At 41.0% G+C, this 118,356-nt stretch overlaps 6 protein-coding genes and 2 long non-coding RNA genes across 12 annotated transcripts; 3 read left to right on the forward strand and 5 right to left on the reverse strand.

The window, feature by feature from the left end:
• Positions 1-11,664: 11,664 nt before the first annotated feature.
• On the reverse strand, positions 11,665-33,389 carry trim45 (tripartite motif containing 45). Its single transcript, XM_026145412.2, has 8 exons — positions 32,505-33,389; positions 30,361-30,649; positions 29,943-30,088; positions 27,542-27,858; positions 16,087-16,216; positions 15,385-15,499; positions 14,129-14,255; positions 11,665-13,492 (listed from the first exon to the last, which is right to left on the reverse strand). Exons 1-8 carry the CDS (start codon positions 32,990-32,992, stop codon positions 13,338-13,340), a joined length of 1,767 nt encoding a protein of 588 aa, XP_026001197.2. The 5' UTR covers positions 32,993-33,389; the 3' UTR covers positions 11,665-13,337.
• Positions 33,390-33,491: 102 nt separating this feature from the next.
• Positions 33,492-35,538, forward strand: LOC145421114 (uncharacterized). The gene is made up of 2 exons (XR_013902405.1): positions 33,492-34,086; positions 34,971-35,538. It is a non-coding gene; the product is annotated as an uncharacterized LOC145421114 (long non-coding RNA).
• Positions 35,539-35,577: 39 nt separating this feature from the next.
• Positions 35,578-42,524, reverse strand: vtcn1 (V-set domain containing T cell activation inhibitor 1). The gene is made up of 7 exons (XM_026143793.2): positions 42,375-42,524; positions 41,756-41,820; positions 40,118-40,468; positions 39,626-39,877; positions 36,770-39,388; positions 36,022-36,103; positions 35,578-35,843 (listed from the first exon to the last, which is right to left on the reverse strand). The coding sequence occupies exons 1-5, from the start codon at positions 42,404-42,406 to the stop codon at positions 39,270-39,272; spliced, it is 819 nt and encodes a 272-aa protein (XP_025999578.1). The 5' UTR covers positions 42,407-42,524; the 3' UTR covers positions 35,578-35,843; positions 36,022-36,103; positions 36,770-39,269.
• Positions 42,525-50,997: 8,473 nt separating this feature from the next.
• Positions 50,998-53,941, forward strand: LOC145421115 (uncharacterized). Its single transcript, XR_013902406.1, has 2 exons — positions 50,998-51,569; positions 51,987-53,941. It is a non-coding gene; the product is annotated as an uncharacterized LOC145421115 (long non-coding RNA).
• LOC113007965 (CD209 antigen-like protein C) lies at positions 53,703-60,074 on the reverse strand. The gene is made up of 5 exons (XM_026145054.2): positions 59,911-60,074; positions 59,016-59,117; positions 57,479-57,780; positions 56,266-56,375; positions 53,703-54,476 (listed from the first exon to the last, which is right to left on the reverse strand). The coding sequence occupies exons 1-5, from the start codon at positions 59,978-59,980 to the stop codon at positions 54,320-54,322; spliced, it is 741 nt and encodes a 246-aa protein (XP_026000839.2). The 5' UTR covers positions 59,981-60,074; the 3' UTR covers positions 53,703-54,319.
• A 4,152-nt stretch (positions 60,075-64,226) lies between these two features.
• Positions 64,227-88,362, reverse strand: LOC113007964 (MAGUK p55 subfamily member 4-like). 5 transcript variants are annotated; one of them, XM_026145053.2, is made up of 21 exons: positions 87,978-88,362; positions 86,461-86,518; positions 85,390-85,511; positions 85,225-85,302; positions 84,332-84,415; positions 80,692-80,823; positions 77,035-77,116; positions 76,504-76,589; positions 76,121-76,192; positions 75,671-75,867; positions 75,307-75,365; positions 74,947-74,964; positions 73,406-73,447; positions 73,273-73,293; positions 68,233-68,271; positions 67,772-67,939; positions 67,151-67,231; positions 65,623-65,716; positions 65,335-65,443; positions 65,074-65,208; positions 64,227-64,938 (listed from the first exon to the last, which is right to left on the reverse strand). In XM_026145053.2, exons 2-21 carry the CDS (start codon positions 86,480-86,482, stop codon positions 64,753-64,755), a joined length of 1,827 nt encoding a protein of 608 aa, XP_026000838.2. In that variant the 5' UTR covers positions 86,483-86,518; positions 87,978-88,362; the 3' UTR covers positions 64,227-64,752. The 5 variants fall into 5 exon arrangements, 4 of the variants coding, with proteins under 4 accessions (XP_026000838.2, XP_080147085.1, XP_080147086.1 ...); XM_080290959.1 differs by lacking the exon at positions 76,121-76,192; XM_080290960.1 differs by lacking the exons at positions 65,074-65,208; positions 65,335-65,443.
• Positions 88,363-92,252: 3,890 nt separating this feature from the next.
• LOC113007345 (olfactory receptor 52D1-like) lies at positions 92,253-94,616 on the reverse strand. The gene has a single exon (XM_026143792.2). The coding sequence runs from the start codon at positions 94,497-94,499 to the stop codon at positions 93,570-93,572; it is 930 nt and encodes a 309-aa protein (XP_025999577.2). The 5' UTR covers positions 94,500-94,616; the 3' UTR covers positions 92,253-93,569.
• Positions 94,617-103,910: 9,294 nt separating this feature from the next.
• LOC113007343 (olfactory receptor 6N2-like) lies at positions 103,911-105,541 on the forward strand. The gene has a single exon (XM_026143790.2). The coding sequence runs from the start codon at positions 104,582-104,584 to the stop codon at positions 105,539-105,541; it is 960 nt and encodes a 319-aa protein (XP_025999575.1). The 5' UTR covers positions 103,911-104,581.
• The last annotated feature ends 12,815 nt before the right edge of the window (positions 105,542-118,356 follow it).

Here is a 118,356-nt window from a genome sequence, read left to right on the forward strand (position 1 = left end):
ATAGTACAACAGAGCAGAAATATTGTGATTTACCAGAGACACTGTGATGAACTATGAATATTGTAATTTTAAATTAAGACTATGTTTTAGCACAAATATTATAATTTGGCAGAAATACTATAATTTAGCAGAAATACTATAATTTAGCAGAAATACTATATTAAGCACAAATCCTATAAAAAGCAGAAATGGTATGATTAAGCATAAATACTACATTTAGTAGAAATACTTTGTTTTAGCACAAATCCCATAAAAAGCAGAAATACTGTACTATGATTTAGTAGAAAAACTATAATTAATCAGAAATACTAAATTGAGCAGAAATACTATATTAAGCACAAATCCTATGAAAAGCAGAAATAATATGATTAAGCATAAATACTACATTTAGCAGAAATACTATATTAAGCACAAATCTTATAAAAAGCAGAAATACTATATTAAGCACAAATCCTATAAAAGCAGAAATAGTATATTAAGCACAAATCTTATAAAATAGCAGAAATAGTGTGATTTAGCACAATAGTAATAAGTTAAACAGAAAAATTGGAAAAGCAAAATGGACAGCTGAAAAAATGCTGAACATGCTGAGGGTCCCTCAAATATACTTGTTAAATGACAAAAATCTGAAAAAAATTTTATGACAGCCACACAATTACAAATATGTACACATGAGGAAACACACATGCACAGAGAGACCCACACACAAGATCCAATTCAGTCAACCAGTCTAAATATATTGAATTTAAATCTTAGAATGAGATCATCCCATTAAAAGCCTTTCTCTCTCTCTCTCTCTCTCTCTCTCTCTGTCACACACACACACACACACACACACACACACACACACACACACACACACACACACACACACACACACACACAGGGAGAGAGAAGTAAGTTTCTAGGTCAGCCTGGGAGCTGGTGAATTTGAATCCACCAATCAGAGAGGCTGTGCACTTTTCCCCACCAAAACAGGTGCATCTGTTTACACACGCAGCAGCACAGAGAGACACAGGATTTTTGCAGTCTATTTCTCATAGTGACGACTCCCCTCAAACAAATGACCGTAATTTCCTAACCGTAGGGGCTAGAACGGTCATTCTTACACCGTTTTGTTCAGAAGAGATGGGGGAATCTTCAAGTGTTGACAATTTAATATTAAAATATGAATTTTTAGAGATATATGACATGGATGACTTGTTGACTTAGAAGCCACGAATTCCCCAATATGCAAATTTGAATGCCTGAGACCACATATGTGATTGGCTGGCTGGGAAGCCGTGCAGGCCCTGATTTGTGGATTTGAATTCCTCAGCCCTCAGATATGATTGGCTGGCTTAGAAGCCACGAAGGCCCCAATATGCAAATTTGAATGCCTCAGGACACTTATTTGATTGGCTGGGAAACTGTGCAGGCCCTGATTTGAAAATTTGAATGTCTCAGTCCTCACAGAGGATTGGCTGCCTGGGGACCTGGCAGAAATATATAGAAATACTATTATTAAGCATAAATACTACATTTAGTAGAAATACTATGTTTTAGCACAAATATTATAAAAAGAAGAAAAACTATAATTTAGCAGAAATACTATATTAAGCACAAATCCTATAAAAAGCAGAAATACTATAATTTAGAACAAATAGTATAAAAAGCAGAAATACTATAATTTAGCAGAAATACTATGTTAAGCACAAATCCTATAAAAAGCAGAAATACTATAATTTAGCAGAAATACTATGTTAGGCACAAATCCTATAAAAAGCAGAAATACTATAATTTAGCAGAAATACTGTATTTAGCACAAGTACCGAAAAGTACCAGAAATACTATGATTTAGCAGAATAGTAATAACTTATTGAAACACAAATGCACAGAGGGACACACAAACACAGGCTCTAATCCAGTCAACCAGTCTAACTATATTCAATTTAAATCCTACAATGACATGCTGCCAAATAAGGGCAGGGTCCTCTCTCTCCCACTAAACACACACACACACACACACACACACACACACACACACACACACACACACACACACACACAGAGGGAGAGAGCTGCCGAATTTAAATCCACCAATCAGAGTGGCTGTTTACGTTTTCCCGCCAAAACAGGTGCATCTTTTTACACACGCAGCAGCACAGAGAGGCACAGGATTATTGCAGCCTATTTCTCATAGTGAGGACTCCCCTCAAACAAATGACCATAATTTCCTAACCGTAGGGGCTAGAGCGGTCATTCTTACACTGTTTTGTTCAGAAGAGATGGGGGAATCTTCCAGTGTTAACAGTTTATCATTAAAATGTGAATTTTTAGAGATATATGACATGGATGACTTGTTGACTTAGAAGCCACGAATTCCCCAATATGCAAATATGAATGCCTGAGACCACATATATGATTGGCTGGCTGGGAAGCCGTGCAGGCCCTGATTTGTGGATTTGAATTCCTCAGCCCTCAGATATGATTGGCTGGCTTAGAAGCCATGAAGGCCCCAATATGCAAATTTGAATGCCTCAGGACACATATATGATTGGCTGGGAAACCGTGCAGGCCTTGATTTGAAAATTTGAATTTCTCAGTCCTCACAAAGGATTGGCTGCCTGGGGACCTGGCAGAAATATATAGAAATACTATGATTAAGCATAAATACTACATTTAGTAGAAATACTATGTTTTAGCACAAATACTATAAAAAGCAGAAATACTATAATTTAGCAGAAATACTATATTAAGCACAAATCCTATAAAAAGCAGAAATAGGATGATTAAGCATAAATACTACATTTAGTAGAAATACTATGTTTTAGCACAAATAGTATAAAAAGCAGAAATATTGTAATTTAGCAGAAATACTATATTAGGCACAAATCTTATAAAATAGCAGAAATAGTATTATTTAGCACAATAGTAATAAGTTAAACAGAAAAATTGGAAAAGCAAAATGGACAGCTGAAAAAATGCTGAACATGCTGAGGGTCCCTCAAATATACTTGTTAAATGAAAAAAATCAGCAAAAAAATGCACAGGGAGAGAGAAGTAAGTTTCTAGGTCAGCCTGGGAGCTGCTGAATTTGAATCCACCAATCAGAGAGCCTGTGTACTTTTTCCCGCCAAAACATGTGCCTCTTTTTACACACGCAGCACAGAGAGGCACAGGATTATTGCAGCCTATTTCTCATAGTGAGGACTCCCCTCAAACAAATGACCATAATTTCCAAACCGTAGGGGCTAGAGCGGTCATTCTTACACCGTTTTGTTCAGAAGAGATGGGGGAATCTTCCAGTGTTTACAATTTATCATTAAAATATGAATTATTAAAGATATTTGACTTCTAATGCACCATAACTGAGTAGAGCGAAGCAAAAACTGCCTTGACTTGCCCTCAAACAACGCTTTCTAACTCGAAATCTATTTGGAGTATCGATATCATTCTTTCACCGTAAGAGACAGCAGGCTTTGGTGAACAATCATGGAAATTTTCAGGTCTCTGTGGAAATCCAACAAAAAGTTATGACGAGAGAAAAAAGTGGTTCATTTCCACAGTTTGAAATCTGAAGAAATCTGAGCGAAGGACGAATTTCCTACCCTCAAACAAGTCCAACTCATTTCAGAACGGTAATAGGTGAGAAAGAAATTCTTGAATTGTGAGCGTCAGGGGTGTCTGAAGATATTCGGGGACAAGCCTCATGTCTTAACTTTGCTTCGTTAAGGAGATATGACGATTCGAATATGCCTCTCATTACAGAAATCCAGCGGTGATTTTGAACAAGCTCTCCATTCACTTTATATGGAGAGTTTTCTGACCTTGTGTTAGTCTGAGGAGATTTGCAAAAATTCTATAAATCCCACAACAATGATGGTGACATTTTCTGAAAGCCAGCAAAAATACCTACGTTTTGATGTATAATTTGTGGAAGTTGAGTGAAAATTGAGCAAGTAGCAGGAAGTTGTTCGGACATGAAGTGAAAATTGCAAAACCTTCAGTGGCACACTGGAAGCCAAGAGCATAGCAACCATAACAACACATGTATTTTGTGAAAAATCACAATTTTGCAACTCAAAACTTTAAGAGGCATAAAAGTAAAACAGTAAAAGATTTGAAAAAGCTGAATCATACCTGAATAGCCCAATAATTTGTGAACATTTTAAAATTTGAATGGTTGTTCTAGGTGAAAATATGAGGAAGTAGTTAAGTTTCAAAAACAAGCAAATTTTAGCAGAATTGCTGAAGTTTCCCATTCATTTCAATGGGACAAATTAAAGGAAAAAAGCTTAATATTTTAAAAAGTATAATAGTTAAAAATAGCAAAAATCGTAGCAGGAATTAGCAAAAATAGCTGAATAGTTTAAAATTTGAACGGTGAAAATCGGCTGAAAATTGTGGAAGTAGTTTAACGGCGAAAAGTGTACGGAAGCAACTAGAATAATAATAATAATAATAAAGAATAAAGAGAAACAGGAACTCAATAGTGTGGATGCTTAAAGCATCCACACAATAACTAGAAAAATTTGCATTTCCTGCGAAAATGCAGTGTGGATGCTTAAAGCTGAAGCTGTATGCAAAAAGTAGCTGAAAAAGCTGAAAAGTTGCAGAAATTGTAAAAACTTTGCAGAAGCAAAAGAAGTTTGCTAAAATGGAATAACTTAGCAGAACTGCAATATCTTAGAGGAAACATAATACTTGGCAGAAATACAATAGCATAGCAGAATTTAGCAGAAATATTGTAACTTACCAGAAACATGATAACTTCTCAAAAATACAAGAATTTAGGAGAAATAGTATAAGATAACAGAAAGATTATATTTAGCCAAAAATACTTAAACATTACAGAAACACTATGATTTAGAAAAATAGTACAACAGAGCAGAAATATTGTGATTTACCAGAGACACTGTGATGAACTATGAATATTGTAATTTTAAATTGAGACTATGTTTTAGCACAAATATTATAATTTGGCAGAAATACTATAATTTAGCAGAAATACTATATTAAGCACAAATCCTATAAAAAGCAGAAATGGTATGATTAAGCACAAATACTACATTTAGTAGAAATACTTTGTTTTAGCACAAATCCCATAAAAAGCAGAAATACTGTACTATGATTTAGTAGAAAAACTATAATTAATCAGAAATACTAAATTTAGCAGAAATACTATATTAAGCACAAATACTATAAAAAGCAGAAATAGTATGATTAAGCATAAATACTACATTTAGCAGAAATACTATATTAAGCACAAATCCTATAAAAGCAGAAATAGTATATTAAGCACAAATCTTATAAAATAGCAGAAATAGTATGATTTAGCACAATAGTAATAAGTTAAACAGAAAAATTGGAAAAGCAAAATGGACAGCTGAAAAAATGCTGAACATGCTGAGGGTCCCTCAAATATACTTGTTAAATGACAAAAATCTGCAAAAAAATTTATTACAGCCACACAATCACAAATATGTACACATGAGGAAACACACATGCACAGAGAGACCCACACACAAGATCCAATTCAGTCAACCAGTCTAAATATATTGAATTTAAATCTTAGAATGAGATCATCCCATTAAAAGCCTTTCTCTCTCTCTCTCTCTCTCTCTCTCTGTCACACACACACACACACACACACACACAGGGAGAGAGAAGTAAGTTTCTAGGTCAGCCTGGGAGCTGGTGAATTTGAATCCACCAATCAGAGAGGCTGTGCACTTTTCCCCACCAAAACAGGTGCATCTGTTTACACACGCAGCAGCACAGAGAGACACAGGATTTTTGCAGTCTATTTCTCATAGTGACGACTCCCCTCAAACAAATGACCGTAATTTCCTAACCGTAGGGGCTAGAACGGTCATTCTTACGCCGTTTTGTTCAGAAGAGATGGGGGAATCTTCAAGTGTTGACAATTTAATATTAAAATATGAATTTTTAGAGATATATGACATGGATGACTTGTTGACTTAGAAGCCACGAATTCCCCAATATGCAAATTTGAATGCCTGAGACCACATATGTGATTGGCTGGCTGGGAAGCCGTGCAGGCCCTGATTTGTGGATTTGAATTCCTCAGCCCTCAGATATGATTGGCTGGCTTAGAAGCCACGAAGGCCCCAATATGCAAATTTGAATGCCTCAGGACACTTATTTGATTGGCTGGGAAACTGTGCAGGCCCTGATTTGAAAATTTGAATGTCTCAGTCTTCACAGAGGATTGGCTGCCTGGGGACCTGGCAGAAATATATAGAAATACTATTATTAAGCATAAATACTACATTTAGTAGAAATACTATGTTTTAGCACAAATATTATAAAAAGAAGAAAAACTATAATTTAGTAGAAATACTATATTAAGCACAAATCCTATAAAAAGCAGAAATACTATAATTTAGAACAAATAGTATAAAAAGCAGAAATACTATAATTTAGCAGAAATACTATGTTAAGCACAAATCCTATAAAAAGCAGAAATACTATAATTTAGCAGAAATACTATGTTAGGCACAAATCCTATAAAAAGCAGAAATACTATAATTTAGCAGAAATACTATATTAGGCATAAATCCTATGAAAAGCAGAAATAGTATGATTTAGCAGAAATACTGTATTTAGCACAAGTACCGAAAAGTACCAGAAATACTATGATTTAGCAGAATAGTAATAACTTATTGAAACACAAATGCACAGAGGGACACACAAACACAGGCTCTAATCCAGTCAACCAGTCTAACTATATTCAATTTAAATCCTACAATGACATGCTGCCAAATAAGGGCAGGGTCCTCTCTCTCCCACTAAACACACACACACACACACACACACACACACACACACACACACACACACACACACACACACACACACACAGAGGGAGAGAGCTGCCAAATTTAAATCCACCAATCAGAGTGGCTGTTTACGTTTTCCCGCCAAAACAGGTGCATCTTTTTACACACGCAGCAGCACAGAGAGGCACAGGATTATTGCAGCCTATTTCTCATAGTGAGGACTCCCCTCAAACAAATGACCATAATTTCCTAACCGTAGGGGCTAGAGCGGTCATTCTTACACTGTTTTGTTCAGAAGAGATGGGGGAATCTTCCAGTGTTAACAATTTATCATTAAAATGTGAATTTTTAGAGATATATGACATGGATGACTTGTTGACTTAGAAGCAACGAATTCCCCAATATGCAAATATGAATGCCTGAGACCACATATATGATTGGCTGGCTGGGAAGCCGTGCAGGCCCTGATTTGTGGATTTGAATTCCTCAGCACTCAGATATGATTGGCTGGCTTAGAAGCCATGAAGGCCCCAATATGCAAATTTGAATGCCTCAGGACACATATATGATTGGCTGGGAAGCCGTGCAGGCCCTGATTTGAAAATTTGAATTTCTCAGTCCTCACAGAGGATTGGCTGCCTGGGGACCTGGCAGAAATATATAGAAATACTATGATTAAGCATAAATACTACATTTAGTAGAAATACTATGTTTTAGCACAAATACTATAAAAAGCAGAAATACTATAATTTAGCAGAAATACTATATTAAGCACAAATCCTATAAAAAGCAGAAATAGGATGATTAAGCATAAACACTACATTTAGTAGAAATACTATGTTTGAGCAAAAATCCTATAAAAAGCAGAAATACTATATTAGGCACAAATCCCATAAAAAGCAGAAATAGTATGATTAAGCATAAATACTACATTTAGTAGAAATACTATGTTTTAGCACAAATAGTATAAAAAGCAGAAATATTGTAATTTAGCAGAAATACTATATTAGGCACAAATCTTATAAAATAGCAGAAATAGTATTATTTAGCACAATAGTAATAAGTTAAACAGAAAAATTGGAAAAGCAAAATGGACAGCTGAAAAAATGCTGAACATGCTGAGGGTCCCTCAAATATACTTGTTAAATGAAAAAATCAGCAAAAAAATGCACAGGGAGAGAGAAGTAAGTTTCTAGGTCAGCCTGGGAGCTGCTGAATTTGAATCCACCAATCAGAGAGCCTGTGTACTTTTTCCCGCCAAAACATGTGCCTCTTTTTACACACGCAGCACAGAGAGGCACAGGATTATTGCAGCCTATTTCTCATAGTGAGGACTCCCCTCAAACAAATGACCATAATTTCCAAACCGTAGGGGCTAGAGCGGTCATTCTTACACCGTTTTGTTCAGAAGAGATGGGGGAATCTTCCAGTGTTTACAATTTATCATTAAAATATGAATTATTAAAGATATTTGACTTGTAATGCACCATAACTGAGTAGAGCGAAGCAAAAACTGCCTTGACTTGCCCTCAAACAACGCTTTCTAACTCGAAATCTATTTGGAGTATCGATATCATTCTTTCACCGTAAGAGACAGCAGGCTTTGGTGAACAATCATGGAAATTTTCAGGTCTCTGTGGAAATCCAACAAAAAGTTATGACGAGAGAAAAAAGTGGTTCATTTCCACAGTTTGAAATCTGAAGAAATCTGAGCGAAGGACGAATTTCCTACCCTCAAACAAGTCCAACTCATTTCAGAACGGTAATAGGTGAGAAAGAAATTCTTGAATTGTGAGCGTCAGGGGTGTCTGAAGATATTCGGGGACAAGCCTCATGTCTTAACTTTGCTTCGTTAAGGAGATATGACGATTCGAATATGCCTCTCATTACAGAAATCCAGCGGTGATTTTGAACAAGCTCTCCATTCACTTTATATGGAGAGTTTTCTGACCTTGTGTTAGTCTGAGGAGATTTGCAAAAATTCTATAAATCCCACAACAATGATGGTGACATTTTCTGAAAGCCAGCAAAAATACCTACGTTTTGATGTATAATTTGTGGAAGTTGAGTGAAAATTGAGCAAGTAGCAGGAAGTTGTTCGGACATGAAGTGAAAATTGCAAAACCTTCAGTGGCACACTGGAAGCCAAGAGCATAGCAACCATAACAACACATGTATTTTGTGAAAAATCACAATTTTGCAACTCAAAACTTTAAGAGGCATAAAAGTAAAACAGTAGAAGATTTGAAAAAGCTGAATCATACCTGAATAGCCAAATAATTTGAGAACATTTTAAAGTTTGAATGGTTGTTCTAGGTGAAAATATGAGGAAGTAGTTAAGTTTCAAAAACAGGCAAAATTTAGCAGAATTGCAGAAGTTTCCCATTCATTTCAATGGGACAAATTAAAGGAAAAAAGTGGAATATTTTAAAAAGTATAATAGTTAAAAATACCAAAAGATATAGCAGGAATTAGCAAAAATAGCTGAATAGTTTAAAGTTTGAACGGTGAAAATAGCACAAAAATTGTGGAAGTAGTTAAACGGCGAAAAGTGTACGGAAGTCCTAAGAATAATAATAATAATAAAGAATAAAGAGAAACAGGAACTCAATAGTGTGGATGCTTAAAGCATCCACACAATAATAATAATAATAAAGAATAAAGAGAAACAGGAACTCAATAGTGTGGATGCTTAAAGCATCCACACAATAAAGAGAAACAGGAACTCAATAGTGTGGATGCTTAAGCATCCACACAATAAAGAATAAAGAGAAACAGGAACTCAATAGTGTGGATGCTTAAAGCATCCACACAATAATAAAGAATAAAGAGAAACAGGAACTCAATAGTGTGGATGCTTAAAGCATCCACACAACTAGAAAGTGCATTTTCTGAAGAAACTGCAGTGTGAATGCTTGAATCTGAATGTATGCACTGAAATGAATTAATTGCTGAATTTTGAGTTAAAAATATTGAATGAGATTAAAAAAAAACAAAACAAAAAAACGAATTTAACCTGAAAACAAAGGTGCTGAACTGCTAAAAGCTGAAGGTTACACAGAAGAAGGAGTTGGAAAAAAACTGAAAATGTTTTAATTGTAAATTAGGAAAACTAAGAAATGAGAAAAGAACATTTAGAGTCAGAAAACATCTGAAAGAATATTAAAAGGTCATATTCTTTGAATCACTGAATGACTCAAATGTGATCCCTCCACTTTGATCCACACAGTTTAAAAAGTTTACATCTCTGAGCTTTGAAAGACAAGTTGGTAAAAGAACAACGATGGCGACGTTTTGAGGGTAAAATGATGGCTGTGACACTGTGGACACAGGAGCAGTTGAAAGAGAAGTGTTTAAGATGAATTTTGGCAGAGTGGCAGAGAGAGCTCGTTAAGCAGGCAGGTGTGAGCCTGGTTGCTATAGTGACCGCACCCAATGGCTCCATACACACGGACACAGACATGCGCCTCACTTTTGCTGCTTAAAATGAACAGAAAAGTCAGGCCGAAACAAATCGTTCCCAAATTAAAAGTACAAGTCGTATTGACAAAATTCTTTCACCGTGAGCGACAGCAGCTTCTAGTCTACCGAATTCTCAGTTTTCATGCCTGTGGAGTTTATTATATGGACGTGGTGACAGTGGAAAGACACCATGCTCTTCTGATTTTCAAACGAACCTTCTGAGCCATTTTAACATTAGAGTCTATGGAAGAGTTGGAGGGAGGAGGCTGTGCATTGGTGACATTTATGAAAGAACCATAACACCTAGTACAATAGTAAACACATTGGATGAAAGAGGACCGCCATGGCTACGTTTTGAGGGTAAAATCATACCTGTAGAGCAAACGCTGTGGACACAGCAGCAGTTTTAAAAAAGATTTTAAGATTAATTTTTTTGCTCCTCTCACTCTAGCAGTTGAGCTGTCTCACTCTAGCCCCAACATTCCGTCCCATACACACCCATTATAAACTCTGAAACGGGTGAAAAAACATCATGAAACTTAAACTGGAACTGAAGAAAAAGTATAATAGATATTGAAAAGATAAATGCAAGTTGAATAGTTGAATGTCTTGTCTTCGTTTTAAAGTTTGAATGGTGGCTCTATGTCAATGTATGTGGAAGTAGTAAGAGTTTAAAAATGAGTAAGTTGAATGAGGATTTGAAGGGTCTCCCCATTGAAATACATTATAAATTTTTGTTGAATAAAGTTGAATAAAATTAAAAATATAAATGTTAAAAATATGAAAAATGGAAGCAGTGTTGTCCAAAAGAATAGGAATCTAACGGTGTTGGAATGGTTTTTCTAAGTTGAACGGTTTTGAAGGAGTAGGATTACAAAAAACGTACGGAATACAGAATAAAATATAATAATAATAATAAAGATTACAACAACAATACTGTGAATGCTTTTCAAGCATTCACACTAATAATAATAATAAAGATTACAACAACAATACTGTGAATGCTTTTCAAGCATTCACACTAATAATACAGCACCAGGACAAGTTACCTGCTAATACATCCAGATGAATGTGTAAGTCAGAGTCTGATGGAAACACTTCCAGATCTCAGTGTGTGACAGCTTCTCTGTCATTCTGCAGATATTGGCCCACAAGTAGAAAAATTAGTTGTAAATTTCATTTTTACAACTTCATATTGAGCACATGCTACGTAAAAATCATCATGTTCCTTCCACTCAAGTGCAACATGCATGTTGCATTCTGAATACAGAAAAAGTTGCTCATTATAACGCTCAGAAGAAAAACAAGTCTGTATTCTAAGCAGTGTCTGTCTGCACCTTCATGGTCACAGTGCTTTCCAGATAAAGGCTTGAAGCTTGCAGGAGATGAATTCCTAAAGACACTTGAGGAAAAAACCTTTTGTGTGAATATTTTAATAAGTTTCTTCGTTGTTCCGGTAGCACTAACAGCCATTGAATATAAAATTGTTCACATGCACACAGGACAGGACAGATGCTGTGGCTTGCAAAAACAATCAGATGTTTGCATTTGGAACAGCGAATGAATTTACACTTTGGATGGTTTCCATGCAACGGCCTTCCTTACCTTATGGATTAGCTTACAAATTAATCATTGAATCAAATGTTGTCGAGCAAACATATTTTTGCAGTACTTGGCAGTAGTTGTGCATATAATGATTTCCTTGTAGCTACACATAATGTTTTATTATTATTTTTTAACAAAAATGTATTTATCTACCTGATTTAATACTTAGAACTTGAGTAGGCTGTAATATGTAAATTTGTAGGAAATGGTTATGAATTATTAGTAATGCTATGTGTAATCACCTGTTTTGTGACTATTACATACAAATAATCCAGTAAAAGGCACAATTATGACTAAGTTGTTACTAATGAAGACACAGTAGGTATTGTTATAATACACAACTACTTGGAACTCAAGTAATTAGTCAATATTTATATGACAAATATTCCCGTTATTCAAAATTAATCCCTGTCTGAAATGAGCTGTTTTAGCTCCTTTCCCTCGCCCTTCAAGCTAGCTTTTCTTCTGATTGGCTACCCCTTGTAAACAGCAGGTTTGAACAGCAGGTGGGCGGGGCTGCTGTGCTCGCAGCCAGAGCCACATCCATAGGGGTATCTGCTGTCACTGACATAATGCAGAAACAAGAGTAATAAAAAACCCTGAAGCTTGAGCTTTGGTGCACATGATCAGCTGTTAAAACATTGATCTCATTATTTAACATGTGTCCATATTTGTAACAGCACTGTAAGGAGATGCATAAAATCATTTCTTGACACATAGACTGTTGTTCCACTACCTTATACCTCATAACAGTTACAATAATAGTTACATTATTTCAGAACTGAAAGAACAAAGGAACTATAAAGAAAAATCCATCAATTTTTTTTGGGGGAAAAATAGCATTACAGTCATTTTTTGCTGTCTACACAGGCAAGGTGCCATGTAGGGAGTGGTGGTGTACCATGGCTATATTTACGAAAGTATATTTAGGATTACTTCCTCTGACTGTTTGATATAAAAAGACATAAAATATTCCACAATCTGTTGATTCTGGCTGTTTTTTTTACTGACCATTAAAATCATGAATCAAAAATTTATTTCAGCACCTCAGAACTTCCGAGCTGATTAAAAGGTTAAAAACTTGTAAACTGTCAGCTGTTGCTCCGCTTCCTTTCAGCAAGGCTTTAAGCACATTTCTGTCCTGCTGTGATCGATGCTTCTTCTTTCTCCTTTCTCCTCCAGCGTGAGCATGATAAGCCGACACATAAAGGCACTTTTACAATGTGGACTACACAGAGGACTGTCTGTGTCCCTTGTTAGTCTCTAGCAGCTGGCTGGATACTGTATCACATTAAGCCCGACATGCAGTGACTCTGATGTCCTGCCTCACTAGGTTACTTTCACTTCCCTTGTCTGACCTTTTCAAGTTGGTCCAAGGTTTACGCCGACAACCTCAAGGTTACTTCCCCGCAGCTCTAACCTTTCCATTTCTGCCATCTTTTTATGAAACCGCATCGTCCTGACAGGTCTCGGCTCTGCGTCGCCTCAGAGCTCCACAGTTCGCAGGTGGCTGCGAGGGGAAACGGCAGCCAGCACGCTCTGGGGCAAACACTCCGACTGCTCCGTGGTGCTGCCACAGCAAGACCAGTGAGGCTTCCCGGGATGTCCTTTATGACCATGACCGCAGCCTTTAAATCCTCCTGCAGTCAGACGGACATTCGATGGCAGATGAAATGATGAGAGACAAAATACAAAAGACTGATTTAAGCTTTTTCCTCATTCGTTGCTTACAGGCTCCTTTAGACAGAGATTTTGGAGCTGAATTATAGCAGGTGTGGATAGAATGATTACATCTGTACTTTAATTATCGCCAGCTCATATGAAAATTTGTTTTTCCAGTTTATCAGTCTGTAATAGGTCTACGTTTACCTACATTTACCACAGTGGCTTTGAACATATTTCAGAGTGTAAGTAAATGCAGAGAGAAACAATGATTTCCATAGTGACGGGAAACATTTCAGTAACAGCAACTGTCTCTATTTAACTCAAATTACACACAAAAGACATGTGTGATGCTAAGGAACTATATTTCAAACACCTGCTTCTTTTATGAATCAAATAACCTGAAATATAATAGAACACAGAGAGTGTAAGGAAAGCTGGTTTAGCTTAAAAACACAAAGTGCACAGATGATGGTGCCGAGATTCTGTGAAAATCTTAACTTAATTTTGTTCTTCATCTGTGTGTTCTAGTCAACAGCACAGTGTACCCCGAAGTTTGTTCACTGTACACCTGCTCCTTCAGACAGGACATATGAAAGTTATCTGCTGCGTACCTGGCATGGTTCCCGGGCAGCCACAGCGAGCCTCTTTGGCTCCTCCGCTGGAGCAGAAGGAGCAGCAGTGAAACGTCCCTCTGTGACGCCTGAACTTCCTCTTCACATTCAGAACAAATGGAGAGCCCTGCAGAGACAGACAGCACAGAGGCAGTCAACCAGTGTCGGTTGGCACAAGAGCCGTTACAGGGATTCTTCTTGCTTAATAAGGACAACGTTGTGCATAATAACTTGATTTGTCAGGAGGATGTAGAGCCCTGAAGTGACGAGCTGTGCACTGCTAGCAAGGCCACGGCTCCGTCTAGCAGTCAGCTTATTATTTCAATAATTCAGCTGTGAAACGCAGCTACTGTTTTCAAACTGTTTCGACAGCGATTATATTTTTGTTTCAACATGTAAATATTATATAAAGAAGAGGAAACTAATTAGACTCTGCAGGTGCCTGGCTGCGAATGGAGTGGCTTTCCTAGATGGTTTCCTAGATGAGACGGGGGCTTGTCCTCGGTTTTTCTTGCTTGGCGGTTATTTTGTGTGTGTGTTTTCTGTTTTCTTTAGTGTGTGGGGTAATTCTTTCCATAGATATTTTGGGGGCAGATTTACTTACAGTGGCTATTTTTTGTGACATTCAAATGCTCTGTAGTGCTTGTAAAGCAGAGCTGAAGGCCTCTCTGTGTGCAGAGTTGGTGGACAAAGACGTCCGACCTTCACAGAAGGAAGCTGCAAGGCAGCCTGAGGAGGCCACAGCAGAATAAGGGTTGCCCACGAGGCCGAACCAGAAGGTCGTGGAGGTTGCTGGCATCCTTGCTGCTGGTGTCTGTGTGGAACCTGTGTCAGGTATATCTAGTGAACATCTTTGGGTAATCCCTTTATATAAAGGAGGTGATGGCCTGCATCTCTGTATGAGAGCGTCTGAGTTGGAGATCTCTAAATATCTAAAACTGATCACACCATTTCATGAAACTGAAGTTAATTCATGATGTTTTCAAGTGTACAGCAACCGCACTGTGTTGGCTAAAGCAGTTTTAGCCTCTTTTGTTATAGTGTAAACTTGTAGGCAAACCCCAGGAAGTGAAAGTGTGTACCCATGTATCAACTGAAGATGGCCTTAATTATGAAACTGTGAAAAAACTGTGGCTGCTTGAGTCTTGGGTAAGTTTGTTGTCCCCATCTCATTTTGTATCCTGGCCCCTTAGACGGGGCGTAAGAGAAACAAACCAAATTAAAACTTACAGTCTCGACACTTTAGTTTAAAATACCTTGACATGTTGGGCTTTGACACAAACCCACACAGAGTACGCTCCTGGCTGCTGTGGTGTGTATGACACACTGTAGGACCCGTCACTGTTGTCAGTCACAGTCGTCTCCACTTTACTGATGGAAAATAAAAAACATTTTATTAATAATATAAAATATCACTTTAAAACCGCAACTGATAGCACATAGATGTAAACTGCTCTCAAAACATCAGTGCTGGATTCTGAATCTGCTCATTCTGAGAGCATGGATGACCTGTCCGAGCTTTGAGTCATACTCTGATGTATATCAGCCTCTCAGTCTGAAGGTTAACTTATTTCAGACATCCAAAACACCAGTGATCACACACGTGCTGACTTTAGGTAATAACTCAAAGACATTCATGGATCAGACGGCTGTGCTGGCAGATACTAAACAGCTACTAGCCTTCCTGATATTGCTGCCCTTGTTTTCAAAGTTACACACTGTTTGATCGTGAATGTGAATAAAAATGATTCATGTGATGTTACGGAGGTCAATAAGAGTGTGCCTCTTTCAACCCAAGTAACAAAAATAGCACAGCACTCAGGCTTAGAGTACTCTGATGACCTGTTCTAAGCAGGTCAATTTTTTAACTAAATGTGTCTTCTGTATGATTTGCTGAGTCAGAAATGCTCAGAGTTAAAATGCTGACCAGGCACGCCACACGCTGTCCCCCCACTCACCAGTTTTTCTTCTCTGTGTGAACGACGCTCACGAGGACATGCTCTCCACCTCGCGCCAACTGTTCTCCAGCTGAGTCTCGGCACACCAGGGTGAAGTGGCCCAGCTGGCCCTCCGTGCCTTCCTGCAGGCCTGTGACCAACACAGGGTTAAAGGTTAGAATCAAATTCAAATCAAATTCAAATTCAAATTTTATTTGTCACATACACAGTCATACACAGTACGATATGTAGTGAAATGCTTGGACAACTGCTCGTGACCTAAAGAGAACAAAAAAGGAAAAGGCTATGAATAAGATAGGAAATAAATATGAAAAATTAAAAAGGGTAAATTTAACTAGGAAGGAATAAAATATAAATTAAGGTTAAAAATGAAATAACTGTACAACACAAATTAGAATGAAGGGTAAATTTAACTGGGAAGAATAAGATAAAGATAAATATATAAATTAAAGTTGAAAATAAAATAACTGTACAACAAAATACACAATATAGAACTATATAAGAATGTATGAAGAAATCTAAATATAAATAAATATATACACAATAACAGCAGCTGTACAAGTATTAACCGGAAATGAAGAATATAGTGACCAGTGTTGTGCAAAACCAAAGTCCAGAAAGTCCAGTGTGTGTGTAAGAACTGTATGTGTGGGTCAGTACTGTGTGGTGGTGTGATTGAGAGACCGTATTGCCTGCGGGAAGAAGCTCCTCCTCAGTCTCTCTGTGTTGGTCTTCAGGGAGCGGAATCGCTTTCCTGACCTCAACAGAGAGAACAGTCTGTTGTTGGGATGGCTGAGGTCCTTCACGATCTTCCTGGCCTTGGTCCAGCACCGCCTGCTGTAGATTGAGTGCAGGTCAGGGAGCTCGGAGCGGATGGTGCGCTCAGCTGACCGCACAACCCTCTGTAGAGCTCGTCTGTCCTGCATGGTGCTGTTCCCGAACCAGGTTAAGATGTTTCCCGCCAGGATGCTCTCTATGGTGCACGAGTAAAAGTTCCTGAGCACCTTGGAGGGCAGTTGGAAGTCTCTCAAGCGTCTGAGGTGGTAGAGACGCTGTCGGGCCTTTTTCACCACGGTGTTGATGTGACAGGACCATGACAGGTCCTGCGTGATGTGAACTCCGAGGTATTTGAAGCTGTCCACTCTCTCCACTGGGCACTCGTTGATGACGGGGGTCTGGTAGTTCCTCTCCTGCTTAGTGCTGAAGTCCACTATCAGCTCCTTTGTCTTACTGACGTTTAGAAGGAGGTTGTTCCTCTGGCACCAGTTCTCCAGATTCCTAATCTCCTTCAGGTAGGCCATCTCGTTGTTATCAGAGATCAGGCCCACCACGACGGTGTCGTCAGCAAACTTGATGATAGTGGTGGAGCTGGTAGTGGCCACACAGTCATATGTGTACAAAGAGTACAGCAGGGGGCTCAGAACACACCCCTGGGGGGCTCCAGTGCTGAGAGTGGTGGAGGCTGAGACATGTCCGCCCATCCTTACTGCCTGTGGTCTGCCAGTTAGGAAGTTGGAGATCCACTGACACATAGATGAGCTGAGTCCCAGATGCTCCAGCTTGGTGGTGAGTGTGGAGGGAATTATGGTGTTAAATGCAGAGCTGTAGTCTATGAAGAGCATTTTAACATAATTCCCCCTTCTAGTGTCCAAGTGAGTGAGTGATGTGTGGAGGAGATGAGAGATGGCATCGTCTGTGGAACGATTTGGACGGTAAGTGAACTGTAGTGGGTCCAGTGTGTCTGGTAGTGAAGAAATGATGAAGTCTCTGACCAGGCGTTCAAAGCACTTCATCACTACTGAGGTGAGGGCTACAGGGCGATAGTCATTGAGAGAAGCAGGGTGGGGTTTCTTCGGGACAGGAACAATGATGGACTCTTTGAAGCATGTGGGGATCACCGACTGAGATAAAGAGATGTTGAATATCTCAGTGAACACAGGAGCTAGCTGGTATGCGCAGTCTCTTAGGATACGACCTGGGATGCCGTCTGGTCCTGCTGCTTTCCTGGTGTTCACTCTCTTGAAGGCTCTCCTTACTTCATGCTCGGAGATGACGAGCACGTTTCCGGTGCTGGCAGTATCTTCCTGTCTGCAGCCGTTAGCGCCGCTAACACTAGCATTGTTGGAGACCTTAGCTGCAGCCTCGAAGTGAGCATAGAAAGTGTTCAGCTCGTCTGCCAGAGTCACGGCCGCGTTCGTCATACCGGTTGTTGGTGCTTTATAGTCCGTTATTGTCCTTAGTCCCCGCCACAGGCTCCTAGAGTCACTCTGTTGGAGTTGTGACTCTAGTTTCCTCCCGTAGCGCTGCTTCGCCTCTTTCACCGCCCTCCGCACGTTATATGACGCGGCTTTGTACGGGTCCATGTCCCCCGTCGTGAGTCCCGTGTTGTAGGCAGCGGTGCGGGATCTCAGAGCGTCGCGGATGGTTTTATCCACCCACGGCTTCTGGTTGGGAAACGTTGTGATAGTCTTTGTCTCCACGGTATCATCCGCTAGTTTCCCGATGAATCCCAAAACCGCTTCCGTAAACACGTTGACGTCATCGTCGGAGCTGTTTCTGAACATGCCCCAGTCTGCGTCATCGAGTGCGTCCTGTAACGCGGCCACCGATTGATCCGTCCAGCGCGCGACCTTCCTCTGAACCGGAACTTCCTGTTTCAGCCTTTGTTTGTATTTTGGCATGAGGAAGATGGCGGCGTGATCAGATTTGCCAAACGGGGGGCGGGATTGTGCCTTGTAGCCGTCCTTGACCGTAGTGTAGCAGTGGTCCAGTGTCCTTTCACCCCTGGTGGGGCAGGTGATGTGTTGATAAAAGTTCGGCGCTGCGCGTTTGAGGTTGGCGCTATTAAAGTCCCCCGTCACAATAAGCGCAGCGTCCCGGTGTTGTGTCTGGTGCTGTGTGAGTGCCTCATGCAGCTCGCATAAGGCGGTGACCGTGTCCGCTTGTGGTGGAATATAAACGGCACTTACAATGACCGATGTAAATTCCCGAGGTAGATAAAAAGGACGACACATGATGGACAGTAGTTCCAGATTTGGTGTGCAGGAGCGTGTGAGAGGAACAACGTTCGCACTGTTGCACCAGTTGTTGTTCACCATTAAACACACGCCGCCTCCCCTTGACTTCCCCGAGTCCCGTGTCCTGTCCATGCGGTGAACCGAGAAGAACTCGGCCGGCTGGATGGCGTGGTCCGGCACCGCTGGGTTCAGCCATGTCTCGGTGAAGCAGAGGAGATTGCAGTCCCGAATGTCTCTCTGGAACTTTATCCTGGCCCTGAGGTCGTCAAGCTTGTTCTCCAGTGACTGGACGTTGGCGAGCAGGATGCTAGGCAGAGGTGTGCACGAGCTCTCAGCCTGTTCCTGACGCCGGCTCGCTTCCCTCTAGGCCGCCGCCGCTTCCCTTTGTTCTCCCTCGAGATCTCACTCGGCCAGCTCGGATCCGGAGTTAAAAACTTCGAATTGTGAGTACATTGTATACCAATAGAAACAAGAGTGTCACTGTCATACCTAATGTACCCAATGGTGATGATTTTGCCGATTTAGAAACGCTGAAAACTAACGTAAAAAACAAAGACAAAGAAAAAGTGGTCGGAGCAGTCGTGACGGCAGCCGACCTCACCGGCGCCATCTTTAATTTGAATCCCGAAGACTGCGCTGAGTAACAAAAAACTACCGCTTGACTAAAAGTGTACCACGGGTCAACAGAAGGCTGAGTCCTGAGGTTGCTGAAAAAACATGGCCGTCCCAAACTGCCACAAAGTTGCCTGTGTCATTATCATTTACCTTAATTACAGCTCAGAGATGTAGCCCATTAGTGAAAAGAGCACCAGGACAAAAGTACGCAGTCATAAGTTGATGTAGGGATCTTCCACAAACTTTATATAAAAGATTACCACTGTAACATAACACACTGGTTTTGGACTCAGCATTCTGAAGCCTGTTCACTGTTGTTACCGCTGGAAATTATGTGTATATATATTTCTATATTTTTAGACCTAAAAGTTATCGTATTTAGAGGAAAGAATGGTGCTCGAAGTTATCAGCTAAGGCTGTACGTCACAGCGGTCATATTTTTATAGATTTCTACTAAGAATCACCACAAGCACAGTGCAGAGGTCAGGTTTAGGGGCTCACTGCTGGCTCAGCCACACTAGAATAAAAACAGAATGGCAGTCTGGTTGTGACTAGGAAACAGGGCTGTGCGATATGACCAAAATCTCATATCCCGATATAAGACATTTATCGTCCTGACAATGATATATATCACAAAAATTTTACATTTTCTGTAAATTATATGAATCTTGGGTAACTCGACTCGCGTGAAGTGTTTTCAGCTGGGCGTCGTGTTACTAAAGTTGAAATGGCTGCAATTTTCTTTCTATTTATTACACCTGACAGCTCTTTTTAGCTTCTTGTCCGTAAACACTCTTACAAACTATTTCATGTGATTCAGTTTATTTTGAAAAATCTCAACAGGATCTTCAGTTTTATTGTGAAAGGTTTATGTAGAAAATAAACAAGTGGACGGCAGAGTCAAACAATGGTTTTACCGTCGTTGTTGCTAATGGCAACGCATAAAAAGAGTTGCTTGTCTGTCTGTATTGTGGTTATATTAAATATAAGAGGAAGATAGAACTTAAGAAATTCTACACAGTGACCATCAAAATGATGATTTTTTTTTTTGCCATGAACAGTTTATTTTGCGACACCACGAAACAAATGATAGTGTAAAATGAAACGATAGACGTTTTCATATCGTCATCCGATATATATCGTTATACAGAACAGCCCTTCTAGGAAAGGTGGTTAATAATGGTGATGTCATTTAATTGTTTTATTTTTATTCAGTGACCAACTACAAATTGATAAAGCAGATAAAGCAGATGACTTGTGATCAGAAGCTGGTTACCTGGTGGGAGGTAACGATGCTCTGCAGTAACTGCCGTTGAATCTAGAATGGCAGACTGACTGACACCACTCTGTGATCAAACAGTCAGTCTGGGCTGATGATGAGCACAACTTGTCTGCATCTCTTTGCACTAGTGGACTCAACTGGTTCTAATCTGGTTCTAGTCCTATATAAAAGCAAGGACACCGAGCACCATAGTCACATTTAGAATTTTGCCACTGAAGTGCTGTCCTGAAGCAATTACGTCACTATTTATCAAGGAAATTTTAAATTTCACACTTCAAATCTACGAGCTTCTGAGTGGACTAAATGTAAGTTAATGTGAATTTTGTTTAAAGGAAACTTCTCTTCATGTTCACAGGAACAGTTTTGCAACAGGTGGCAAAAGATTTGTGATTTATTACAGTTGATTGCCATTTGATCCCAGATAGATTGCATGTAGTTGACAAATAGACCCCATTCAATCAAAACCTGACAGAGAGTAGACTCTGACTCTGTCTTCTTGCCATTTTATTGCCGTCTTGATGCACCACTGCTGCTTTGAAGACAGCAGCTGATGGTGAGCTGCCTTTGAAATGGTTGCTTTGAAGTGCAAAGCAATAAATTTAGCTGCGCTTCAGTCTCCAACTACTGTTTTCCCTAGTGTGACTGTAGCATGAAGCCTAGGAGGCAACATTTGAGCTACAGCGCCTGTGTCAGCACACCTGTCAATGGCCCAAACTATCCCGGTGTCCAAATGAATGAACTATAAAGAAAATCACCAACCATACAATTTATATGATGGTTTACACAACCTATCACTCTGTAAACATGCTTTTTCATGCTGGTACGTTGGAGCATTTTAACCTGGGAGTTTGGAGGCATCTTGTTTATCGGTTTATTTATGATGTGTAAAGGTTAAATACATGGACACAACCTCTTCATATGCAGAGATTTCACAAATGGCAAGAGCACACAGACACACAAACACCCAGAAAAGATGTTTCAAGGTAGAGAAAAGTTGGTAACAGTACAAAGAAGGACAAAAAAACCCTACAAAGAATAAATGAGGCACTTTATCATTCAGACACACTACGACACTGAGACACCTGGACATTTGTCTTGTGCCTCTACAGGTTTCAGTCACACAGATGCACGATCACAATTTCAATACAGCCCTCCGCTCAGCACTTACGCAGGTCAGTGTCCAGATGAACGAACTGCATGTGGAGGGGACTTCAGGTGCAGCTGGACTTCAGCATTGTCGAATTTCTCAAACACCTCTGCGTCATTATTTAGCATTTCATTAACTTGTTCCGCTGTCTCGTTCAAGATATTCATCAGCTGTTTCTGTCGTGTTACAGCGCGCATCACCTGTGTTCACTCCAATGATTAATGCCGCTTTGCGCCTGCTCGTCAGAGTCCATTAGCAGTTTGATAACAAATGATCCCACGCTGTGTTTTCATTTGTTATTATTCAGTGTTTTCCAGCAGCTGCAGGGAGAGCTGTTTGGATGCTAATGGAACTAACTCCAGCGGCTCCTTCACTGATGATGAATGGGAGTACTGGTTAAGGGGCCGAACTGTCGTTAATAACGGTGCAGCACTATTGCGTTACGGGACTCCTGCTGAAGTTGAAAGGTCCTGATTTTAAATTTCTGCTATATATGAGCCACACCAAGAAGACACGTGTGCTCTCTGAACTTGATGCTCAGACACAACATTTATATTCTTCTAATTTCACTCGCAGAAAGCTGCTCGAGGTGGACCCAGGGTGAATCTGACTAACATGACAGAGTTGTGTGAGAGTGATCTCATGGTTACTTTTCATGTTTGTATACATTGTATTGTGTACAGATGACTTTTGCAATTATGCCTAATCTCAAGATGGAATTATTCATCATTTGGATCATGATGATCACATGCATGTTTACGTGCCCCCTCTGGCACTTGGGCCTGTACGCCCAGCGTGTGCAGCAGTGGGGCTGAAGCTGACGACCAAAAGTATATTTATTATCAAGACATTTTAAATATTTGTGTTATTATGCTGGTCAGGAAAACCCAATTATTTAAAGACTTCAATGGACACCTTTTAAATTGCTTTAACTAACGAAAATGACAAAGAGAATTCATGAATACACAGTGTCAGGGTTTTTCCTGGCTCAAACTGGGCCTTTGGGGGTGAATACACAATGGGAGCATGACTGGTCTGCATATACAGGGAATATACAGTTTTCATAAGACTCTATGCAAAAAGTAAGAACACTGCATGATTCATTAGCTTCTGACTGACTGCAAGGTCAAGGAAGCGCAGATCAACACCCCTCCACCATTGTGCAGTTCCAGAAGTCTTGTGGTCTTTTCTGATGAAACTTTGCAAACCTTCCAATAAAATCATATTTGTTTAGTCTTTTTCTAATTGTACTTTTATGAATTTTGACACGTTAGCTGAGGACTGAGATGTAGCACTCAGGTTATTTTTCAATTTCTCCAAGCAATGCACGAACATCCTGGAAAAACCTGGAACTGTCTTGAATGTTTTCCACTTGTCAATAATGTTTCTCACTGCAAAATGATTGACTTTGAACTCTTTGGAAATACATTTATAACCCTTCCCAGAAATACCCAGCACTTCGGACTAGTAAATTGCCCAAACTGCTGCTTTTCTTCCTGATGATTAGTGGATTAGATTAGCAGCCCCTGGTTAGTATGGACCTTCTTTATTCCTATGGAAACAGTAAGAGTACACTTAGCTTACTGATTCCTTGGTGAAAGGTGAAAACCTCTTCTTGGGCGCCAGAGTTTTTATCTGCATGCAATATATTTAAATGTCTTTACGTTAGATTTTTGCAGTTATTTTTTTAAATAACATCTTCCCATTTTAAATGGTAAAATGGCCTGTATTTATATAGTACTTTTAACCTAAACACTGCATTTCAGTGGAGCCTAAGTTACATATAGCTTAGCTAATATGAGCTGATACTGGTCTATTACAGATTTTTATCATTATCAACATATAATTATTTCTGATGTACACCAATATTAAAAGATTTAATACAAATAAAAATAAATAGGGAGTGCTGAGAGGGTTGTTTCATCCAACCTTTCAGCACTCTCTTCAGCACATATAAAGTGGCATTGGCGCTGAGCGGACAGAGGGGTAAGTTAGGTGCGTCTTGACAGTAAATTGATTGAACATACGGTTGCATTATCTGTGAATCTCTGTTCGTCTTCTTGCTAAGCTGAGTACTAGCAGCTGTCACCACTAAAGACACAGCTCTTCTCACCCACAATTCACCTGTGCTGCTCAGTCTTGCAGTCCATTTCAATACTTCAAATCTTCTTTTCGCACAAAGAGGGGATAATCGTTGGTAAGCCTCTGGGATGTCCACTTTCCTATACTCAAGACTGAAATCTGAACCCCTAAATTGAGAGTGTCACACTGTGTTAAACTGATTGCAGTCAATTTGGGAAGAATAAACAACTTAAAGCTGGAAAAAGCTGGTTTATCTGATGCATTGATCCTCAATCTGGAGGAAAAAAACGTAGAAGCTTTAGCAACCGAAGTCAGCCCAAAGTAAAGCTGGATAAATGAAGAGGTTGCTGCAGGGACCAGAGAGCTGTGTACGGCTCTACATCTAATGCAGTACACACGACTTTAATACAGACCCAAGCAAGCCCCCACACAAACAGACTGCCTGACATCACATGGCAGACTGACTCTTTGGCAAACATTGGCAGCGGCTCTTGGATACCAACGAGACTCAACAAAGAAGTCCAAATTTGCTTTGGTTTCCCATTTATCACAAGTAAACACTGCTTTAATCCGAGCTCTGGGACAGAGAGAGAAACGCTGCTACAAATCTCCTGCTTGCTGCGTCTGCATATGTGTGGTGGAAGGATGGGAACTGTGGCAGTACCTGGGTGCTTTTCTGAGCAATGAATAAGGGCTGCAGTTTGCATAATCAACTGATGCGCAAATGATTATTTCTACAATAACAAATGAGGTGATTTAGATCACACAGACTGTCACAAGGAGAACCTTTGGGCATATTTCTGTCTCCTCACATTAGTTTTCTGATTAACTGTTAACTTACTAAGGACAGCAGTAGAAGCAATCATTTAAACAAAAGGAAAAGCAAGCAAACCTTCCCCGTGTGCATGCTTCTCCTCTATTATAAAACATTTTAACACAAAAGGAAAGTCGTAAATATTCTGTCGCTCAAAAGCTGCCCTGTACTCTTGCTGATCCCCGTTCCTCCAACACTGCATGTGTCCCTGTTATGTTTGTGCACTGCCTGCAGGCCTCTTCAGTCACCTAAACATTCCTTCACTCCAGAAGGAATTTCTGCCTTTAAGCCAAAGTCCCCAGAGACAAAACAACAGTCTTTATGTGCTGCATGAGTCTGTACTGTCGTCTCTGCCTCACACCAACCTTCAGTCTCTAAACTGATGTGGCTAGAAAAACAAGAGTTCTGAGTTTAAATGAATTTGCTTTTGTCACTGTTACACACTCTTTTAAAATATTACTCAGTTCATGTGACTCTCAGCTTCAGGTCATCTGGTTCCTTGAATATAAAAACAGAAATGCCTAAAGCTGTTTTCATGTTAGAACAAAGAAAAAGTCATTGGTAAAAGAGTCGAGTTAGCTTTTAGCAAACTCAAAGCTAAACTTACAATACTGTGCAAAAGTCCTGATGTGGACTCAGTGGAAGAGTGGCTGTCAAGAAGCCATTTTTAAGGAAGGAAACAGGGAAAAAGGCTAATGTAAGAACTGGACTGAAAATCAGATCTGATGAAGCGATGAATCTAAACGAGAGATTATTGGTTCAAATGGTCGTCGCTATGTACAGAGGAGGTCGGGGGAAAGCTAAAACAGGATGTGCTTACAGGTTTATGACTGCAGTTCAGCCAGTGGCTTTTGGAAACTTGTGGAAATGAATGGAATTATGAACACAGAAAAGTATCATCACATTTCTGATCCCCAATGCAGTACAACTGGGAAAGCGTCTGATTGGGAATGGTGTCATTGTGTAGCAATGACACAAACAGTGCAAATGCAGTATGCATACCTGCATAGAAAAACATATAATGCATCACTATCAGTCATGGATGGGGCTCCCCACAGCCTGAACCTCAGCGTTACTGAATTTCAAGCTTGTGAGAATTGTACAAACTCTATTTTTGCCTTACATACTGTATTTTCAGGGGGTATTTGTATGTGTTTCAATAAATCACTGTACCCATTTCCAATTTTCCTAGGAAAATCTAAATGGAAGATGACCCAAGACCTGTACATAACAGACTTACAATAATAAAACAATGGTCATAATGATGATGCAATGAGTCATTTTAGGCAAAGACTGTATATAAAAGACGGACACAGTCACTATGATGACTTGTTTGTAGATTAACGTTTTAAAACCTTCAGTTTGACATTTTGTCTGTTTCTTTAAACTTGGCATGAATGTATTTGGGTAAGAGGGCAGCCCAGGAGGTAGTCTGGTTAGCATGGTGTTTGTAATTTACTGAGACATTATGTGGGATCTGTCCACCTAAAACATGCTTTAATCATATTTACTGTCTTTTTAAAAAAAAAAAACTGAAATTCGGAATGACACGAAATGTCACCCAACTATAACTCAAAACAGTCCAGTAAGGCACAAATTTGACCTTTAACACAATTAAAATGGGTGACTTGCATAAAAATTCACCTGCGTGGTTGTCATGAAGTACAAAAATTTGCCACAGAGACCAAAACAAGTTTTTGTGGCACGCTGTCAACATGTTTACTTCTGCTCTAAAGATGGGGAATTTAACATGGAGGTCTATGGAAAGTGAGTGATTTTTGGAGCCAGCCTCAAGTGGCAATTTGAGGAACTGCACTTTTCTGGCACTTCTGTGTATGCTGCATCTTTGAGTCTTGAAAGTTGCTGATATGGTTTAAGGCAGGGGTGTCAAACATCTGGCCCATGATACAATTATATCCGGCCTGCAAGATAAATTCATATGTATATATGTATATTAATGGCCCGTCAGTATGTGGGAGCCGAATATTCAGCCCTACTAAGAATCTATGCAGGCAGGGGTCAGACTTTATTTTGATGGGGACACAATGCGGCCAATAATATGCAGGCAGACAAGGATCATACCATTATGTGAAATAACGAAGCGGGGCAGATGTTCTGAACACAGCAAGTGGTAGTGGTACAGGCCAGGTACACAGGGTGTCGAAAAAAGTGAAGAAATGAGTGCAAATGTAAAATAAGCAACATCTGGCTGCATTTCAGTGATATCGGAGACCTCAAAGCTCAGTGCAGAATTTATAAAAATAGGAGGGGCTAAAGTGATATCGGCTTAAATTTGTGGAGGAGAAAAGGTGTCAAACTTGTCCATAGCACAGACTAACAATTGGTTTTATCGCCGGTAAAAACACAAAAAATAAAAATAAAAAATACAATATGTACACATGACCCTGAAAATAGTTTGCTGTGATTTATTTAAGAGTGTTATTGAAGCAAGTATGGATTCCTAACCTTCTGTACACATGGTTGAAACTGTCTTTTACCTTCTCCTTCAATGGTGCACCTGCTGACATCCACCGTCTTAGAGTTGATTACCCCGACCACAGGGTAGCCCTCCACCTCCCCTGCGGGTTCCCTGGGCATGAAGGATATACTGCTGCCATCGTCAGGGGCAACGGTTGCTGGGTGGGGGTCATAACCCCTCTCTGCCAGGCTGGTGAGTCTTCTCAAGGTCACTCCTTTGGCACTGAGGATCTCAGCGTCAGACCCACAACTCAGGAGCCGCTCTGCGAACTCCACACTGCCTCGGATGTCCAGCAGAGCCTGCTGAAGCTGCACCCCCTGTAAGTGGAGGTGGTTCCTGGTAAACAGAGAAGTTAGACAAGCAAAAGTTGAAAGCATTTCCTCACAGTAATCTTGGTAGACTCTCTGTGGTTTCTGTGGCATGGCAGTGAATAATTACTGTATTACAATATTCAAGAAATAAATGGATTGCTTATGCTTGTTTAATTCTGGTTCATTTTTGTGTGATTAAAAGGTTATGATCAGTTCAAAACACACAGAATTAGCTCTGTTTCAGGAGATTTCAAACGCGCTGGGGTTACAGTACGTCAACAGCTTCACAAAATGAGAAACACTTTTAAGTCCAGTGAAGACAACATCCACTTGGAATCAGCTAAAAAGAGCATTTGGACATTAGACAATAAGACAACAGCATCGATATCAAACACACTGCCAGTGAAACTGCAGCCGCTCAGCTTATTGACTTTTTATATATACTGGCACAAAAATGTGTCGAAATGGATCCACGAACACTTAGCAGAAGATTTCCTGGGTTTTATTTTCTGGGTCTGACTTTATAATCTAAACACTGATGAGGTTGTAATACTAAGAACAAAACAAAACTGTAATAACCTGTTAATCTTAACCACAACTTTGGCGACTCTATATCATAATCAGTAACTACTCGGTAAACTATTCAGTCCTGGGGTGGTTCATTCATCTTTAGGCAGTGCGAGGAAATTGATTCATGAACAGCATTGTGTCCTGCTGTGGCAATAAGCTCCTGTCTCCTCTTGAGAAATAGCTTTGGGAAAGGTAATGATATGCTAATTAGCCATCTATGCATTTTGCTTTCTCAACTAGCCATGTGGCGCTACGGTGGTTAAAGCACAGTATTCTGATGAGAACTGTGTTTTCTAAAAACTATGAGGTAGCGAATGCCACTGGAAAAACACCAAAATTTCATGTTTTATTCATAATCTAATGCGGACCTTCCCAAAGTGTGGGGCCCGCCCCCTGGGGGGGACGCTTGGACACTGCTATCACGGGCGCCCACACAAACGCAAAGCAGGAGAGGAAGCATCGCTGAATATGTTTCCAAACCAACTTCATTCTAAGCCAAAGACTAGAAAATATGGTGAAGCATGTCTGCCCTTTGGTTTCACCTGCACAAGTGCCGAGGTAGGTCTCCCTGCAGAATTGGTCTTTCCTTTGTAGGGAGCAGCGCTGGGCTCTTCAAATCACAGACAAACAGGATCCCACATTCTTAATTTTTAGTTCACAAATACTTGTCGTAATGACTAACTACTCCTGACATTTTGGAGATGTTAGCTCTGTATACGGTAAAGTTATAGTGGGATACAAATAATATCAGGCTGATCCTGCCATGATTTGTTCCCCCGGTTCAAATCACAGACAAACAGGATCCCACAGCTGTTGATGTTTTTAAACCCATTTTGCACAGAGAGGCACTTTTTGAAAAATGTATTGATAGCAATGTTGAATATTATTACACAGGAAAAAACAACTACATGTAAAATAATCACACCGTGACGCCTCTGCCTTTGTAAACGGAGGGTCAGTAACTGTGTGTGTATGTAAGCGTGTAAAAACTGAAGATAGTCAGATTAACAGTATTTTGTTTCTGCAATTCCTCTCATGTAAACAATAACGTGGCGCACAGCGTGACGTGAAAAAAGGCACATCCCTTTGACGCTGCGTGACGAACTCTGTATTCCTCGTCCACACGGAAACGCAAAAAAGGAGTTTTAAAAATCTCAGTTTTCAGTTGTAAACACCATTTACGTGTGGACGAAACAGCTGCGTTTTCAAAAATACCCGTGTAGGTGCGGACGCAGCGTAAAAGAGTTAGTAGTTTATTTTATTACTACCTGTAATTTATTGCAGTTTACTTGTATTTGCTTAATTGTTTACTAAATGTTTGAGGTGTGAAATAAACCGCAATGGAGCAAAATATGGGTGTGTGTGGTTGGAGGATGTGTTTGTGTTTGTGCGTGCGGGGGGGCATTTTTGTAAAACAAAGGGGGGCCTAGCAAAAAAAGTTCGGGAACCACTGATCTAATGTAATGTGGGAAACCCAGGATCTAGAGAATCGTCAAATCCCCGCTAAGTTTAAGCTGGTCAGTATGCATGTTTTCATACCTCCGTTGGACTCGGAGTTCCTCCAGACGCCGCAGCAGAGACAGACAGTGGGCTTCCACTGCGCTGGCGTAACCTCGTGCGAATGCCCTCACCTCACTGGCTGTGGCCTCAACTCGTGCCTGCAAAGTCTCCTGAGATGCTTCCACCTGTGCCAGTGGAAATGTATATTATAGTTCTAAAAGCAGATACTGGGTATTTAAAATAATAAGCTTAACAAACTGTGCTAGAACAGGTTTTCAGAACGAGTATGTGGCTTTTTTTCTCCTCTGAGGTGACAGCGGCGGTGCCCTTTGTTTAACTGTGAGCTACCCAAATTTCATGCCACTTGTTGTAAACATGAAGCGCTGGCAACGACAGAAGGTATTGGGACACTGGCTCAAAAGTCTGTATATCTTCCCAATAAAATGGCAGTCTTCACCTTCTGCAGTGACTCCTCCAGTCGCTCGAGTCGGGGTCGAAGGTGCACGTTAACCAGCTCTCTGATACGGTCCCCATGGCGATCGATAACATCACGTGTGGGGCAGCAGCGGTGGTCGCGGTGCAGCGTGGCGGCACACTCCAGGCAGATGGGCAGGTCGCAGGGCTGACAGAAAAGCCGCAGCTCCTGTCCCGGGTGCAGGGTGCAGAGGACAGGCCGGACCAGACGACCACAAGCCTTCAGCTCCTCCAAAGCCTGAATGGAGTGAGATGCTGTTCGCTTCTGCCGTCTGAGGACACACAGACATATGAGCACATCTTTAAGTCAGAACACAGATCTGGATTTCCCAGGATGTCTGCTACTGTCTGTGCAGACAGTGTTAGTGTGTTAGTGCACAGAACGGCTCAGAATCCATCTTGAAGACATACGTAAACAAGATCAGTTAGTGATGAAGAAGAACAGAGTAAAATACAATTTAAACCTCAGTCTCTTCAAAGCAGAATATATATTTAAAAAAACCCCTCAAATTTCCACTGTAACTGACTGCGGTGCAGAGAGTAGCACAAAACAGCCTTTAATAAGTCACGCCTAACCATTAGTGTTTTGCCACTGTTAGGACAAACACAAAAGACAAACAAACAAATAAACAAAATATCCAGTTGAATAAAAGTATCTGAGAAAACCACCATCAGTTCCTAATATATACAAAGTTTATGGTCTCAGCCAGTAACTCCAGGGGCCTGTCTCGATATGCGTACTTGCGTTCTTGTTAACTCGTGATACGTCATCAGTCGGAGACCAAGTACTGTTCCAATTCAAAGTACGCATCAAGCCGAAAACGCAAAAAATTTCCGGATGTGTTCTCGCTCTGCCTGTTTTATCGAGCATGCATCGGTGGTGACTTGTGTGTACTGGGTACAGCTAAATATCCCAGAATGCATTTAGTCCAAAACCCAAATGCAGCAATGGCAGAGGAGCGCAGCTAAAAACTTTTAAATATTACTCTTTCTGGGTCACAAAATAAACTTTTAAGTTATTTTCAAGCGAGAATGAAGCTGTGTAAACTTCAAAGATCTGCTCAATTTATCAAGCTATCAAATATTTCCAAACGTGATCCGATTTCGGAGACGTCTGTTACCAACCAGCTCCATAGCAGACCGGGAGGTTGAGGATCACAAGAGCTGGTGAGAACAGTGGACTCCTGGCACATCGTTTACAGAGATATATTTCAATTCAGGAGGAAACATTTTCACCGGGAAGAACAGCATGTTAATACGTGGAGATTCTGAAGGCTGCTTCAAAATGATCAGATTATATTTTAAATATTTGTTCAGTTCTCTTCCAAACCCCAGCAGCTGTCTATTGTAATTTTTGAGTGTCCACTAAAATAAAAATAAAAGCCTTCTAACATCTCACCTGTTTGTTTTTATTAAGGCATACATGTACACAATTTTTATTAAAAGTGATTTCGCTACTGAGGTTAAACATGATATATAAGTCACTTAGATCATTTCTAATTGTTAATGTTTGGTTTATTTCAGTGTTTTATTTGTTCCTGGGTAGATCGGTTTGGCTGAGATTTAAGTTAAGCTTCATAACATATTAATCACAGTTAAATTAAGAGGGGACGGCAGCAAAAACTCCTGACCTGAGACATCATCAAGTACGCTGGTGTTCCAGTTGTACAAATCGTGTGTCCATGATCGTGTTCTTGGCAAGTCCGGACTCGCGTACTTGAGAATTGAGAAAGGATCCAGGTCTTAATGAATAAAACATGCTGCATAATTTGCAATTTTTTGTCACCAAACAGCAGAGTGTGCTTTTTGACCTCTCAGGGCCACAGTAGCCTAAGATGCACAGCCTGACACTTGGAAATCTCAAAAAGGAATGGATGACGTTTTTGCAATAGCCATCTTCCATTTACAGTCTGTGGAACAGACTCAAACGAAAACCAAACATTTTATCAAGCAGTAGAAGTAATAGATTAAAAATTTTAAACACGGTAAAAACCTAATTTAATACATTAGACAGCAAAAAACAAATAAACAAAAAACAGCATGTGGGATGTACGAAGGGATAAAGAAAACTGAGCTAAGGCATAATAGCAAAACAGAATTAAAAACTAGCCTCGGAGCTAACTGTACCTATGCGCTTGGCAGCAGAACTCGCACAGGTTGACGGAGCACACCTCGCAGCGGCTCCCAGCACCTCCTTCTCCGCACAGGTCGCATCCCAGCGGGCCGTCCGTTTCCAGGGTCTCCACGAATACTTCGTCCAGCGCTAAGTGGTCGGTACTCAGCCCGACGTGCCCGGACGGAGGGAGGTCTACCTCTGAGTCACAGTCAGGGCAGAGCACCGTGATAGTGACGGCGGGTCGGTCTGCCTCCAGTGGTTTGTCCCGCTTACCGCCCTCCGGAACATCCCGTTGTATACGTGAAGACACCGAAAACGGCTCCAGCTGAGCGATGCAGTCAGAGCAGAACGTGTGCAGACACGGCAGGATTTTAGGGTCCCGGTACAGGCGCTTACACACCTTACACACCGCTCTGGGATTCACCAACACGTCGCTCTGCTCGCGTCCAGAGCTCTGTGCTCCCTGCTCCGACTTTTCTTTCTGCTCAGACTGCGACATTGTTCAGTTTGGGTGATTTCTGGAGCAAGAATAAAGGGGGAAAAACCCCAGCGAGTTCGAAAAAGTTGTCAGAGCTGAAGGAAACTTCTGTATAATCCCCTTTCTGCATAATAAATCACACGTTTTCTGCACTGCGGCAATCCACCCCATTCATTAATTAAAAGGCCATTCGAAAGCTCCACTTTTGATCATGAGAAGTTTACTGCTCCATGGGACATTTGACACCTCTCTCATTGGCAGACCAATAGGAAACCTCTCCCGGGCTATCCGGGGTGGTCCAAAACTTTACCGAAGTCTTCAGCACAGTGTGGGACTTTGACTGCCCCCATCTACCGGCAGGACGGTGGAAGATATATCCACTCACTGCCTGCATTTAAACCAGCGGTCCCCCGGGCCACGGACCGGTACCGGTCCGCGAGTCGTTTGGTACCGGGCCGCGAGAGTTGATGCTCGGGTGTGAAATTTACGTTTTTCAGGGTTTTTATCGTTAACTCGGTTTGCCTGGGTCTTTTCCCGTGTTATAGTTGTGTCTTATTTTGAAAAGAAATATTTACGTTACCATAGCGACCAGAGAGCATTAAGGGGGAGAGAGGAGGACGTTCACGCCGAACGCGATGGGCGCGAGAAAAAAGCCCCAAACGCCCCTAACTTGACGCGTGCACATTCGCACCTCTACGCGTGTCCAAGAAAAATCCATCGCGCCCCAAAATATCATATTTTAACGCGCGTGAACCGGAAATGTGGGAGGGATGTGGGAGGAAGTTTTGCCAGACAGGTATCTTTGCAAGATGGCAGGTGTCGAGCTAGCGCTTGAAGAGAGAGTCTCCCTTCTCTATTTACTGTGGAGAGCAGAGCAGCGGCGTAAAGGACATCCTCGCCGTACCTGGGTCCATCAGGTCCTCCAGAGGTGTGAGCAGTTTGGTGAGTTTCACCACTTGCTCCAGGAGCTGCGCCTGGATGACGGCCGATTCCAGCGCTATCACCGTCGGCCAGTTTGAGGACCTGCTTTCCCTCGTTGGTCCCAGCATCGCCCGCCTAAACACCAATTACAGGCGCTCAATCCCACCTGCAGAGCGCCTGTCCGTCTGCCTGAGGTTAGTAAAAGTATTTAATACGGTAGTCCTTTATTGATATCTGTGCTAATATGCTAAACCATCCAGTTACACACTGCTAACATGGATGTGCTATGCTAACAGTGAATGCTGTCGGTGTTTACTGAAAGCAAACTGTGGTACAGAGACGACTGTTTATAATATTTCTAGTGATACTCAGAAGGTCTCATCAAGCCCCGATTTAATTCGATTTATGCTGTTATCAGTGTTTGAATGATAGCATGGCTGTGGTGTCACATCAATGTATGCGCTCGGTGTTTGCTGATATCAAACTGTAGCATTAGGACCACTGAGTTAACCTTTGTAGTGATACTCACTCCTTTTTATTTAGACCTGGTTTGATTCTGGTATAGTTGAATATTTGTATATAATCCCTGCAGCTGTCAGACTCTATAGCAGGGGTCACAGCCTTTATTAAAACAGAGTTAGATAAAACTGAACAGTTTGGTTCATCTTTAGTTACATGGTTCTATCTTGATAAGCTGTCTTATCACAGATTAATTTTTCAAAAATATTAATGATTTAAGCAAGGAAAGGGCTACATGTCAACATACAACTCTTTATTTCTATTAATGTCTCACTTCATTCCTACCTGATTGACATGTTTAGGAATTATGAGTGATTGGCTCACTGTAGTTGTGAAAGTTGCTACCAATCAAATTATGATATGTTAAAGTTAAAACAAAACAACTGTTTTAGATATGATCTAATATACATTTTGTAATTATCCTTATAATTACAAAATGTTTTATGTAAGATTTAAGTTTTGTGATTTAAATCTGACATCACAAAAGTATTTTGGAATTTGAATAATGTATTTTGTAACTGCAGTACACATAATACTGATTTTGAACAATTTTGTCCAGGTTCCTTGTCACCGCGGACTCCTTCAGCACCAAGCGTTCAGTTACAGAGTCGGTGTGTCCACGGTGAGCCAGATCACCCCCCCCAGGCAGCGACGGCCATCTGGGACTGTCTAGTGGACGACTTCATGGCTGTGCCTTCACCTGGAGACTGGCGGTCCATCACAGAGGGATTCCAGGAGCGCTGGAACTTCCCTCTGTGCTGTGCAGCTCTGGATGAGAAGCACATCCAGACAAAGGCACCCCATATATCATATAGGAGACACACACATTGATATACACTAAATATTTATTTCATTTCTTTTTTGTGGTGCCCAAATTGATGCACCTGCTTGATTTTGTTTAAACAATTATTGCACACTTTCTGTAAATCCAGTAAACTTCTTTTCACTTCTCAAATATCACTGTGTGTCTCCTGTATGATATATTTAACTGACATTTTTTATTGTAACAACCAACGATTTATACAGGAAAATAATGTCTATTAACAAGGTTGCCCAAACTTTTGCATCCCACTGTATTAGTATATTTTGTCATTAGTATAATATGAAATAAATTCTACATGTGTCAAGTCGTGTGCCAACATTTGCTGTGTAGTAGAACTGAGACATTAGTCATTATAAAAATTTATTTGAAATAATATTAAAAGTCTCAAACAGAAAAACATTAAACATAAATATATAAAATATAAGAATTTACAGAGAGACAGGAATAAAAAGGACCAGCTGCTCTCCAGAGCAGGAACAAGGCTGAGGAGGAAATGATCCATTGGAGACTGGTGTGGACTCTTCAGGGACACCAGGATGGCCAGCTCCACCGCCGATGGACCGTCCTGGGACCCGTCCCTCATCTGCCTCGGAGCCGTCCTCTGTGGGCCTGTAAAACAGCACAAAACACAAAGAAATGAGAAGGCTGCTACTAGATTTTAGTTTCAACATTGAAAAAAACAAACAAACCAAAAACAGGATATAATCAGATTGGTTGTAGATATTTAGTAAAGGTGATCACAAGGGAACCCACCGACTAAAAAGGTATCAGTGCTTGCTGTACATACCTGTGGGTGCAGCAGCAGGAGCTCAGGGACTGGGCAGCCAGGAGAAGCAACAGGGGATGCTCTGCTGCAGAATCAGTTGGTTCTATCAATACAGTATTAAATGTTAACAGGTTGAAAATAATAATCGTAGAGTAGACAGTGGTCCCTCATTTATTGCAGCAGGGGTTCTCAGAATAACTAGCCCCTGGCCACGCACTTTATACACTGTTTTCTCCACACACATGAACATTACTCACAATTGATTCTCAAAGTGCAAACCTTTGTGGATTGCAAAACGTAAAAGTATTATTATGCCGCCGTTTGTCTTCATCTGCCTGCCACTTTCGTGCGCCCTTTCCCCTCGCGGTGCAGGTGTGTATTTCCGAATGAGGCTCATAGTTATGGGTGTTTTTGTGCTGTTTTTTCTATTGGACGTGATGGTTATCAAAACCAAACATGATAAATTTGGCAAGCGCAGGAGACACGACACGGAGCAGATTTGTCAATCAGGCTGCAGAATGCAATGCTGTCCAGTGCAAAAAAAAGAAAATGAAAAGAAAAAAAAAGAGGCAGTGACGGATGAACAGCGGGACCACTGTGTGCTGTTTATTAATAAACAATAAAATATATTCTTAAATGACAACATGCCTAAAAGCAGAACGGTATTTGTATGTCAGTGGGAAAATAGCGGTGGCTTGCTAGCTTTTGTGCGGCTTCCCCGGGTCAGTGAAAACTTTAGAGAAAACTTAAGAAAAATGAATGCACTTACCAGGTTGCCCGATCTCTTTACATATCTTCCTACAAGCTCGGTCCTTTATATTCCTGTCTCGGTCCAGAAAGCAGCTGGTGTCGTACAGCTACGGGTTGTTTGCTACGGCATTGATTAGCCTTCCTTCTATTGAAGAATAAAGGGCTTTGGCTGGATCTGCCCCTTTGAACTAGGTAACAGCCACGTCACCAGGCTCCTGATTGGTTGTCGCGGCGCGATTTGACGCTGGAGTTCAGATTTTTCCAACTCGAGCGGGGGGACGCGAAACGCGTGTATGCACAAAATGCAACACATAAACTCACGCGCGTGGTTTTTTTCGCGAGTCAAACGCCTGAAACGCGCTACACTCACGCGCGTTTCAGGCGTTTTGGCGTTTTCGCGACGCAAATCTGCTTCCGAATTTTCGCGGGAGCCGCAATCGCGGGTCAGCGCGCCTTTCCATTGACTTTACATGTAAGCCTGACGCTCTGCCTGCCTCTATCGCGTTCGGTGTGAATGTTGTTGTCGCATTTCAGGAGGACGCTGCTAAAATAGTTACACAATTACACAGTGAATTCGCGTTTATTATTTACAAAATATCACAGTTTTTGTCTTGGTTGTATCATTTTTTGTTGTTTTTATCCGCGACACCTTAATGACCGGTCCGTGAAAATACTGTCGGACATTAGACCGGTCCGTGGCGCAAAAAAGGTTGGGGACCGCTGCTTTAAACTGTTGTAAATGACCCGTCGTCCTATAATCTGTGGAACATATGAAATCACCTTTTGGGACAATGGCATCAACACCAAAAATAGCTGGCTGTGTTTACAGCACGGCACCAGGATTTCTAACAACTGATTCAGTTCACCCGAAGAAAAACATTAAAGAAGCATAATTACTTAGAAAAGAAGAAGAAGAAGCCACATTTAACGCAAAGGAGGAAAAGGGAGGAGAGATTGTGAACAATGTGTGAGCCAAGTTTGTTCCAGTTTCGAAGTGCTGTTTCTAGATGACAAACTAATCTTAAGGAAGTGTTGCTCACACTTCTCCTTTTCAGTCAGCCTCAATAATCTAGTGGAGATGTACGCGATTCCTAAAAATCGGTGTGAAACGTGGATGTGTGAAAAAGTTTTGCACATGAGATCTTGCTGAAACACAGTAAAGTCGAAATAAAATCCAGGAGCAGATAACTCAACTAAAATAATGGAAATAGGTGACATATGCACATTTAAGCAGGTAACAAAAGGCACAAAACCAGCCGGACACCAGGCAGATACATAGATGATACTATAATAATAAGATAATACTAAAAGAAAAAAGCTGACAACACCAAATACTTGAAAAACAATACGGGATGTGACTCACTGCATTATGTTGAACTATTGGCTGATTTTTTAGCTTTGTGTTTTCCTTTATGTAACAGGTTTTTCATCATAAATTGATGCAGAAAACACATTTGATGGAGGACCTCTGCAGACCAGAGAAATTAAACTGACACCTACCACCAGGGATAAAGCTTTTGTGCTGTGGATGTGGAAAGGACCCAAATGCAGACTTCTAATCAGGCAAAGTTAGTGTCACTACAGACAGGAGGACACAGTCATCAATTCCCCAGGATTTACTTTCAAAGGTTTTAAGTTAAAAAAAAAAAACATTTTAAAGCAACACTGTCACCCTTGACATCACAAAAAGTATTTTTCAAAAATAAAACTTTAATTATTTAATTTTTTAAAATTGCGTCATTAATCAGAGTCTCATTGGGTGAAAATATATTTGTTGAGAGGAATTAGAGCAATAAGCATTTATAAAAACATCAGATGATGGAAATAGAACAACAGTATAAATCGAGTATGAATAAACGGCTGCAAACATCATCCGCACAAAATCCAAGAGGAATCTACAGATTTCTGTAGACTGAGGTGTTTAAGGTTTATTTGAAAGGTTCAGATTACCTGAACAGTTCTGCCACGGTTACTGGACACTGTCTGTAGTTTTTAGATTTAAATGAAAGGTGTAAGGCAACTAGAGGTAGAGCTTTCTAAAGAAATAAAGTGAGTGCTTCTAGAATTAGACATTAAAACTGTCACAGAAAATGTGCTAAAATGTAAATGTTTCAATGTTTTTCTTGTTTTGTTTCTATATTTCTGTATTTCATTATGTTACATGTCTGCATTAAAGTAAAATTTCAAAGATAGCTGAATTTTACTGACATAATTTAAATGGAACTCTCAGTTCACACACTGTAAATGCATTAGAGGATGTAAAAAATAATATTAAAAGTTAATAGATAAACTATTAAAAACATCCAGCACAGAGTTAAATGGCACTACACAACTGTAACACACGCAGTAATAAATTACATTAAAGTAAAGCTACACAATCTTCAAAGAGGACCACTTTTGTGAATATCAGTCTTTACTTTGGACATATCCTGACCTTAAATGCAGCACACGCACACACATATGCAGCCAGGGGAAGTATCTGTCTATATCTGTTGTGTTTTTTTGTGTACATTAGTGTGTCAAAAGGTCACATAATAGATGCAGAGGAAACTGGTCATAATAATGAGATAAAGTGATCCAACTGGACGGAATGAAGCAGCACTGAAGGTGAAATAAGTCCTCCATGAAACGTCTGAGCCTGAAAAATATGAAAAATAATTAGTTTTTTTTAAACCTATAATGTTATTTGCCTAGCTATATATTTATTAATACATATATTTGCTTTTATTTTCTGGTAGATTTGATTTAAATTGAAGAAATATTCCTCTGACTTAGTGTTACACCTCCATAAATAAAAGATAGGCCAAAGGATGAATTTTAGTCCTTTAGTACAAATGTGTTTGGTATCAGGTCAGTGTAAAAGTATATAGACTACCTGATATAGTTGCCTCAGAAAGAGACATCACCAAGTTGTTTTCAATCCTGAAGCTGTAGGTGTCACTGACTTGGACCGACAGCAGTGTGCTGAAGATGCTGAATATCCCCTCAGAGTTTTCTGTGAAAGTGGAGCTTCCATTCAGGATGTTCTCAGTTTGGTTTAACCATGAAACGCTTGGCTTAGGGAACCAACTGACTGCCTCAGCAGACAGGGTGCCATTTGAGAAGGTGAAAGTGGGCGCTGAAAAAGCTGATGTAATAAAAGAGGGAAGAAAAAAATCCTGAATTAATATTGCAATCAAGAGTGAAGCTTCACTCAGTACTCACATTACTCAGAACAGCACGTTGGTTAAAATTCCCAGCATTACAAAAACTAGAAATACCCTTATACCATCTTATTCCAATGTGTTGCAAACCATGCTGCTAATGAATGCCAATAAAGAATGTTTAGATAAACACACAATTAATCTTGAAGAGTGAGTCATCCTACCTGCTGTTCTGAGTTGAATGCTGACCTCTCCTCCACCTTTAGAGGAGCTGATGCTGCATGTGTACTTCCCCTCATCACTGCGTCTCACATTCCTCAGCAGCAGAGAGGCATTGCCTGTGACTACAGCCTGAGGGAAGAGCTGAGTTCTCCCACTGAACTGTGACGCCTGATTCGTCAGATCCGGAGCTCCATTCTGATAAAAGTAAACCAGGCCGTTCAGGTCCGTCTTCTTCCAGGTCACTGTCACTTTGTCTTGGGAAGTTTGTGTGTCAAGATAGCAGCTGAGCAGCTGATCCTCACCAAGGTTGGCGACAGGCTTTGTACTGCTGCTTATCACATTGGACTGGGGCTCTGTGGGATGTGGACATTTTATACACATATTATAGACTAGCACATTTGAATCAGTTCCAATTTGTTGACAACTTAATAACCGATTTAAATGATATTTAGTGAAAGTGTTGTTTGCTTTTGGCAGTTATAAAACTTTTAGCAGGAAGATTTTAAGGACAAGTTCACATTTTTCACATTCACATATCCTGAGAGAGAGAGAGATAGAGACTGTGATTTCAAGAGATAGTTCAAGCAAAGCTATGACTATTTAGGGGTCTGAGTTAGTAAAAGTGATTAAATTCTAAAGACACAGATAGATAGACTGTATATAAAAGATGCTTCTAGCATACAGGTCTGAAAAACAAAGCCAGGGTGGAAATGTCCTATACCTGTCTTCTTTCTACTGACCAGCAGAGGGCAACCATTGTAGCTGTCAGGAAAAGAAATCTACTTCTCACTTGATTTATAACCTCAGTAAATATTTTCCTAATGCCTTTATGGTCTCAGTCAGTAGTATTATGACTTTATCATGTTTAGCTTGGAAATTATCGTGCCATTTATAAAAATAACCACTCAAAGTGCGGTATGCTTTTTACTCTGTGACTGATGACTCACTACTGTATGAGCATGGCGTGTCCTTTGGTTCACAATCAGATCTTTTTTGGCATTCAGTTAAATTAAAAAAAGAAGTCCTTTTTTCAGGTAATAACATTGCACATATTTAATAAATTTGTAACTTAATAAAACTAACATGCCAATTAATCTAGCTTGAATGCTAGCTAGATATCAGCTTCACACATTCTTCTAAAATATAGTCACGCCCACTTTCAAGACATCAACAAGATGATGGCCAAAATACCAATTTCACAGGTTCATATAGGACAGGATTCCACAGTAAAAACTCAGGCGCACCATGTTTATGAATGAAACTATCAAATGATATTTAAAGTCAATATTCCCTTAATACCATGTTAAACCAGCACCAGTCGAGCATACCTAAACACACATAAACATTTTCTCAAGGAAATGAAACATGAATATAGAGTATATGTGTTGGCTATCAACATTATTTCTGTCAAGTGGAAAGTCAGCCTCACAAATATTTAGAGATCATCACACGTGCAGATACAAATGAATATTCACAGTTAAACACTCGATGCTGTGCTGTGCCGTGTTGCCGTCCACATGGATTAACTGTATTTTAGTTTAGACAAACACAGCACGTGGTGAGCACACCCATGTATCACCCCAGGCCTCACCGAGCCATCACTAATGACAAGAGGATCCAAACAGATCTGTGGGTCTTACTTGAGAAGGCCAGAGAGAAGAAGAGGATGATGAAGAAACTAAGTATGACGATGATGACGAGCATGCTGTACAAAAAGAAAAACACAAGTGCAATTGTAACAAAACACATAGTATTAGTTTTTAAAGATTAGTTTCATAGCAGTTCTTCAAATAGCTTCTATTATTCTTCCTGGAACTGTAGGGTTTGGGCTCCATGCGTTGTGTCTTTTGGGTCTCGTGATGATCAGGACAAAAAACCCCATTGCAATAAGAAAGCTGGAGATTGTTTTCAATTCTTCTGTAAGTGTTTTCTTTGTGGTTCAAAAATGTTAATATTTTGTCCTGACAGAAATTTAAAGGAGAAATTTCTCTTTGACAGACTGTCAACAACTTTTATTTTGTTAGGGATCACATATTTAAACTAGTTGTGAAGCATAAGTTTAATCTTTAATAACATGTTGTTGTATTATAATCTGAAACTTTAGAAGTAATCAGCAACTACAGCTGTCAAATAACATCAAAAGTGAGATGTTTTCTTTCTCTACTGATGCAGTAAAAGCAAACATACTCGGTTACCACTGGAGACACCTAAATATTTTCAAAGTTGAATGACAACACTAAATATTCCTCATGGTCGCACCTGTAGAAGATGATTTGTCCGAGCGTGGCCATGGCTCCTGATGAAATCTCTTGAGACCAAGAAAAAAGGCAATTATTTATTCTTTATCCACTTTTTTATCCAAGTAATATATTTCTGCTGCTGTCTGTCAGCAGCCTGCACAGAACTGTCTGCTCAGCCTCTCTCAGAGCACTTAGAAAATACAATACAACACCATAAGTAAATATTACTTTTAAGGTGTGTTCTTCATTTTGGTTGACAGGTCATCATCCAGCTCGTTTATCTTATCAAAATAAAAGTTCATGTGACTGATTTACAAGAGAAAGAGATTATTTTTGTGATGTTAGTTAAGCTTTTACAAAGTGAAGGGATTACATTCAGAAAAGCATTTTTACAGTAGTTATGACATAGAATATGTTTTTCATGTATATATTTACAGCATGCAGTACCGACTGCTGCTGGTTTTATCACGGTAAAAGCATAATATGCATACAAGGAAAAAGAGTAGCACCCTGGGCTTGGCAATTTACTCAAGGTGGATAAAATTTGATCTGTCGAGGAAAAAGAGAACATTCTGTGATGGCATCAGCCACACAGGGGTAAATTAGTCCATTTTTCACTTTATTAGTTTGCTTTGCAGTTTTCTTCATTAATCATTTGGTTAAACCTAACACTGATATTATGAGGCGCGCACATAGTAACATTGTGTGGTTTTTCTAAAATGTTTTGTTATATTAATTATGTTTCTCTTTCTTTGAGTTACCTGGGTTTGGGCGGTGGCTGTTTCCTGTCTGGGCAAAAGGCGTGGCTGAGGACTCTGGGGACAAAATGCCTGCTCAGCAGGACCAACCATGGGCTTACCAGGAGCAGGGGTGTTTTAGGTTTAGTTGGGTTATTCTGTGCTTAGTTAATATTAGTGTGTGTTTTTGTTTTCCCCCCTATTGTGTTCAAATGGTTTGGCCAAATCATTATAAAAGCTACCCTCATGTGTCTTTTTAATTAGGTCAGTTTGTGAGTTAAGTTGTGTCTCACTTTGTTGTTTAAGTTTTTGGAAATTACTTTTTGTAGAGTTATATTTAGTTGACCTGTTTTATGGGCCTGCTAAGTATGGGTTTGAATTTTGTTAATTTTGGACTTTTTGAGGGTTAAAATAAAGAAAACCCTTTTTGAAGATATTTTTTGCTTGTGTCCTCTTTGCTTTGGCTGCTTGGTCCCTCACAATTGGTGGCAGCAGTGGGATCTGCCAGTTGAGGACACAGTATTTTTTTCTTTGAGGCTTTTTCACCCCCAGAAAAAAAAAAGAAAAATGCATCGTGGAGGAAAGGTGGAAAAGAAGAAAGGAGTAACTGTTCAAAAGGAAGCTGATGCTGAGGAGGAAATTGGAGTCTCTGAAATGGTGGAGAGCACTGAGGTTGAAGAAAGGGAGCCATCTCTGTCAGATCTGATGTCAATATTGCAAGCTCATATGGGTCAACAGGAGGCTCGGGAAGCAAGGCAAGAAGAGGTAACTGCACGACAAGAACAAAAATTCAAAGCATTGCAACATCAGTTTCAGCTTTTACAGTTAGAGGTGCAGTCCCGGACATCACCAGTACCAGAGCTACCATTACCTACCACAGAGTCACCAGAGTCAAGGGAGCTACCTCACATTCCTAGTTCTCCTCAAGCTCAAGCTGAATCCAGTCAGTCATTATCAGGTCAGTTTTCATTGCATGAACCCAGACTGGAAAAGTTGACTGATAGTGATGATATTGAGCATTTTTTGACTACATTTGAACGCATTGCCTTAGCATATCGTTGGGAAAAAATAGACTGGGTTTTTCGATTAATACCACTGCTAACGGGCAAGGCAAGAGGGGCATACGTTCATATGGATATTGATGACTCTCTCAGCTATGACAAAGTTAAAGCTGCAATTTTGTCCAAGTATGATGTTAACCCGGAGACCTACAGGCAGCGATTCCGTTCACTGGAAGTCAGGCTTGATGAGACCCCTAAGGAGTTGTATGCTCGACTTAAAGATCTGTACGGGAAATGGATTCAGCCAAAAGGTAAAACGAACCAAGAAATTGGTGAAATAATCATCCTTGAACAATATTTGAGAATGTTGTCCCCTGAGCTACAGGTTTGGATTCGAGAGCACAATCCGTCTTCTGCAGCGAAGGCAGCTGAGCTGGCAGAAGTGTTTGTAGCTGCCAGGAGGAAAGGGCAACCTTGGACCTGTAATGCAAATAAAATGCCAAAGGAAGGCCCCAAATCAGCCCAGATGTATCATCAAAGGCCATTGTCAGCAGAAAAAACTCCTGTGGGTGAGAACCAGTTTGCTGGCAGACCATTAAAAAATTCAAAAAAGATTGTTTGTTACCTCTGTGGGTTAGAGGGCCACACAAAGCCAATGTGCCCAAAAACCTCAGCTAAGATGGTTCAAATGTGTTTCATGCCACGTTCACATGCTGAACATGGGCTCCAGTGTGACCAGACTGTTAAAATGATAAAAATTGAAGCTAATGGAACAACTTTAAGAGCTTTGCTTGATTCTGGCAGTTCTCGTACACTGATACACAGAGATTTTGTGCCCCCCAATATTGTCCGTGTCAGTGATACCATCCCCATTTGTTGTGTGCACGGAGATGAGAAGATGTACTCAACAGCTGACATGTACATTAAAGTGAATGGACAGACTTACCTTTTAAATGTTGGGGTGGTTGATAACCTGCCTTATTCAGCTATTCTGGGACGAGATTTTCCAGTGCTTTTTGATTTGTTGGAGTCAGACCAGAATCATCAATGCAATGTGGCTGTTACTAGAGCCCAAGCTCAAAAATCTAGTGAAACCTCAGAAGTTTTCAGTGCCTTGCCATTTTTTGATGAGGAATGGGAAGTTGCACTTGTGAAGCCTCGGAAAAGTCGCAGACAGAGGAGACAGGAGAAGTTCCAGCATACTATAGTACACCCAGAAATGCATACTGACCCAGACTTGCCTTTGGGACTTCAAATTCCTGGCAATATAATAGAGTTGCAAAAAACTGATCCTAGTTTAGCTTCCTGTTTTCAGCGAGCAATAGACAAGGACCAAGTAGAGGAGGCAGGCATTAACAAAAGTGACTATGTCTTGCAAAATGGCATACTTTACCATCAGATGGGCTCACTTCTGAAGCTAGTGGTCCCCCAAGAGGTTAGAGAAACTGTGCTTAATTTGGGACACTCTATTCCCTGGTCTGGCCACCTTGGTAAGCACAAAACCACAGCTCGTATTAAACAACATTTTTTCTGGCCTGGCCTCCATAGAGATGTAGCCTACTTCTGTAAGAGCTGTCCTCAGTGCCAGATGACATCCTCCAAAGTCCCTTCCAAAGCTCCACTCCAACCACTGCCTATTATTGGTACCCCATTTGAGCGCCTCGGAATGGATATTGTTGGACCTGTTGAGAAGAGTAAGTCAGGGAATCGCTATATGCTTGTAATCACTGATTACGCAACTAAATATCCAGAGGTCTTCCCACTGAAATCCATCAAGGCAAAATCAGTAGCTTTCTGCCTTGTACAGCTCTTCGCAAGAGTAGGGTTCCCACAGGAAATACTGACTGATCAGGGGAGTAACTTTATGTCCAACTTACTAAAACAGGTGTACAAGCTGCTGGGCATTAGAAGCCTGAGGACCACCCCATACCATCCTCAGACTGATGGGCTAACAGAACGGTTCAATCAGACTCTGAAGCAGATGCTCCGGAAGGTGGTAGATAAGAATGGTGCTGATTGGGATCAGTGGCTTCCTTATCTTCTCTTTGCCTACAGGGAAGTGCCACAAGCCTCCACTGGTTTCTCTCCGTTCGAACTTTTGTATGGGTATGAGGTACAAGGACCTCTAGCCCTCCTAAGAAACATCTGGGAGGGAGGCAAGGAAAAGATGGACTCTGTTAACATTGTTTCCTATGTTGTGCAGATGAGGGAGCGACTGCAGAAAATGAGTGAGCTTGCTCAGTCAAATATGACCAAAATCCAGCAGAAGCAGAAGTTTTGGTATGACCGAGCAGCTCGTCAGAGGTCTTTTAGTCCTGGACAAAAGGTGTTGGTGCTCCTCCCCACTGACAACAACAAGCTATTGGCTAAGTGGCAAGGGCCCTTTGAGGTTCAGAAGAAATTGGGGTCCACTACTTACCAAGTGTTCATCCCTGGAAAGCCACGCTCCAGCAGGGTTCTGCACATAAATCTATTGAAGGAATGGGCGCAGCGCCCTGAAAAGACAGCAGAGGTGATGCTCATAAGGGGTGTGCCAGAGGAAGAAGAGGTTGGTGAGCAATACTTGCCTTCTGCTGATGTGGTAGATTTTGACCTTAGTCATCTGCCAGATGATAAACAGCTTCAGGTGAGAGCTGCATGCAACTCTGAGGTGCTTCAAGTGAATCCTGGCCGAACAGATATTGTTGAGCATGACATTGTCATTAAAGAGGGCGTCGCAGTAAAGCGTTTGAGCTACAGGATCCCTGAACGTCTGCTAATATCCCTGAAGAAGGAAATCGACCTCATGTTGTCCTTGGGGATCATTGAGCCATCAAAGAGTGAGTGGTGTAATCCAGTGGTCCTGGTGCCAAAGAAGGATGAAAGCATGAGGTTCTGTATAGACTTCAGGTACCTAAACTCAATATCACTGTTTGATTCATACCCCACACCACGCATTGATGATTTGCTGGAACGGCTGGGGAAGGCAAAGTACTTGACCACACTTGACCTGTGCAAGGGATATTGGCAGGTGCCACTAACGGAGCGATCAAAGAAGTTGACTGCCTTTCGAACACCTTGGGGTCTCTTCCAATTTACAGTGATGCCATTCGGGCTGCATGGGGCTCCAGCAACCTTTCAGAGATTAATGGACCAAGTACTATGTGGTTTCTCAGATTTTGCATCTGCATATCTTGATGATATTGTCATCTACAGCACCACATGGGAGGAACACTTGGAACATCTGCATGCTGTCTTCGACCGTCTTGGCACTGCTGGGTTGACGGTGAACCCCTCTAAGTGTGTTTTTGCCTCTGCTGAGACTGCGTACCTGGGCCATGTGATCGGGAATGGGGTGATCAAGCCTCAGGTCAGTAAGATCCAAGCCATTGAGTCTTGTCCTCTCCCACAGACAAGGAAGCAACTAAGATCCTTTTTGGGCATGGCAGGCTTTTATCGTCGGTTCATACCACGATTCTCCACCAGGGCAGCTCTGCTAACGGACTTGATAGGCATCAAGTGTCCTAATCAGATTAACTGGACAGAGGAGGCTATAGCAGCTTTCAAGGACATCAGTCAATCACTGAGTAGCGAACCAGTTTTGTACAGTCCAGACTTTAATGAGCACTTTTTCCTTCAAACGGATGCATCTCATAGGGGTCTGGGAGCAGTGCTACTTCAAGGTTTGGAAGGAGAACGTCATCCTGTTGCTTATATCAGCCGAAAGCTGTTCCCGAGAGAGGTTCGATATTCAACAGTGGAAAAGGAGGCCCTTGCAATCAAGTGGGCCCTTGATTCCTTCAGGTACTACCTTCTTGGAAGAGAATTCACCCTGGAGACGGATCACAGTGCACTTCAGTGGATGGAAAAGATGAAGGATAAGAACGGAAGGATCACAAGATGGTACCTTGCTCTGCAACCTTTCCGGTTTGTCATCAAGCACATTCCTGGGAAGAACAACGTTACCGCCGACTTCCTCTCTCGCTGTACCAGCGAGAGTCCTGAAGAGGGGGGGTGTGTGATGGCATCAGCCACACAGGGGTAAATTAGTCCATTTTTCACTTTATTAGTTTGCTTTGCAGTTTTCTTCATTAATCATTTGGTTAAACCTAACACTGATATTATGAGGCGCGCACATAGTAACATTGTGTGGTTTTTCTAAAATGTTTTGTTATATTAATTATGTTTCTCTTTCTTTGAGTTACCTGGGTTTGGGCGGTGGCTGTTTCCTGTCTGGGCAAAAGGCGTGGCTGAGGACTCTGGGGACAAAATGCCTGCTCAGCAGGACCAACCATGGGCTTACCAGGAGCAGGGGTGTTTTAGGTTTAGTTGGGTTATTCTGTGCTTAGTTAATATTAGTGTGTGTTTTTGTTTTCCCCCCTATTGTGTTCAAATGGTTTGGCCAAATCATTATAAAAGCTACCCTCATGTGTCTTTTTAATTAGGTCAGTTTGTGAGTTAAGTTGTGTCTCACTTTGTTGTTTAAGTTTTTGGAAATTACTTTTTGTAGAGTTATATTTAGTTGACCTGTTTTATGGGCCTGCAAGTATGGGTTTGAATTTTGTTAATTTTGGACTTTTTGAGGGTTAAAATAAAGAAAACCCTTTTTGAAGATATTTTTTGCTTGTGTCCTCTTTGCTTTGGCTGCTTGGTCCCTCACACATTCGTAACACTTGTTTATTTATGAAAAGGACAAAACATTGTTCACTAAAATAACAACAGAAAAAATAGATGATGAGAATCTCTGGTGATATTTTTGGCATTTCAAAACAGACGATTAGCCTTATTCATACTAATAGCTGCTTGGACTGAACTACAGTATCGAAAGAAATGTGGCGTGCAACACTTGTGTGACAAGTGAAGACATTACAGAGTCCTCTTGACCACTGAGAAATTCTGCCAACCTCAAATGTGTACATCAAACTGAAACTTACGCACATGTATGTCACATCATATGATCTTATGAAACAAGAAACATTTTCTTTTTCAGTTTTTATTTTAGTTTTGCAAGAGATGTGAGCATGCAACTGTGAAATCTAGAGTTTTTAAACTGTTAAGCCATAAAACAAAATGAAAGGCTTAGTTTTTGCTTTGTAGCAAACAACAAACACATATATTCTTGGTGCAAGCATTTTGTAGTAGATAACTGCAACCAAAATCCTACTTTCTTGACAATCCTTGTTAACGATTAGTGTTAGAAAGGTGCGCATTATGTAAAATGTTATTTTGCTATAAAAATGAATGCTCAAAATGATCAAATTACACAAACATACATGAAATTATAGCACACAAGCCACAAACCCTTAAAGCAAATCTTTTTTTGCCCTTACCTCAGTTCTAACAAGCTTGAAAGCTAACAGTTAGTATGTCCACCTTTATTCTTCAACACAGCCTCAACTTATGCAAGCATTCTTGTAATTTTCAGATGTCTTCAGGACTAGTGCTCCATGATTCTGGAAAGATAGTCAAAGCTCTTTATTGGAGGCACTTGGCAGGCCAATCAATTACTGATAGTGCTCCATTGGGAATTTTTCTATCTAGCTATGCTTTTACTGTATTGACAGTGTGTTTGGTATCACAGTCATGCTGAAAAATGAAGTCTTTTCCTACCAGGTGCTTTCTAGATGTTATTGTATTGTCATGCATGGTGTTACTTGGTGCATTTATTAGGCTGGACGACTGTGATTCATCATTGTCTAAAAGTTCTTTGAAAAGCATTCAGTTAGTCAAGAACGCTGCAGTGAAAGTACTGACAGGGACTTGAAAGAGAGAGCATAATTCTCCCTTCTCTTCACTGGCTCCCGCTTAATTCCAGAGTTGAATTTAAAATCCACATCCTTACATGCAAGGTCTTGAATAACCAGGACACTTGATTTCTTAAATAGTACTGTATTATTCCAAGCATTTTGCTCTCAGACTGTGAGCTTACTTGTGGTTTCTAGAGTTTTTAAAAGTAGAATGGGAGGCACAACCTTCAGCTTCCAGGCTCCTTTCCTGCGGAAAAAGATTCAGGTTGAATTCAGGAGACAGACACTCTCTCTACATTTTAGATTAGGCTCAAAACTTTCCTTTTTGATAAAGCATATAGTTAGCGCTTGATCAAGTGACCCTAAATCCTCCCTTAGTTTCACTGCTATAGGCCAAGGTTTCCTAAAGGCTCTGAGGGCTTCTTCTTCACACCTCTCTTTTTGGTTTATACCTCTAAAAACTAAATTTAAACTGTGGTTCTCTCCCATGTGTATCCTTTGTCCTGTCTTTCTCTGCTTTTCTCTTCCCTCCCAACTGGCCGTGGCTTTAAAAAGGGAGTTTTTCCTTCTTACCTTGGCAAAGTGCAAGGTGTATCTCTCACATCCTGTGTCAGGTATTTGCTGATTATTTTTTTATTTCTCTAGAACATGACTTTCAGATACTGTCCAGCTGCTGTAGATAGTTTTTTTTTAATACCTACCATTTCTTAGTTATAAGTTTTCATCATATTGCAAAAATACTGTTTTATGCCAGTTAAACTGCTTGTTTTATAGATTAAACTAAAAACATGTGAATAAATGTGTTTTTACAACAAGCTGCCAGTAACAAAGTGCCTTATGATACAATTTACAATTGCTGTTATGAGACAAGTTGTTGGTGTAGACACAACACATTCCTTAAGTTAGGTCATTTTTATTACTGGTCACAGTTAACCAACTTTAACCTGATATCTTATTAACCATATCACTATGTTGTTTGAATAACTTTACTGTGTATTTCCTGAAATTTCCCTCCGTGATGTTGTTCATTAGTGAATAGAATCTATCTGGAAAACCCTAAAAATGTATTTGAGAAGTGAAAACCAAGATTTGCATCATTCTGAAAGTACTTAAAACAGCCTCATTGTGGTAAACCATGGGCACATAATGTATTTAAAGGCAATATAATGGTACTATATGCTTTATGCTTCAGAATTATTTTTCATTTTCACTCAGCCATTGGAGGAGGAACATTTCAAAAATCTAACTTACTAACTTAAGACATCCGATACTAATTTCATCCAGGATGCCATTTCCGGAGTTTACTTACAAACTTCTTCAAGTAATCAGAAATTCTGTGGGTGTTTTGGTGCTCATAGTCATCTTCTACATCCTGCAGTACATTTTTAACATGCATTTTTTATGCTCGTGTGAACCGGGCCTGCATCCAAATGGTGTACTGTACATGGCTCTGCCGCCTTTGATCCTCGCCTTTATTGTCATCATTGTTGAACCTTTTCACCAAAGAAAGATTTTTTACTGGTGTCACTCTCTCTCGAGATGTGCTATGTGTGTTGGCAGCTATGTCTATAAGGTTTTCATTAAGTGGATCAGTTTGGCGGCTGTATGGATATCTGCTGTTCTTTTTGATGGAGACTGGTTCGTTTGCCTAAAGACAAACTTCAACAAGAACCAGACTGGAATTCCATGCAAACAAAATCTGACCTATGAGGAGCAACGGATTATAGGAGACTATATGACTCAATCACTTGTAAGTAACAACACACAACAATCATGCAACATCAATTTGACTAACATCATTTTTAAACTAAAATTCACATGTTAAAAAATGTAAGACAATGAAATTTTGTTACATTTAAAAGCATTTTAGTTCTACCTCCATGTAAGGAAAGTATCACAATGTTTTACTTAGTGCGCTCAGAGCATCAAGTAGATGCTTGCGCAAAATTCAAAAGCTGTGTGTCTGACTGACAATAGAGAAAGAAAACATCACTTTAACAACTGTCCATGCTCAAAAGACCTTTATGTACTGCCAGGTTATTGGAAGCTGAATGTTAAGAAAAGCAAAAAGAGTTGAAATAAACTTGAACTTGACTAAAAGAACAAACCTACATTTAAAACAAGTATGTGAATTGTTTTCAAACTGTATCTTTTTTTTCTTTTCCAGGATTATGGTCTTTTTCTCATCTGTGGTTTTTTATTTGTCTGGACGACCTGTGAAATTAAAAGACTGTCTTGTAGCTGTTTTAAAACAAGGCCACGCTGTCAGCCTTACTACAGTGTAGTATTTGAAGACCTTCTAGCAGAGGAAGTCAGTATTCACCTAAACGACAAACTAAAAAAAATGGCAACAGAAAAAGCAGAAAACATCTGTAAGCCCTACCTTGAAGCTATTAAGCTGTCAGGAAACAATGATGATAATGACGATGCAAACACTGCTGCTTCTGAAGCCTGGGAGAAAATTTCCATCCCTGGTTTCTACTTGATGGAAGATGAGGAACAATAAACAGCTGGAGACACTGTAGCAATATTTTAAACTGTCATTTGTTAGAACCTTTACATCTATAAAAGTCTGTATCTCATATGTACATTTCATGTGGACATTTTATTTAGTCAGTTATCTATTTACCTGTTAATTTAGAAGACGTTTTACAAACGAAAATCTGTGTTATAACCTTTTGATAAGTTTTTCCTATATATTTCCTAAATAATTTTACTTTATTTCTACTTTCTTTGCAATAGTTTACTACACTAATTTTGAGAGAATATGACAAGAAAATTATACATATGATCGTTTTCTATTTATTTGTGTCAGAAAATATTGTTCAACATTAAGAAAACACATGGCAAGGAAAGAACAGTACAAGCAATAAACTTAAATGTAAACAAAAATGGAATACATAGTATTTTTCACTGGAATTAAAATGTGCATCAACTGGCTCATGTCTGTGCAGCCCAATTTTACTTTTTAAGTGTGTGTGTGTTGGGGGGGGGGGGGGGGGGGGATGTGTGTGTATGTATCCATGATTGTTTATGTTAATAAGAGTGTGGGGAGTGAGTTGGAGGGCGGGGTGGGGTGGGCTGCTTTTAACCATGTAAAGCACTTTGTGCTACCATTGCTGTATGAAAAGTGCTTTATAAATAAAGATTGATTGATTGATATGATTCTTTTGAGCATAATGTACTTAACATTGGTTTTTTGTTTTTGTTTTTAGATAAAAGGAACTACAATTCAGCCATGAAAAGTAGTCCAATAATAAAGGAGGTGTATTAAGAAATAATGTTCATGTTCCAATTAAACATAATTTTACTCTTGAGGACATTCCAGTCAGTGAGTATTCCTGCTGTCGTCTTTTCTGGATGAAACTTGCATGCAGAAGGAGAGCCTGGTATTGGCAGACTGGGACTGCAGAGGGCACTTTGCTGGAGATTCCACCATCGTGAATGTGACACTTACAAATGTAGGGTGACAATATGGAGATGTAATTGCATGGGGTCGCCACAAAATAATCACAATCAGAATCAGAATACTTTATTGATCCTTAGGGGATCCCTAGGGATTGGTTGCTGCAATGCTCCTGCACCTCAGATGAGGAAGATTCTGCAGTCATCATACACTACCAATCAAAATTTTGGACACACCCACTCATTTAATGTTTTTTTGGCTTTATTTTACATTGTAGATTCTCACTGAAGGCATCAAAACTAGAATTAGAATTTTTTCCATCCAGAACTGCCTTACTTCTTTGTTGCATAGATTTAAAAATGTGCTGGAAACTTTCCTCAGAGATTTGTGGATAACAACACAGTATGTGTTTATGTGTGCTTCACGGGTACAGGTTTAGTATGGTATTGATAGAATATTAACTTGTATATCATTTGATAGAGTTTCATCCACAAGCACGTTTTTATTTATATGGCATGGTATTTTTTAAATGGCACTTTCCAAACTAAACATGATAAAGTCATAATACTACTGAATGAGACCATAAAGTCATTAGAAAAATATATACTGAGGTTTTAAATCAAGCGAGAAGTCAAGTTCTAGACAGCTACAAGGTTGCCCTCTGCTGGTCAGTAGAAAAAAAGACAGGTATATGACATTTCCACCCTGGCTTCCTTTTTAACCTGCATTGTGCAACTATCTTTTATATACAGTCTGTTTTTATGTTTGGAATTTAACCTTTTTTTTCTTTCCTTTTTAACTAACTCTTAAATAGTCATAGCTTTTCATGAACTATGGCTTTTCTACTAGGAGTAAAGATTTTATTTCTTGAAATTACAGTGACTCTCTACCTCTACCTCTGGAGTTACTGTACAGCTCTTCTTCCATTTAAATCTACATAAATACAGACAGTGTCTGGTAACCATGGCATAACTGGTTTCAGGTACTCTGAAAATTTCAAATAAACCTTTTTAATAAACCTTTTTAATAAATATTCTTGATGAGATGGAACTGGCACTATGCCTTTCAAAAGCATGTAAACATATAGCTCAGTGCTAAGCCAGTTTCTCACAGATCCACCTCAGAGTAGCATCACATGAGAGGTCGTTCCAGTTTTCTTCTGTATCCTTGCCAGTTCTAATATGTGCACAGTCTTCTTCACCCCACTTTGGATCACCACCACCGTTATCAGGCTGCTCAGCCTCCCAGTACCTAACAGGTTTCAGAACAAGACAATGGTGACACTGTTAATCTCTAATATTAGAAGTCTTTCCATGATTCCCATTTTTGTACACATTTACATTTTTTTCTGTACTGAGCCTAAAAATGACAACTCCAGTAACACTGATATTTGTACTGCGCAAAATAAATCTTTGGTTTTTTGTGTGTGTAAGGCACCTCCTCTGCTTTATGGGTTTAGCAAATCTAAATGATTTAGTCTTAATGAACAGAGACATCGCAAGTCATTATTTAACCTCAAAGTTCTATGTATGGTGTATGATACAATAAAGGCTTTAAGTGGCATAAGTGGTAGTAATATGCTCACGTGTAGTATGGTGGTTTAGTTTGGTTAATGTCATTTTTGTTCTAGTGCACACGTGTCGAACTCCAGGCGTCGAGGGCCGGTGTCCTGCAGGTTTCAGATGTGTCCTTAATCCAACACAGCTGACTTAAATGGCTAAATTACCTCCTCAACATGTCTTGAAGCTCTCCAGAGGCCTGGTAACGAATGAATCGTTTGATTCAGGTGTGTTGACTCAGGGTGATATCTAAAACCTGCAGGACACCGGCCCTCGAGGCCTGGAGTTCGACAAGTGTATACTTTTTAAAGTTATTATTACATTTTTTTTTGACAGTGATTTTAAGGTTTAGTCTAGAACAGTTTAGAGTGGCAAAAACACTGGCCTGTTCACCATGTATGCTTGCTGGTATGTGTCAAAATACTGTCAAGAATTCCAGGATCAAATATAAATATTTTGGGATTCCTGTCTATCGCTTGTCTGTTGTGGTTCATCTGCGTATGCCATGGTACGTTTTTTCATTGGTATGTTTTAACTCAGATGCAGTTCTTGGCCTGCTTGAATGCCGCCCCATTAAAATATATCAAGTCTCTCCCATAAAGGGACAGAAGATCATGCTATTTGCCTTTATCATGTAAATTACTGCCACCTTGTGGCAACAGTTGAGTATTGTCTGTGGAAACAGCAATGAGAATCCATTTAAACTTTCTGTTGTCATGCGCATTTCAGCGTCCCATTATCAAAGCCTGGACCTCGGTCACTTTAGAGCCCAGCAGAATTTTGCGGTGATTTGCAAAAGCACACCATGGATAAATCCATGCTCTTTGATGCAAGACTGATGGAAGACCAGAGTAGAAGCCAAGCAGAACTGTGATGTTCATGATCTGTAGGTGATTATACACATGCACAGATCAGTGTAGCAAATAAAAAGTAAATGAGCAAACTGTAAAAGCAACCAACTGAGAACCGCATCTCTGGCAAACAGCTAATGTACAGAGGTAGTTTCAAAGTGTAAAGTTAATACGTAGAATACATGCGCGATAAAATGTGGGTGGGGCTTAAAAATCAAATGTGATTCTTGACAGATTCATTCTCTAAAACCATAAACACTTGTATGTGTGACAAATAAATACAGAACATTCTTTGCATGCTGAGCAGCCAGCATTGCTTGTGATATCTTATGATCTGCACAACAAGTAATGCAAACTACCTAATCCTTTTCTTTTGTTCAAAATGGGATGCTCTTCAAATGCAAAAGTGATAAAAAAAAGTGAAAAGAAACAGTGATATGTGGTGATTTGCATACTTTGTAAACATTTTTAAAGAAAAACAAACAACAACAAAAACAAACATTTTTTTTACATCAGTAAATTTCTACACAAATAATTTTTAAAATTTGATTTCTTTCTCATTTAATACATGGTAAAAATTATATTTAAGAAAGGGAAAAGAAAGGAATAAAATGAAGAAGGGCCTGTAACCTTAGAGTGAGAGAAGATCCATCAACCCATTTCCAGGTTCCCTCATTGCTCCCATCCATCAAACCAATCCAGCTCCATGTTTCTGACTTTGTTAACTTGGAGAGAAAAGTCTGTTTTTAATGATAAAAAAAGATACAAATGATATTTTAAAAATTGAATCATTATTATAAAATCATTAAACAGAAAATTAAGCTATTATACATTAGATTACATTAGGGGTATTGTACCCCATTTTGACCTTGAGACTTAGACCACCATAGACCCCCACCTTCAGTCTTATGCACAGGGCTTGTTCATGTGCTACCATGATTAGAGCCTCCGTGCTGTCTTTCTATCCAACTTTGTCCAGCCACTGGTAGGATTTTTTGATATCAGCCACTTCTTCTATCTGCCCGTAGTACATACTGTCCTTCCATGATGTTCTTGCTCATCTTTTTTTCTCAGGTTTCTAATGCCTGAGGTATTCGCCAAGCACAAATTCATTGTGGCCAGCTTCCTGATATACCCATTTTTGTTGTTTCATTCTGGATGATGCTTCTGACAATCACTAATCCTTATCCTCCTTCCTTTAGCTTCACATAAAATGTCAGGGTGCAGGACGTGGGGTGAAACCCTCCATACATGGTAAAGAACTTTCTTGTCTTGATGTCAGGGACTTCTATCTTCTCCTTTGGCGAGCTGGTTATTCCAGTAGAGTATATGATGACTGGCAGGTTGTACGTGGTGATTCAGCAGATCTTGTTCTTGCCATTCAATTGACACCTTAGGACTTGACACTCTGCTGGTATTTGGTTGTGGCTTTTCTAGCGGCCTCTTCATGGTTGCCATTTGTATAATTCTAAGGTACTTCTAGCTGTCCTCAGTATCTCCAATGTAGCCTTCTGGCAGTGCAGTCTCCTCAGTTCTGACTAACTTCCTTCTCTTTCTCCAAAATCCTACTATTTGGCATCAACTCACCCCACCATGATGGAAGAAGATACATGCTGAGTATGACTCAATAAACACTAAAAACACCAGAAACTTTCCAGTTAAAAGCAAACAAACAAACCCACACACATGGCTTTCCATTCAGCTAAAACAATTTTAAGAATGTCATTCTTAAAGATCATTGGACGCAATTCGATCTGTAGTTACTGCGTTTATTTACTTACACATTATTATGATTATGGTCATATCATTAACTAAGCAGCCTGGTCAACTGTTAGGGAAGTACCTGCTCCTTGTTGCAGTCAATGACAACTAGATCTGCTCCTTTGTCTTTGCAGTCCTGTCTGGCTCTTGTCCATGAACCAGAGTCATTGGAGAGGAAATAACAAGAACTACTAAATATCCTCCATCCTGCTGGACAAGTTTTCTCTCTCTGTCTGGTTAAAATTAGTTCTTTCTTTAACTCAGTGATGCTTGAATTCAGCAGGTCTCTCTCTCTGGTCATGAACGACATCGCATTAATAGAGGCCTGGAGATGCTCAGTCAGGTTGTTTTTGAGAAAAGAGAAATGTGCAGCTTCACTGTGATCTGGAAATAAATACATTTACAAAATGACATATTTATGTTTATTATGTTAAGGACAAAACTAACAACTGAGTTGGTCAATACTGACAGGCTTTGTTACAACATATGTTACCTATGGCATTATTATTGTGCCTCTGTTCTATGAGTGCAGGTTAAAAAAAAATCAAAAAATATGCAAGTGCAAATGTTGCATTTTGAGGAGAAAATTATTTTGAGTGAAGAAACGTTTAATTGGAGCAAACAAAATTCATTGCTGCGTGCAAGAAATGTATTTCAGTGTTTGCTATTATGCATACACACACACAATAACAGCCCCTCTTGCTCAGTTGCTGGCTGTTCTCAGTGTGACGTTCATGCTCACAACATCTCTGCTCGGTGCACGCTCAACTCTCTGTACACCATTCTAGGTGTACCAACCAACCAATCACTGACGTGGATGTGAAAATTCTGATAGGCTGTTACAGTCTCCAATCAGCTTGCTAGCTATTGCATTCCGGAAACATGGTCCAGAATGCTGCCAAATGCATTTTCGGTTAGTATGTTTAATTATTTCATTTTAAAATATATAATTTTTTAAGACCACTGTTGGTTTTAATCTAGTTTAAGCTACACTTTTCTTCGCTCAAAAATAATTTACTCCACAAAATGCAACATTTGTGCTTGCAAAGTTTTTTTTTTTACGTGCAGTTAGAATAGAGGCACAAAAATGACACCATAGTTGCCACCTAAGAAAGATGGTGTCAGTTAATATTGGAATAACGGGGTGCCTGCAGCTTGGTCCTTTCAGCGACTGAAATTATTTGATGTGTACATGTGTACATTACATGTACACTGTTTAGAAATACATTTGGCCAAACAATGTTTAATGCAGTGGCACTTTGGAGTCACTGGAATCCATTGACTTCCGTGTCTGTAAATAAAAACAGCTATTCTAACAGTGCCTATAATTTGTTATTTTCTCTCATACAATGACAATGAAGCTAGTGTAGAAGAACAATAAATATCTGTTGTTATTTTTATTTGTTTTGTATTCATGAACAGCCATTTTTTCTTATTATTTTCTAATTATATACAGTGATGTAATGAAGTTATAAATAATTCGATGATAACTGATGACTGTGTTCTCATAGATGAGCGAACTAAACGAGCACTGAAGGCTTGGCATAAACTGCCCGTATGAATACGGAATACAGAATATAAAAATGAACTGAATAAAGCTAAATGTGAACAAAACTCACAGTGCAGACCAAGGCCAATGAGCCCAACCAACAGGGAAACACTCAGCAGCCCCAAAGTAAGAATAACAGCTTTGTGAAACTTCCCATCAGAGCTCTTTGGACCTGATAAGAAAAAAAAAGTCAGAGATGTCTTTCACATAATGCAACATATGCAACATATACTCAGTTACTGCGGTACAGTAAGTCTGGACTGGTTGTCCGTCTTAAGGCTCTGAGTTAGAATTACTAGAAACTAATTAAAGGAGACATCCTAACTGCCTACATCTAGATAATGATACCACTGTCTCTGATAACATACTCTGATTAAGCAACTCTGTTAGTCAAGTACAGTCAGTCACTCACCTTGTTGCCCTAAAGTAGCAGACCAAGAAATAAACGCCCTAAGCGACGGTCAGCTTGTGGGCTAGAGCAACCTCTTAGAAGCAATAAAAGCTGTAATAGCCATACACATATTTTAACCTTTACCGTTTAACAACACAATTCAGACTTTAAATGCAGGTAAGATATTCATTTAAATCACGAAAGCCAATTTCTATAAATCACCAAGACTAATCATAATAGATGAAATGGGATAACTGCCACTAAATACCACTATGGTCTCATAGTTCCTCCAAAGTCCATAATTCAACAAAAAATTAGCAGCAAAGAAAAGACTTGTGGCTCCAATTTTTAGATCAGTTGTTTGGCCATAATTAACCGTCTGGAACACTCTGAAATATTATATTGCTGAGACCGCTCCAGAGACTCCAGTTTCACAACACTTACAACTTGTTTTTAACTATGTACATGGTTACCCCGCTGAGTTCCTATTCATCACATTACTTCAAGTCCTAGATGGATGAGGTTTGGGGGATTTCAGTCCTTTGACAATCTCCATCAAACTGGAAATTCTTACCTGTTTGAATTGTTGAAGAGCTTCTGTTGACTGACTTGCCATGTTGAACATTGACATAGATTTCCTCCATCTCTCCTGAGATAGTCAGCTTTCTTTTAGAGAGTCGGCTCTGCAGTACACGTTACTTGAAGCATAAATGAGGAAGTTTTTAGCTTAGTTCCTTCTTGTCTTTTACAGAAGTTTTATCGGAAGTCATACTGTATGTGTTGAACCCAGAAGTGTCACTTCTAATAACATTTCTATAACACAGTTTAAGTTTGAAGGTTGAAGTTTCCTGGAATAGTCTGAATGACTAATGTTACATGAAAAAACAGATATACAACAAAATTCAAAACTCAGCAGAAGGTCTAGATCTTGTCCCTTGAAGTTGCTAATTACCCACTGTGTAGATCAGAAAAGTATAATGAAAGTGAGCAGGCAATCTGCATATACATTAATCTCACAAAGATGCACTAAAATCACCAATCAATCACATTCAAATTGGCCTTGTGTCCAATGAACTTCAATTCAATTCAATTCAAACTTTATTTTTATAGCACATTTAAAAGCAAGAGAGTTGACCTAAGTGCTTCACAATCAGTTAGGAACAAGAGAAGAAAATAGAGAAACAAATACAGATAAATGAGAGGACATTGTATTAACATTAAAAAACAAGTCTGAGGTTATTAACTTGAGTTAAAAGCCAACATTATGGGGGGTGGGGATAGTTCAGGTAGAGTGGTCGCCCCTTGATCGGAAGGTCGGGGACTCGAATCCACCGAATCCAAGCTACCCTGAGGTACCCTTGAGCAAGGAACCATCCCTACACACTGCTCCCCAGGCGCTGGATTGGTAGCTGCCCACTGCTTCACTGAGTGAAGGGATTAAATGCAGAGGACTACAACATTTCCAACGTGTGGGACTATAAGAGGTTTAAAATGGAAAAAAGGGGAGTTTTAAGACGCAATTTAAAAGACTGAATAGGATTCAATCGAGACCTCGGTTATATTAAGAGCTCTCAGTGCTCTTTTGGGGTTATAAATGTTGAGGAGTTTGCTTAAATAGCTGGGTGCCATATTATTTAAAACTTTAAAAGTTAAGTAAAAAAAATCTTAAAACTAACATGGTATTTGACAGGGAGCCAGTGTAAATTTGCTGAAACTGGAGTGATACATTCATACATTCTAACATCTATTAAATGATGAGCAGCAGTATTTTGGACTAACTGCAAGACATGAGTGGTGAAGACCAAAATAGAGAGAATTGCAGTAGTCCAGTCTAGAGGTGATGAAGGCATGAATAAGTGTTTCTAGGTGTTTTGGAGGAAGATAAAGCTTCACATAACAGATAAAAACTGGTTTGAACTGTGGACATTTGCCTCTCTAATTAATAAAAGCTATCTAAAAACACTCCCAAGATTTCTTACAGTGTGAGAATGATGACAAGCAAGTGAACTGAGGGTAACAGTTAACTTATCCAAAGTCGAATGACTTCCAAAAACAATAACTTCAGTCTCATTTACATTTAGGATGAGAAAATTTTGTGCTAACCAGTCTTTAACATTACAGTGGAACAGAAACACCCAGTTTGAAGGGGAAGTAAATTTGGGTGGCATCAGCATAACAGTGAAAGGGGATGTTGCATTTCCTAAAAATAAATCCCAAAGGCAGCATGTATAAGGGGAACTGTCACTTTCCTGGGTCTGACCCAGCGTTTTGAGTTTTAGTTTATTTGGAAGATATGTTTGAGTTCTTTAGGGTGCTGTTTAGATTTCCCAGTTTAGGTTTGTGTTAATTTTTCTTCAGTTTGCCTTGCCTTTTGTTTGTACCTTTTACCAGCCTCACTAAATGGCTTGCTTTTTGTTAACATTCAAGTTTTGTTCCCTGTTCCTTGGGGTCTGCGTTTTGGGTCCTTCTCATCAATTCATACAGTCTGCCCTCGCCAGACTGTGACAAGAACAGAGTTGGACCCAAAACAGACCCCTGAGGCACACCACAACAAATTGGGGCAAAGGAAGTGGAGTATTGTCCAATAGTAACAGAAAAGGACCTCTCTGATAGATACAGTGGGGCAAAAAAGTATTTAGTCAGCCACCGATTGTGCAAGTTCCCCCACTTAAAATGATGACAGAGGTCAGTAATTTGCACCAGAGGTACACTTCAACTGTGAGAGACAGAATGTGAAAAAAAAATCCATGAATTCACATGGTAGGATTTGTAAAGAATTTATTCGTAAATCAGGGTGGAAAATAAGTATTTAGTCACCTCAAACATGGAAAATCTCTGGCCCTCACAGACCTGTAACGTCTTCTGTAAGAAGCTTTTCTGTCCCCCACTCGTTACCTGTATGAATGGCACCTGTTTGAACTCATCATCTGTATAAAAGACACCTGTCCACAGCCTCAAACAGTCAGACTCCAAACTCCGCCATGGCCAAGACCAAAGAGCTTTCGAAGGACACCAGGAAAAGTATTGTAGACCTGCACCAGACTGGGAAGAGTGAATCTACAATAGGCAAGCAGCTTGGTGTGAAAAAATCAACTGTGGGAGCAATCATCAGAAAATGGAAGACATACAAGACCACTGATAATCTCCCTCGATCTGGGGCTCCACGCAAGATCTCATCCCGTGGGGTCAAAATGATCATGAGAACGGTGAGCAAAGATCCCAGAACCACACGGGGGGACCTGGTGAATGACCTGCAGAGAGCTGGGACCAAAGTAACAAAGGTCACCATCAGTAACACACTACAACGGCAGGGAATCAAATCCCGCAGTGCCAGACGTGTTCCGCTGCTGAAGCCAGTGCATGTCCAGGCCCGTCTGAAGTTTGCCAGAGAGCACATGGATGATACAGCAGAGGATTGGGAGAATGTCATGTGGTCAGATGAAACCAAAGTAGAACTTTTTGGTATAAACTCAACTCGTCGTGTTTGGAGGAAGAAGAATACTGAGTTGCATCCCAAGAACACCATACCTACTGTGAAGCATGGGGGTGGAAACATCATGCTATGGGGCTGTTTTTCTGCCAAGGGGACAGGACGACTGATCCTTGTTAAGGACAGAATGAATGGGGCCATGTATCGTGAGATTTTGAGCCAAAACCTCCTTCCATCAGTGAGAACTTTGAAGATGAAACGAGGCTGGGTCTTCCAACATGACAATGATCCAAAACACACCGCCCGGGCAACAAAGGAGTGGCTCCGTAAGAAGCATTTGAAAGTCCTGGAGTGGTCTAGCCAGTCTCCAGACCTCAACCCCATAGAAAATCTGTGGCGGGAGTTGAAAGTCCGTGTTGCTCGGCGACAGCCCCAAAACATCACTGCTCTCGAGAAGATCTGCATGGAGGAATGGGCCAAAATACCAGCTACTGTGTGTGCAAACCTGGTAAAGACCTATAGTAAACGTTTGACCTCTGTTATTGCCAACAAAGGTTATGTTACAAAGTATTGAGTTGTATTTTTGTTACGTTCTACATTCATAGCAAAAGGAAGTTATTTTCTTGACCAAAGAGCTACAAATAAAATCAGTCAAGCAAAATATTTTTCTCAAGGTCTTGTTTTATATTTATTCAAGAAGGAAAAGGCTAATCACAAATGAATGCCATTTTACTAACTGCATTACACCTTTAAATCATTAGAATTTGATGAAAAGGATTCCTTGGCAACTGTTACACAAGAGTGTAATCGTTCTGCTATGTTTTTGTACCAGTCAGTGAAACATGACAGACTGCTGAATTAGTGGAGTTTGTGTGGATACTACTACCAGCACATACTGGGTACTGTGTAATATGGATGTATGTCACTTATCTTCACATGAATGTATCTTTGAGATATTCTCATTGTGTATTCCTTTTGTTGTCTTAGATATTCTTTATTTCTTATTATTGAGCTGAAGAAATGGCAATTTTGTCTTTTCGACATTCTCAGTCATGCCGCTGGGCAGGCAGGCAGCATAGACACCTAAGTTTGTGAATGCGATAACTTGAGAACAAGGCGGCGTAGGATTTTGAAATTGATACCATAGTTGTGTCTACCAAGAGGCTGAGCGGCAGCCCTGGTGGTCACCATTATTTTTTACAAAAAAGCCAACAAGATACTGAATTTGCCTACAGGATAAGAATATGTAACTACTGCTGAATTAATGTTCAGATATCATTTAACTGCTGTAGCTGCTCCTGCTGGTAACACTTTAAACTTTTAACTGACTTGTTTGATATGTAAAAAACTGAATATTATATTAACACAAATACCAAAGACTTTAAGTGAATGTTGTGGTGTATATCTTTGAAATGTTGTGAAGCAAAAGCACAAAGGTGACCAATTTGGAAATGCTCAAGTAAAGTGCAAGTACCTTTATATGACAGTACTTAATTACATTCCATATGACATACATTTCAAATTAAAAATGCAGCCTACCTAGCCTCTAAACCACAACATACCAATAAGATATCACTACAGCACAGAGAGGCAAAGACTGAAAGACTGAAAGTAAATACATTGAACAGCTGTCACTGAAAAAAACAGCATCAAAAGTGGGAGTGATTATATGAAATATAATTAAAGTGTAGTGTTCAACACCATGTAACAGCATGTAACATGAAACAACAAACTGTTGCTAGGGTTACCAACCACTGGATACAAATAAAGAGTTTTGTTCCCAAATTGCAAAGATATGACATCATGGATAGTGTCACATCATAATCATATGACTGATTATCTGTTCATCCCTTATAAATGTATTATCCTTATGTTCTGCTCTGAGGATTTCACCGTGTCTTTAAATACTTATTTCTGCCTGTTTCTTCTTATTTCACTTTCACGTTGTCATTTTGTATCTCTTTAGTATTTTATTCTTCCCCTGTGCTAATCCTCTGCTCTTCCCCAGCTTACAGGTATCCACTGTGGTTCATCCTGTGCCTGCTGAATGATGGAACAGAGCTCTATGCAAGCGTCCTGTAGGTCATCGTTCACCAGGACACTGTCAAAAAACTGCTTGTACTTTGCTTCAATCGGCTTTGATGTCTCTTCAAGCTCTGCAAAGTCTTCCTCCTAAAACGACATTATTATTATTGTCAGTTTTAAATAACATTCATGCTTTTGCTTTTCTTTTTCATAAGCAGCTGCTCTCTCTCTCTCTCTCACTCACTCACACTCACACACATATTTTTTTTTTTATGCTCTTACTGAGAAAACTCTGTTGATGGCATAATTGGTGATGATTCGAGCATCTCTGCGAGTTTCCCTGAGTCTGTCTGGGCTGGGTGGTTTGATGAAAATTACATAGGGTTTAAATTTCTTTGTTCGCAACAGCTGGATGCTCTGGAAATAAAATACTATATTAACACCAAAGCTTTTTCAATCATATGCAAACAAAAAGCTTCACAGAAAACTTAGAGACTGTTCAGAATACATGAAATAAGTGAATCTGTGTTACATGAGACTCACATGGGGCTCGGCGTCAATGATACACATCCGCCCTCGTTTTAGCACCTCATCAATGGCATCAGTGCTAATTCCATACAGCTGACCTTTACTCTCCCCATATTCCAAAAATCTGAACACATGTACACACACACATTCATACATCCACACGTGCAAAAACAGCATACAATTATAGTTAAATAAATAATAAACTTATATAATTCCCTAAAATTTGAACAAAAAGCCCCAAAAATCATGACAATCAACACCAAGAACATTAGCAAAATTTATAGTAAAGGAATAAAATCTTGCCTGTGGTTGCAGACCATGTACTCAAACAGTTCTTTGGTAACAAAGTGGTACTCTCTACCGTTCTGCTCCCCTGCTCTGATTGAGCGAGTGGTGTCTAGAAGAACAGACCAATCAGAACGTTTATATTAATAATTAGTCACAGTGAAAACAGCAGTATAAATATTAGGGGTGCAACGATACTCGTATCGATATTGAACCGTTCGATACAGTGCTTTCAGTTCGGTACGCATATGTATCGAACAATACAAAATTATTTAATTTATTTTATCAACTTTTCTTCTGACGATGCTGTCTGTGTTGAGAGCTCAGTGGATCTGCGTTAGACTACTCCGCCTAGGTTGCACTGTCGAGCGCAGATCCACTGAGCGCTGCACAAGCTAGCAAGACAGAAGTTAAGCTCGTTGCAACATGGCAAATTTAACCTCCCCCACCCTCATTCATATCTGGCGTTTGGAACTATTTTGGTCTTCATGTGACGTATGACCCTGAAGGTAAGCGTGTCATGGACAAAAGTAAAACAGTATGTTGGATGTGCCACACAATGCTCAATTACATGGGTGGGAACCACTGCGTTAGTGCAGTTTGCTTGTTAACGTGTTGACGCCGTCCAGCCCCACGCACGGGGCGATCCGCGGTAGCTCGTTAACGGAGATTTGGCGTGTTGTGACGTTAACGTCATTTCAGATTAACGCTGACAGCACTAGTGGGAACACAATGAATATGACTGCACATTTACACCGACATCATCCTAGTGCAAAGACAAGTGGAAGCAGACAAAAACAACAAGCACGCATGCTACAAACTTTACCCGAGTCATTTAGACAGAAGTTAGCACATGATTCTCCTTATGGGGACCTGATATGTTTAATATGCTGCTGAAAATATAGCCCAGAAGAAGCGTATAGTATAGCTTTTATTTTGGAAAGAGCCATTCCTCTGTAATAAACTCTCTTTTCCAAAGATGAGTGATTTCTCGATCAGATAGATTTATTATTTTATCCCTTTGTTGTTCCAGTAACATTAAATTTAAAAACTGTACATTTGAGTTAAAATATATATTTATAATTTTAATAAATGACAAATTAAAAAAGCATGAACATTTTTTTGTATCGAAAAAATACCGAACCGTGAATTTTGTGTATCGTTGCACCCCTAATAATTATGTAAAGCAGGTAAAATCACTTTCATGACTTTACTACCTCCTCCGCTATTGAGCTAAATATTTTTTTTTCAAGAGTGTCAAAGCCAGTAAGTCATGCTTCTTATCTGGAAGTCACAAGACACTTCTCATAAGTAATTATACCAAACTGGGCTCAACTGCAAACCAACAGGTGACTTCAAATCTCACAACCATCCTCACACACAGTCCATGATAATATTCCAGATGTTTAAAAACAAACAAAACAAAAACATATATTTCTTTTTTTTTTAAATGTAGAGCCCTCTTTTTATTGTCATTTAAAATGAGAAGAACAGGTTCATTTGATTTCATTAGGAAAACCTCACACGTTAAGTAAAAGGCACATACGAGGCACTGGTCCCTGGAATGTCGAAGGATTCAGTTTGATGAGTCTCTTCCTAAGTTCATTTACTCCAACTCCTGAAGCACCTGTGCAGAAGAACAAATAATGAACTGGTAGGAATCTCCTTCAGACTTCCAAAGATATACATATAGAGACAGACAAGAATGCTGGAGAATAAACTTTTTCAAACAAGGAGAAAACAGCAGGTGCTGTTACAGTAGAAGTGAAACGATTTCAAACATTCTCCTGATACAAGGATGAGACCAGTGTGTTGAACAGTACATAAAGTAAAGCATTATTTATTGTATGTATTATAATTAGATAAGTACTTAATTCAAAGGACTACTGTAGTTATGCCAGCAATTCAGTATTCAAGAAACCAGTGAAAAATCTAAGCATACAGAGAGGCTTCTATTACAGAGGGTCTCAAGATCAATTGATAATCTCAGATTTTGTTAATCTTTATTCTGTTCAGCAATTTTGTGCTGCAGTTGTCTTTTGACATGAGGTGGGAGGTCTATTTGAAACACTTTACCGACATTCCATAATTTCAGGGTCAGCTGGGAGGCAGTGATTGATTTCTCATGGAAGCATTCATGTGTTATTAATGCAGTTATTCATCTCACCAACGAGGATGATGAGGCGGTGGTTCTCCTGAGGAGGGCGCTGGTACAAAACCACTTCCTCATAGGGGGTGGACAAAGCATTGGTGTTGGGGGAGCAGGTGGTGCACGACTGTCGTCGCTTCCTGTAGGAAGTCCTCTTCCAGACACGGAAACTTCGACGGAAACCAGCTGGTGAGGTTAAAGAGCACTTTTAGTTTCACTTAATAAACTTGACACACTTCTCACACACACTTCTCCTTATAAGGTGAACGTTACCAAAGTTTAGAGACAGCAGTAAAATGATTTATTATTGATAATATATATTTTCTATAGATATGATTTCATTAGATTGTAGGAATTTATTATTAAATAATAACTTGTCTTATTAAATCCATCCTTCAGTATAGATTTTATTATCAGTGCTACCCACTTAATGACTACTTAAATACTACCTAATTATCTGAATAGCATATATGTCTTACCCAGGTAGATTCCATCAGTAACATCAGATTCAGCTTCATCTGAAGGAAAGAAACATTCAAACTCCTAGATTTATCACCAGGCAGTACATTTCTTCTTTTTATTAAGTACAGAAACAAGTAAGCATTTATTTTTATATGTATTTACTACATTTTATTTTTTGTTTGTAAGCCTGACCTTAATTTTCATGGTCATATTAAAAATGCACCTAAATTACCGCCATTTAAAATTTTCATTAAAATAATTTTATCGAATTATGACTCGGAATAAACAAGTACATATACAAAAAGAGTCTACGCTGTGGGACTGTTTTGATCATGCGGACTGGGAAATGTTTCACGTGGCTGCTAATGATATTGATGAGTACACAGATTCAGTCTGCGGATTCATCAGAAAATGCGTGGAAGATGTCGTCCCATCCAGAACAGTTAAATCCTTCCCAAATCAAAAACCCTGGAGATGTTCGTGCGAACACTATGTCTGAGGAGGATGTGCAGAAGTGCTTCAGGAGGGTGAACGCACGCAAAGCTACTGGTCCGGACGGGATTCCTGGCCGCGTCCTCAATAAGTTCCAGTAGTACAAGTTCAACAAGGTCCGCGTCAGGTGTTGAGGAACCAGGGCACCCTGACGAGAAGTGGGCTACTGGAACAAGAAGGCATCGGTGGGCAAGAGACAAAAACAAGGCGTTGTTGGAATGCTACTACGCAAGTAACCCTGGCGGAAGGGGTTAGATGAATAGGATGAGGGACCTATGGATTCTTCGATACCCAACATCCACAATGACGGCGAAACAACTAGTAGCTCAGTGTTCCAACATTCGAAAGAAGGGACTGCTCTCACAGCTAGAGATTGATGAGGTACAACATAAATGCTACGGCAAGGGGGAACCAGGACGCCAGGTCAGGGGGCCACTCGAGATTGGGTACCATGCCCCAAGTGCGATAGGAGAAGGATCGTTGAGTGCGAGATGAACTGACCTGAAAGATAGGATCATGGCCAAGCTTGAAACCTGGACCCCCCATAGCCGGTTACCAAGATTACGTGAAGTACCCTCAGAAGGTCTGCTAGATGATGTTAATGCAGCACTACGGACGATACCTACAGCCATGATTACCGACACTAACAAGCTGATCTACAATACGGCAGCAGTGATCAGCGAGATGCTTGGCTACAAGTTGAACAGCCACAAGGGGCAGTACCCTCCATGGAGAAGGAGGCTAGAGGCTAAGATCAAAGTAGCACGGAGGGAGGTTAGCCAACTATCGGAGATGCAGAAAGGCGCAATGAGGAAGGTGCCTAAGAAGTACAGGAAACTGTCCATACCGGAGGCCTTGGAAACTGCCAAGCAAAGACTCACAGCCTTGGCCAGCCACTTGAGGAGGTACACCAGAGAGATAGAAGGCAGGAGAATAAACCAGCTGTTCTCCACTAGAGATGGCACGATACCACTTTTTTATGTCCGATACCGATATCATAAATTTTGATATCTGCTGATACCGATATGAATCTGATATAGTGTTTTTTAATCAATAAAACTGTTTTTTTAATATCTTGCTGCATTTTGTATAAGTTCATACTCAAGTTTAAATAAACAACAACACTAAAGCTATTCTGTTATACCTGTATGTAAAAAATACAACAAAATATTTCATAGTTCAGCAATACTGATCAATCTAATAAACTTAAACCTACTCCATCCTCCCTATTCTGGTATTTTAAAGAGTACTTAGCAGAAATATTAAGCAACCTAACTAATAGGGTTGCAAACTCCCAGCAAAAAAAATAGGGAACCACCCCCCACCCTCCATCTCATGATGCTTAATCGACGTAATCAACTTTAATTTGATGCAGGTTAGAAAAAAAATGCACAGAAATCAATTATTTTTCAAGAATAATTAAATAGATTCAACATCTTTCTTCTACAGAATTGCAGACTGCACAAATGGTATCTTCCCAAAGGAAAAGGTAGTATAGCTTATTAGGGTATATTAGACTTAATAGTTACTATATACAGTAATGGACTTCTATATATTTTACACAAGATTACAACTTTGGGTGTAAGATTCAGATAATTATTCATTAAAAGGCAGTCGCTCCATATATCAGTTGTTAAGCTTAACACTGGAATGCTTTACAAACATTCAGAGACGAACTTACACACTTGCTTTACTTCTCTCTGGGATCACTTCATCGGAGATGAAATTCTGGTTTTGTAGCGAGGCTACAAATACACATAGCCGCTCTATCACGTGAACACACTGCTCCGACATGCTACGGTTATGAGTCGAGTTACGCCGTGTTGCAAGTTTTGTGAGGTGCTTTTCTGATATTTAATGGATCGGATTACATTTTTTATTTCTCTCCGATATCCGATCCAGTAATTTAGGTCAGTATCGGACTGATACCGATACTATCGGATCGGTCCATCTCTCTTCTCCACAGAACCAGCAAAGGTGTACTCTCAGTGGCAAGGGAACAATAAGAGAACAGCACCACCAAGTCTGGAGACGGAGCAATACTGGAAGAGCATATAGAAGAAGGACGCAACCCATAACGGCAATGCTCAGTGGCTAGTGGATCTGAAGGCAGACCACAGCGACCTCCCCGAACAGGGTCCAGTAACCATCACAGTGGCAGATATCCAAGAAAGGGTCTCCAGTATTAAGAGTTGGACAGCACCAGGCCCTGACATGGTTCACGCCTACTGGCTGAAGAAGCTGACTGCACTCCACAAGCGCCTGGCAGCACAAATGAACCAGCTGCTAGTTGACGAGAGACACCCGGAATGGCTAACTGAAGGCTGGACAGTCCTGATCCTCAAGGACCCCCAGAAGGCACCGGTCCCCTCCAACTACCGACCAATAACCTGCCTCAGCACCATGTGGAAGCTCCTGTCAGGCATCATAGTGGCTAAGCTGAACAGGCACATGGGTCAACACATAAGCGGGGCACAGAAAGGGATGGACAAGAATACCAGAGGCACAAAACAACAGCTACTGGCAGACCAAGCAGTCAGCTGAGACTGCAGGACCAGACTGACCAACCTGTCCTGCCTGGATTGATTACAAGAAGGCCTATGACTCAATGCCCCACACCTGGATCCTGGAATGCCTAGAACTATATAAGATTAACCGGACCCTGAGAGCCTTCATCAGGAACTCAATGGGGATGTGGCGGACAACACTGGAGGCCAACCTCAAGCCCATAGCACAAGTCACCATCAAGTGCGGGATCTACCAAAGAGATGCTCTGTCCCCACTGTTGTTCTGGATAGGCCTGAACCCCCTCAGAGAGATAAATGACAAGACTGGCTATGGATACCGACTACGGAATGGAGCAGTTGTCAGCCACCTCCTGTACATGGATGACATCAAGCTGTATGCCAAGAGTGAACGAGACATTGATTCACTGATCCACACCACCAGGATATACAGCAATGACATCGGAATGTCGTTCGGCTGGAGAAGTGTAGTCGGATGGTAACAAAGAGAGGGAAGGTAGTCAGAATGGAGGGGATCAAACTACCAGAAGGCAACATTGCCGACATAGAGGACAGTTACAAGTACCTGGGGATCCCACAGGTGAATGGGAACCATGAAGAGGCCGCTAGGAAAGCTGCAACCACCAAGTACATGCAGAGGGTCAGGCAAGTCCTGAGGAATCAGCTGAATGGTAATAACAAGATCCGGGCTATCAACACCTACGCCCTGCCCGTGATCAGGTACCCTGCTGGCATAATAAGTTGGCCAAAGGTGGAGATAGAAGCCACTAACATCAAGACAAGAAAGCTCCTTACCATGCATGGAGGGTTTCACCCCAAGTCCAGCACCCTGAGGCTGTACGCTAAGCGGAAGGAAGGGGGCCGGGGACTGGTGAGTGTCAGCACCACAGTCCAGGATGAGACAAGGAACATCCACGAATACATCACGAAGATGGCCCCAACTGACCGAGTGCTCAATGAATACCTCAGGCAGCAGAAACCCAAGAAAGTGGAGGAAGGCGAGGAACCATCATGGAATGACAGGCCCCTGCACGGTATGTACCACCGGCAGGTAGAGAAGGTGGCTGATATCCAGAAATCCTACCAGTGGCTGGACAAAGCTGGACTGAAAGACAGCACAGAGGCACTAATCATGGCACCACAGGAACAAGCACTAAGCGCAAGATCCATTGAGGCTGGGGTCTATCACACCAGGCAAGACCCCAGGTGCGGGCTGTGTAAAGATGCTCCAGAGACAATCCAGCACATAACAGCAGGGTGTAAGATGCTAGCAGGCAAGGCATACATGGAACGCCATAACCAAGTGGCCGGCATAGTGTACAGGAACATCTGTGCCGAGTATAACCTGGAAGTCCCGAGGTCAAAATGGGAGATGCCCCCAAGGGTGATGGAGAATGACCAAGCTAAGATCCTGTGGGACTTCCAGATACAGACATAGTGGTGGTAGACAAACATGAGAAGACGGCCATAGTGATCGATGTAGCGGTTCCGAATGACAGCAACATCAGGAAGAAGGAACACGAGAAGCTGGAGAAATACCAAGGGCTCAGAGAAGAGCTCAAGAAGATGTGGAGGGTGAAGGTGACGGTGGTCCCCGTGGTAATCGGAGCACTAGGTGCGGTGACTCCCAAGCTAGGCGAGTGGCTCCAGCAGATCCCGGGAACAACATCGGAGATCTCTGTCCAGAAGAGCGCAGTCCTGGGAACAGCTAAGATACTGCGCAGGACCCTCAAGCTCCCAGGCCTCTGGTAGAGGACCCGAGCTTGAAGGATTGACTGCCCACAGGGGCGAGTGGGGATTTTTTTTTTTATATTATACATATATTTTTTTGTTTGTTTGTTTTAAATAATTTATCTTTTCAACTTCATGTGTAAAGAATTTGTTGTTTGGTTGTCTGTCACTCTAAAGTATTGATGAGAAACTCAATAGACATAAATATGAGAAAAACCCCCACTAAGAAATAGAAAGGAACAGCAATGAGTGTCATGCAATCAAAAGGTTGCACTTTTTACACATTCATCACTGGACAGACTTACCTACCAAAATTTATTTCCTCCAGATCTGAAAAAAAAAAAAAATAGTGACATTCAATGGGTTGTTGAATAATGCATAGCTTTCGTATATAAAAACTAAATATTTAAAATATATATGAATATGTATTTATTATGTTCACCTGTTATTGCATGTTTCTCATCAGAATTTGCAGGATTTTCCTCTGGAACAAAATAACAGAAAAGTTAGTTAAAGCTTATTTTCACATACATGTAGCTGGGTTTAACCCTCCTGCCATCCTTTAAAAAACTCACACCCATCACCCTAGGGACCATTCTCAGCCACGCCATAAAAAGACCATATATCCATATTTTATTCCACTTTAAATTAGCCAACCTTGTAAAACTACTTCTCCCTGAAATATTCATGTAAAGTTTTAATTATATTTTCGTTGTTTTAACCCTTCAAATCCCAGTGTTATTACATGAGCGCCCTGTGTTATAAGCCCCAAAAACCAAAAAACGAAACTAAATATTTCCACAAAAAACCAGTTGAAGTAATATGTGATTGTCATTATAAGTAGGCCTTTAGATGGACCAAAGATTGGCACCAACATACATTTTGACCTGCCATTATTTTTTTTGCATTTTTTTTGCAATTTAAAAATTAAAACTTCAAGGCCCTGAGTCTTCATTGACATCCAAGAAAAGAAGAAAAAATAAAATCATATGATGATAATTTGGGGTTGAAAAATAGCATTTATAATGGAAGTCAATGGGCAGAAAATGGTCCCCAGGGTGATGGGTGTGGGGATTTCTGCTGCTCAGCCATTTTAGGCTGATTTAAGGAATTCACACTGGAATATTAACATTGACAGGTAAAAACTATCCTGTGGCAAGTTTGGTTATATTCCACTGAACACAGTGGAAATGGCAGCCATTTAACACATAGCAGTGGCACAAAAAGGTCCCAAGAAGGCAGGAAGGTTAAATACACCAACAAAGACAACATACTGTATGGCTGAAAGGCACAAAAAACTATGTTTGGTTGAAAGTGTTAATGTGACAGACTGTAACACAACATAACACACTTCAGTTACTGTGAAAGGAGCAGCCTGGCATGATCTTAGCTCTTGTTTCTACCTTTGAGATCTCTCAGAAGATGAAATAAGCAGCTGCAGAAGCAGCTTAATTAACACTGTAGTTCAATTGGTGATTCATGTGTGCGAATGGTTGTATTTCTCTCTTTGGTAGATTGGTGACCTGTGGATAGATTTCTCATAGAATTCTCATCCTATGAAAGCTGTGATTGACTCTGGATAAGTATGCATGCATGGATAGCTGGTTTTGACTACAAGATATTCCCTAACATGACGAACAAGTGATGTTTGGGAGATATTGTATACCAGTAGTATAGATTATTGTTTCTGTTAATAGTCTCAGAGACCTCAATTATTATAGTTTTATTCAATGATTTAAAAAAAAGTCTTCTGTGGTTTCTTGTTTTTGTTATTGGTGGTTTGTTATTAGCCTAAGCGACACCTCTCTGTGTTAGGAATTGACTGACAGGTTAGTGCAGATAACAGTAATTAGTGCTGAATAATAATAATAAAAAAGGTGTCATCAAAACAAGCTAACAAACAAGCACACTCAGAAAAATAAAATGAACTAAACTACGACATTAAATGACTATTATGGATGATGTTTCACATGTCACACCCACCGTTAGCAGTCAGGGTCACTAAGGGCAGCAGGGTTAACAGAAAAAATAAACAGCCGTTAAAAGCATTGCTCATTTTATGTCACAGCAGGTAGAGATTTACACACAGGTGAGAAAAAAAAAACTTTTATGCACACACCGACTTAAAATAACAAATTATTTTTGTAGTGACTGACTTATCTTTCAAATATTTTAAAGACTAAAAAATACATTAAAAGTGCTTCATGTAATCACACTGGTTTGTAAAACTTTAGGCATTACTGAGAAATATCCAAGTTACAAACAACTCTGCAATAAATGTACATATAATATATAAACCATTAAATAAGCACATGTTTAATAATAACAACCATGATTCCTCACGTGGTCTGATGCAGGTATGAACCTGTAAAGGCTGACACCACCATTGTTCCCTCTGTTTACTGTAGAAAGAGAAATAAATTGTTAAATGCAACCAATGTATTAGAGTCTTAAGCTAAAATCATGGAGCCAAACTGCAAAGATATATTCTTTCTGACATTATTATAAGCTAACTTTACCTAACAGTGTTAAGGCTTTGCCATCAGTTAAATGTGCAGAATAAAAGTGATGTAGCCCTTTAAAGTTACTTAGAATTATGTTATAAATGTTTTCTTACTCTCATAATGTCAGATCTATAAACTAACCGCTTCCTCTGGCTGCGGCCTGTAAGTTCGTCACATCTTCACAGTATGTGAGTGCGTCTCACCTCTTCAGCATGCTGGCCGAGGGAATCAGACCAGCGCAGGATGTAGCACATGGCAGTTTCCTGGCTTGCCACCACTGTCCATCTGACTGGTCAACCACCTGAAGAAGGTCTCCTCTGCTGAATGCCATTCCTGCATCTGGACATGGGATGGAAAAATCCTGCAGAGGGCAGTAGTCTACCATTGCCCTCATACATACCTGGAAGACAGACAGATAAACTTTGTTTTATTGCAGATTAAAAAATAAATTAATCAAAAAGTGAAACATTCACAGATGTACTGAGGGAAATCATGTTTTTAAACCTGGAACACCAGCCTGGAAAATAACAATCAGTGAATCATGTCAGTAATTGTACAGGGATTTTCCTGCTCATAAGTAAGTTTAATGTCAACAAAATGTGCTTTTAATAAAGTGATACTGGAGGTAAAGTGATAAAGTGTGTGTTTCTTACTGGTGTCTGGCTGAGGATGGCCTGAGATGGATTTGGAATGATTTTAAACAGGATAGTGCCGTGGGAATTGGCCTGACAGGGAAAGTCATACACAAGAAGTATACATGGTGAGAATTATTTTTAATAATCAAATGTACACGCTTTCACCAAGCATGTTGTCATACTATCATTTATACATATTATTAATACTATAAAGCTTGTGTTTAACATTTTCGTTTTCTTTTTTTTTCTTTTCTTTTCTTTTTTTTTTTTACTTTAAATGGCTTTTGAATGAGGTGGTAAAAACTGCCTTTAATATTTCTAAAATGTATACAATAGCATTGATAATAGTATTTTCTTTTAAATAATGTTTTTCTTATTTTTAGCAGATGCTGATAGCATACCAGTATATGGATGACCTGTTCTGGTTCCAGGCCCACCACTGGGTTTCCATTTACCTCCACTAATAGGTCTCCAGGATGTAGAAGTCCTGATACAGGCAAAAACCCATATTTATTAAGACATATTATTGCTAGGCGTGATGTTTTCATCTCTCACACACAGACATAAGCAAAAATGCACATGCAACACACACACACACACACACACACACACACACACACACACACACACACACACACACACACACACACACACACACATGCACACATTTTTCATATCTTAGTGAGGACATCTCATTGACATACTGCTTTCTTTAACCCTCAGCCTAAACCTAACCATAACCTAATTGTAACCCTGACACTAAAACCACATTCACCTTCAAACTCGGACGGACATTTTGTTATAAGCGACTGTATAAGTATAGTGGCATGTCAATTTTCTGTCCTCACAAAGCTGTCTAAACATGTAACACACACACACACACACACACACACACACACACACACACACACACACTTAAAATACTTGTATACCACTGCGGTCAGCCAATCCTCCATGAATCACCCGGGCAATAGAGATATCTCCCATCGCCTCATCCTTTCTTATAGTTGCACCCTAACAGATAGAGAGTTGTTCAAAATTTAACAACAAAGTAAAAAGCAAGCAAAAATAGTGACAAGAGATCTTAAGGCAAAGGCAAAATGTTTTCTAAGATTAGCAAATGGAAAATTTTGACTAAATTAATTTTTAAAAGTACACGATTTTAAAAGTAAATAATAAATACTTTGTTTAAACACATTTTCTCTTCATGAGATCCTCATTAAAAAATCAGCAAATTAAGTAAAAGCTCTTCTTGTACGCCAGTTATTATTATTATTTTTTTTATAAGGCCTTCCATTTTTGTGCCATTTTGTGAGGAATATCATTATACACACTAACATAATACACCCAGCAGCTGAACATACATTCAACTCAAAGCCACACAGTTTAGTGCTGGTGGTAGATCAAAGTTAAATAGATAACTAAAGGGTTTTTTTCTTTATATTTTAATGCTTGGGCATTTGATATTAACTCATTTTGCATTACATCAAAATATCATGGGGACTCTAAAGGTAAACACTATCAACACAATACCATGTCCACTACAGGCCATTGCTAGAAGCAAACTGGTAGCAAGGGCTCATGAAAATTAAGGATAACTTTAGTAGTCCTGCAAATTTGCTACCATAGTTTTGGGAAATGAAAATGCTAAATTATTTAAAATAATGCCAATTACATAAGCTCCAACCAGGCGCTAAAACAGTGCTCATGAAAATTAATTTTGATGTTTCTATATGTGGAATAATGTAAAACTTCTTAGGTGTTTCCACAGGGTTTTATTGCTGTATTTGATGTGCAATAGATACCACGTAAATATACAAAAATAAGTCAAGATGAATGCAGTTCGACATGTACAAAATAATCCATAACAAATATTATTAAAAATAAATTTAACCCTAAACACTTTCCTCCTTTTTTGCTCAATGTATATATTCAGACCATCATAGTCAAGAACCCAAAATAATAAATCAGAGCTGATGAAAAAAAATGAAAGCTGTCATACTTTTTAAGAATAGTTGGACTAGATGACGAAAATAAGACAGAAAGAAATTGCTTTGTACCTTTATATTGTTTGCTTTTGTTCCTTTGAGTGATTGTTTGAAAAATCGAAAAAGTCTTCAAATTAAAAAAAAAAAGTCCATATGTTGTTGTAGCTGATATTTCTTTTTAGACTAAAACATTAGGTATTTTTGTCACTGTCACAGCTTTTCCAGTACAAATGCTGGAAAGAGATGAAAAGGTTTGTTTTTAGTCTAGTTACTCTTTCTTCTTCTTCTTCTTTGTTTTTAAGCAGCCTGTACCCTTACAGTCTTGTTGGTCCTCCAGAGGAGCTCTTGAAATGGTTCCAGTGTTGAACCTCACTTGTCCATTATTACCACCCCTACCTGCCCTCTGAGGAGCTGCCACCATCCTTTTGGATCCACCATTAATTTGTGTTGGACTCCTAGATGTTGTAAAGTCATCTGCACAAGAACTTGTGGATGAAGAAGAGGAGAAAGTAGTGGAAGAAGATGGTGAGAGTGGGCCTGGGTATGGTATTGGAGATTTGCGGACAAGTTTTGGAGATAATGAGGAGACCCTTGGAGGAGGTGAGGGTGGATATTGTTGTGTCTTTGTCTGTGAAGGAGATGACTCGAGGTGTTTTTTGGTTACGATTAGCCCCTGAAGCTTGTCCACCACCTCGGCAAGCAGGTTAAGTGCCTGGGCGTTCTCTTCCACGCTGTCTGTGATCATCTCTGATGCTGCCACCATCCTCTCACCAAGTTGGCGTACATCCTGACTATTGTGTTCAATACTGCTGGCCACCATCTGAACAGTGGACCTAAGCTCTTCCACACTGCACTGTTTCTTGAGTTCAGCAGGCTGATTATGGTGTCTTGATTGCTGCTGCTGTGCATTTTGTTTACGTTTTGATATGTTCTGGCATTCATTGTGACGAGGAGCTGTAGCGTAGTGGAACATTAATGGATGATTTAAAGACTCTTCCTGATGTGTGTTATGAAGTCTGGTTTGAGTGGTTTGACAACCATCTCTTCTGGAGATAGTGCTGACCCCTTGTTCCTGAGTACTCCTTCTAGCTGCAGGACTAGAAGGAGCAGTGCGAGATCTAAGAGGGTTCATGCCACGACAAGAGGAGGTCCTTCCAGGTGTGGGGATATTTTTTGACTGTCCTCCTGTAGAATTTTTTTTGTACAACACAGGAGAGTTGGGAAGGCTAAAACTGTAAGCTGGGATTGGAGGAGGTGGGTATGCGTAGTCATCACTGCTCTCTCTGGTTGAAGCACCATCTTTCCCATTGGGTTTGAGTTCCTCTGAAAATGAACCACCAAATAAATTTGCAGTTCAAGAGAACAGAAAGACATTAGCAAACTATGTCTGAAAAGAAATGTAATGGCAGGAAAGCCCAAAAGACTTATAGACTGCCAGATGATGGCAGGTTCATGAAGAAATGAACACTTAGTTGCACTGAGGAATGACACCAAGATAGATGAAGTGGTTGTTGCCTTTCATTGCCATTGCTAGACATATGAAAATATTTGCCCAGAAAGTACCAAATACTAGAATGATTAGATACAAGAAAGAATGAATCCTCGATTATGATTAGTGAAGGTACTGATGGATGGCCTGCGTTTCTATGATATGTTGCCATTGTTTTTTATATTTGATGGCTTAAATACAGACAAAGAATGATCAAATGAAAATGGTCAGATGATTGGTGATTGTATGGACTGTCATCATCTGTTCTTCCTCCTCTTACCAGTGCAGGTAGCAGGGTTCAAAACAGAGGGAGCTGACTGATTGAGTCCTTTGTTCCCAAGTTTTACAGTTGGTGAACACAAATAGCAACTTCCTGTGGATTCATAGCGAGGGAGAAAGGGGTGGGACCTGCCGTCTTTATGAACAAGGGGAAGCTTTGCTTCACTTTCGGGCACTCTGAGCTCCTCCCCTGACTGAGCTCTTCTTGCAGGGATGAGGCGTTCCAATGTAAAGCGGTGCAGGCTGCTCCAGCGGCTGTGAATTTCTCCTACACTCCTTCTACACTCTTCTCCACTCTTAATGAATGAAAGATGAGAAACTTTGAGTTTTTAGGGTTTATTAGAACATTTTAAAGTTAACATAATGTAATTTATATTTAAGCAATTTAAGACTTAACTACTTTATGACTAATCTGAGGGCACCTTGCAAGGCTACCTTCAGATTTGTCATCGAATCTATGAAGTCAACAAGCCATCTTGTTGACTTCATAGATTCTGTTTAACAAAAGTGATCATTTCTGCATCCCTATCTTACAGGAATATATTACTAATTTGTTTGGTTTGTTTGAAAATGTAATCACTCTCTGGATTGTGCTTATAAGCAATGTTTTTTGTCATTTTTCTTTCAGAGAGTTTTGGACGACATAGATATTGAGACTAATAACGCCATGTAAATAGAAAGCTAAGCTACCTTAGCTTATCTAAAACAAAAAACAAGGACAAAAAATGACAGAAACACATTTATGTATATTTATAGGTTTCTATAGCTGACACGAACGAAACTGTATTTCTGAGCAAAAGTTTACATTTATGAGGAAAATGCTTATGTCTTACCAGAGGCTGGTTGTTCTTTACAAGACACACAATCCTCATTGCCTCCTCATCCTCTGGTATTTCATCAGGCAGAGGGGGTAAGACAGGCTCATAGTCTGACTGTGCAACACTGTCATGAGATGACAAGAGAGCCTGATATACAGAGAGATAGATAATCAGTAATGGGTAACCAGAAACTTCAAATATAAGTTATAAGTTAACCTCTGGGTGGTCTTGGGTCGATTTGTGCCATTTTTCATTGTTCGTATACACGCCATTTGCACTGTGTTGAACGGAATATAGCCAACTTTTCCAAAAAAAAAGTCTGGTTACATATATTTCAAAATTCCAGTCTGACTCCCTTAAATTAGCTTCAGTGGCTGAGCTACAGATAAACTTACACTATTGGTCCTAGTGGTCGATTTGTGCCCCATTGAAACCCATTATAAACGCTATTTCCCATTCCACGGTCATTACAACCAAATAATGGGCCATCTTCCGAATGTTGGTGGTACTCGGGAGTCCGGGCCTTGGAATTGTATCTTTTGGGAAATATTTGATTTCTTTGTTTTTTGGGGCTAAAAAAACAGTGCGGCCATGCGACGAAACCGGGATATAAAGGGTTAAAATCCGCGAAATGTAATTAAAACTTGATATGAATATTTCAAGGAGAAGTAGGTCTAAAAGATTGGCTAATTTAAAGTGGAAAAAAATATTAATATATAGATATTTTATGGCACTTTTCATGGCGTGGTCGATTTGTGGCTCTAAGCCCAATAGTGTATGCATTTTTCTAGGACCCCCCAGAGGTTAAGAAAGGCATGCCATGATGAACATGGATTCTAAAATGAATCTATAAAACGAATCTATATATATATATATATTAGGGGTGCAACGATATTCGTATCGATATTGAACCGTTCGATACAGTGCTTTCGGTTCGGTACGCATATGTATCGAACAATACAACATTTGTAATTTATTTTATCAATTTTCCTTCTGACGATGCTGTCTGTGTTGAGCGCTCAGTGAATCTGTGTTCGACTACTCCGCCTAGGCTGCACTGTCGAGCGCAGATCCACTGAGCGCTCAACACAGACAGCATAGTCAGAAGGAAGAGAGCAGGGCAAGCTAGCGAGACAGAAGTTAAGCTCTACTTGCAACAGGCAAATTGAACCTCATTCAGATCTGGCGTTTGGAATTATTTTGGTTTTCATGTGACGTATGACCCTGAAGGTAAGCGAGTCATGGACTAAAGTAAAACAGTATGTTGGATGTGCCATGCAATGCTCAATTACATTGGTGTGAACTAGTGTGATAGCGCAGTTAGCTCGTTAACGTGTTTGCCGTCTAGCCCCATGCACGGAGCGATCCGCGGTAGCTCGTTAACGGAGATTTGCCGTGTTGTGGCGTTAAGGTCATTTCAACGAGATTAACCTGAAAGCACTAGTGGGAACACAACGAATATGACTGCACATTTACGCCGACATCATCCTAGTGCAAAGACAAAAACAACAAGCATGCTACTAACTTTAGCCGAGTCATTTAGACAGCTGTTAGCACGATTCTCCTTATGCTGCTGAGAATATAGCCCAGAAGAAGCGGATAGTATAGCTTTTATTTTGGAAAGAGCCATTTCTCTGTAATAAACTCTCTTTTCCAAAGATGAGTGATTCCTCAATCAGATACAGGGCTTGCAATATCGCTAGCCCGACGTCCCGGAGCTAGCGATTTTTTCAGTCGGGCTACCAAAATCTATCTCTTCCCTGCCCGTCGGGCTATTGTAGGAAAAATATATGTCAATGCTTTTGCATTCTTTCAGAAATGTAGCTGGGTAATTATGTCATTGGCATCGGTGAGTCACTGTCAATATGTGACATATTGAAGTTGCGTTTGAATTTGCGCTTGTTTTTTTGCTTTCACTTTGCAATCGTGCGAACTGTGTATAGAGAGCGACAGCACTGATCTGTGAGTGATGATAATTTGTGCACCAATTCCTCTGACATCGTCTTATTAATCGTTAGCTTACTATGCAAACATGACAAGTGAAATCTCCCGCAGCTTAAACATGTGAGAGGTTGATCGCGCAGAGAATCGCTGAGCTTATGTGAGTGAGCGTGTAAAAGCATTTCAGTTCTGCTGAGCCAAATAAGACAGGTCAGGGTGAAGAAGTGACAGCCAAAGAAAAGCTTACCACAAAACGGAGAAGTTATGACAAATCAGACTATAAGGCAAAAAGAAAGTGCAGCTTTATGGTTTCATGGACAAAAGAATTTCTGTGGCTGCAATATGACGAGCTAAATAACCAGGGCTGCACATAAGTGGTCCGCAGGTGCGCATTCGCTGTCAAAATAAAAAACACGCACAAGGGTTAGGGTTAAATTTAAAAACTGTACTTTTGAGTTAAAATATATATTTATAATTTTAATAAATGACAAATTAAAAATGCATGAACATTTTTTTGTATCGAAAAAATATTGAACCGTGACACCAAAGTATCGAACCGAACCGAACCGTGAATTTTGTGTATCGTTGCACCCCTAATATATATATATATATATATATATTAGGGGTGCAACAATACTCGTATCGATATTGAACCGTTCGATACAGTGCTTTCGGTTCGGTACGCATATGTATCGAACAATACAAAATTGTTAATTTATTTTATCAACTTTTCTTCTGACGATGCTGTCTGTGTTGAGCGCTCAGTGGATCTGCACTCAGCAGTGCAGCCTAGGCGGAGTAGTCGAACGCAGATTCACTGAGCCCAGGGCAAGCTCGCGAGACACAAGTTAAGGTCTCATTGCAACATAGCAAATTTAACCTCCCCCACCCTCATTCAGATCTGGCGTTTGGAACTATTTTGGTTTTCATGTGACGTATGACCCTGAAGGTAAGCGCGTCATGGACAAAAGTAAAATAGTATGTCGGATGTGCCACGCAATGCTCAATTACATGGGTGGGAACTACTGCGTTAGCGCAGTTAGCTCGTTAATGTGTTGGTTGTCCAGCCCCACGCATGGGGCGATCCGCGGTAGCTCGTTAACGGAGATTTGGTGTGTTGTGGCGTTAAGGTCATTTCAACGAGATTAAAGCAGACAGCACTAGTAGGAACACAATGAATATGACTGCACATTTACACCGACATCATCCTAGTGCAAAGACAAGTGGAAGCAGACAAAAACAACAAGCACGCATGCTACAAACTTTACCCGAGTCATTTAGACAGCCGTTAGCACATGATTCTCCTTATGGGGACCTGATATGTTTAATATGCTGCTGAAAGTATACCCCAGAAGAAGTGTATAGAATCGCTTTTATTTTGGAAAGAGCCATTTCTCTGTAATAAACTCTCTTTTCCAAAGATGAGTGATTTCTCGATCAGATAGATTTATTTTTTTTATTACTTTGTTGTTTCAGCAACATTAAATTTAAAAACTGTACTTTTGAGTTAAAACATATATTTATAATTTTAATAAATGACAAATTAAAAAAGCATGAACATTTTTTTTGTATCAAGAAATATCGAACCGTGACACCAAAGTATCGAACCAAACCATGAATTTTGTGTATCATTGCACCCCTAATATATATATATATATATATATATATGTATATATATATGTATATATATATATGTGTGTGTGTGTGTATGTACCTGGATATGAGGTGAGCTCAGGAGGCTGCACAACTCTCTAGCTGGAGCTGAAGGCTTTTGAGCTGTCAGTATTGCAGTTATGACCTAATGAAAAATTAAGAAGATTCCTGAATCAGATGTTAAATTACATTATACTGGAAAGACAGAATACCAGACATATGTAAAAGGAAAGCAAGAGACCTAAAAACACTGATTTCTATGGAAATATTTCCAGAAGAAACTTTAGATCCAGACATAATTTTAATGACTTTAACCACCTACGACCCGAACTCTTCCAGAGCATGCATTTTAATTTCTCTTTGATATTTGGGCATATTGGGACCCGATGAATGTAAAAACAAAGGATTACCAGTTTTTTGTTTTACCCTATTTTTGTTTCTAAGAAAAATGAGAGCCACATATGAGGATATCCATTTAAAATTTCGTAAGAACAGTAGCAGCATAATGTCCTCATAAGTGGATATCAGGCCCTTGTAGAGCAAAATTGAGTATTTTGGTCTAAATAACCCAAAGTGTGATGTCCTAATATGTGGACGCCAGGTCCTAGGAGGTTAAAATGACTTATCACAGTCATCTGGTCACTTGATCCACATCCTCTAAAAACTTTTTCAAAAAGGAAAGGTTTAAATCTAAATGTAAATGTAGAGAGGGTGTCTCCTGTTGTGCTTTGTATTATTTACAGAAAGCAGACATGTTCTGGTTGGTTTCTGTATTGATTACATTATCAGGCTTACTTAGTTTTAATTTTGTTACCTTTTGCAAGATGCAGAATTAAAATTCCAATTGAATCAGCTGTGATAAGGTGATATTTTACAGAACACTAATGACTGATATTTAGGGATCTAAATATTTCGTCTATGGCTGCTTGTTTGTTGTGTTGTATATATACACACCTCATGTGAGAGTCCTGCAGCATAAGGCAAAACGGGGCTTGGTGTCAGTCTCTGGAACTTTAACAGGCACTCATAAATCTGGAGACAAAGCACCAAATGATAACTTTTAGTTGGCAGACAGATGGTAGGTGTGTGTCTTTTACTCAGGACCTTTGAATCATGTACCTTCAGCAGGGCACAAAGCCACGGTGCACTCAGTAGTTCATGCAAAAGCTGAGCACCATTAATGTTCCTGCTAACAGCTTGGTCAACATCCTTCACCACACTGGATAGTACCACACTGACACCTGAACAAATGATGACATAGGGAATTAGGGAAGACACAGGGAATTCTTGGTAAATGGACTGGTAGTTATGCACCACCTTTCTACACAGCTGAGCGCTCAAAGCACTTGCAACTAATTCATCAAATTACACACACAATCATATGGCACTTATGCCTATGCAGCAGTTCAGGAAGTGCAAACTGGACTCCAACCAGCTGCTGACCTTCTACCACTTCATTGAGAGCCTGCTGACATATATCACAGTATGGTACGGCAGCTGCACTAAGGCGGATAGAGTGAGGCTTTAGAGTGTAGTCAAGGCAGCACAGAAGATAAATAATCGTACAAATAAAATATTTGCTTAAACAAACTGGAGATACTGCTATCCAATACAGATGCTGAAGTGATCCATACATAGCTAATTCAAGTTGGTTAGCTTGGGGAACAAATTTGCATTGTCTGAAATGTTGACATTAAAATGTGGTTCGAGTGCTTAGAGTAAAACCACATTTCCATATTACTTTATTTCACATTGGTACAATAATATCAGTGGAGAAAGTTTTTTAGTAATTGAAAAATAAAAGTGCTCTCATATTGTCCAAATTTGGTTTGATTACTGTATTGTTCCAGTGTTTGCTTAACTGTCTCTTTATCTTTCACTTGGTATTGTCAGAAATAGTTAGAATTGGGGCATTAAAACTGGGGTACGCATGATTAATTACACTGTGACTGACAGATTCCAATGAATGTCTTTAATATAATTGCCTTTAATATCACAGCAGATGTTTGAGGTTTCACATTTCTCCTGAGCAGAAGGTGAAAAGCCGACAGAACCAGACAGGATTAACATTATAGAGAAGCCCTGACCCTTCTTTTATAATAAGTCTTTTCAAGTAAGCACCTACTCATGACTGAGACACATGAATTCAAGTCTACTGAATTTGTCTGTATACGTGTATGTGCTTCTCACCATCCTCCATTGCTTTTTTCATGGTAATTGTTCAGAAGAGAATGAAAGGGTTATTCCACTGAAAAGATACGGAGAAAGAAATAAAAAACAGATTTATGTAACAACCTCATGTTTTACATATTAAAAATAAAACAAATCTAGATAATTTAACAATCTTTAGTTAGTACCCTTGTCATTATTAAACATAATTCAATTCATGTTGTGTGTGACTATCATCTTGTTTTATTACAACAGACAAAGAAAGATGACACATTTACATTTTCATTCCAAAAGCATTTCACCTTAGGCAGAATATCAGGTTGATCTTCATGTTTTCAAGGCATGAAAACACTCAAAATTACTACTTGGTATGGATATAATCTTCAGAGTTTGGAAGTTATGGCTGATAACCATGATTTTCATTCAAAATTGATCAACAACAGATCTTGATGCCCTGGACAATTTGACTGCAGCTGGATAAAATGAGTAGTTTTTAAGTTAATTGTACTTCAAAGTTAAGAGTCTGTAACTTTTGAGAGATCATAGCAAAGTCTTACTATTATGATTAAATGTTATGGCTGTAGAAAATAGGTGTATCTTTATACCATGTTGTAATACACATTCTACCTCAAATGGTGTCCAAATAACTAACTTAAATCATGCTGTGATTGTTTTTTTTAATTTTTTTATTGTGTAGTTTTGGTCGTTATTAGGGGTTACTTTGAATAAATACATAAAATGAATATTTTACAAATAAAATGTTAATGTTAAAATTTATTTTTAAAAAAAGAACAACAAATGATCAAAATTGCAGAGCAATGTTTAAAAATTATGTTCCTTTGAACAGCAGAGAGGGAAACAATGAATGAAGTGAATGTTTTAAATGCAGCTTATCCTACTTTAGAACTTCCTGTTACAGCAGCAGGTTACTAAATGTGGACTAATTTCAGGTTACGGCTATTCTTCAGCTGCTTATCTCGGCTCAACTTCCGTTTCCACTTACACTGTCCGGGAAGAGCTTCCATTAGTCACGAAACCTTGGGTTCTGTGAAACTCGTTACACAGTTTCATGGAACTTCTTTTAGACTATTTCTGTTGGTGTCGCTTATCAATCATGTAAGATAAATATTATCATTTAAAAAATAAATTGAATCCAGACCTATATACACCAGGGAGAACTTTGTTGCTATGCTATTGTATATAAAATATGCAATATTTTATTGTGTCTACATTATCGCCAGGAGGGTCCCATAGTGGATGGCAGCATTTATTAGTATTTCTTTGTGATTATTCTGTATGTGCGTAAATCCTTCATCCCTCATCCCTCAAGTTCTTGGTATTTCAAATGCTGTGCTACTAAGCAAACACAAAAAGGCATATAAAAAGTACAGTGAGCAAATAGGCACTCAGCTTATTTGCTCATCAGCTGTAAGTAAAGCCCCATAGAGCAAGCAGGAAGGCTGTATATGCTTAGTCTGATTTTTTTTTTTAATCAATTGCACTACAAGAGTCAGAAGTGTCAAAAAAGGTAAACTCACATTCCCTTCCTGTGGTCCAATTGTTCAGTGTGGGATTTCTCAGTTGAAAGGAACCAGTAGGGCGAGTGTGTCAGAAGCAGTCAACGCCAACAACATGAATGTGAGTTTACTACCAAACCTGAACTGACACTAATCCTCTCTGACCCGACTTAATCCACCAACCACCAATCTCCCTCTCTCACTCCCTTGCGCTGTCTCCTGCTCCCCCTTCTCTCTTCCCTGTTTGCTGACTTTTGCAATATTTTAAAAAAACATTTCGTTATCAGCTTGAAGTTTTTATTGCTAACCCTGTCAGTGTTCCCATGTCCACTTTTATTCTAGTTCCTGCTTTCTCGTTGTATTCTTCAGCCATCCTCATCAACTCACTCTCTCATTCACTTTAAGTAAGTCATCAAATCACAAAGCTTCTTAACTCTTCACTGCTTTTAGCCCCCCCCCCCACACACACACACAGTATAATCACACATGTTTGTATAGCTGTCTTTGTGAGAACGCTTTGTGGCATAATGCATTACCCTGCCCTTTATCTTAATCTTCCCTTAATTCCAAATCAAAGCCTAAGACAGAGCCCAAAGCCTCAAATAGCCGTGACAAGCGGCAGGTTTGTCACGATGTGAAGATCAACAAAATGATCCTTTATCTTCAATGTCCTCATAAGCGGAACATTGGTCTTGATTCTCACAATAACTGTTGGCACATACAAACAGCAGGTCAGCAAGCCAACCAGAATCAGAGTGGCAGCAAAGAATAACAGTACTTCTGGTGCATTAAATCCCACTGCAACATCTGGGTGAGCCTGTGTCTGCTTTGTGTATGTGTGTGTTGGGGGTTATTGCAGGGTAATGGTCACTGGGTCACCTCCTCCAGGATTATTCTGCTTTCTGAAGGATCAGTGGTAGACAAAAACACAAAGAAAGAGAGAGAGGACATATAACAAAAACAGATGCAAGAAAACATGGAAAAGTAGTACCATGTTTTTCCAGCAATTCTTTCTCAATATCTGACCAGCTACAGTTCTTTGCAAAATTCACATAACAATACGTGATCAAGTGATAAATTAAGTGATAAATTAGGAATATAGATTTCGTGTCATGACTAGGATAAAGGGAGATTATTAGGGCCATATAAGGGCCTCTGTGATTTTGACTCAGTGGGTGTGGTCTTGCTGTCTTTCCAGTCTTAGACGCTGCCCTTCTTTACAGCTGATTCTATTTAGCAATTAGGCCGGAGTGCTTAAGTCCAAGGAGAAAAGCATTCCCGTACCAGAGGAACTTTTTGCTTTGCATGCTGTTAGGTGGATGTGTGACTGTTTATGCTTACTCTGTGAAAAGTTTGATCATTTAACCTTCTCAACTTACTGTCACGGCTGCCGAGGCGAGCCGTGTGGATTTAGAAGGAGGACCCAAGATGCAGGCAGTGGATGAGATACCGGTGGTTTTATTTACAGAGGTGTAGTGGCAAACAAACAGTGGGGCATAACAAACAACTAAAGACACCTAAACTGGGAGAACTAAAATAACAGACCTGGGAGCATATGACAACGGATGATGAATAGCAGAGAGACGCAGACGAGGAACAGGACACCGTGGAACACAGGGTAACAGACTGACACGGAGGAACACAGACGAACCGGCAACAGGCAGGAGAACACACAGGGCTTAAATACACACACCAGTAATCAGGGGATGAGAGACAGGAGGGCAACACAGCTGGGAGGAATCTGGGCTGACGGGACAGGGGAAACGTAAACTGATCACACTCACATACGACGCGGACCTTCACAATAAAACAGGAAACTCAGATACATGGAACCAGACAAGACATTGAACTAAACAGACAGATTCACAAACAGATGGGGAGACACCATAGACAGACAGATACAGACGCAGACTCAGAGGCAGATCGAAAATAACACAGAACTTAAACAATCATCTAGAAAATGATAAACTAAAAGCGCTGGGTCACCGACCCAGGACCATGACACTTACTCCATTGTTTAGTAGCTAACTTATGTGTTTTCTTGCTTTTGATGGTTTTGAAAACTCTGTTTTCAGATGTTTATAGAAAGGGAATGCTACACAGTAGTGAATATGGCCCTGTCCCAAATTCCTTGAGACTTGTTGCTGCCATCAAATTCAAAATGAGCTAATATTTTTCATGAAATTTTGGTTAGCACTGTTGCCTCACAGCTAGAATTTCCTGACTTCAATTCCAACATCAGGCCGGGGTCATTCTGTGTGGAGTTTGCATGTTCTTCCCGTGTTTATGAGGGTCCTCTTCGGGTATTCCGGCTTCCTTCCACAGTCCCAAGACATGCAGTTAGTGGGGTTAGGTTAATTGGAAACTCAAAATTAGGTGTGGGTGTGAATGGTTGTCTGTGTCTATTTGTTAGCACTGCATCTTGCCTTAAGACAGCTGGGATAGCCCCACCCCAATAAAAATATAGGGTTAATTTTTTTTGGGGGGGGGGGGGGTCTAATAAGCCTGTATCTTATTTTGAATAAAATATGGGGTTATTAGACTTACAAATCATTGCATTCTGTTTTATTTACATTGCCTTATAATTATTTTCATTTTGCATGAATGCTTGTGAATCTCCACAATATTTTTATAGTGGACAAAGATATTACTTTTGTTATTTCCTGAAAATGTATTGCTTATGTATTTTTAAAGTAGTCATTATTAGCTAGAAACATTCAAGACGGATGGTCCAGATGGGCCTGGGCCCCCTTGCCCAGGTGGGTTCCAGGGTATGGGGGTGTCTACTGGGTCAGCCGGGGAGCTGGCCCCAGGGAGGGGCCTCCCTTCCTTCCCTCCCCATCTCCAGCTGCTTCCCTCTTCCCGCTCCACCACAATCACCCACACATGCAGGGCCTTGGGGTAAAGGTGTGTGGAGATGAGGGAAATATTTTACTGCTACTATTCATAACCATCATCATTTCATCAAAGCATTTATTGAAGCTGTTGGCATTATGTTAAAACTTGTATTACAGGTGTTATCATAATCACATATTAACATTTTCATTACAGGTGCAGTTATAATCATTTTATACACACATTGCAGGATTGTGCTTCTAGAGAGTTGATGTTCGGTCTATTAAAGTTCTTAAGCTTCGCGTGGCGTGACTGTCCAGGCGATCAATGGTGTAAGTGACTTGGAGCAATAGAAGGTTCAAAGCATGCACGCTTACAAGCACACATGAAAGTATTGATTCCAGGCCAAAGGCCTGAGATACATTTTGCTTCTAACTGCCTTTTAGCTTGCCTAGTAACAGGTGACAGAAGACAAGTCAAGAAAAGGACAAGCCCTCAGGGACCATTTAGGCTTGCAACTTATTGCCTTGTATGGAAGGTGTGATAGAAAAAGGAACTTCTTTGTCTAATTTTAGGGGTTTAAGATTGACCATTTACTATAACTGATGCATATTATGTTCATTTGTGACGCATGAAGGGGCGTAACCCTGATGAATGAAACCATTGTGAATAGACCTTTTCGGGGAAGATCGATGCTGGTGTGGCAGTATACATCTTCCCACGCGTGTACTCAATAAATCATTGTTTGACTGAACTTTTCTGGGCCTCTGTTGGTTTGTTCCATTGCTCAACATTTTCGAACCCACAACAGGTATGTCACCAGGGTGCAGGGGAGGCATCCCCCCCTCTGTCCCCTTCTGGCTGCCTGTGCCTCAATTTTATCCCACAACTTAGACATTCACATTACTCACACTCTCATTACACATACATATAGGACCTTGGGGGTGGGCATCCAGAAGACCATCAGGATGTACAACCTCACCCCTGGCGTCGTTGCCCACCTTTCAATTTTTAAATACACGTATATATTGAGGGCTATCAGGAGGGGCTATGCGCTTACCTGCTGCTCTCTGGCAGGTAGCTCCATGCCCTCCTGGGTTTTAAATGCACCTTAGAACACACATGCATCAACACTACATATGAGCAGGTAGGCGGAGGGAGGTTTGGAGTCTTCTCACATCCCCGTTCTCTGTTGCCTGTTGGGACGGGGAGGCTGGGAGGAGTTGACCGTTTGATTGGGGTCTGGAATGTGGGGCCTCCCTGCTGCTGCGGAGTCGGGGCGGTCTGCTTCTCTCCACCCCAGGGAAGAGGGTAACACTACCTGGGTCTGGGTGCAGTTTCCCCCTCTAGGGACAAGGGTACGTAGACCCAGGGCTTAGAGTACGCTTGGGGAGTGTGATTGTGTGTACAGTGTCTATTTATGTCCGTCTCCACGTTGGGTGAGTGCTGAGTAATCGCATATGAGAGCATGAGGGTGGGAATGGATGTTTGTATCTGTGTGTGCCTGTATGTCTGTGTCTTTATGTCAGGTTGGGTATCAGACGCCAGCTCTCTAGGGACATCTCAGGCCCTCCATGGTATGGAGGCCTATCTCCCCCCACCACTCCCCCTGCCAGTGGCAGACGCCCTCAGACATCGATGAATTGGTGGTTCTTTGTGTCCGGGAATGGGTGTCCAGGTACGCACGGGCTCACTCCTGGCTTGGCAGGGCCTGAAGCCTGGGGCTCGCTCGGGCCCCTTCGGGGGGTGGGGTGCCCTCGGCCTCTGGGCCTGGGGCTCGGTCACTCTGCCACAGCTGGCTGCCGGCGGAGCTCACGGGCCTCAAAGCACACTGTGTGCGCTGTCGATCCCACGTGCTGCACAATAATATTCATTATTTAGTATTTACTGTTATATTCACATAGATTATCACGATGATGTTGTTTATTATATTGCTCTTTTTTTTGTTGCTTGTTTTCTCTTTTTTCTTTCTCAACAGGTGATCCAGGTGATTGATATATGTATTTTTTGTCTGTTTGTTTTGTTGTTTTTTGTTTTTTGCCCTTTATCACCGTTCCTCTTCCCTGCTGTTTTTCTTTCCCTACCTCTCTTTCTTTCTCCCTTTTATAAAATAATAATAAAAAAAGAAACATTCAAGACAATAAAAGTAGACAAAATAAATGAAAAAGGGAAAAGAAAATCAAAACCTTCTGCACTATAAAAGACCCACAAAGACATTTTCTAAACACTAAAACCAAATTGTTTATTCTGCTAACAGTTTGGTTTCTGTCTTAAGATTTTCAGCTCTTCAGGTTTCATAGAGGTACAAACTCTTTGTAATTAACTTTAATCAATGAAATCAAAATGACCAAACAATAAAGGACAACAAGGAAAAAAGTTAAAGTGGGCATGTTTTGCAAAATAAAATTTAAATTTAAAAGCAATTGTTCACAAATTATGAAAATATATATGATATGTAAGGTACATTATGGCATAAAGATTAAATGTGACCTATATTAAGATAACTCAATGATAAAGGGTGGTACACGCAGGGTATGGCTTTGTTTTTTTGCATAAGTTTTCTGAAATCACACACACTTACTCTGAACCTCTTTTTTTCATGTAATTTAAGTCAAGTCAGAATCTTAAACTAAGCTATATACAATGGACTTACAAAGGCTGTTACCAGTGTCATGTAATACTAAACAGTGGTCTATTTACAATTTAAGAAAAATGTTTTAATAAAGCCTCCATAGCTTCCACTTATCACAAGTAACTGATAATGATTAAAAGAAAAAGTCAACATCTTTTGATATGAAGTGTAACAAGAATTCTGTTACGGATCTTTGATAGTTTGAATCCATAAAGTAAAGGATTCATAACTGGAGGAATAAAGAGAACAGCTATAGCGACAAAGTTTTGAAAACTTTGAGGTACATCATTTGATGCAAATCGCATGTGCATCAAATCAGAAATCACAATTACAAAAAAAGTAACCAAAGAGATCAAATGGGGCACACATGTCTGCATAAACTTTGCCTTGTCCTTTTTTGATTGCACACATGATTTAACAAGATAGATGTAAGTCCAAACAATAAAAATCCAGTGAAATATGTAAATTGAAAGCGTAGCATATGCAAAGGCACTATTGACAAGAGTGTCCATGCCAGGGCAGGCAACTTTAACAATCAGCCAATTAACACAGAAGAGTCTCTGAATGTCTGTACCACAGAATATCAGCCTGTCTGTCAGCATAATGTTAATGGAGAAAATGCAGAAAGGTGTTAACCAAGAGAAGCATACTAGTTTGGAGAGCTTCTTTTTTGTCATAACAGAGTGGTATTGAAGTGGTTGGCATATGGCCAAATACCTGTCATAAGCCATGACTGCAAGAATAGATGTGTCACTGCAAACAAAAGAGTACATTACAAATGCCTGACAAAGACATTCACTATAAGAGATGACCTGTGAAGATGAAAGGAGGTCAATGAGGAACTTGGGGTAGAAACCTGTGCTTCCATAAAGCCCATTAATGCAACACACACATACTAAAATATACATAGGTTCATGTAAGCTTTCATCTAAGACAATAATCATGATGACTGTGACATTAAGAAATACAATTGCAAAGTAACACACTAGAGTGGCAGAAAAGAAAGCAGCTCTGTAATTAGCTGTCTCATTGAATGCTAACAGATTAAAAATTCTCACTGTAGAAACATTATCCATAATGTCAATTAAAAACTCTGCTTCTTAACTTGCCACAACGTAATACTATTCCGAGCTACCACCTAAAAAGTTAAAGTGGATCATTTGTCGTGTGTTGCGGCTGCATTCCTGAAACTATGTCTCCTTTCAGAACCACATATTAATATCCTAGCTGACACACTGGGGATTCTGATCATAGGCTTGTTTGTAGACTGCAGATTGCTAAGGGAGAGGCCAGCCACACTTCAGAGAAAGCTCATTCCCACTGCTAATATCCACAATCATGTTCTTTTGGTCATTTTCCCAAAATTTGTGACCATAGGTGAGGGTAGGGATGTAGATCAACTGGTAAATCGAGAGCTTCGCTTTTACGCTTAGCTTTCTCTTCACCACGACGGACCAGCAGAGCATTACTGCAACCAAAGCACCAAATCATCTGTCAATCTCCCGATCCCTTCGACTCTCTCTTGTGAACAAGACCCCGAGATACTTAAACTCCTCCACTTGGGGCAGCAACTCGGCACTGACCCAGACTGGGCTTTCCAACCTTTTCTGGCTGAGGACCATGGCCTTAGACTTGGACATGCTAATTCTCATTCCCACTACTTCACACTTGGTTGCAAATCGCTCCAGTGGAAGCTGAAGGCCACCACCTAGAGCCAGCAGAACCACATCATATGTAAATAGAAGTGACAAGGTTCTGAGACCACCCAAGCGGAAGCCTTTCACCACTTGGTTACGCCTAGAAATTACACCCATAAAAATTATGAACAGTATCTGTTAATTCCTCCTGTAGAGTGATGGGCCTACAGGACGAATTAATATTTTATTATTTATTATATTAGGATTCTTCCATGGTGTCGTTTCCGTTTTCTTCTTTTTGAGATTATGGTTTATACATTATTCTAAAATGTAGTTCATCTCCCTGGTTTTGGTTCTTGTTTTGTTTAGTATTTGTCGCGGTCCTGGGACGTTCATCCAGTTTCCTGGCTTTATTCATATCCTTGTGTTTAGTTTTAGTCATGGTAGTGTGCTGTGCCTCCACTGTGTCCCTGTTGCTTATGTAGTCTCTCTCTTGTGCATGTTAAGTTCTGTTTCTGTGTTAATTGATCTGTTTCCCTGTCGTGTCTCTCGCTCCCCCCTGTTCTTTGTATTTAGTCATTCCACATCTTAGAGTGTGTCTCTTGGTTCCTGTTTTATTTTCGTAGTCCTTTGTCCTGTGTTCATTGTATTTAGTTTAACTTCTTCCCTATGTTTTCTGGTCTGATTAGTCCCAACTGTGTTCCTGCCTGTCTCCCATCCCTTTGTTATCCTGCATGTGTATTTAAGTCTTCGGTCTCCCTCTGTTCATTGTTGCATTCTCCCTGTTAGCTGTATTTTCTGCCGAGGGCATCCCACCCCCCGAAGGGGCCCGAACAAGCCCCAGGCTCCAGGCCCTGACAAGCAGCCACCAGGAGTGAGCCAGTGCGTACCTGGACCCCCATCCCCAGACACAAAGAACCACCAATGCACCGATGACTGAGGGTGTCTGCCACTGGCAGGGGGAGTGGTGGAGGGAGATAGGCCTCCATACCATGGAGGGCCTGAGATGTCCCTAGAGAGCTGGCGTCTGATACCCAACCTGACATTTAGACACAGACAAACAGGCACACACAGATACAACCATCCATTCCCACCCTCATGCTCTCATATGCAATTACTCAGCACTCACCCAACGTGGAGACAGACATAAACAGACACTGTACACACAATCACACTCCCCAAGCGTACTTTATACCCCAGGTCTAGGTACCCTTGCCCCTAGAGGGGGAAACTGCACCCAGACTCAGGTGGTGTTACCCTCTTCCCTGGGGTGGAGAGAAGCAGACCTCCCCGACTCCGCAGCAGCAGGGAAGCCCCACATTCCAGACTCAATCGGACAGCAAACTCCCCCCCCCCCCCCCCCCACCAGGTAACAGAGAACGGGAGTGTGTGAAGACTCTGTGTTTTCTTCTGTTAGTTGTGTGTTCTCCCGGCATGTCATGCCATGTCATGTTATGTCATGTTATGTCACGTCCAGTTGTTAGTTCTAGTATCTTTTGTTAGTGTCCTTAGTGTTCACCTCTTTTTGTTTTAGTTTGTTTTTTCAACAATAAAGCTGTCGCTTTCAGTTACGTTTTTGTGTCCGAGACTTGCGTTTGGGTCCAACCCCTGCCTGTCACACAGCTCACCATAATACATGGCTGTTTTAAGGGAGTCCAGCAAAATAATAATTTTACTATACAGTATAAACCACATGTGTTTATTTACGATAAAACTACAGTGAAATTACTGCAATTTCCTGAGAATACTGGATCCTGATTCACATTTTAAAATCTCTTTGGGCATACATGAAGTGGTCAAGACTCGTTCAGACTTTTTTGACTATCATAATGATGTGACAAAACTCACATCTTCTCCCCTGATACTTTCTGGTTAAGTTAACATAATATTTTTCAGTTTTACTGATCTTTAGTATGAGGTTACCCTACCAGCACCAGCCCTCTAGAAAGGAACTGCAAGGTTCATGAGACTGAAAGTCATAAAAAACATGAAACGCTGAATGTAATTTATACACAACCTGTAAGAAGAATGATTTATTAATTCTGAAAGAGATGTTGGCTGTAGACCTGTGGAAAGTCTACATTTAAAATATAAGATTCACTCTCTTCTGAAAATCAGAAACATTTACTTGACTCCTTAAACTTTTGGTGCATTTGCATCATTACTTGTTTTATGAAAGAGAAAACTACTATTATAAACATTACGTTTATTGTTGTTGTTGAAGAGCTTGTATTTGTGAGAGTTAATACCAAGCAGCATTTTAATTGCTCTCTAGAGGCAAAAGACATAATGACCTGTTGACCACCACAAATTCTCTGTTATAAAAACCCAAAGGTGTACTGAATGGTTATTTAAAAATAACACATTAGATCAATACCACTGGATCCCTGTAATTACAGAGGTAAATGGGAGAACATCCCATGAGCTCACTGTTGCCACTGGGTCATAATTAGAGGTTTAGAGACTGGCTGTAGTCAGGCCACTCCTCTGAGGCCTGGCCTGTTGTTTTCCACAGTGCAAGTGAGATAGATGCAAAGGCACAGTATAGGTCATTAATGACTCATTAAGGTATGCTTACATCACCAGGGGGCAGCTTTGTGTAGCCAAATGTTAAAGTCATGAAGTCGCCTTAAGGGGGCATGTTGATATTATGAAGTAAATAATATTATTATGAGTAAGTAAGTATTATAAGTAAATTGCATCATACAGTTTGAAGTAACTTTTTTCATTCTCCTAAGGCGAGTGCGCATGTACACACACACACACACACACACACACACACACACACACACACACACACACACACACACACACACACACACACACACACAAGAATGAATGAAAATATGAATATTTTGATTTCCTAAATGTCACAGTTGTACAGTAATAACTCCGATAGTGTTATCAGTTCATCAGTGGCAAACGGGGAAAGGAGAAGAAAGTAGTTGCGAAACAAATACATCAAAAGAGTATTGATTATTAATCGCGAAGCTCTGAGAGCTTGGTAATATTCTACTTTGCTATGCATGTGTTTGAGGAGATTTTACAGGCAGAGATCCTTAACATCACTGTATCCACAGAATGGCCTACAGGTAAGACTTAATCACACAAGGAGAAAAATGAAAATGAAAGCCGTTGACACAATGACCTACTTGTGGATCGTGGAATACATAGAATGCTAAGAGCCTTCAATTCAGTGGGGATGTGGCAAACAACACTAAAGGCCAACTTCAAGCTAGAGCAAGTTTTGAATAGTCAGTTGAATGGGAAGAACAACATCTGGCCACTCAACACCTGCACCCTGCCGGCAGTGTTGGGGAGTAATGGAATACATGTACCGGCGTTACGTATTTAAGATACAAAATATGAGTAACTGTATTCCATTACAGTTACCGTTTAAAAAGGTGGTATTCAGAATACAGTTACCTTATTGAAATAAATGGATTACACGGCGGTCTTTCCCTGTTTCATATATTAGGCTATGCCCTCTCTATTTTTGGTAATTCCACGCCAGTGGAAACCCAAAGAAAGCACGCATTAAGAGGCTCTAATGCCTCTGAATCTCGCGCCCCATGTCACCTGTACTTGCGGCCGCCTAATGACTTGAAGAAATATTTTTAAAAATTATTATTCAAAATAATTTAATACGAAGGCAATAGGCAGAGTGTTGCAGACATAGCCCTAAAGAAGGTAGTCTCATGGGCAGTGTAGTCCATGCTGCAGGGAGAATGGACTGCCATACCTGTTATGTTTCTGTGAGCGAGGGAGGGAGAAGAAGGAGAGTCGAAAAGTACGAGTTGTCACCGACCAGAAACGGGAGACGGAGATGTGAATATAATAATAACCACTGCCACCAAAAGGTTTTTGGCTATGACCCCGACATGGAACCCGACATATTAGCCAGAGGTCCCTTTACTACGGTTTGGAGCTGCTGACCTGTTTCATATATGCGCGGAATAGTTTTATATACTAGATTGCTGCAAAAAGTGCAGCCTTACCTAATTTTACTCATTTTATATTGAGATTTGAAAATCTAGTTGGTATTGATATGGCGAGTAACCTTCAGTATTAGTAATAAATCACACAGCAATAGTACATTCGTGTAGTTGTAAAAAGCATGATAATATATTAAGTAATCCAAAGTATTCAGAATACGCTACTCTCGTTGAGTAACGTAACGGAATACGTTACAAAATACATTTTGGGCCATGTATTCTGTAATTTGTAGTGGAATACATTTTTAAAGTAACCTTCCCAACACTGTCTGCTGGTGATCAAATACCCTGCTGGGATAATAAGCTAGCCAAAAAAGGAACTAGAAGCCACTAACATCAAGACAAGAAAGCTCCTTCTCCTGATTTAATGTCCACAACTCACAGCTGCTTATTGAATACCTCAGGGAGCAGAAACCCAAGAAAGAAGAGGAGCAAGGAGAAGGACCATCATTGACGGACAGGCCCCTGCATGTTATGTATCTATTCATCTTCCTGACCAATGCAAGATCCTTCACAAAGAAAATGGAGGAGCTACAATCACAACCTACTATAACAGATTTGTCTATGAGTGTCGTTTACTGATTGTAACTGAATCCTGGATCCTGGCTCCATCCTGGCTCCATCAAAACATCCCAAATGCCTCAATGCCTCTGGTCCTATTCTGCCAGGACCAGAGGAAGAATAACCTGAACCAGAAGCTGCTGCTGGCCTTCTACCACCCCTCAGTAGAGTGCGTGGTCTCCTACTCCCTGGGTGTTTGGTACAAAGGGGCCACTACTGAGAACAGGAAAGCTGTGCAGAGGATAATTACACTGCAAAAACAGTTGTCCCACGTTATAGTGAGGGACAACTGTACACCCTTTAATGGAAACTGTATTCCCTGATAATGTGCAACATAATGTTCCCTGAATTACAGATATACTAGAAAACAATATAATAGAAAAAAAGAATAAGAAACATAAAAAAGACCAAGTACTATACTATGTACAGATGGTTACTTTATACAATAAAATACTCCAAGATTCTCCTTATCTCTTTATATTTTTCTGTGTCCGTAACAGCCTACTGATAAAGGAGGTGCTCTGGGCCTCCACAGTCTCATGCATGGGCTGAGTGTGCACAATGGGCAAAGCTTGGCTTCTCCTTTCACCCACCTCCTCTATGAGATCTATGGGAGTGGTCAGGACAGAGGTGGCGCTCTTTACCAGTCTATCAGTCTGTTTCCTGTCCCTCTCTGTGCTACCACCTCCAGGGCAGATAACAAAATAAAAGGTAGCAGAAGCCTTCAAAGTGTCATAAACGGTCCTCAGCAATGTCCTGCATAACCCAAAATACCTCAGCTTGCCCAGCAGATGGAACTTGTTAAGGTGAACACCCAGGAATTTGTATGTGTCGACCACATCAATATCCAAACTATGGATGTTCACTGGTGCGATGGATGGTGGTTGGTTGAGTTTACACCAGATGATGAAGTCGGTGATGATCTTCCTATACTCTAGATCGTTCCCCTCAGACATCCATCAATGACTGTATCATCAGAGAATTTCTGGAGGTGGCAATTAGGAAGGGAGAAACAAAAACATGACTCTCACAGTGCTTCCAGTACTCTCCAGGTGTGACAGTGATCTGTGCAGGAGGTACATGACTGCATCATTCACCCCAATACTAGGATAGTAAGCGACCAGCAGGGGATCCAGCAGTTTACTCACCAGAGTTGTGAGATGTTTGAGAATTAACCTCTCCAGGTTCTTCAGGGTATACTACACGATTAACATACTATCTCCCTTTCAGAATTTCCACATTTCCATAAGACCTGGATTTGTAAGCAAGCCCATGGTACAGACGCCCATGGTGAATCTTCTATCAGGAGAATATCAATAGTGACACTATTCAGACAGTTCTTTATATAAAACAGGAGAGTGGTTGTGTAGTTCTCTATGTTTTCTTGTGTAAAGAGATCTCAGTAATACCCCTTTTCAATCAGTACATACAGTACTCGGATCAGCTCAAGGCAACTCAACTTGACTCAGCTTGTTTAAATTTAAATTGAGTACCACCGAGTGGGGTCATAAAAGCGATGTCGCCAAATGTCCCCTGACATCATATATATGCGACACGAACGCCACAAGAAAAGAAGGAAGTTGAGCTGATGGTATACCTCGACTTCCAAACTGGATCTGCTGGGGATGAGTTGGAATCAAACAAATTCCAACTTATTTGTTTGATTTCTGAGCATTCTGGCACTTATGATGTAAATACTGGGCAGTGGTTGTTTATGGAGAGACTTCTTTAGTCTGTTTGTATTCTGACTCTGTAGCCCTGCTTCTGTTTCCTTGTCTCTAATAATGTTGGTCACTTTCATAAGTTATGTCAGAGTTTGATCCACCATGTGATATAATTTAGAAAATATCTAATTAGCAATGGCTTTCAATAACCTGGAATTAAAAAACAACAACAACGAAAAAAACAACAACACTGCAGAACACTGTCAGTTATGGACTGATGTCTACAGCACCAGGACCTCAACATTAATGGTTTAGGATACCCTTCAAGAAGCCTGGAGAACTATTCCTGAAGACTATTTAAAGAAATTCAGTAAAAATTGCTCAAAAGAGTTCAAGCTGTGTTGAACACATATTGACTTTCAAGCTTGTTAGAATTGTATTCAGTATTTTTTTGCCTTCAATTCATCATTCAACATAATCATTCTCCAGCAAGTCATTCACTAACTGGATCTGCTGGGGATCAGCACCTCACTCTTTAACTGGCTACTAAATTTTCTGACAGGAAGACAGGAGACAGTACAGGTCGACAGCAACACCTCATGCACTAGAATGCTGAACACGTGTGTTGAGACCCTTGTTTTCACTCTGGTGACCCATGACTGCACACCATCACACAGCTCCAACCTATTCATCAAATTTGCAAGTGACACAACTAAAACTCACACCTTGCACACCCCACTAACCATGAATGGTGCTGCTGTGGAGAGGGTTAGCGGCACAAAGTTCCTAGGTGTGCACATCTCAAAAGATCTCTCCTAGCCAAAAAACACAGCATCACTGGTTAGTAACGCCCAGCAGCGACTCTACTTTCTCCACAAACTGAGGAGAGCAAGAACTTCAACCCCCATGATCAAAACCTTCTAGAGAAAGAAAGCAGCAGAGAGGATCATGGGGGCTTCGCTGGAGCTCTACCATTGCCCTTTCACTGAATCCCCCGACCCACTTGCACACAAACTCTTGCCCACAAGCACTCAGATTGTGTTGGACACTTTTGTAAGATTGAGAGGCTGCCGGACACTGGCACCACCGGGCCCTCTGACCACCACCCGTAGGCAACGGGTGAAGTGTCTTGCCCAAGGACACAACGACCAAGACTGTTCAAGCCAGGGCTCGAACTGGCAACCTTCCGATTACAAGACGAACTCCTAAATCTTGAGCCACAATCGCACGATAATAAGCATTATGAGGCGGAGGGTGGGGGTGGCTTTTGCTGGGTGTTTAATATTTCTGCTAAGTACTCTTTAAAATACCAGATTAGAGCGGATGGTGTAGGTTTAAGTTTATTAGACTGATCAGTATTGCTGAATAAAGAAATATTTTGGGTGCAGTGTATTTTTTAATAGCTTTAGTGTTTTGCTTTTTAAAACTTGAGTATGAACTTTCACAAAATGCAGCAAGATATAAAAAAAAACCTAAAACGTTTTATTGATTATAAAATACACTGCATCGTATTCATATCAGTATCGGCTGATATCCAAAATTATGATATCAGTATTGGATAAAAAAAAGTGGTATCGTGCCATCTCTGAAACCCGCCACCTCTCACTGAGGGCAACTCCAGACTGAGACAGAGTCCAGCTCCTCTCCAGGAGAATGGTTCCAGAGCCCAAGCCATGCATTGAGGTGAGCTCAACTATATCTGATCAGTATCTCTCAGTCTTATGCACTAATTCAGGCTCCTTCCCCACCAGAGAAGTGACGTTACATATCCCAGTTGCTATTCTTGGAAGCTGGGGATCGCTACGCCAGGGCATTGCAATATTAGTTTCAGAATTTAGTTTTTCAAAATATGTCTTAGTAAGTCTAACAAATCAATTCAGTTAGTTGATCACTGGTAATTGTTATACTATATCAAATTTTTGAGAAAGTTATCAAAGATTTTTGTGGTTTGCAAGTTTTGTTGCTGGACGGAATTTGACTGCACTGAGTCTTTTAGACTCAGATGCAAAGAGCGGCTCTTAGTTTTTTGTAATGTGAAGAACAGGGAAAAGGCTTTGTCCAGAGAGTGAAATTCCCACTGAGCTGTTGACACAATAAAGCCCATGTAAGAAGTTCCAGGTACACCTTCCCTTTCAGTTGTTATCTGTCACTATTGTGGTGTGGTCATGCAACAATAACAGTTTTTCCACTGGAGAAAATCTGTGCAGCAGCATCCCAGACAACAACTTCTATATGTTCTGCCAGGTTCATGTGACCACAGGGCCCACGCCACTGTCTGACAGATAAGTTGCTGTTATGAGTCTTTCACATTGTTCAATGCCACTAGCAGTCAGAAGGGAATAACATGAAATGGAAATCTCAAAGATAACCACGGTTCTTTGTAACTTCAGACATCTGTGACAAAGTTGAGTGGATTGTTGCTTTGCTTTTTTGTGGCAAAAGCCCACACCAAAAGCCCACACCTTTCTGCTAACTTTTTCAAGTGTTCCCCTCTCCACAGTAAAAAATGTAAGAAATATAATTCTCCTAAAATGCATTAATTATTGTTTTCTTTCCACATTGCACTGTGGTTCACAATCTGATATCATATATTATAATCTGATATCATGATTTGTCTCTTTCCACTACAAGACACTTGCTTTATCCAAAACACAGTCATATTCAAAGTAATCCCAAATTGGACTCTGGCGCTTTCTCCCGACTTTTCCTGACATGATTCTGCGCGTGGACGGAGCAGCAACACAGACGACTAGAGTAACGTACTGCCACCTGCTGGCATAATTAGACAGCAAGGAAAAAATCTGGAAACTAAACTTCATTTTCACCCTTGACTATTGTATGACACGCACACATCAATGAAAACTAAACACACTTTTGCTATAAATTCAGTTACTTTTAGTTAGTTTTGTGAACACTCATTACAGTTTTAGTTAGTTTTCCTTTTTTTGTTTTTACTTTTATTTCCGTTAACGAAAATGTTTTTTCACTTCTAGTTTTCATTATTACGTTAGTTTTTGTTAACAATAATAACCTTGGTATGATGTATGATGACAGATCATACAGACAAAAATATCAACTGATAAAGTTTGGTGAAATTGTTTACATGTTCTTGAAGAACTTAATGAGTCCCATTGAGAATGGGAAGTTGTCTGATAAAACAAAGCCACAGAGCCAATTACTTCTTAGTTCGGTGCTGGAAAAGCATTACTACAATACATTAAGACTTGTCTTTTCATTTGTTTTTTAATGAATACCATTTATGTCATCTAGTTGTATAGTAAATAACATTTTTTCTCATTGAATGGATGTGGAATTAAATGTAACATTGTTAACTCTAGGTGGGTTTGCAGAATTGCACAAATACAGGTATCTCTATTTTGTGATCATATTTACACTTTATATTCTGATACTCTGCTTTAATTCCACTATAGTTTTCCTTATCTGGACTCACGAAAACCTTCACGAGCCAATGTACATATTTATTGCAGCTTTGTTAATCAACTCTGTTCTTTACAGCATGATTATCTATCCAAAGCTCTTATCTGATGTTTTGTCTGAAAAACAGATGATATCATATCCACTCTGTCTTTTCCAAGGTTTATCATATTGCACCTCGGTTGGTTCAGAATTTTTACTGTTGGCAGCAATGGCATATGACAGGTATGTGTCTATATGTAAACCCCTGCAATATCCAGTTATTATGAATAGAATAACTATATATGTATGTCTGATTTTAGCTTGGCTTATACCTGCTTTTGAAACCTCAGTGCTGGGTGTGTTGTATTCGAATGTCAAACTCTGTAGCTTTACCCTGACAGGAATTTTTTGTAACACTTCAGTTTACAAGCTTCAGTGTGTGCCCTCGGTCGCAATATCTATATATAGTATGGTCATGTTGATAAACATTGCCCTTCTACCTTTGCTTTTCATACTTTTTACATACATCAGGATTCTTAGAATATCTTACCATTGTTGTAGAGAAGTGAGGAAAAAAGCTGTAAAGACATGTTTACCCCACCTGCTGGTGTTAACCAACTTTTCCTGTTTTATTTTCTTTGATATAATTATAGTTCGACTGGATTCTGATCTATCCAAAACTCTTCGTTTGACATTGACGTTTCAGTCAATTTTATTCCATCCTCTTTTAAATCCAATCATATATGGACTCAAAATGAATGAAATTTTCAAACATATCAAAATATTGTTGTCAAGTTTAATAACACTGGTATTACTGCCCTATTATCAAATGTATGGCATATAATTTGAAATTGTAATGCAAACTAGATAATGGAGTACCTTTTCTCCGATTTTCCATACTAGACAGAGGAAAAGAGATCAAATTTATAGAAATGTCATGACATTTATGTAAATGTTGATTTCTGTTCTTCTATTGATGACAACATAATGGTCATAAAACAAAGACAAACAATTTCTTAAACTGTTTCTGGTAATGTTTAAATTCTAAACAGCTTATATGCCTGCATTTCACATTTTCCCTTCTATATTGTCATAGATTATTATTTACTATTGTATATTCACATAAAAATAATTTAGCAGAATGAATCAATTAGTAGTCTCTCTTTGATGCTGACAAACTGTCAAGGGTAGTGTCGTGGATGAGAGGAGGAGGACCCAAACGCTGGACTCGCAGGCAGGTAGGTGAAGGTGGATGTTTATTGCCGAAGGAATGAGCAAGCAGTACAGAGGGAGGAAATGGCTGGCTGGCTGACTGAATGAATGAACTAAGGACTGACTGACTGACTGACTGACTGGACATACAGACGACATCAGACATACATCATTAACATCAATGACACGACAGAGAACTGGTGAAACCGAGGAACTTAAATACACAGGTGGATGATGACAATGATTGGAAACAGGTGAGTACAGGGCTGAACATAATCTGACTAATGACACGGGAGACAAGCTGACACGGGAAAAAACAGGAAGTGAGAACATTAATGTGGTGAACCAAACTGAACATGAACAAACTGAAATCACTGGGTCAACGACCCAGGAACCCTGACAGTACCCCCCCCTCCAAAGGCCGGCACCCGACGGCCAAAAGAGAAAGAAAAAAAACCAGAACAGGGCGGGCGGAGGGGGCCCAGGACGGAGGGACGGAGTCCACACCAAGACAGTTCAGGTGGGCGCCCCCGTGGCCGAGACGAGACAGTTCAGGTGGGCGTCCACGCAGCCCGTGGCCGAGACGAGACAGTTCGGGGGGCCGACCGTGCGGAAGGCGACGGCGGCGACGTGGACATAGTTCGGGGGGCCGGCCGCGCGGAAGGCGACGGCGGCCACTCAGGCGAAGGCGGTCCGGGGGCCGGCCGCGCGGAAGGCGACGGCGGCCACTCAGGCGAAGAGGGTCCGGGGGCCGCCCACGACGGCGATGGCGCCCGGCCAGTGGCTCAGCCAGCGGTCTAGAAAACGGCCGTTTAGCTGCTGGACCAGGCGAGGCTGAAGGCTCTGAGGCTGAAGGCTCTAAGGCTGAAGGCTCTGAGGCTGAAGGCTCTGAGGCTGCAGCAGACGAAGGCTCTGAGGCTGCAGCAGACGAAGGCTCTGAGGCTGCAGCAGACGAAGGCTCTGAGGCTGCAGCAGACGAAGGCTCTGAGGCTGCAGCAGACGAAGGCACTGAGGCTGCAGCAGACGAAGGCTCTGAGGCTGCAGCAGACGAAGGCTCTGAGGCTGCAGCAGACGAAGGCTCTGAGGCTGCAGCAGACGAAGGCTCTGAGGCGGCAGCAGACGAAGGCTCTGAGGCGGCAGCAGACGAAGGCTCTGAGGCGGCAGCAGACGAAGGCTCTGAGGCTGCAGCAGACGAAGGCTCTGAGGCTGCAGCAGACGAAGGCTCTGAGGCTGCAGCAGACGAAGGCTCTGAGGCTGCAGCAGACGAAGGCTCTGAGGCTGCAGCAGACGAAGGCTCTGAGGCTGCAGCAGACGAAGGCTCTGAGGCGGCAGCAGACGAAGGCTCTGAGGCGGCAGCAGACGAAGGCTCTGAGGCGGCAGCAGACGAAGGCTCTGAGGCGGCCGCAGACGAAGGCTCTGAGGCTGCCGCAGACGAAGGCTCTGAGGCGGCCGCAGACGAAGGCTCTGAGGCTGCCGCAGACGAAGGCTCTGAGGCTGCCGCAGACGAAGGCTCTGAGGCTGAGGCCGGGCCGGGCGTGGGTGCAGCTGAGGCCGGGCCGGGCGTGGGTGCAGCTGAGGCCGGGCCGGGCGTGGGTGCAGCTGAGGCCGGGCCGGGCGTGGGTGCAGCTGAGGCAGAGGCCGGGCCGGGCGATGCAGGCGCGGAGGCCCCTGGCCGGAGACAGGCAGGGCCAGTAGGCGCGGAGGCCCCTGGCTGAGGAGCGGCCGGGCCAGTGGGTGCGGAAACCCCTGGCTGAGGAGCGGCCGGGCCAGCGGGTGTGGAAACCCCTGGCTGAGGAGCAGGAAGGCTCACAGCTGGCTCTGGGTGCTGTGGCTGCAGGTCCGGGAACTGGACGGGATGGTGGACAGGTGACTGGGAAACAGGAGGCGACTGGACTACAGGGCACTGGGCGGCAGACTGGACTACAGAAGAGTGGAGGACAGGTGGAGACTGGACTACAGGTGACTGGAGGACAGGTGGAGACTGGACTACAGGTGACTGGAGGACAGGTGGAGACTGAGCTACAGGTGACTGGAGGACAGGTGGAGACTGAGCTACAGGTGACTGGAGGACAGGTGGAGACTGAGCTACGGGTGACTGGAGGACAGGTGGAGACTGAGCTACAGGTGACTGGAGGACAGGTGGAGACTGAGCTACAGGTGGCTGGACTGACTGGAGGGCAGCAGGAGACTGGACAGCAGGTGAGGGAACCGATTGGACTAAGGAGACTGACGGATAAACAGAGGCCGGTGAGGCTAATGGCTGAGCTAAAGAGTGAGCTAGTGACGGAGATAACATTACGGCTTGGGCTCGTAAGGCTGGTGCCTGGGCAGGGGACAGTTCAGCTAGTCTAACCAGTGATACTGCGAGGGCGTGAAAAGCTGGATCAGGAGGTGGATGAAAGGGTGAAGTAGTAGGTGGACCAGTTAGCTCTTCCAAGCCTCCAGGGAGGTCAAGCTGGGTTCTGGCTGCCCTCAGCTTGGGCGCTGGGACAGGCACAGAAGGTGGCTGGACACCAGTCACCCCCACCCGAGAAACAGGAGCGGGTGTGGAGGTAGACTGGGTCGCAGCTGCCCTCCTCCTGGGAGCTGGCACTGGAGTGGGTGTAGGCTGACTGATAGGAGTGGAAATAACGACTGGGTGAGCGACACTGACAGGTCTATCGGGTTGTATTCTGGTCCTTCTGCCACCACTATTTACAGTTTTTGACTGAACAGTCTTTGGGGAGCCAGAGCAGAAAAAATCTTCCCAGTCCACATCATCCTCAAGGAGGGAAACTCCCCATGAATCAGAAAAGAGTCTGTTGTGTGTTTTAAGTGGATAATCAGATGAGGGGTGTGGAAAACAGTCACTGGAACTCACCACCGGGAGTTGCTGAACAGAGTCCGTTTTATGGCGGCGTGTGCGCCGCTTTCCCCGGGAAGAGGAAGCGGGCCGGGTAAATGGCTGAGCCGCTGGCGCGGTAGCCTCCGCTGAGCCGAGATGGGAGGTGTAGCCGCTGTGCCGTGGCGAGGCGGAAAGGCTGGAGAGTGAAAAGGCTGGCGGGCGAGCGAGGAGCGAAGCGGCGGGAGAGCGAGCGGCCGAAGCTTGGGCTGTGACGCCCACTCTCCGCAGCGAATGCTCCAGTGCAGCTGAGGCAGCAGGTGGGGGAACGTGGCGTCTCCGAGGCCCGCCCAGAGCCAGGCGAGTCCCCTCGAAGACGTGCTCTCTCTCCGCGAAGAGCCGCTGTTTTCCCCGAAGCCCCTCCGTCCAGCGAAGGAGCGCTGCCTCCTGCCGCTCGAAAAGTTCAGGGTCCGCTGGGTCCACAACGCGGGGTCGTGTCATTCTGTCAAGGGTAGTGTCGTGGATGAGAGGAGGAGGACCCAAACGCTGGACTCGCAGGCAGGTAGGTGAAGGTGGATGTTTATTGCCGAAGGAATGAGCAAGCAGTACAGAGGGAGGAAATGGCTGGCTGGCTGACTGAATGAATGAACTAAGGACTGACTGACTGACTGACTGACTGGACATACAGACGACATCAGACATACATCATTAACATCAATGACACGACAGAGAACTGGTGAAACCGAGGAACTTAAATACACAGGTGGATGATGACAATGATTGGAAACAGGTGAGTACAGGGCTGAACATAATCTGACTAATGACACGGGAGACAAGCTGACACGGGAAAAAACAGGAAGTGAGAACATTAATGTGGTGAACCAAACTGAACATGAACAAACTGAAATCACTGGGTCAACGACCCAGGAACCCTGACACAAACATGTGAATATTCATCACAGTGTCTTCTATTTTCTCAGTTATATATATTTATGCAGCTAAATAAGCTAATTAAAATTTACACTTCTCTGGGTAAAAAATTTGATTTTTCTGTTGATCCTATCATCAGAACATTTTGAAGCCTTTAATTTGTCCATCTATCCATTTGGTGTATCTCTTCATGTAATGTGGTAGGTATTTGTAGAGAAAGGATAGACAGTCACTGACACACGCTCACGTTGTGGCTTGTGATGGTCGACGGCTGACCACATGACCAATTGCAAAGTCACCTCCATCAGCTACATGAAGTTTACAATACTTTAAAAAAAAAAAAATAATAATTTTTTTTAACCCTTTGACTGCCTCACCAAGAAAAATACAATGAAAAAATTATTTGTTCATATTTTCTATTCCTTTAGGTCAATAATGATCACAATTAAAAAAAAAAAATTATACACACCTTATAGTTTTTTAAATATTACCCTCTACCAAACGGTTGAGATGTCTCTCTATGGTACAACTACATAAAGTTCTACAGACATAACTAGTAGAAAAAAGTAAAGGTTATACTCATTTTGCAAAACAATAACTACCCAATTTTGTGTTTGACCCACTTTATTGTGGTAGTAAAACATCAAACATTGTTGGATTCCATTTCAACAGTGGGCGTTATAATAACAAACCACAAAATGTATAAAACACAAAAATATTGTAAATTTGATCAAAAACTTGATCTGCAATTACCGAAAATTCATAAACATACAAATTCACTTTTGACCTGTTGTTAACATAAACTTTTCACTGTAGTGTTGGAAGAGCACTAACATTTTTTATTTTATCTTCCAGAAAATTCTGGTGGTATATTATATACCATTGCCATTTTGCACTGAAAAATTTGAGAACACACTGAAACAGTTCTGGCTCTTTTCTTTTGCCGTTCATGCAACTTCACCAATACCCCTTGATGATTAGATCTTCTGGTGGTACACTGCAAAGCATTCCTGACTGGCATTCAAGCACAAGAAAACATTGGATTTTTGGCATTTCCATCTTGAGACGCCCTTTGGACAGTAATTGCATCGGCCTTGCTTGTCACAGTGAAGTGGCCAATGCCCAAAGCTGTCATATCGCACATCTGGCTGTGGTTTCTTTGGTGGTGGTGAAGAGCTGGATGATGGTCGGCCAACTTTGGATGCTGGCTTGTTGACTTGTTTCAAGCTATGCGCAACTGCCAGGCAGAATCTTTTGAGTGTGATTGGTTTCTGGTTTAGTTGTCCACATTCCCTCTTGTAGACCAGCCAGGAATTTGCAATGGACAGATCAAGCATGTAACCAAAGAGTGGCAGGTACCATCTTGTAGACTTGGCTGGGGTCTTGTACAGGTGTACCAGCATGTCAGAGAGATCTATCACTCCCATATGCTCATTGTATGCAGGGATGAGTGATGGACATGGGATCATAACTTTCGCCTTGGACTCTTTGCTCCAGCGTTTGACAGTTGAAAGTGGCATGATCCCAGAAGCATTACTTAGCAGGTTCACACATTTGTTGTCAAACCATTTAACTGCGATCACACCTTCAGCAGACCTGTAGTCAAAAGCTCCACGCCCTCTCTTCATCAGCTCTTTGTCTGTCATCAAAGTGGCTCCACCTGTGCGATTTGGTCGAACAGTGCCAATGCAAATCCAAATTTAAACATGTCATATTTACATGTATAGATCATTAAATTATTTATATTCAATAGTAAATAGTCAATTTCATATGTTAAAACAACAGTTCTAAACATTAGCTAAGTTTTGCTACTCTTACCATCAATTGACAAATCAACCGTTTGGTTGAGCATGTTTTTAAAAAAATATTATGGATTTATTACAGCTATTTTCTGGTATCAAATGACATAATCATGTTCAGTAAAGACTCTGAGATGTTTATACTGAAGAAAAATGTACTTACCTTTAAAATTTTTAGCCAAAACAGTCCATGTGTCCAGAGTGATTTTTTGCTTTCTGATTTCCTGGTTGGAGGGTGGCAGATGAGGCCTGCCATATCCTGACACAGTGCCATCTAGTGTTTTTTTTTTTAGGATAACATAACTCAACCAAGTGGTAGAGATGGCTCAATAAGGTTGAGTTAAGCTAAGTACTCCAGTTCATTATATATAGTCTCTCAAAATATGCTAAACCAAATGGTTGAGCAGGCAGTCAAATTCTTTTGAACTTTCCATAACTCATTATTTATAAACATAATATAGTGTATTGTATAGTGTAATGTGTAAATTCAATGCTAATTTCTAACTCTGTTAAATTTACTAAATTCTGTTTTCATGAAGACCTGGATGCTAAATGTAATTGTGACACTTTGTAAAACAGAAATGGTAAAATGGTAAATGGCCTGTATTTATATAGTATTTAGTATTTTAGTATTTATTTATTTATTGTCATTGTCAAGAACAATGAAATTGCGTTTGGGGCTTCCATACAACCCAAAAAAAGAAGAAAATAATAAATACCCCTTAAAACCCAAGTGTACATATTTAACCCAGTGTGACTCCAATGCAATAAGACAATCCTTAGCAATAATGTTCGTAGAAATTCAGACAAAGACCTGAGAAACATGACAAAATACAACAATGCAACCCATTCAATATTATTGTACTGTGAGATATGATATCAGATATGATAGTTATCTATTTAAGAAAGAGGGGAGGGGGGGGGCAGGAGGGGGAAGAGAATAAAGATATGATGCACCAATGCAGACCAGTTCATTGCTATTAAGAAGTTGGATATGGTTATTGTCCGTGAGAGGGGGGCAGAGAGTTCAGGAGCCTCACAGCCTGTGGATACAGGCTGTTGGCCAGTCTGGATATTCTGGCCTGTATAGACCTGTACCTTCTCCCTGAGGGCAGCAGATGGAAAAGGTGGCGCGCAGGGTGATGTTGGTCCCGCAGGATACTGTGCACCCTCCTCAGACAGCGAGTGGGGAAGATATTACTGATCTCTGGCAGACTTGTTCCAATAATTCTGCCAGCTTCTTTCACCACCCGCTGGAGTGCTTGCTGATCGGCCTTGGTGCAGCTGGGGAACCACACTAGAAATCCATACGTCAGAACGCTGCTGATGGCACAGTTGTAGAAGTTCAACATCAGAGATCTGGGAATGTGTGCGCTCCGCAGTCTCCTCAGGTAGTAGAGGCGCTGTTGGGCCTTCCGTACAACTGAGGTGATATGGTTGCCCCAGGACAGGTCCTCGGTCACAGTTACCCCCAAGAATTTAAAACTGCTCACCCTCTCCACCGCCTCACTGCCAATGAAGAGAGGCAGATGGTTGTTATGACACCTCTTCCGGAAATCTACAATGATCTCCTTGGTCTTTTTGGTGTTTAAGACCAAGTTATTGTCGTGGCACCATGACTCTAGTTGTTGCACCTCTGTCCTATAGTTTGTCTCATCATTGTTGGATATAAGTCCGAGCACTGTAGTGTCATCTGCAAACTTAACAATGAGATTGGACGCGCAGGAGGAAATACAGTCATGGGTGAAGAGAGTGTATAGCAGAGGGCTCAGAACACACCCCTGAGGGGCACCGGTGTTGACCACAAGGGTGGAAGAGGTGTTCTTACCCACTCTGACACTCTGTCTATGGTTAGTGAGGAAGTCCACAATCCAGTTGCACAGAGAGGAGTTAAGTCCCAGGTGGTGGAGTTTGGGACGGAGTTTGTATGGCCGGATGGTATTAAAAGCCGAGCTGTAGTCTACAAAGAGGAGCCGTGCATAGGTGTTCCTGTGTTCCAAGTGCTTCAGTAATGTGTGCAGCACTGTGGCGATCGCATCCTCGGTTGACCGGTTCTCCCTGTATGCAAACTGGTGCGAGTCCAGGGATGGTGGAAAAGCAGCTCTGATGTGTTTAATGACCAGTCTCTCCAGGCATTTGGCGGGAATGGGGGTGAGTGCCACAGGTCTGAAATCGTTCAGACATGTGACATTTGACTGTTTTGGGATGGGAACGATGGTTGCTGCTTTGAAACAGGATGGTACCAGTGAACAGGACAACGAGGTGTTATATATAGAGGTGAAGACGTCCGCCAGGTCCGCAGCACAGTCTTTTAGCACCCGGCCCAGCACTCCATCCGGCCCGGCCGCTTTCCTGGTGTTAATGCTCCGGAACACACGCCTCAGCTCATGAGTGCTCAGGACCGGAGCAGGGTCGGTTGAGGGGAGAGGGGACAGGACAGGGTCGGTGTTCTCCCTGTCAAAACGGGCATAAAAGAGATTTAGATCCTCAGCCAGAGTAGAACTGTCGGCTGAGGGTGATGGTGTTCTTCTTTTGTAGTCCGTGATAGCCCTGATGCCCTCCCAGACCTGCCTTGGGTTTGTGTTGTTCTCAAACCTGGCCTCGATACGCCTCCTGTGCTGCTGCTTGGCAGTCTTGATGCCTCTTCTCAGGTTGGCCCTGGCAGCACTGTATGCCTCCTGGTCCCCGGATTTGAAAGCGTTGTTCCTCGTTCGAATAAGTTGTTGAACTCCGTGTGTCATCCAGGGTGGATTATTAGGGAACACACGGAATCGTTTCCAAGTTGTTACATTGTCCACACAGAAACAGATGTAGTCCAAGACAGTGGAGGTGTAACTGTCCAATGCGACACGATTGTCAGTGTCCTGCACCTTGAATACATCCCAGTCTGTGCAGTGGAAACAGTCCTGAAGCATCGGAATAGCGTCCTGCGGCCATGTTCTCACGGTTTTGGTTGTAATCCCAGTGCTCTTGATCTTTTGTGTGTATATTGGGTGTAGCAGAAGGGAGAGATGGTCTGACAGACCCAGGTGGGGATAAGCCTGGGCTCTGTACGCATTCGCCATGTTGGTGTACACCTGGTCCAACGTTCTATCTCCTCTGGTAGCACACTTCACTTTACGGTGGAAATTGTGAAGTACAGATTTCAGGTCCGCGTGGTTAAAATCCCCAGCCGCAATAAAGACACTGTCCGGGTGTGCTACCAGGCTGTTATTGATGCTGCTGCTCAATTGTGCTAACGCTAGCTTAGCATTAGCATCTGGTGGAATGTAAACAGCGCAGATGTAAACGGCAGAAAATTCCCGAGGGAGATAGAATGGACGGCACTTTAACACCAACAGTTCTACCTCTGTACTGCACAGTTTTTCCGTTACCGTGACGTTCGTGCACCAAAGGTTGTTAATATAGATGCACAGCCCCCCGCCAGTCTTCTTACCCGAGTCCGCAGACCTGTCGGCTCGATAGGCGGTGCGGCCTGCTAGATCGATAGCCGCATCGGGAATGGCGCTGTCCAGCCAGGTTTCAGTGAAAATCATGCACGAACAGTTATTAAAAGTCCGTCGAGTGGCGATCTGCAGTCGTATTTCATCCAGTTTGTAACGGATTGAACGGGCGTTGGAGAGGAATATGATCGGGAGTGGTGGTTTAAACGGACTAGTCTTTAGCCGTGCCCACAGGCCTCCCCGCTTGCCTCTCTTCTGCCTCCGCTCGCAACGTCTCCTCCTGCGGCTTGCTGTTGCGGGTAGCCCCGGGGGTTGCTTAACGATCTCCGGGGGGATGAGATACTCGGATGTTAGTTGAAGATCTCCACGGCTTAGTTGTAGTAGATCATCTCTGTTGTATTGAAGTAACCCCAGACTGTGTGAAATAATACACAGTACCACCAAAAGTGCAAAAGTGTAGGAGCTCCGGGCCGCTGCGTCTGTGCGCGCCGCCATCTTAAAGCGCTTTACTAGTCCCTAAGGACCCCAAAAGCGCTTTACATATCCAGTCATCCACCCATTCACACACACATTCACACACTGGTGACGGCAAGATACATTGTAGCCACAGCCACCCTGGGGCGTACTGACAGAGGCGAGGCTGCCAAACACTGGCGCCACCGGGCCCTCTGACCACCACCAGTAGGCAACGGGTGAAGTGTCTTGCCCAAGGACACAACGACCGAGACTGTCCAAGCCGGGGCTCAGAACACCCATTTTATTAAAGGTGAAATAATTTAGACAGTTTTTGACTCTCAGTGATGCTGCAGTGTTCATTTGACTTTGAGACCTGAAGCGGACAGAGTTTTGGACCCGTGCTAAGACATTTTTTCACAGATTTTTGAGCACTGTGTACCACATAAAATTGGTTCAAGGTCAGTATGCATAGCCAGAATTCATACATAAGGTGCACTGTTGATTTTTGTGAAAATTAGAGGATTTAAAGTGCACCTTTATAATCCAAAAAATACAGTAATGTAATGGTCTTCTAACAGGTATCATTCAGAAAGCATTAAATTGACTGTAGATCGTGCAAAATACAGCAGCTAGACATCTTCTAAAGACTAAGAAAAATTAGCATATTGCATTAGAATTGATTTTAAGATTTTACTAATTACCTGTCCTTCATGGCCTGGGCTCAGAATATATACTAGAAGTGCTTCTCCTGTACCAGCAAGCACTTTGGTTATGGAAAGTTATATACAAATAATAATAATAATAATAATAATAATGATATTTTATTATTATTTTATCTACACTACTAAGTCTACCCACCTCTGTATGAGGTATGATGTATGATGACAGATCATACAGACAAAAATATCAACTGATAAAGTTTGGTGAAGTTGTTTACATGTTCTTGAAGAACTTAATGAGTCCCATTGAGAATGGGAAGTTGTCTGATAAAACAAAGCCACAGAGCCAATTACTTCTTAGTTCGGTGCTGGAAAAGTATTACTACAATACTGTTACGGCCCTGGGTCTCGGAGAGAGTGAGACTACCCTTTTGTGCTTGTGCAAATCTAAGTGTGCCAGGACTCGTGGATGACTGGCTGCTGGGAGTCCTGTGCCAGCCTTCTTACCCCTATCTTCCCTGCTTAGCCTCTGTGTCCTTGTCTTGTCTCGTGTGCATTACTTTCCCTGGAACAGTCGCTCACTGTCGTTCTCTAAACCTAAAAGAGAATTATGGATTTGATCAACTGGTCTCTGAATGCTATTGACACCCTTTTCTCAACGAGAAGTCTGGGCTCGGGAGAGCCTGAGTACCCTGGAGGGACTTTCCCTGCCGGATACACGATGGACGGGTGGCAGAACTGGAGGGTCATGTGCCTGTCGATCAAGGACGCTGAAGATATCTACCTATTCGGAACCATGATAACAGGGTTCTTGCTGATCGGAGCTGGCTTGGCCCTGGTTTATCGGAGAAATAAGAGAGCAGAACCGGCTGTTCAAACCCCCCCAAGGCTGCCCGCTGGAATTGAAACGATGGGACGAGGCGCGACCTCTCACAATGAACGCAGCATGGTTAACACCTTGGAGACGCTTACAGCTGCTGTGAAGGCTCAAAACAACACCATTGAGCGTATGGGGGGGTACATCAGAGAGAGGCCTGCTCAAAATGAGACCCTTGAGCGAAAGTTGGAACACATCGTGGAACGGATCACTGCAGTTGTGGGGTCTCAGAATCAAAAGAATGATAACACCATGGAACAGAAGTTTGATACCATCATGGGGAGGCTCGCGACTCTCCAACGGGAGATTGAGAGACCAGCGTCAGAGTGTTAAAGAGCAACTTGACATTCTCCTGGGCTGCTCGCATGAAAAAATCAACAAAATCAACATCAAAATGCGGACACCACCACGGCGCCAGCTGCAGGCCCAAGGCTGGAGCCGAACAATCACTCCCTGATAACGACTGTGTGATGACTATTCTTCCCATCCCATGCAAGGACACCTGGATTGGCTGGAGGACTGTTTACTTAGCCTGATAGGGCGAAGGACACTGTCTCTGCTGAACTATGGACACGCACACACATACACTTACACTGATAAGCACTCACCCATCCCCCCTCCCCTTCCAGCGCCTTCGATGCTTACCTCCCCCATGATTTGGACATCGGGTCAGCTGGCGGCGCAGTCGAAAGATTGCAGCAGTCCCAGATCAGATGTGCACACTGTGTTTATTGTGTTATGATATCCCCTACCCAACCCTGTGGCTTGTCATGTCTTTCATAATGTTGTGCTGTGGCCATTCATGTGCTTTTTTTTCTGCAGAGTTTTTTTTGTTTCCTGTTCTCGTGCTGTCCTACCATGGAAGCACAGCATGAGTGGAGGTCTCTTGTTTTCCTCTTGTACCCTCCCGTTGTTGTGTACATTTCAGTGTTCTTTTCTGTAACGCTACCAATCTCCGACTTGTAACCCCATGTGATGTCTGTGTTATGTGTGTAAGGTCGGGGGGTCCCATTTCACTGCAGGGCAACCTGCTTGTGACAAATAAAGCTGATTCTGATTCTGATTATGCAGATCACAGTGTGCCAGACCTCGCGGACGATTTGCTGCCTGGCGATCCCATGACCCCTCCATGACCAATTGACTGGCTGATTGTCTGCACCTGGGAGTATAAAAGGCTGAAGATCCTTCACACTAGGGGGAACTGCTGCTTTGAAGTGAACATGCAGTGTCCTTCTCGTCTGCTCTGCATGTGAATCTTGTTTGTTAAACCTCTTTGCTGTGTTGCTCTTTGTTTAAACCTGATATACAGCTGAACTTAGTTTCATTAGAGTTTTGTGATGCTGGCTTGCCTTAGTTACCCTTAGCTTTTATTGTGTGTGCTGCCAGCCTGCTTTAGTTAACCCTTAGCTTTTACGCGTGACTGTTTCGTTTGTTCTTTATGTAATAATTATATGCCCAGTGG

Source organism: Astatotilapia calliptera, chromosome 16, assembly GCF_964374335.1.
Source record: "Astatotilapia calliptera chromosome 16, fAstCal68.1, whole genome shotgun sequence".
NCBI classification, from domain to species: Eukaryota; Metazoa; Chordata; class Actinopteri; order Cichliformes; family Cichlidae; genus Astatotilapia; species Astatotilapia calliptera.

Bases quoted from the DNA above. Each gene is read 5' to 3' on its own strand.
- LOC113007964 (XM_026145053.2), bottom strand. From the start codon at position 86,482: ATGAAAAAAGCAATGGAGGATG. The intron at 76,193-76,503 runs GTATGCTATCAG...TTTCCCTGTCAG, and splicing joins AACAGGTCATCCATATACTG to GCCAATTCCCACGGCACTAT. The intron at 65,444-65,622 runs GCAAGATTTTAT...ACATGTGTTCAG, and splicing joins TACATGGTCTGCAACCACAG to ATTTTTGGAATATGGGGAGA.
- vtcn1 (XM_026143793.2), bottom strand. From the start codon at position 42,406: ATGGCCACGCTCGGACAAATCATCTTCTACAG. The intron at 40,469-41,755 runs GTAAGACCCACA...CACATCCCACAG, and splicing joins CTTCTCTCTGGCCTTCTCAA to AGCCCCAGTCCAATGTGATA. The intron at 39,878-40,117 runs GTAGGATGACTC...TTATTACATCAG, and splicing joins CATTCAACTCAGAACAGCAG to CTTTTTCAGCGCCCACTTTC.
- LOC113007345 (XM_026143792.2), bottom strand. From the start codon at position 94,499: ATGGATAATGTTTCTACAGTGAGAATTTTTAATCTGTTAGCATTCAAT.
- trim45 (XM_026145412.2), bottom strand. From the start codon at position 32,992: ATGTCGCAGTCTGAGCAGAAAGAAAAGTCGGAGCAGGGAGCACAGAGC. The intron at 30,089-30,360 runs GTGAAGACTGCC...CCACTGGCACAG, and splicing joins TGGAGGAGTCACTGCAGAAG to GTGGAAGCATCTCAGGAGAC. The intron at 27,859-29,942 runs GTATGAAAACAT...TCTGTTTACCAG, and splicing joins GAACTCCGAGTCCAACGGAG to GAACCACCTCCACTTACAGG.
- LOC113007343 (XM_026143790.2), top strand. From the start codon at position 104,582: ATGGATGTGGAATTAAATGTAACATTGTTAACTCTAGGTGGGTTTGCA.
- LOC113007965 (XM_026145054.2), bottom strand. From the start codon at position 59,980: ATGGAGGAAATCTATGTCAATGTTCAACATGGCAAGTCAGTCAACAGA. The intron at 56,376-57,478 runs GTACTTCCCTAA...CATTAAAAACAG, and splicing joins TTGACTGCAACAAGGAGCAG to ACTTTTCTCTCCAAGTTAAC. The intron at 54,477-56,265 runs GTTACAGGCCCT...GAAACCTGTTAG, and splicing joins GGATCTTCTCTCACTCTAAG to GTACTGGGAGGCTGAGCAGC.